At 36.8% G+C, this 128,578-nt stretch overlaps 1 protein-coding gene across 2 annotated transcripts; it reads left to right on the top strand.

Annotated features, from left to right (window-relative positions):
- Positions 1-7,732: 7,732 nt before the first annotated feature.
- Positions 7,733-77,424, top strand: LOC149795249 (uncharacterized). Of its 2 annotated transcripts, none has more exons than XM_089964972.1 (2): positions 7,733-7,868; positions 75,650-77,424. In XM_089964972.1, exons 1-2 carry the CDS (start codon positions 7,857-7,859, stop codon positions 76,721-76,723), a joined length of 1,086 nt encoding a protein of 361 aa, XP_089821098.1. In that variant the 5' UTR covers positions 7,733-7,856; the 3' UTR covers positions 76,724-77,424. The 2 variants fall into 2 exon arrangements, with proteins under 2 accessions (XP_089821098.1, XP_089821099.1); XM_089964973.1 differs by lacking the exon at positions 7,733-7,868 and adding an exon at positions 63,269-63,590.
- Positions 77,425-128,578: the final 51,154 nt, after the last annotated feature.

Below are 128,578 nucleotides of genomic sequence, written 5' to 3'. Positions count from 1 at the left end.
CCTAATTTAGGTTTCTCAATGTTACTTGATGTTTCTTGGACCTTAATCGAAGTTATCTCGACTGGAATTAAATTTTCATTATCAATATTTTGATTCTGATTTTTATCATCCACATGATTATTATTGTTCCATATCTTGTATATTGTTGTGTTGCTTATCTTGTACTTTTTTGATAATTTTCTTACTGGTATTTTTCCCTTAGCTTGCCTTATTTTGATAATATTATTATTAGTCAGCTTTGTGGATTTTGTCATGTTATTGTAACACGATAACAAAAAATAACCAAAATAAATTTGAGATCTCCAATCGATAATTATCAAAAAATTAATTTTTTATAAAGTAAAATATATCGCCACTTTTTCCATCGATCGATTACTAGTCCCTTTGGGTAATTCCTTCAGGTAATTTCCAAGATCGATGGAAAAAGTGGCGATATATTTTACTTTATAAAAAATTAATTTTTTGATAATTATCGATTGGAGATCTCAAATTTATTTTGGTTATTTTTTGTTATCGTGTTACAATAACATGACAAAATTCACAAAGCTGACTAATAATAATATTATCAAAATAAGGCAAGCTAAGGGAAAAATACCAGTAAGAAAATTATCAAAAAAGTACAAGATAAGCAACACAACAATATACAAGATATGGAACAATAATAATCATGTGGATGATAAAAATCAGAATCAAAATATTGATAATGAAAATTTAATTCCAGTCGAGATAACTTCGATTAAGGTCCAAGAAACATCAAGTAACATTGAGAAACCTAAATTAGGAGATATTACTGTAAAATCTGACGCTGAAAGAATAATACCAAATGATATTGATAAAAAAGCCGCTGTCATCAATAACATTACACCAAATAATTTTGTTGGTAAATCTGCACCAAATAATTATGAAAAATCTTGTGCGGTTGTTGTTGTTGAAAAATCTGCACCAGATAATAATGTTGTAAAATCTATATCAAGTGAGTACAAAAAACCTGCAATGGTTGTTGTTGATAAAAATTATACCGCATCTGCCGTTGCAGATACCTATAATAAAAAATTTACACAAGATAATTATGAGAAACAAAATGTAGTTACATCCACGATAATTTCTGAAAAAATACCACCGAATAATTTTACAAAAGTACCAAACACATCTACATCTACCACAACTCGATCTGTACCAAATAATTCCCCTGAAAAATCTTCATCATGTAATTCCCCTGAAAAATCTATCGCAGTTACTCATGATAAAAAATCTAATGTAGTTACTGTTGCAGATGCTTGTGACAAAAAATCTGATGCAGTTGCTCCAATGAAATTTAATTTCACAAGTAACGCTGATAGAATTATCATTAATAAACTAGAACTCATTGAATTACTAAAACAGAACAGAAAATTAAAAAGTAAAATTCTTGGTGCTAAAAATTATATCGAAAATCTCAAGACTGAAATAAAAATTATCAACTACAAATAAGAAATGAATGAGATTAAAATAAAAAATTTCGTTGATGAGATTGATGATCTGAAAAAAACGATCCACCAAATGAATAATCGTGATAATCAGTATTTACAATACCGCAGTAAGGAAATAATCGATCAGATAATCGATATTGATAAAAAACAGAAACATCTGGATGACACTTGGAATAAATATCACACCAAGCAGCGTAATTTGGAAAAAATTGCAACTACGCCGGAATTGCAAAAAATTGTCGATGAGCTCACTTTTAGAACTACCATGGCTAAATTCAATTATGTTAAACCTAAATTAATTGTACTTGGCCTTCCTCGTGGATAATCATGCAGAATCAATCAGCCTGCAGAATAAATCATGCAGAATCAATCGGTCAGAATCATTCAGAATCAATCGGTCAGAATAAATCATGCAGAATCAATCGGTCAGAATCATTCAGAATCAATCGGTCAGAATAAATCATGCAGAATCAATCGGTCAGAATCATTCAGAATCAATCGGCCAGAATAAATCATGCAGAATCAATCGGTCAGAATCAATCGGTCAGAATAAATCATGCAGAATCAATCGGTCAGAATAAATCATGCAGAATCAATCGGTCAGAATAAATCATGCAGAATAAATCATGCAGAATCAATCGGTCAGAATAAATCATGCAGAATCAATCGGTCAGAATCAATCGGTCAGAATAAATCATGCAGAATCAATCGGTCAGAATCAATCGGTCAGAATAAATCATGCAGAATCAATCGGTCAGAATAAATCATGCAGAATCAATCGGTCAGAATAATATTTATCCGGAATAATTATTCCGATTTTATTTTATGATGTCCGATAGCTAGCGTGTTTATTCCATCGATGGTATATCGTTTATCGTCGTAGTTATTCAATGCTACTTTGTTGATTCGATTGGTTGCTATTTCATGATGATAGGATCGAAATGAAAATGAAACTGCCGATGATATTTTTTCGCTTGAGCTACGATGTAGTGCCGCGAAATAATCCGTAAATTTTAGCTTGTTTTTAACAAAATTATTACTAACACCTTTAGCCTTTTTTATTTCTTTGGAGGATTCGGAGATAAGCGAATACATCTTCGACCTTAATCCAACGAACTCGCGTATCGGATCAAATGAATATTCATCTTTAAATTTTCCGATTACTTTTTTGTTTGTATCATCATTAAATTTACCCCTAACGTCAGATAGGTCAAATAGGTCCCTGTTGTCGTAAATATCTTGAAACAGGTCGTCGTTGCAATCTGAACCGGGAATTTCGTAAACTAGCGAGTCGGTATCGGTAAATAATAATTTTACATTGGACCATTTCTTCTTAGCAAATCCGTAATGAAAATCGTACATGATACGCTTTGACAAATCCAGCACAGCAGCACCCACGTAAATTGGCTTGTTAAGATGTAGCGTTGGCTGAAGCATTTTGATTAACATTAGGTTCTTGTTTATAAAAGTTTTATCCAGGAATAAGTTGGATCTTAGTAGCTTGTTTCGTGTATCTTGATCATTAACGATCCTAATATCAATCCGTTTGCGGATATTCTCAATCGTTTTACCGAAGACAGAGTTGTTCATTATTTTGAAGAAATCTTTCTCGAAATCATTCTTCGATGCTGCCCGTCTGGTAGTATTACCAGCGATATATTTCCTCATCCATGTTGAATGTTCGAATTGTAATATCTTGTGGATTTTAGTTAGAATCAATCCAGCATCGATGGCTTGCTTTAGTATGGCATAATGACAGACGTAACGCGTTTTCGGTCTCAAATTCGGTACAAGCTTGTGAATTTTCACAGGTCTTGATGTCCTTAGTGATAATTGTTCCTTTGATAACATGTCATCTGCGATAATTAACGATTCAGGAAGATACGGATAATCATTATGATCATCATGGAGACTTTCCGGATAATCGAAGTCGGCCTCAACATAATAGCTCGTTAATGGATTCATTTCGGTAAATTTACCATCTTTATAGGTTTGTGAGAGAAATTCCTCCTCGCTGATCCATCTAAATCCTCCATGTGGCATTGGTTCTGACATTGCGGCGCCATAAAGATTATTAGCATCAAGGTAGGTAATATAATTCACAGGAATATCAGGATTGTGATCGTGAAGATATTTATTATTCGCTGCGGCGTATTTCTTTGTAATTACACTAATTCCACCTCGAATTCCTCGCTCGATAAACAAATACATATCCGGATCGGTTAGTAGCTCTAGTTTAATTTTTGTCGATTTTAGTAATGCGTCCCAGGAAAGACCTGGAGCGGAGTAATAATGTGTCGGATCCAGTCCGTAAATTTTTATTGATGTTTCGCGAAACGTTTCGAATATATCAGCAAGAAGTAGCACGTCGACTGTCAAATATAGGTCATGATAATCTCCAAAATTCTTGCAACCAAATTCCTGCCAGATTTCCTTAGCGTAATTGTATTCAGCGTCGGTGATATTTTTTTCTGTCATTGATGAGTAAAATTTATCCTTATCAGGTAAAGTTAATTCACTAAATCTAGCTGGATCGTCAAAATACTCGTATGGAAATATTCCCTTTATCGATAGATATTTTACCTGTGACTCGTTGTAGTATTTTTTCATAATAGGAAAGTCCGAACAATTTTTCGCTAGATTGTCCAGCGATGTGGCCATAAATTGGATCGAGTCAATAAATCGAAGGTTTCCCACTGTGATCGACATCAGGCGCTCGCTGTTGTTCGGAATGCAGCTAATACCAATATCATGTTCACGCATGTAATCTACAATATCAGGATGACCCAATGCTCGCACGATAAAATGACCGTCGTAACCGCGCAAATTGTGAAACACAACCGGAATATGAGGCTGAACAACTCTGCATCGTGGATGAGCCGCACCTAGGTACCTATCTTTGAGAAAATCGTAATATGGTAATCTATCTTCACGTAAGTCTCCGCGACAAATACAACAGCGTTGGCTTATCTTAAAGGAATTTAACTCCTTGAATTCATCTCCAAGTTTAGCTAGCTTGTCGATCCGCTCTGCTTCCCTAAATAGGTATTTTAGCATATGAACCTCGGGTGGTAAATCTGATCCGCGATATATCGGGGACAATCTCGATAATTTATCATCGATGCACGTTGTCATTAACCTGTAGGAAGCTGGCACGTGCTTGTTGACTTTTATAGTTTTCACGTCACATTGACATTTTTCTTGGCTACAGACGCATTTCCCATCCCTAACTGGTACAATGAAGCTTTCAAAGTCACCGTAAATCACAAATGGTAGTTTTCTGGTCCTCTCGTACTTTTTGAAATATAACAAATTTTTCCCCTCGGCTGGTGCTGTTATTTTTTTAGTCTCGAAACAGTACCTATTGTGTTCAACAAGCTTATCGTGAGATTGAAATCCATTCAGACAACTATAACAAAAGTAAGTCCGGGTTTTGTGTGATGTGATCGTCGACTTGATGAATCTGGAAAAATTTTTAATCCACGCGTAATGATTATTGTAATACAGTAAATTTACGGCTCGGTTGTCAATATCATGTTTTGCTAGCGGGGAAATTCGCATTGGAAATGGTTTGATCGAGTCATCAAGCGAGAAAACGTTAATTCCGCAGGGAAACAAATTCGAGTTAAGTCGCTCTATTTTATCAATATCTTTCACAGCTACGGGATATTTTATGTTCGACATGTTTATTCGATTTTGGTATTCCTGGTATTTGCTAACTCGATCCGCATTATCATCTGCTGGGTATAACGCTGATAACAACGCCCAGAGGCAGCATTTACTGTCGGTATTTTTCACGTTGATGCAGGATTTAGTTTTTTTAATCTTATCCGGTAACGGTACGTAGTATCCTCCTTTCTTTAGCTCGAATGCGCTAACGGAGAGCATTATATTCAATATTCTATCTATAACCCATCCTGACCCATAAGAGGTAAATTTATCGACGTGTGATGAGATATCTTGGTAAAATTCGTTAGCGGCTTGATGTAAATCCGTTGATTGATCAATGATTCTCGTTTTCGAATTTAGTAGCACATTTTGAGTAATACTATCATCGGTGGCCTTATACATGATAAGCTCGTATTTCACGGTAAGTTTTATATTAGGTTGGATAACTAATATTTTGGGGATAATTTGTCCGATGATCTTGCTAAGGTCATTGAACCTAAAATGGTTATACCTATCGTTTCTCGGAATGAATTTTATAAATTCATCTTGACCGTCGAAGGCTTCATCAATAACAAAGCCACCTTCGCGCTCCTTAATTTGCTTAATAACAGCTCGTCTCCTACGTAAAACTTCCACACGTCTGTGTAAATCTAGCAATTGTGCATTTGACCTGGGGTATGGTGGATATGTCCTAGTTAAGTTGTGATAGTCGAATCGCAATCTACTAATATATTCCCATCGAGTAATTCTCATCTTCTTGATCGCCTCTCGGATTTCAGGTATGTCAACGCGCGATACCATTTTCTATAATATTAATTTTATATTTGATTCAATTTTTAATTATTAATTCAGACAAAATAATAAAAAATAATTTAATTTTAAAATTAAAATCATCCTGTTTTATATAATATGTTATATTCATCATCATGCCAATGGTTATTAAAAGACAAAACACAAAAATGCGGTAAAAGATGCTTCGGTGATTTCTGTGGTGTTCACGCGCTCTTACTCAGAAGGAGCCCCAATGCTGGAACTCGACCGTGCCTTGGATGTAGCGTTGGCGTACGAGGTAAAATTCAGCTATGCAGAAATTGCGGCGCTTGCAAATATCGTTGCATGATATCGTACTATAAAAATCGCAAAGATAATAATTATAGATTTTATGATGGACCGCCATCTATCGAGGAATTTCTCGCTAAACAAATGGCTCAAAATGATCAATCTACATTTGTTTGAAATTTTCTTTCTTATATGTCTCCTTTATCATTTTATACTGCTCCATGTTGATTTTTGAAAGATAATACAAGATAACATTAATATCCCTGCGTTTTATCGTGGAATAAAAATCTTTTACGCTGATAAAAGCCTCAAATTGATAAAATAACGGTCCTAGAGCGGGGTGAGCTAGAAACCCGCCATTCTATACTACTTCGGGACGAAACACATATACCGTGCAAATTAGCATAAATAACTAGAAGCGATTACATTTTATTTCTTTCCTTAAACCAGAAATTGTTCTGAAAGTTAGGTTTTGTCATGAATATCTTTCACATCACCTTACTCGGCCTCCATGTTGACATGCTGACTCGTATAGAATACATAACTCGATGTTCATAAATATAATTATATTTGAAATATTCGAAATTGTGTTATCGTAAATACAACTATTTTGCACTCCCCCAAAAAGCTACTGGAATTATTTCGTCATGAATAAATGCAAACATGCTTTTAATAACAACAAATTCATTAAACGATTATTCGGGAATTTGCGTACATTCCGCACTGACGAACACTAAAGAAGTACCTGTACAGTAAAAGAGTTCCGTGGTACATATCACAGGTATGCTGGTATTACCTACCATCGCTGTAACATACTACCTTATAAACTTTAAGCTTATAGCAATATTTTCCATCGTATGCAGTCACTGATGTGGAAAATATGTAACATTAAAAATAAATTAACGCAAAACTTTAATATTTTTGTATGTTGCAACATGTTTTCAGCTGAAGCACCAATAAGTGTCTAAAATATACACAGATGCTTGCTAACTTACATGACTGCATCAAATTGCACGATTTAATTCATAGGTGACATCACACCCAAAACCCGTCCATCAGTCCCAGCACAGGTTAGTGGTAAGGCTTCCCGCTTTTCTTATGCTTAAGCAAGCGAGACAGGGAAGAAAAGAAGTCCCATCACGTTAAGGTGTAAACTTTAGATCTATAGTGATATGCCAAAGCTTCTTTTGAATGCAGCCATTGTTGTGGAAAATATGTGACTTCGAAAGACGTTAATGCAAAACTTTAACCTTGTTCATTATGATGCATGAAACTCCAAGCATATAACTGCATGAACTATCTATCTATCTATCTATCTATCTATCTATATATATATATATATATATATATATATATATATATATATATATATATATATATATATATATATATATATATATATACATACATACATACCCAAGTTTCACTTAAATCAGGCATGTGCAATCTACGGCCCGTTACCTGGTTGTATACGCTTATTTTCATCTGGGGCGTGGCTTTAAAAAATCACTTATCCGGCCCGCACCTTGGAAGATGTTACATATGACTGACTTAAATGCAGTCACTGATGCAGAAGATATTTGACTTTCACAAACTGTAACAGAAACTTCTTCATGCCTATGCCGGCGCCCGCCTGAAATGTGAAAACTACATCTTTACATGCTTCTGCAGGTGAGACAAAAATAGCTACTTTGTCAAATAAGTTACCGTAAATTTTCATATTCAATATTTTTTTCTTTGTGTTGTTGAACTTGTGTAATTTTATAGTGTAAAGTCTTTAGCTAAACACTTTTATATGTATTTACAAACATCAAATATGTAATATATTCCTTCCTCTAACCGCACCAATGTAACCATATCTCTAGACTAATATTGCTTCTCTCGCTGTTATCATCATAGAAAGTAATCTGTAAATCTGAAATCTTTCTAAAGCATTTCTAAATCTTTTTATGTTTAATATCCACAATCAGCATTTGCACACACTTCTGTGTTTTCTACTCACTTTCATTCTGTCGAAACAAATATCTCCTGATACAGAAAGCATTGCTTCATGTCAAACTCGACAAACATTTAAAAAATAACCACTCCGAAAACTGTTGAATTCCAAGCAATGTAGCTTTATGACATTATTTATGTTACATTTAAACTGTTAAAGAAATTTCAAATTAACAAACTAGTTAATGTCCAGAAAATTAAGATATTTTCAGGTGGTCTCACAATGGTCTGGCTCTAGAATTTAACTTGAGAGAGAGAGAGAGAGAGAGAGAGAGAGAGAGAGAAATTGCGAGTGATCTATGATAGTATTGTAAATAAATTTAGTGTGCTTTTGATCTCGTGTAATATCTTGCTTCACATACGACTACGGATAATGTGACTGGGTGGGACATCATGCTACATGTCTGCGGCATGATGCCCCAGTGCTAGACATCACTATAAACATCACTATAAATTGCCACACTGCAGACATCGTAGCGATATGACTGAAAAATTGTTAAAGCTACGTTAAAAATCCAACTCACACACACTCCTTTGACTTAGAGAGGCCCAATATTCAAGTATAGACATCAAGAATTATGAATTGAGGCTGTCATTGAATTAGAGAGGTCTCTAATTCATAGGTAGGGCTATCTAATATATATATATATATATATATATATATATATATATATATATATATATATATATATATATATATATATATATATATATATATATATATATATATATATATATATAGTGCCGCATATTCGGAATATTTTGAAAAGCGTTTCTTGTATTCGAACCGTGTGGACATAAGAGGACAAATTTTTAATTCTTCCATGGAACAGGATTCCTAAAAGCTGAATTGAGGTACTATAACATACTTTAAGATCTACCTCTGTTCTCATATTAATGACAGAATGTTTAATAGAGTCGCAAAACACTGTATCCGTCATAAATATCTCAGGCTGCGAATTCGCGCAATTCATACTTTTCGGAGCCCGTAACTTCACTTTGGTGGAACGAAGAAACGTCAATGATGGCTTGATGAATAGAAAAATATCTTCAGGTCATTGCTTTTTGTCTTCGACATTAAGCCCGCGTCAGTCACCTGTGGTCAACAGTTAGACAAGCACTGAATTTCAAATGCATAACTTGAGCAGCAGAGAGGGTGAACAGACCACTTAAGGGAGTGGTCACCCTTGTGTTTGACCAAAAAAAAATAGTGACCACTCATAGAGGTCAATTACCACGTCTACGATTATTGTTTGTCCCAAACAGAATTGTAGACGCCCCTCTCTGCTGCTATCAATATTGGGAATCATCATCTGAATCATGGGAATCTTCATCTGTTTCATCTTCATCTGAATCTTCGGAATTTGTTCTATGTTTCAAGTAATATTCAAGTTCTGATGGTGGTTTTTCTATTTTTGGATTTATGTTTTTTCTTTTTCTGTAATAGTTCATCAAACTTCTGTATCGATCTCCACCGCAATTTTTACAAATCTGATATAATCCTCTAACGCCGTTGTTACAACCAACACAACCTCGTGGACCAGCATGAGGGTTTTTCTTTATAAGATAATTATGTTTTTTGCAATATTCTCCACGGCATTTTTTATTACAATTGTTAGTGGTTCCTTGACGTAACCACGCACAGTTGTTCATTATATTAATGATATCTGTTTAATTAAATTTAATTTTATCATCACCCCTGTTACCCAAATATTTTATCAATACCCACACGATATCTTGTTCTTGGATCATGTAAATTTATTGTTATAAATCCATGCGGGGTAGCTTGCGCTCGTGAGAAGAAATTTTTGAATTTAATTATATCCATGTCACCACCACACCAAGTTTGATGAATATTTCGCAACGTGTGTGTGTCTACGCCATTAAACACAACTAAAATGTTGCAGTTGTCTCTGATCACCTTCGGAATTTGTGTATATCGTTGAGTAACATAGATCACGTCTGTATTTTTGTGTCTATCTCGGGAAAATATTCTGGCTGGATTTGATTGTTTATCTAGCATCACATCGTCGTATACAACTAAATTATTAATAAATCCGTCTATGGAATCTACGGATGGTGCTTCATCAATATCGGTTATAAACTCTATAACATCATTATCTTCATCCAGTAATCGCGCGTTTTCATTGAAATCTTTAAGTACATCATAACATCGCTGATCATCAACGGATGGTGCTACTAAATATAATTTATCCCATTTCAACCATCTCATTATCAGATCAAGTAATAATTGCGTCTTACCCGATCCAGATGGTCCTATGATAATCATTCTGATGAAGTTCGGTAGCGCAGGATGATGCTTAACTGGCTCTCGTTGCCGAGTTGCTGAGAAATCAATTATATCCATATATATTATAACATGAATTTATATTGTTTACGCTGTAGAGTTAAAACTCCAACTGTTGATTTAGCTACAGTTACAACAAAAAATAAAAAAATAGCGTACGGTGGAAAATGTTCTATATGCGGTAGAAAGAAATTTTCATTTTTACCTAATAAGCGCGGTGGTGATATTGCTAATTTGATGTCAAAGTTTCCAGGGGCTCCATGGGCTAAATATAGTGGAGAAAAACATCTACCAGGATATAATTATTGCGGTCCTGGTACCAGACTTGATATCAGGCTCGATAATCAAGATCAACCAAAACCAGGCGAGGAACCAATAAATGCTATTGATCGAGCTTGTCATGCTCATGATGTAGCTTATAAAAGTAAAAATCTACAAGATAGGCATATTGCAGATGTAAAATTAATTCATTCATTAAATTCTATAAAAAATAAAAATATTAGAGAATCATTAGCTAATTGGTTAGTAAGATCCTCGATGAAAGGTAAATTAGCGATTGGGGCTGGTAATTAATAATGGAGTCAATTTATTATTCACCGAGAGGATACTGGAGAGGCAAAGCAGGAATTGGTAAACTCGCTGATGCAGCGGCGGTTAAACATTCTACTGCTAAAACGTGGTTGTCCAGGCAGGCAATATGGCAAATTTATCTACCACGTCCTAAACAAATTCAGTACGCGTATTTCGATGTCAGTGTTCCTAATGAAGTTCATCAAGCTGATATTCTGTTTTTACCGCATGATACTGTGCGTGGAAAAACGTACAAATACGCGCTAACCGTAGTTGATGTTGCAAGTAGATATAAAGAAGCAGAGCCGCTATCAGCGAAAACATCATCTGAAGTAGCCGATGCGTTTGAACGAATTTATCAACGAGGTGGTGGACCACGAGGTGGTCTACGATGGCCACAGCTACTACAGGTTGATCCTGGCAAGGAATTTCTTGGTCCAGTATCATCGCTGATGGAACAACATAATACCAAAATACGACGAGGTCATACTGCAATTCACCGTGATCAAGCAGTTGTTGAGCGATTTAATCGAACACTTGCTGAACGGTTATTTGGATATCAATACGCGAGGGAATTTATTCAGGATAAAAGATCTCGCGAATGGGTGGCAAGATTACCAATCGTGATAGCTGCATTAAATAATGAGATCACACGAACAACCAACATGAAACCCACTAGCGCGGTCACAAAAAAAAAATATACCAACACAACGGAAAGATGCTGGAAAACAAAAAATATTAGGTGATGTCACAGTCAGATATTTATATGAGCCTAGTGAACTTGAAGGTGGTAAAGTGAGAGCAACTGATCCTATTTGGAGTGTTACCACACACAAAATATCTACCGTGACAAGATCCACTGGAAGAAATGTAGGCGTTTCCAGACCTGCAATCTACAGATTAGATTCGGCCGCTCCTCAACGTGGATTTACACGTGAACAACTACAAATAATTCCCGAGGATACACAACTACCGCCGCGATCACTTCAGTGATTTCGATCACTTAACTAGCACCCAAGGCGCCTGCACCCCGACGTCGATTACACTCAAGACAGGTTAACATGGTATTTTCTCGTGTATGACCGCGACTATTATCTTTTCTATCTACGGTAAATTGTCTTGAATCATTACTCGAATACCGCCATAACATTATACAATTACAACTGGTGCAATGATTATTCTGCTGCTGTTTTAACTTAATAATAAATTCAACATCAAGATCAAAGTCACGTTTATTTTTTTTATCAGATTGTTTGTATCCGATTAATTTTTTTCTTATTATATCATCATCGATGATGTTAAATTTATCAACGATTTCAGGAATTATAATTCTACGTAATTGAGATATATTTCTGACCCTCGATACCGCTAAATAAACTAAATTTGACCACTCGATGCGATCGTCTACAATCCAGACTCGTGTATCAGAAATAGTTAATCCCTGAGACGAGTGGATCGTCATAGCGTATCCCAACACCCATGGAGATTTGTCAGCGCGTAATGCATCTTCGACCACACTGATATCAACGGCGACAATATCATTTAATACGAGATTCTGTTTCCTTGACTCTGTCAAGGGTCCTGGAATATCAACATTAATATTCTGTTTTCGTGTATCTGATGGTCTATAACACAACGGTACGGGTAATTCTGAGTGTTTTTCTTTATGTAGTTGAAATAACTGTTGTTGTAAAGCGTCTCTGATTATTTTTCTACTTGCTACGATCAAATCGGTGGGTCTCCATGAGTTCAAAAAAAAATCACTCATTGATGTCTCTGAGATCACTCCACGTATTATTTCACACTGAAGTTTGTTTGATTGTAATCTGATTAATTTTTTAAACTCCCTCAAATTTGCATCAAGAGCTCTATGATCATCATCTATTTCTTCGTAATAATCAACGAAATTTTTTAACCAATCATGTGGAGATGGTCCAACAAAAGGCGGCGGTTGACCATGATCGCCACACATTATTATGGCGGTATTTTTCGTCAACAACCAATCAAGAAACATTTTTAATGTATCCAATGACACCGTGCATATCTCATCCCAAATAATTATTTTAGGTATATATTTTTCTCCCATCCGTTCAGGAGTCCATGTATCTCCGCGCCACCGAAAGAAACTATGATACGTGCACGATTGTACTTGCCGCTGTTTCATCTCACGTGCAAGTCTATGTGTGGGTGTCAGCACGATTATATCTGAATTTCTAAAAACATTAATCGTTCGAGTTGTTTTGCCGCATCCACCAGGTCCATTGAGATATACTGTCTTATATCTGGTTATTGGATCACTCAACGATGGTGCCTTCGACATTTCTGATATTTTATTACCCTCACGATAAAAATCTCTCACTGGAACATCTGCTGATTCTGTGTAATTGTGTAATAGTTCCTTTTTTATTCTCCACGAACCCCATCGTTCATCATTACTTGTAAATTTCATAACAGGTTCTAAATATTTACTTGAAATATAAAATGAGTCTGTTGCGACTCTGACTGCGGTCTCAGGAAATCTATTAATCATCGATAATAAATTTATGGAAACATAAGCCAACATGGAAGATCTTAGATGAGTATATTGCGGGGATACGTCATTTATGTAACTAACGATCGTACCTAATTTTGTTCCGTCGGATAAATAAACACTCTCTCGATTTACAAACGTATTTTTCGCCGTTGTATCAGCGATTATAAAATCGTACTCGGCATCATCTAAAATTAATCGTGCGTGATGTCTTTTATAATCATATGCACCACCTTGAGTAAATTTTCCTATAATTTTTCTACCGAGATCTTTTGCGGTTTTGAGTTTATTAGGAATATCATCTTTGGAAATATCAGGATATTTTTCCTTAAACTCGCTGATAACTTCAGAATCTGACATGGGCAACCAAACTTTGGTCTGTGCATGATATGATATAATTGCCTCACTGACCACCAACGATGTCAGTATCATACAATCTAGCATATATCGCAACAAAACTATAGGTGCCCAACGTTTTTCACAAAAATGTCTACCAAACCAAACATAACAAATCTTGTGAAGATTTTCGTTAAACTCGAACGACTCAATACAGGCGAATCCAGTCAAATCAAAATCAGGTAATGGTCCATTAATTGCCACTCGCGTCATCTCGTTTGTTGGGTGACCAAATCTTTCAAAGTACGTAGAACAATCTCCGTATCCTAGAAAACTTCCGGGATAACATGCAACCATATCAACTGATATAACATCATTGTAATTATATTTGGTATTCCATAATCCGCCATGTCCATATTCGACGCAACTTGCGCGTACGTCCTCGAGTAAATCAAATCGTGTTGGTTTCCATGAATTTCGTTCTCTGGCGAAATGAGCCGCAACAGATGGAACGGTAAAACAATTAGTTAGTAATTTGTCAGTATTTTCCGCGTGCTTGCACTGTAAAAACGTCGCAAGATTTTTCATCTCGTCATGGAGGGATTCTGTGCGATATATTTCACCGTTCGGTTTGACAAACTGATCAAATTCACCCTCCTCATTACTTTTAAATAACCATACCGATACAGGATCGGTTTTACTTATTTCGTTGATAAAATCAAACATACTATCTGTGTGATAAAATCTAACAGTTCGATCACGTGGAAATATTGTTACCGCGTTAGTCCATGCGTGCGCGTTATGATCGATAATATTTATTGGAGCTCCCATCGATTTATATTTCGACTGGTACAGTACTTCTCCCGTTATTGTCGCTACGGTTATTGGAAATTTTAATATTTTTCCTAACTCAGCAACATCTTTTATTGTAGCACCGGTATCCTTAACTGAATCAGCCCACGAGTTTATTTTTTCACGCCTTAAATCAGTTAATCCATTTCCACGCATCGCGTTTGTAAAGTGTTCTATTACTCGCTCGGCCACACAATTTAACCTTGAAAATTTCATCGGCGCTAGTTTATCAACGTTAGGTTTTTTATTTATCTCATAGATTCCATAAATAACTGCTGTTACAGGATATGCTCGCTCATAATACGGTTTATCAATACCAGTCAATAGACCCGGTCTGAAATTTTTACTTAATATGATAGTTTTATTATTGCCAAGGACAGGATCATATTTGTCACGGATAATCCAACTATCTGTTTCTGTTAATATAATAAATTTTACTCTGAAGAAATATTTTTGATTGCCCTCGTATTCAGCGATGTAGTTAATGATAGTTGCCGCTCGCTTGTCGTTCATTGTGGCGTCCGTGACAGTGTTGCGTATAATCTTGAACGTTGACCATGTATGAGATGCACCATCCGTGTAAAATTCTTTCTTAGCGTCGTGAATTTTCGAGATCAAACTTTTATTTTTCGGATCAACCAGATCTCGTACTGGCAAGTCAGAAGATAATCTGTCAAGGTTGAATTTATATTTAACAGGCCTAGTTTGGGATAATCTCTCAAACTTGTTCATATAATTAAAACAAATATTTAAATAAAGAAAATTATATATATATATACAATGTCCCAATGTAGATGGTTGATGATCGGCTCAGTAAATCGATGCAACAAATCCTGTAGAAAGGAATTTTGTTGGATGCACTCACAAAACATACGACGAGGAAGTCTAGGACCAATACCATGTCTACGGTGTGGTATTGGAGTGCGAGGAAAGACAAAATTATGTGGGAAGTGCGGCGCAAAACGGTTCAGAGAGCTTAAAAGATATTATGACAAAAAAAATAATAGCGGTGAAAACGCTATAAAATCCGTGGAGGATTATATATCAAGATTTCAGACAAACAATGATTTAAACATATAATATTATTATAATGGAGCAAAATATATTTGTCCCACATCCTGTCATAACAAACTATGAATCAAATATTAATGGTGTCATCAGAAATTGTATGCTTAAAAGACCGGTTGGTTTTGTCATTAATACTGGTTATCTAATGTTTACTGCTGGAAGGAAAAATTATCTCTGTCATCGTTTCACATACGAGTGTCACAAGGGTTTGATCAAAGACGGTCTTGTTATTGATCATATTGATGGAAATCCTCAAAACAATAATTTATCCAATTTACAAGCTATCTCTTACAGCGAGAATAATACACGTGGAAATACAGGAAGATATAAGACAATCGGAAAGAGGGCGGTAATTTCTACAAACATAGAAACCGGTAAAGAAATTATGTTTCAGTCTATGAACGCGGCTGCGACATATTTTGATATTAACTCGCGTGTGGTAAAATACGTCGCAGATAATATGACCAGATCTACTTTATCGAAAAAATATAAGCAGAAAATTATCTTTAAGTATCAATAACTATCATCACCACATTATTAACTATCATCACCACATTGAATTAATTTTTTTAATTTATGTCACAGTAGGTCCTCCACACACTACTGAATTTTTGATTACATAAGGGGAGATTACTTTGTAATATATAGTTTTCTTCGTAGATGGTTGGTTTTTTATGATCGTAATTAGTCAGTTTAACTAATTACATCGTAACTAATTACATCGTAACTAATTACTCGTAGAAGTATTATTTATGTTTTTTAAATATTTCCCCATCATACAACATTACGAGAGATCATGATAATGTTATTGATCCGTAGGAAGCTGTGTGCGGAACAGAAACCGTTGTCATGGTAATCGACCTGCAGTTGTGTGTTCATGCCACTGTTATTATTGATTCTCAGTCTGCTTAGGAAACCCGCTACAAATACAGAAACTGTTGTTTATTGATTCTCAGTCTGCTTAGGAAACCCGCTACAAATACAGAAACTGTTATTATTCAGAAACCGCTACAAATACAGAAACTGTTATTATTCAGAAACCGCTACAAATACAGAAACTGTTATTATTCAGAAACTGTTATAAATACAGAAACTGTTATTATTCAGAAACCGCTACAAATACAGAAACTGTTATAAATACAGAAACTGTTATTATTCAGAAACCGCTACAAATACAGAAACTGTTATAAATACAGAAACTGTTATTATTCAGAAACCGCTGTTTAGTGTAAATATTGGTTCCTTAGCTATATAGCTAGCTATATATTAACTTCCAAAACATATGTTCGTAACAATGTTTGATAGCTCAATCAGTATGGTATTGGACTGTGACGCTCGCGGTCCAGGATCAAACCCCCATGGCTGACAATTTGTCGGTGGTGTACGCATAATTGCGATTTTTATAATAGTGGGGGGAACCGCAAAACCCCCCCGCTCAGCAAAATTCCCAACCACAATATTGACTTGTGGTTGATACATATTTTCGTATCACCCACTGGATTAATTATTGTGGGTGGGATTTTGCTGAGCGTACATGTTTGTACTGTCCTTAGTTAGTGCCGTTTCATTCATAATCTGAGCTCGCTAATACACTCGATAGGGGCTCTTCATTCATTGTATATAACCATTTCATTGTATATATGTTATATGTATATCCTCTAAACTTGGTAGATTGCGGTGGCAAGCTACGAGTTTAATGAGGACTGTGCTGTCCTTGTGCTGTCCTTAGTTAGTTATATGTATATCCTATAAACTTGGTAGATTGCGGTGGCAAGCTACGAGTTTAATGAGGACTGTGCTGTCCTTAGTTAGTTATATGTTATGTGTATATCCTATAAACTTGGTAGATTGCGGTGGCAAGCTACGAGTTTAATGAGGACTGTGCTGTCCTTGTGCCGTCCTTAGTTAGTTATATGTTATATGTATATCCTCTAAACTTGGTAGATTGCGGTGGCAAGCTACGAGTTTAATGAGGACTGTGCTGTCCTCCCTCTTGGGCCTCTAGACCGTTGTTTGGCGGGTTAGGGGCTCTCGTAGAGGGAATATTTGCCTAATGAACTTGGTAGATTGCGGTGGCAAGCTACGAGTTCTTGGTTGTGCTGTCCCTGAAACATCCCGACGAACTCGCTAATACACTCGATAGGTGTTCTAGGGATATTTTTTTTTATTTTAAAGATTCATATATTATAAAATGAACCATGAAAATATCAATGATGTAATTGTCGCTATTAAAAAATTGAAAAAAGATGGAATTAATATATCTGATGAACTTAATCCTGAAAAAATAGTTTCTGACTTTGAGATTTTACAAGAACGTAAAACCATGGGGACACACACACTATCATCTGAATACAGGCTCATGAAACGGATTCAATCGGCAATGTTTCAGTCGCTAGCTACCGTAGAAGATGATCATGTGAAGGAGTTCGTTCCTCTTTCTACCGCCGTAGAAAGAATTAAATCGTTATTATCCCACGAGTATGAGGCAAAGAAAACGATTAGTACTCGCATAAGACTATTAAGAAAAATAATGTCAGAAGGTAACTTCGTTACTGGTGAAACGATCCAGAGTAACCTCGTTACTGGTGAAACGATCCAGAGTAACCTCGTTACTGGTGAAACGGTCCAGAGTAACCTCGTTACTGGTGATAATGAAAATGAAAGTTTTGGTAACTGGGGTCCATGTCAACGCTGACCACGTGTATTGGTAGTCAAAATCAAGAAAGTTCTAACCTTGTCAAATTGTTCCTAATAAATTTTATTTATTATAAATTTTATTTATTATAAATTTTATTTATTATAAATTAATTTTATTTATTAATAATATTATTTTTACTGAGGATTTTTTTTTTTTTACTAAAATCAAGAAAAATGCACGAATTACTTGATTCTGACGGGGTAGTTGGTAGTCAAAATCAAAGAAAAATGCACGAATTACTTGATTTCTGACGGGGTAGTTGGTAGTCAAAATCAGGAAAATTGAGCAATTTCGTTGTATTTTAGCAAAAAAAAAAAAATAAAAATCTCAGTAAAAATAATATTATTAATAAATAAAATTAATTTATAATAAATTAAATTTATTAGGAACAATTTGACAAGGTTAGAACTTTCTTGATTTTGACGGGGTAGTTGGTAGTCAAAATCAAGTAATTCGTGCATTTTTATGTTTCTGACGGGGTAGTTGGTAGCCAAAATCAAGTAATTTGTACAATTTCAGTAAAAATCAGGAAAATTAATAAATATTATTTTTTTTGTGATAGAAATTTTAATTTTACTTTCATCGACCAGCTTTTTTAGTTGCCTGGGCCGATTAATTTGTACCAAACACAAATTTGTGCCAGTAATAATAAAATATTTTTTTAAGTTGATCGAATTTGAGTCTGATCTCTGTTACAAATGTTCTTCTAACTGTTAAGAAATCCTCGCGTGTAAAAACCCTCCATTACATAAAGATCTACGACAAAAGTCCTTAGACAGAAATCCTTAAGACAAAAGTCTTACGACTTTACATACAGATTTATTACAAGCTCTTCTTCACGTATGTCAATTAAGCGATTAAGGTGGTCTGTGAGTTTAAAATTTATTCGTGTTAACATATTATTGTGACACCGCAAATACACGGGATTAGTTGGTTCTTGCACGATTAAATTTCCAGGGGGAACTTGTAGTGTGAACGTGTACAGGATGTATCCTTGTTGAGCTTGATTTGATCTTCCGAGATCTATTTGATAGCTGCCATCGATTACGTCACAAACCAGATTGACCGCGACAGTCGGTGTTATATTAACGATTCCCGGAGATACGTGTCTTCCGCCGCCGTGTGGATCATTATCATATCTAAGAACAGTTGGAGGTGGAATTAATTTTTTCCACGCATCGAGTATTTTAGGGAAGTTTTCGTCGATAAGATCGTTTAATAATTTTACTAGTTCTCTAGCATCAATCCCCGGTATTACAAATGTTGGTAATTGTTGTTCAGTTATTTTGTAATGATTGAGAAACCATGGTTTAGCTTTATAATTATCAATAATTTCATCACCGTATTTAACCATGTTCACAATGATAGTTTTATTAGCGTATATAATATCTGATATGACCTGATTTAGATGTTTTATCGTCTCAATGATTTTTTGTTTTACGTCATCGCTGTAGCTATCAGTAAAGAAATTTCGTAGTTTGTTGATTGATTGTTTAAATTCAAAAATAACAGGATCAGAATATGATTTAATAAATTCTTCATCTACGAGTGGTTTTGCTAGAGCACCTGAACGAGCATTACGTACATTATTTATTATTCTAGGAATGGTTTCACCATCAGGAGCACTTGTAATAATGGAAGTACTGCCGCTCTCATCCCATCTCCACGGATATTTACCTCTATATTCAGGAACTGTCATAAATTTTTTTTCATCTGTGATAAAATCAGCCCGAGTTGGTTCAGATGGTATCGGTGTTATCGGTGGTGATATTTCAGGCCATCCTAGCACGGATCTGATTGAAGATTTATAAATATCAACGGCATAATCAGGCGAGTTTATTTCAACCGTCGAGGACAACGTCGGCTCATGAACATTAATTGATATTTTTGATTCTTTTCCTGTTATTGATTTTATTCTACGCGCAAATTCCTCACTGATCTCTTCAATCTCGTAACTGCCAGTTGGTATTCCAACAACAACCCAGTCAGGTGTTCCATCGGGTTTGTTCTTGTTAGTAAATACAAGCGAATTATTTGCTGGTGTACCATTAAATGATTTTGATCTGATATTTGGCCAGCTGTAATATACTCGTAATTGTGCTAGTGCTATTTCTTTTACTGGAATTGCAGTAGGAAAATTAACACTAAATTCAGGATTAATTGAACTTACCGAGATCATCGTTATCTTTGACGGAGTTGTGTTGGTCACGATCTGCTGGAGTAATTCTGTCATTATTGATACTTGTATCTTTAATACCGATACCTTCGTCGTATATTTTGGTTATCATTGAAAATTCGAAATCAGATATAATTCCATCACTGAGACTCGCTGATAACAACGAGGATAATTTCGAGTATGCTACCGTCGCTGTATGTAATTTTATTTTGTAATCGGATAATTTTTCGTTCGTACAAGTACATATTTTTTTTGTGATGATATTAAGCACACCTGCAATAGTTGTTGCTGCTGAAATACAAATAGTTACAGCTACTGGTGCCGTCATTGTCAACGCTGATAATATGACACCGGTTCCAGCAACAACAGCGGATACTGAATAAACTATCACATCAACGATAACCAATCGTCGTCGATATTTTTTTACTTTTACTGTATATTGATCAACTTGATCTTTTAACGATGCCTGCCATTCACGCGCTTGATTGTATCTGTATTGTGCACCGTCCATATATATTTTTATGCAGTAACCAATTGAGGTGTTTCAGCTACAAATTCCAAACACCACCAGAAGGATGTTGCGGTTAATTTCTTATCATCTGCTTCCAGAATGAATATTTCTTCGGTTCCGCTATTTAATACAACAGATACAACCCCGGAAAACCTGTCTGTGGAATGACGCCATGGAAACGTTGTAAATATTTCAAATTTTGCAGCACTGAACACGGACAGCCTGTACACGCCAGTGACTGTTGCGGTATATTTGATAGTATTATTTTGCAGCGACCATGTTGCAAATCCCGATGATACCGTGCATACGATGTTTGTGATATGCCCGGGAGTTATTCCAGCTGAAATTTTAATCAAATTGGTTTTATTGATAATCTCAGGAATCCCCGCTACGACGTCTTGCTGTGTTCGTTTGATTATGTCTAGGTTATTTTTGATATCAACGAGTTTCATGTCAATGGCGCGTGGAGTACCGAAGAATTTATCTATGGTATCATCGGTTTTTTGAAAATTTCTTCGAAATCTTCCAAAAGCTCCTGCGTGAACGTCATACTCAGCCCGTAACGTGGATAATTTACCGTCTACGGTGCCATAGTTGACATCGACGTATTTTTTTGTTGCTGCGTCTTCGTCAGATGTTGAATCTTTTAAAACTACTATTTTGTTCCCGTTCATGCTAAGTTCACCCATCATTGTGTCACCGGTGTTTCTCACGCGATTAGCAACACTTTTTGCAATTTCATCTCTGATGGTTTTAAGTGACATACTTGAATCTCTGATTTTGCCGCTATCAGTAAACACGGGAATATTATCTGTAACTGCACCAAGTACTCGCCGGACTATATCATTCCATTTGATATTGCTGGTTTTTAGTTTACCATATCGATCTTGAAAAATAACAACTTCATCTGGGTCAACTCCAGCCAGGTTCATGATATCAGCGAGGTCATCCTTAGTCGCATACTTCGACAGATCAACGTCGCCGGGCTTTTTCTTAACGCGTGAAGAAGATCTTCCGTAAATGTCAACCATTATATAAGATCCTTCGGATCTAAGATCTGTTTAAAACGCCTTACGCGCAACAAATCGGTTGCTTGTATAATCGTGCACGACTTTATGTGGTGGTTTGGATGATTTTGATATAGCGTCGAGTACATTAATTACTTCACGGCCGCATATTGGCGGATCTGTCATTGTTTGTGTGGGTAGCGTTGAATACCAAACTTTGTAACCAGAGGTTGTTGCGTGGAGTGGTGCGACATACTTGATAAATTCAACAGGTGGAGCTAACCCGTACGAATCAAAATAAACAATTCCACGCGGGTCAACCGCGTATGATACCCAATGAGTACCAGGTCCGGAACGTTTGTCAAGATTAATAATACCTGTTTCAAGTTTGTTTGGTTGTTTCGGTAATTGATCTCGCATAAAAACACCTCTAAAGGCGGATATTTTTAATTTTTTAGCGGCATTAAGTAAATCAAAATTTGATGCTGGAACGTCTAACGAAGTGATCCTGGAAGCCTTAGGCCTCTCCCCCAGCGAGATCCCGGTAATCTTAAGCCGCGTCCCTTTTTTTTGTATCCTCGCCCTGTTGCCTTCTTTAGTGCCATTCCAGCAGCTGTTCCAACAGCACCTAACGCGGCCGCTTTTGCTACGGCTGGAGCAGCTGCAGCTATTAATGCCGGAATGGCCGCAAGTAGTGGAAATATACCACCTGTTTTAACCATGTCTTTGATGGCGCTCGGGGAGAGATGAAATTGAACTCCAGTTTTTGATTCTAGGGCTTAATTGAAATGTTTAATCTGATTATTTGTCAACGATAATTTGTTTGGACCACCACTAATATGATCTCGTTTTAGTGATATTTTAGTTCCGCATTTGTTGGCGGTTTTTGATTGAAGCTTTTTTACCTGACCAGGAGTCAGAGTAACATTAACATGACTATACGACATTTTTATATAAATAATATTTTTCTAAATAACACGATTAAAGATTTTCCACCGGTGCATCAACGACCCTCATTCGACCACTGCCACCTTCAAGTAACATGGCCTTGTCGCTAAGTATGACCGCGATCGCTCTGTAGAAGCCGGGAACAATTGGTGGACCGGGTATATCAGGAGGAGGGTTAGTAACATGAGCTCGAAAGTGTATATCAACAATAGATTGTTTGGATAAATCAAGATGTTCTAGTGAAAAATAATAAATCGGATATAGACCTGTAAAATCTAGTTGTGATATTTGCAAACCGGTATCTATATTTTGATCACGTCCCATGAATGACATTAAACGATGATATGCGCGCGCTACATGATTTTGAACAAAATTTAGTTGTATATCCTCGGATGGTTCTTGATGTCCATTTATCCGTAAGGAAACTTCATTAACTCCAAGGTTGTCAAATATCATATGTGAACGTTCTTGATTATTCGTCCGAGCATTATCTTGTAGTGCAATAAAAATATGTCGTGGTGCAGAAACACCCTGTTGTGATGCTATATGCCATGTAAATAAACCATTAATATTGCTTTGAGCAGCATCTGTGGTTACTGTTAGCCATGATAGCAATGATTTACCGCCTTGATCCATAAAAGATAGTAATTTTTGTTCCTCAGTAATAGATGGAGTCATTACTGGCATCCATAGTGAAAGTTTTGATATATTTACTTTACCCTCAGCAACACCAGCACCTCGCCAGATTGCATCATTATCATCACCTTTTCTTACGAGCACAATTGTGTGTTTAGCTCCAAAGATGACTTTTCTAACATTTCTGCAAAATCCAAAGATGTGAGATAATGGAATTGCACACGAAAAATTTCTATCATTTCCCGACAGAGCTGATCGGCGTGTTGCAAATCCCAGGTTGTAAGTCGCATTAACACTTTTTATAATATCAAAATCAGCACCTGGTCTGTCTGCGTGCTCAAAATCAGCCGTTTGTGGATCAACTGCAGTATTTCGTGTTGCCAGTAACTTAGTATACTGAACATGATCAGCGTTGTCAGTAATATCCTTGGCAAACATCATTGTTGGACCAGCCGATCTTGTAAAGTCGTCAGAATATCTCGCCAGACCAATTATTGTTGTAGCAACGTCGACATCATTCTGAACTGATTCAATATTTTTTCCATCAATCATGTATGTGGCGCCACTAAATAATGCCATGATCCCGTTGTTGACAAAACCAACACGCAAATTAGCAGCATATGCCGTATTAGCTACAACATTCGTTACAAGTCTACCTTCTACTTCAATAAACGCCTCAGCGGGCAAGAAATATCTACTTGTATCATGAACCTGTAATTCGATTCTCCCCCGCTGATTTGGTAGTCTTGCGTCATAAGAATAAAATTGATAATCACGTACCGACTCGTACTTAAGGACAGGTGCCTCCATATCAAATGCTGGGTCTGATTCGCGCCTGAACATTTTTATTATAGTTACCATTTTTCCAAATGATGATCATCGTCGACGAAGACCACTTCCTGCTATTAAATTTGCTGTTATATTTTTTTCTGCTTCTTCAGATATCGCCGCTAGTTTTTGATTTGCAGCCTGATTTATTATTTTACTTACGTCTGCGGGCATCACCTCAGTACTTGCCAGTTTCACCGGTGGTTGTTGTTTTCGTCGCAATAATCGTGCTAGTCTTTCCTTGATCGCCGAGAACGCCTTACCAGCAACATTGACAATTGCACCAGGAACTTTATCACGAACAATATCAATAGCCTTCATCGATAATTGTTTTGCAACAGGTGCTACTTTTGGAGCTATCCTCGTGAATAATCCCCGAATGACATCACCAAGTCCATTTCCGTAAATAACACTATAGATTGGTAATCGTGAGTTTACCGCTCTAACCTGTGTGGGTTTACGATGATTATCATGCACAATCATCTTATTTTATTTACCATTTATCTAAAACTAGTCATCAACGAGCTCATCAATAAGTTCTCGGTAAACGCCGATATCCATGATACCACCTTGAAATAGTCGCCGACAAATATCAGCTGCTTCATTGGTTATTTCTGGTGAATTATTTCCAGCTCGTTTTCCTCCTATGAGAACTTCTAACCGTGACACGTCATTGATGATATTATCAGGACATAAACCACGTCCTGTTTTAGGTTCATCTTGGGGTGTTTTAAATACTGGTGGTTGCATTACCGGAGTAAGTACTTCAGTGGTGGCCGGGGGTGATCCAGATGGTGAATCTGTCGGTGTAAATGTCATTTTCGGTGCAGAAATTTTACGTAAAGGTGAAGGAATTTTCTTCGAGGAGGATGTTTTTTTAAGTGACTCTTTAGTTATTTTAAGTTCCGACCTCAACCTTTGCTGTGGCGAAGAAGATTGTTGTTGTTCTATTTGTTGCAGAGGTGGAGGAAGCTGATACTGGGAGAATTCTTCTTGTTCTAGTTGTTTCAGTCTCTCTCTATAAAGTCTTTTTACTTCTCTATCAAGACTTTCGTATTCTAGACCTCTAGCTTGTTTTTTGTTGTAATATACGCGATATATCCATTTAATGAAATTATCATCATTTGTTTTTTCATGACCGGGTTTTAAAATACTAGATTTATTAGATATATTATCTAATATCATCTCAGGTAATTTCTCTCTTTCAATATTTCTAATTTCCTCAACAACTCCTTCGTTAAATTTTGCAATTAATTCTACGTTTTCTCCTGCTGGTTTGGATTTAGATGCAAGTTTTTTTCTCACATCGGCGACTTCAGTACGAAGTTCTCCAATACCTTCAAGTATTTCCTCACCAACAGGTGGAGGTTGAGCTGCAGCTATGTCAGTTGGAAGGTCTCGTAAAATCTTCTTTGCCTGTTTAGTTCTTCTTGCTATTTTTTCTGATACCGGAAGAAGATCTTCTTTGATGACAGTTGTAACTTGTTCAGTAGCTGCAGTGACGGGTTTAAATAGTTTTTTAGTTCCTTCTTCAAACTCAAATTTTGCTTCTTGCTGCGCTTGTAGATTTTTTCTGAATGAGTCTTTGACAGGAAGAAATTTTTTAATTGCTTCTAATCGTTCTCGAGCTGTTCTTGCAGTATGAGATTCTGGATGTACCATTTTTATTATAACATAATAATTTAATTAATATCAGCAGAAGAGGAGCAGCAGAGAGGGGTGATGATAAAATTAAATTGAATTAAACAGATATCATTAATATAATGAACAACTGTGCGTGGTTACGTCAAGGAACCACTAACAATTGTAATAAAAAATGCCGTGGAGAATATTGCAAGAAACATAATTATCTTATAAAGAAAAATCATCATGCTGGTCCACGAGGTTGTGTTGGATGTAACAACGGCGTTAGAGGATTATATCAGATTTGTAAAAATTGCGGTGGAGATCGATACAGAAGTTTGATGATATATTATAAACACAGAAAGAACATAAATCCAAAAATAGAAAAACCACCATCAGAACTTGAATATTACTTGAAACATAGAACAAATTCCGAAGATTCAGATGAAGATTCCCATGATTCAGATGATGATTCCCAAGACTGATAGCAGCAGAGAGGGCTCGTCTACAATTCTGTTTGGGACAAACAATAATCGTAGACGTGGTAATTGACCTCTATGAGTGGTCACTATTTTTTTTTTGGTAAAACACAAGGGTGACCACTCCCTTAAGTGGTCTCTTCACCCTCTCTGCTGCTACAATTCTCAACGTGGACCTGTAATGGGTAGGGTAGTAAATTCTCGATTACCAACGTACCAAGCGAACTATGGAAATGGACTCGGCGATATCATTACGGGTTTATTCAGGAGGATGGTTGCAAAACAACTAGGGAAGAGAGCTATTAAGTTTATTGGAAATAAAGCATTAGGTTATGCTGGTAATCTTGCTGGTAAGGCAATTTCATTTGTCAAAGAAAGATTAGCTAAATTAGTACAAAAACCGTAACCAGTTAATCCACAGCCAATTACACTTCCTCGTACTGAAGTTATGCCTGCAAATGTTAGTATAATAATACATCAAGCTGCTAGTGAAAACCAAGAATAACTGGCTGTTAATGAAGTTGAAAATGAAAAATTAGCAAAGTTGACTAATGGAGAATTATCAAAAATGACTAATGGAAGATTAGCAAAGTTGATTAATAAAATCGTTCGTGTGCACAATTGACTCCTAAAAAAGATGTTCCTACAAGTGAAGTAGAAAAATATATAATATCAAGTCTTATAGCTGGAAGTGGAATTTCAAGAAAACGTGGTCTTCGTGTTAGACGTTAATAATTATAATGTACAATGTTTAAGCGCATATCCGATCCAGCATTGGATATGGACGCACCAATTTTTAGAGATGAATCTATACGCGATTATCTATATTATTCTTATGAAGCACGTGTACCAAATCAGCGTGGACGAATAGAAATACAAGTTCAAGATACAAGCACATAGTCTTTAGGATTTATGGAAGTAGAAGGGAAATTTTTGAAAGCAGATGACACAGAGTACGGACTTATAGATCGACCTGGTTTGTTAATAATGGTATTATGGGGTTGTTTGACAGCGCCAAGTACATGATCGATGGAAGAAATATTGAACAATTAAAAAAAAGGTTGAGGTTGCTACAACGATATTAAATTTAGCAAGATATTCATATGATTATACAAGATCAGCTGGACTTTCAATGATGTTGGCCAAAGAAACCTCTGATCAACCTGAAAGTATTAACGTTACAATGAACTCAGCTATTGACCCAGTTGCATCAGTGAACGAAAATTATAACCTAGGATTTGCCGCACGTAGATCAATGTTAACTGACGAAGAAGCTTGTTCATGTGCAATTCCATTTTCTCATATCTTTGAATTTTGTAGAAATGTCAGAAAAGTTAGCTTAATAGCAACACATACAATTCTACTTGTAAGAAAAACTACTGATGATGATGATGATGCAATCTGGCGACCAAACGCTATTGCTGCTGAAAAATTAATATTAAAAAAACTTTCACTCTGGATGCCTGTAATGAATCCAACAATTGCTGAAGAAGATCATTATTATCATAGCTGGCAATGACAACAGATAGCATTCAAAGTAATATTGCTGGGTTATTTACATGGCATATAGCATTACAACAAGGAGTTTCTGCACCAATACATATTTTATTGCTTTACAAGATAATACGCGATTAAACAATCAAGAACGTAGTCATATGATATTTGACAACCTCAGAGTTAGTGAAGTTTCTTTAAGGATAAACTGACATCACGAACCAATTGAAGATATATTGTTAGATTTTAACCAAAATCACGTAGCACGTGCATATCATCTTTTAATGACGTTTATGGGACGTGATCAGAATATAGATACTGGTTTACAAACATCACAGTTAGATTTTAGAAATCTGGATCCGATTTATTATTTTTAATTGGAGCAGATAGAATTTTTCAAACAATCTGTCGTTGATATTCATTTTAAAGCTGTTGTAAATCCCCCAGCTGTTATTGTTAATTATAGAGCAATTGCAGTTATACTCAGCGATAAAGCAATGATACTTGAAGGCACTAGCGGACGAATGCGAGTTATTGATGCACCAACAGAAAACACGTAAATCGCTTTTCATTTAATTAACATCTTACTGAGAAAAAATGTCATATCATCATGTTAGTGTTAATTTGAATCCTGGTCAGATAAAAAAATATTCAATCATCAGCAAATAAAAATTGTGGATTAAAAATTTCACTAAAAAAGAACAACTCAAAGGCGGTCAAAATAAATTATCATTATCAGAACGCCAACTCGAACATTGCAATAGAGCCAAACATTCAAATTCTGGTGTTAGACTTACTCTTTCAGCTGGCTCAGTTAAAGCCTCAATTAAACCGGTGAAATCTTTCCACTTCTTGCAGTTATACCAGGTTTAATAGCCGCTGAAGTCCCAGCTATTGCAAAAGCAGTTGCTCTTGGTGCTGCTGGAGCCGCTGCTGGAAAACTTGCTAACTTAGCAATAGATAAAGCAACAGGAAAATGATTTAAAAAGAGGGAGAGGCCTAAGACTTCCAGGAACTCCTTATCGATACGCAAAATGTCTAAGACTTCCAGGATCACTTCGTTAATTCGTCCGATGTCAAATTTTGATTTACTTGATGCTGCTGAAAAATTAAATAAAATAAATATCAGAGGTGTTTTTATGCGTGATCAATTACCAAAACAACCAAACACTATTGAAACCGGTATCATTAATCTTGATAGTAGTTCTGGTCCTGGTACTCATTGGGTGGCATACGCAACTGATCCAAGTGGAATTATTTATTTTGATTCGTATGGGTGGGCTCCACCAAAAGAATTTTTAAATTACGTAAACACAATAAAATTCCAGTCTGATATTCATTATTACCAACATAAACGATAACCGATCCTCCAATATTTGGTCTTCAAGTAATTTCTGTACTCAGCGTTGTGTCATCATCAATATTACCACCTCATAAATTCGTGCACGATTTTACAAGTAGACGCGTAGTTTTAAACAGATTTTAAGGTATAATAGCCGATACTTACAGAAGATCTTCCTCTAAACAAAAATAACAACAACAAAAACCGACGGAATAACTCATGAAAATAAAAGTAAACAGATTAGTGATGAAATATCTGAATTATTAAATCTTGCAAATGTAGATCCAAACCAAGTGGTTGTGTTTCAAGATAAGCAAGGAATATTAAAAACCAGCAATTTTTCATTGAAAGATATTATCTTTAAAATGAATCGATTAACTGAAAATAGCATAGCTGTGTTTGATAATAATGGAAAAATTAAGACTGGTGTTATTATGTCAACGATATTAGATAATATTCGTGATCAAGTACAAAATTACGGTGATACAATGACTGGTTCTCTCAATATGTCTAATAATAAAATTGCTGATCTTGGAGAACCAGAGTCAGACAATGACGCAGTAACGAGAAATTCATCCTTCCTATGAAGAACTCGTTAGTTCAGTTAATAATGAAATGACTTCATTTAGAACTGATTATTCTAGTCATGTACAATTATTTATGAGTTTTCGTAGAAACATAAATAAATCCATTAATGAATTTTTTTGAAGTCCACCAGCCATCGATATTAAACTCTCTGACACAAGAGAAATACTGACAGTGTAGTGCATACAGTAGCGTCTGGACAAGCATTATGGTCACCACTTAATAAATCTATCAAACATCGCGCTGAGGTTACCGGTATATACATGCTCTCAGTACTTGGCGTTACAACATTTACAATATCTACCACAATTTCACGGCGTTCTCCAACCCTGACTCCGTCAGGTGGATCTCCTGGATTTATGTTATTGATGTTGGTGCAAAACGACTAGGAACATTTACTGTGTAACCCGAAGAAAAAACTCGGCTTGCTTTACTATTGATGTCTTGAATTAGTTGCCAAATTACCACTTAATTAAAATATAGTGATCATTCCGATCAACGTTCAAAGTTTTAGGCATAATCAGGCACGTGAATGCCAAAAAATATAGTTGATGAATATACAGTAAAAGTAGAAAATATCGCAAACGTGTAGCTGTTGTTGACATAATTGTGTATTCGGCGTATGCTATTATTTCTTGAACCCTCTTCGATTACCCCCGAAAACATTCGTAGACAAACCAATTACTGAAATAATGTTTATTCCCCTTAGTATTCATCATGAGATTACCAGTATTAGTGACATTACCAACTGTTTATTTTAGTTGACAGTTACTGATTACACCATCACGAGATGCTTCATAATTCTTGATGATAAGATGTTTTACAAATTCTTTATGCTCGTTTATATAATATGATTATTTGTCTAAATGATTATTTTGAAAATCTGGCGAGATAATTATTGTTTGTTTATCATAATATCTCTTCATTTCTCTGTATTTTTACCATAATATTGCACACACAACTGCCTTTTTCTTCTAACCCCAACACCACATTTTAAACATCCTTTTAGTCCTAAACTCACTCTCCGTACACTTTGTAAGTGAAGTCCACAGAATTCGTTTACACAAGTTTTGTTATAGGGAGTTGTAGAACCTATCATAAACCATTTGCATTTATTCTTTGTTTGAATTATATATGATTAAATGTATTCGTAATGCTAAGAAAAAATTTCGTGACGATGATGCATCTCGTGTGATCCATCTCGAGTGTGATCAGTATTTCAAATCATCCTTAACACCGATGTTATCGATGCTACAATGAACGACCAACGAGCGGCGACGATTACTAATTATCTCGACAATCAAAGATATTTTTCAGAGTAAAGTTTATTAAGGAAGTAGAAGATACTTGGATTATCTGTGACAAACGTCACCCTGTCCTTCATAATGAAAAAATCGCCGTATTAAGTAAAAATTTCAAACCAGGAATGTTGACTGGTATTGATAAACCGTATTATGAAAGAGCATATCCAGTAACCGTAGTTATTTATGCAATATATCCGCTGAATAATAAACCCAGCGTTCATAATCTAAAACCGATGAAATTATCAAGGCTAAATTGCGTACCCGAATGAGTAACGGAACATTTTACAATTTCGACTCGTAGAAATTGTTTAACGGATAAAAGACGTAAAAATAATAAATGATTGGGCAGAAAGAGGTAAAGATGTCGGAACGTCTATCAAAAACGTAGCTGAGCTAGTAAAGAAATTACATTTTTCAATGATGGTAAAAACGATAGCCGGATAGATTTTGTATGAATCAAGGTATAAATCGAAAGGAGCTTCGATTAAAATTATTGATGATGCGTGCACTAATGCAATAACAATATTTCCACGAAATCGAATTGCTAAATTTTACCAAAGAGATATATTTGATTTTATTCACGAAATAAGTAAGAACAATCATGTTTCAGTATGGCTATTTCAGAGTTCTCGTGATGGAAGTTATGATCAGTTTGTACGACCTAATGGAGATATTTATCACACAGAATCTCTCCATGAAGAAATGAAAGATATTACGTCAAAATACACCCATGACGATGTAATACATGAAAAGTTGCTCAGTAATTGTTTTCTAAGAACAGCAGCAGCAATAGTCATCCCTGAATTCAATATACAAACGGGATCCAGATTACCTGACTATTGCTCCATTTACACCACTGAATTCTGGGCTATACTTGAATCACTACAATGGATCAAAGACAACCAAATACCTAAAGCAGTCATTATAAGCGATTCCCTAAGCGTTATCAAATCGATCCAAAATCGCAATACACACTCTAGGGAACAATTCCTCGACAGAGCATGCCAATTAATCGACGATATCACCACAGCACATCAATTAGTCGAGCTCATGTGGATACCGTCGCACACTGGAATCTCTGGCAACGAAACAGCAGACAAAGTTGCAAAAACCAAACTAGGAGATCAAAACTCTATCAAGCTTAACTATAGCTCTACAGAAGCAATAAGCTTCGCACAAACATATATAGACCAAACATGGCAAGATTTTTGGAACTCCTCCACAAAAGGTAAAAAGCACCATGAAACCCCAAAAAACGTAGACAGGAACATACAGCTACCTAAGGGTACCTATTTAGAACAGAAAACCATAAACAGGATAATAACTGGAAAAACTAAACTAGCAAGCAGTTTTGGAAGGTTTATAGGACCCAAACCAGCAACCATTAACTGCTTTAACTGCCACACCACCGAAGATCTACACCACGTATTCAATATATGCCCAAAATATCAACCCGCTCGGAAAATATTTATCAAAAACCAAAAAGAGATTGGATCACCACACACATACCCAGAGTTACTTATGGACTTTAATAAAAATAAACAATCAGCATATAAAAATATAAATCAATTCATAGAGTCAGCAGGACTTAGGAACAAAATATAATTACTATCCCCACAAAACCAAAAGACCCAGTAACTAGCTAAATAAATTTAGAAGCCACCACATAAAAACCATAACATATCATTCAATTTTATAAAAGTAGTAATAAATAATTCACTTGCGAAGCACCTATAAAAAACTAACGAACCTTGTAATCGGCTAGGACTCCGGTCTCTTGCTAAATAAGTATAAATAACATTCAATCTCTAAAAACATCAATTAATAAATAACTTAAAGAGGTAATATCTAAAAACTTATAAATAACATAACGTAGGAAACACACCCTAAACACCTCGACTAGTAATACCATAATAACCTTGAAAATCTCTCTTCATACATGATATCTACTAAGAACCTCTATAAACAGCATAGAACATCCCCTCTCCTTTTAGAACATTTTGAAGAAAAAAAAGAAGAAAAAGAAATCTCGAAAAAAAAGAAAGAAAAAAAAAAGCAACAACAGGCAAATGCAACAAGAAACCAGCGATGTAAAGCAAGCAGGACCGTTCCCGAGCTCTCCTTCCCACTAATGACAGCCAACCATTCAACTGTAGGGACCTTTATGGACCCACAGATTGAGGCCAAACTATCAGGGTTCCTTGAATCCATTAAAGCCTGGGGGGAGGTGGCACCATCCCCTTCCCCAGGAACAACTAGCAGGCTGCGGTACAGTCAGAAAAAAGTGGCACATGCACAATTGTGCGAACGATACTATAATTAAACTCAACAACAACAAGAGTAATTGTTTTAGGATTCCGTCAGTCGCGGCTCGTTTTGCTAGAGAGAAAAATTCATGGAAAGCTACAAAGCTTGATTTTTTTTCAATGATATAATATCTAGTTTTGTGGAATACGGATACGATGGATTATGTAATACCAGATACAACCATAATAATGTTATCTCGGTTGATATGGTTGCATGTCATCCCGGAAGTTTTCTTGGAAGGGGAGAGTGTTCTAAGTATTGTGAGCGATTTGGACATCCAACACACGAGATGACCACATTATCGATAAAAGACCATTACCAGCTTTTGACCTGACTGGATTCGCTTGTATCGATTTATTCAAGTTTGCCGAAAATCTTCATCCGATTTGTTACGTCTGTTTTGGCAAACATTTTTCAGAAACAATGTGGGCACCAACATTATTATTACGATATATGCTTGATGTAAAAATACTGATATCTTTGATTGTAAGTGAAGCAATTATATAATATAGTTCGTAGAAGCAAGTTTGGTTATCACAACAAAAGAAATATTCTGATGATGAAGATCCTGATATGACGTATTTTGAGAATAAAATCGCAAGATATTTTGGCAGAAAAATAATCGGTAAATTCCCCAAGGAATATCATATGATCATAAACGACATTGTACAGGATTAAGTATAGATGATGCTAAACTCGATTTTATAATTGTTAATACAACGAATAGAAACACATATTTTAGTCAAAGTATTTTTTATTTATCAGACGGAACTAAGTTAGGTACAATTATAAGTTATATTGATGGTGATACACCGAAGTTTACTCATTTAAGATCTTCAATGCTGGCGTACGTTTCGATAAATCTATTATCGATGGTAAATAGAGTTTCTGAGGTTGCTGTCAGAGTTGTTACGGATTCATTTCATATCAATAAAAAAATACAGGATTGCTAGAACAAATACATATTGTCACTTATGCATCATGGGGTGAATGTAGAATAAAACAGAAGATATTCTTAATTATTCTGAATCCGCTGACGTTGAAATTAAGGATATTTATTAACCAAAAAATCAAATATTAAAATTGTGATCTGCGCCATCTGTATATGATCCTGTGACGAGAAATAAGACCGTTTATCTCATTGGGCCTTCAGGTGCTGGTAAAACAACTCGTGTGATTGAATTATTTCGGAATTTTGATATAGTTGTATTAACACCTAAACACAGACTCGCAAGAGAAATGAAAGAAAGAAATATTAAATGATGTACTTATCATAAATTTGTTCGAAGGAAGGGAGATAAATGGACTCATCAACGAATGGGATAGAAATATCTTCCAAGGATTATTGTAAGGGATGAAATATGCACCGTTTCATTAGAAACGTTAAAAATATTCCTGTATTGGTTATTGACAAAAAATACTGTTGTAGTAATGTGCGGCTATCATGGTCAACCACCGCCTTTTGTTGGATTGTCTTCACATAAATGGCTGGAAAAAACTTGCGGATTATTATGAAAAAATAACTGATGATCATTAAGTACTTGATTCAAAATTAGGAGAGTTTAAGAAATTAATCAAACTACAACCGAATAAAATTCAATGTGAAATAATGCGTGAGATAATTTCAGAAACTCCTATAAACAATTTTTGGAATTTGTGGAGACCAAATGATTTGATAGTTGCAAGTAGAAGGATTCGTGATACACTTCAACAACAATTATTTTTGTTACATAAAGAAAAACTTTCAAATCTACCCGTACCATTGTTATCAACCAACAGATACGCGACGACAATATATTGAAGTTGATATACCAGGATCGTCGGAGAAACAAAATCATGTGTTAAATGATATTGTTGTAGTTCCTGTCAGTGTTGTTGAGAGCACGTTAACTATGGACAAAACGTAAAAATAGTCTGCTTCACGATTTAAGCAATACAAATAGAATACAGTTAGCTAACGTGTGTGTGTGTGTGGGGGGGACATTAGGCGTGTATTATCATTTGGAGTGTATTATCAAAACTCCCGAGTTTTATTTCCGTGGTGTTTCCTAGATAAGTAGAATAAAGACAAACTAATGAAACATGCTATCCATTAAATTTTATAAACGGTATTTTCAGGACGTGGGCATACAATGAAAGTTTATGTGGGTTGGTGCTAATTATAAATATGTTAAGTAATGTAACATAAGAATAAACCATAATTATTTCGTGCATTGACTGCAACTCCGGCATAAAAATATCACGAGTAAGGTTAACAATTTTAATGTTGAAATTATGCTATCAAATGTGATGCTTTCAGATAATATTTTGAAAACAAAATTATTTTGATACTGTACTATCGACAGTCAATGTATTTCTAAATTGCCGCGGTAACAGGACATTCTCTTTCGAGAGCGTCCCGTTAGATGTCATATCGGACTAACCAGCACTTTGGTGGTCCTGTTGATTGGAAATCAAAATTGTTCATCGTGACAAATGCATCACACGAATATTACTGATGCAGTAGGGTACACAAATTAAAAAAATTAAGTATTGATACACTTTTTCGAGTATGTTTTCTAGGTAGTACACGGTAATAGAGCATACCAGCCCAAGATGGATGCATATTCGGCTTATTTGATTTTAGCTACCTCAAAACTGAATAACTCTCGATATAAAGGTATGCCAGGAAAAAAGTAATCTGAAACATATATTCATTTTCTACTGGGGCCCCGAGTGGCCGAGTTGTCTAACGCGCTTACCGTTACGGATCACTGCCATCTGACCTCTGTCTGCATGGGTTCGAGACTCGGGTTTGGCCAATGTGGGTATGTGAGAAAGCTTGCCAGTAGCTCCTGGGTCGGTGGTTCTTTCCGGGATTTTCCCCGGTTCTTCCTCCACCATTAACACTATCCGCCATGTATAGCCTATCTTGTGCTGAAAATGGCGTTAAACCCCACAACAACAACAACAACAACATTTTACTACTAATTTTTAAATACGGGAAAATATCCTTTCATTTTTTGCAGCTATTTTTGCTTTCTTTAGTAAAATAAATATAATAACTATGTAGAGACATAAGAAAGTAGAAGCGATGGAAAAACTCAACACTACTTACAACAGGTGCATATACAAAACAAAAGTAACGTACAAAACATCTCAACATTTTGGATAAATACGTTTAATTCAGTTAGTACGTTTAAAATCATCCACGCAATTAATCAAATTCCAACACCAAATAAATACATTTGATGCGTTAAAAAGCAACAGAGTGTAAATTCCAAATTGTTTGAGGAATTTCCTTCTATTACTTAACACTAAAGTCATAAATTTCTACTGTCCATATTAAAAGACACTCGATAGTATATACTGTCACAGTTTTCTAAATTTATTTAATTGAAAGATTGGAACAGCAGCAGAGGGGCTGTACAGACCGAAACTTTTTGCACAATAAACCCCTCCAGGAAACTATTCCTCGATAGAGGGCTTATTTCGACGAAATAAACCCTTCTATTCAGAATACAGGACAAAAAAAAATGTCCCCCGAAAACTCGAAGAGTTTCCAGGGACAAACTCGTTGAGTTTGCACTGACAACTTGGGTTACTTCAATAAATCTGAAACAGTTTCCGTGGCGGGGTCGTTATTGAAAAATCCATGGGTCGGGTCCATCCCCTCTGCTGCTCTGGGAAATGAGTTTCCAAGGAAAAACATTTTTATGTTGCAAATAGTGTATCAAGTCCAATACGGTATCTTGTTCTGGGATCGTGTAAATTTATTGTCACAAATCCGTGAGGTTTTCTTTGAGCATGACTGAAGAAATTTTTAAATTTATTTAAATCCATATCGCCACCACACCAGGTTTGATGAATATTTCTCAGTGTATGTGTATCAACTCCATTGAATATCGCAAGAAGATTACAATTATCCCTGATTACTTTAGGAATTTGTGTATAACGCTGAGTAACATAAATCACATCAGTGTTTTTGTGACGTCCCCGGGAAAATATTCTTGCGGGATTTTTTTGCTTGTCCAACATAACATCATCATACACTACTAGGTTGTTAATTGATTCATCAAGATCCTCGACGCTGGGGGCTTCTTCGATATCAGTGATAAATTCAACAACATCCTCACCGTCTTTACTCAGCGCGCTTGCACTCTCATTAAAATCTTTTATAACGTTATAGCATCGTTGATCATCTACAGATGGAGCTATCAAATACAGTTTATCCCATTTCATCCACTTCATTATCAAGTTCAGCAACAGCTGTGTTTTACCTGAACCGGATGGCCCAATTATAATCGCGCGGATAGAGTTTGGTAGCACTGAATTATGCTTAACTGGCTCTTTCTTTTTTGTCGCAGAAAAATCTGTAATTTCCATTTGTATATAAAGAATAATAATTATGGATCTATATTGTGTGAAGTGTAAGGCACGAACCCCTACGAATGATCTAACAACCATTACAACAAAAAATAACAGACAAGCACTTTCTGGTAAGTGTACGCGATGTGGCACAAAAAAATTTAGATTTCAAAAAAAAAGCGAGAATTTAGCGGAGGTGACATTGCAGCCAAACTTGGAAAGCTCCCCGGAACTCCCTGGGCAAAGTATCCCGGAGAAAAACATCTCCCAGGATACAATTACTGCGGTCCAGGGACCTGACTAGATATCAGACTTGATGAACAATCTAAACCAAAACCGGGAGAGTATCCGATAAACGCTATCGACGCAGCGTGTCACATACATGATGTTGCTTATCGAAGTAAAGATCTACAAGACAGGCATATCGCGGATGTGAAATTAATTCATGCACTAAGCGCCATAAAAAATAAATCATTTAAGGAGTCACTCGCTAATTGGTTAGTAAGATCAGCGATGAAATCTAAATTAGTATTAGGCGCTGGATAATTAAATAAAAATGCAAGCGATTTATTATTCCCCAATCGGATACTGGAGAGGTAACTCAGCAATTAATAAACTCGCCAACGCGGCATCAGTAACACGCGAGGTTGCCAAAAATTGGCTATCAAAACAAGCAATATGGCAAATCTACTTACCACCACCTCGACAAATCAACTTTGCACATTTTGATGTTAGTGTGCCCAATGAAGTTCATCAGGCTGACATACTATTCCTGCCTCATGATACTGTCCGTAGAAAAATATACAAATACGCGCTAACAGTAGTTGATGTTGCCAGTAGATACAAAGAAGCAGAACCGTTAGCGACTAAAACAGCGTCCGAAGTCGCCTCTGCGTTTAAACGAATTTATCAACGAGGACCTCTAAACTGGCCACGATTATTACAAGTTGATCCTGGCAAGGAATTTCAGGGCGCGGTGTCATCACTGACAAAGCAGCATAACGTTACCATACGACGAGGACATACTGAAATTCATCGGGATCAGGCAATTGTTGAGCGATTTAATAGAACACTCGCTGAGAGATTATTCGGATACCAGTACGCGAGGGAATTCATTTACGATACGAGATCTCGTGAATGGGTTGCAAGACTGCCAAACGTGATAGCCGCACTGAATAATGAAATTACCAGAACAACAAACATGAGACCTGTAAATGCAATCACAAAAAAATATATACCCCGCGTCAGTGAACGCGGACAACAGCAACAAAATGTTTCAACGCAGCCAGGGACGCTAGCGTCCCCACTGCTGGGTAATGTCACCGTTAGGTATTTATACGAACCAGGCGAACTAGAAGGAGGAAAAAAAAGAGCAACCGATCCCACATGGAGTGTTACTACACATAAGATATCCAGCATAACCAGATCAACTGGGAGAAACGCAATCTACAGATTAGATTCGACTGCTCCTCAACGCGGATTTAAACGCGAGCAACTTCAGGTGATTCCCGAGGATACACAATTACCACCCCGATCACTAAAGTGATCCGCACTGAAGTGATTCAATCATTTAAATAACTGCAGCAACACCTCTGCGTCGGTTACACTCAAGACAGGTCAACATCACATTTTCACGTGTATGACCGCGACTGCTATCTATTCTATCTACGGTGAATTGCCTTGGGTCGTTTTTCGAATACTGCCACAGCAATAAACAATTACAACTCGCACAGTGATTATTCTGCTGTTGTTGTAATTGTATTACAAATTCAACATCCAAACTTTGTTTGGGATCAAACTCTCTACCATTTTTTTTGTCGCTCTGTTTGTAACCGGCTAATTTCTTTCTTATTGTGTCATCAGCGATTGAGCTGTCGTTGACAACATCATCTAATACAATTCTTCGTAACTGACCTATCCTTCTTACTCTTGACACGGCTAAATAAACTAAATTTGACCACTCGATGCGATCATCAACAATCCAAACTTTTGTATCTGAAATAGTTAGTCCCTGCGAACTGTGGATGGTCATAGCGTATCCTAGCGTCCACGGGGATTTGCTCATTTTCAGTGCCTGTTCAACAGCATCAACATCAACTGTGACAATATCATTTAATACTAAATTCTGTTTCTCCGGACCCGACGCAGTCAGGCGCCCTGGAATATCAACATCAATATTCTGCAATCGCGTATCAGCTGGTCTATAACACAACGGCACTGGCAACATGGGAAATTTCTTCTGATGTAACTGAAATAACCGCTGCTGAAGTGTGTCCCTGACTATCTTTCTACTTGCCACAATTAAATCACCTGGTTTCCACGTTTCCCAAAAGTCGCTCAGCGAAGTCTCTGGAATTATTTCACGCATTATCTCACACTGGACTTTATTGGTTTGTAGCCTGATCAGTGCCTTAAACTCTTTCAGCGTTTCATCGAGTGCTCTAACATCGTTAGTTATTTCCTCATAATAATCTACAAAAGTTTTCAGCCACTCGTGTGGAGATTCACCTGTAAATGGGGGTGGTTGACCATGATCGCCGCACATCACCACTGCGGTATTTTTCTTTAGCAGCCAATCCAGAAACTGTTTTAATGTATCCAACGGCACAGTGTCTATCTCATCCCAGATGATTTTCTCGGGAATATATTTCGTTCCCATTCGTTCAGGTGTCCACGTGCCGCCGCTGTATTTGAAAAAACTGTGATACGTGCACGCGTTAACATCCCGTTGTCTCATCTCCCTGGCAAGTCTGTGTGTGGGTGTTAGCACAATCATGTCAGAGTTTCTAAATAATTCAATCGCTCGAGTTGTTTTACCAGAACCACCAGGACCGTTCAGATAAACTGTTTTGTGCCTTGTAACAGGATCGTGCACCGGCGGCAACAACGAAGTTGCCCCCGACGAAACCATCGAAGATATTTCTGCGCTGCGATACTCATCCTCGATTTCAACATCAGCCGATTTACAATATCCGTGTAACATTTCATTCTTTATTCTCCACGAGCCCCACGATGGATCATCCGATATAACATTATCCAACAGCGCTGAGTGTTTTTTATCAATATAAAATGAATCCGTTGCAACTCTCACTGCGGCAACAGGGAATCTATTGATCATCGACAACAAATTTATGGATACATAAGCCAGCATCGAAGATCTCAAATGTATGTACTGAGATGATTCTCCGTCAATATAACTAAAAACAGTCCCTAGTTTTTCCCCGTTTGACAGAAACACATCTTTGCGGTTACAGAACATGTTGTTCGTGGCTGCATCAGCGACAATAAGATCCAATTCAGTCTTGTCCATGATTAATCGACTGTGATGTTGTTTATGATCATACGCTCCACCTTGAGTGAATTTCCCTATTATTCTTCGTCCTAGATCTTTTGCTGTGCTTTCATCATTTCTGAGTTTGCTTTTAAGTACTTCAGGAGCTTTCTTGATGATAGCGTCGATAGAAGTTTCTGGATATTCTCGTGACCAATCTTCGATGACTTCTTCTAACGTAACCGGCGTTGGAGTTGGCAACCAAACTTCGGTTTGACGACAATAACATATAATCGCTTCGTTGACCGTCAGCGACAACAGTATTCGACTGTCAAGCATGTATCGCAATAACACTATCGGTGCCCATCGCTTCTCAACGAAATGTCTGCCAAACCAAACATAACACACAGGATGTAAATCCTTAGCGAATTTAAACGACGACACACAAGCAAATCCGGTCAAGTCAAAATCGGGTAAAACACCGTTGACAGCTACTCTTGTCATGGTATTGCCAGCGTGGCCAAACCGTTTAAAATATTCGCTGCATTCTCCACGCCCAAGGAAACTTCCTGGATAACACGCCGTCATGTCCACGGATATCATACCGCGGTGATCATACTGAGTATTCCACAAACCGCCGTGTCCGTATTCGACACAGCTCTGCTGGATATCAGCAAGAAAACTTTTCGGAGTTGGTCTCCATGAATTTCGTTCCCGGGCTACATGCGCGACAACACCCGGGACAGTAAAACAGTGTGTCAGTAACGTATCAGTGTTGCCAGCATGATATTTTTCTGCGAGTTTTTTCATTTCCTGCTGTAACGCCATTGTTCTGTATATTTCCCCGTTGGGTCTCACAAACTGATCATATTCTCCATCTTCGCTACTTCTGAATAACCACACAGACACTGGATCGGTTTTACTTATCTGATAAATAAAATCAAACATGCTCCCAGAATTGCTTTGCAATTCCGGATAATACTTCACAACACGGTCTTGCGGAAATATCCTAACCGAGTCAGTCCAGGCGTGACTGTTATGATCGATAATAGTTATTGGTGTTCCACGGGAATTGTATTTACACTCATACAATACCTCACCGGTTAACGATGAAACCGTTATAGGAAATTTTAGTAATCGCTCTAGCTCAGCAACATCATTTATTGACGCTCCTTTATCCGCTACTCGTGTCGCCCACGCTGTTATTTTAGTTTGTCTTAGCGGTGTTAGGCCGTTTCCTCGCATTGCATTTTTAAAATGTTCCATTACTCGCTCAGCTACACAATTCAACACCGACACCTTCATCGGTTTGAGTTTATCAACGCGTGGTTTCTTCATCGGATAAATTCCATAAACAACTGCGGTCACAGGATACGCTCTGGCATAATATGGTATATCAATCCCAACAAGTACTCCCGGTTTTGAGTCTTTACTTAACAGAACGGTTTTTCCACGAACGCCTCTGGCATCAAGAACAGGGTCTAGTTTGTCTCTGATAATCCACGTTCCCTCGCCGACTCCAACAATAAATTTTATCTGTACGAAATATCTTCTATCGTCGAGATACCCAATTATGTTACGCGCGATTGTATCGTTCATGGTAGCATCAATGATACGGTCACGAGAAATGCTTTGCATTTCCCGAGAAACGCTCGCGTTTCCGAGGATAATTTTATACGAAGACCACGTGTGTGCGGCACCATCACGACGAAACTCTTCTTTGGCATTCTTGATAACACCAATTACCTCTGCTAACTCTCTTCGTCGTGGATCAGCGGTTAACCGGTCAAGATCGAATCTAGAACCTGATATGGGTTTTATTCTGGATAGTCTTTCAAAACCCATTATTATAATTAAGACAAATATTTAAATAGACAAATATATTATATGATGAACCAATGCAAGTGGATCAAACTAAATTCATCAGCGCCGTGTAGCAAACCCTGCAGAGGCGAATACTGTGTACAACATGCTCAACAGGTCCGCGGTGGGAGTCTAGGACCGATACCGTGTATCAGATGCGGCATTGGAGTACGAGGAAAAACGCAATTATGTTCAGCGTGTGGTGGAAAACGCTATCGAGAACTAAAACGGTATTATGATAAAAAAAATCCAGACTGTGATAACGCTCTCAAATGCGAGCGTGATTACATAAATAAGTTTTCAGACAAATTATGAATTAGACAATGATTTGCTTATAGTATAATGAATCAAGAATTCGTCCGACATCCAACTATTCCAAATTATGAGGCAAACCGAGATGGCATAGTGAGAAACTACAGGCTGAGGAAACAAGTTGGTACAGTTGATAATGCTGGTTATTTAAGATTTACTGTTAGGAAAGGGAGGTATTTATGTCATCGTTTCGTCTATGAGGTTTTTAACGGAGAGATCCCTAAAGGCCTTGTCATTGATCATATTAACGGGAGCAGACTTGATAACAGTATTGAAAACCTTCAAGCGATCACTCAGAGCAAGAATACCATACGAGGAAGAGTTAAATGTAAAACAGCTATAAGAAGAGCAGTGAAATCTGTGAATGTTGAGACTCGTGAAGAAATAATATTTCAATCAATGAGCGCAGCCGGTAGGTATTTCGGTATTTGTCCACCTTCTGTACAGCATGTCGCAGATGGGATCTACAAAACAGCATTTTCAAAGAAGCTCAAACAGAAGATTTCATTCTGTTATATAACTCTTATCGTTGACACAAACGACGATAACTCCTCCGAGAGTGTGTAACGCTTTGCAGAGTTGTCGTTGCTGGTCAGAGGATTTGCTCCCCCTAAGAAAGCCACCTTGATAAAATATTTTATCGAGTTCATAACATGTAATCATTTATTTACCGTAGAATATATATTTTTTTACAAACAATATCCTCGTTTTACTGAATATATCCGACTGTTTTGCTCTTCTGTGCTTGTTATATGACCGCGCTTAAGAAAACATACAATTAAAATATTTTAAACAAGTCCCGCCCACTGCTAGAGCGAATTTCCAACTCGCAAGTAACAGTTGGGTTATATACGAAATCGCTCCCTAAGACCTTTGGGTCGATCGAAAGTCAGCACGCGCAAGCAAAACCATAAATTTAATCCGCCAATGGCGGGTGTCTTTTGTGCACCATCCAATGGTCGATTCAATGGATGGTTTTGCTCTGCTGCTGACCGTAGAAAATGACCCACCTGTGTATGTTTGTGTCGTCATAGGATAAGGTCTTAGGATAAGTTAGGATAAGATTACATGTTCATTGTGCCTTTACTTGCTGTCATACTCGAATCAGAGGTTAAAGGTTGTCTGTTCTGTACCGTCTCTTAGGATAAGATTACATGTTCATTGTACCTTTGCTTGCTGTGATACTCGAATCAGAGGTAAAGGTTGTCTGTTCTGTACCGTCTCTTAGGATAAGATTACATGTTCATTGTACCTTTGCTTGCTGTGATACTCGAATCAGAGGTAAAGGTTGTTTGTGTTGTCAAATAAATGTTTGCCGGGCCTGCTAGAGAACTCGATCCTAGAAGCCAGGGCTGTCTCGTCTTGTAAATAAATGTGCCTCTGAGTCACTTGGCAGTCAGAGGGGTCCGTCCTTAGGATAAGTTACGTGTTATATGTTTGTCCTTGTCAATTCACTAAACACGTCCTCTTGAGCCTATAGAACGTTATTTGACGATCTAGAGGCTCTTGCAGGGGATAAAGTGTTTCGTGTTACATGTTGTATTGTCATGTCGGAAGCAGTCCTCGTGGGGTTCTAGAACGTTATTTGACGATCTAGGCCCTTGCAGGGGATAAATGTTTCCGACTGTCTCGTTTTGTTTTGGAAAGCTAGCGTTTCTCATGCAAAGTGTTTCTATTAAAAATATAAAAATATATAATAATATGAATCACGAAAATATAAATACCATACTTGTTGAAATTAAAGAATTACAACAGCGAGGTTTTAATATTTTACTAGACACTGAAACAATTATGTCAGATTTTGAATCCTTGAATGAGCTATCACGCTTGGGGAAGAACAATCTCCCTGCTCGTGATAGGTTCATTAAGGGTTTGCAAGATCGTGTTTACAGATCACTTGCCGGGATAACTGAAAATCAGGTATCTGAATTTATTCCACTGTGCCGTGCAGTTGAGAAGATTCGTCTTGGATTGTCACAAGAGTATGAGACTCGAAAATTAATTAGCACCAGGGTGAGACGGTTAAAAGGTTATATAAAGAATCTAGACACGGAAATGCCTTGCATTTCTGACAAAAATACTAGTGTTTCTGACTACGAGGCCGACAAGGAAGTATAAACCGCATAGCGTGTGACTCACAGCACAAAGTGAAAGTAGAACCTGAGAACGCTAGCGCCCCCCCCCCCCCCCGCTTGGAGTGTAAAGCACATTTCCACGGGTAAAAAAAAAAGTGTATTATTTTTTTTGCCCTTGGAAACTCAAAGAGTTTCTCAAGTGAAGGGCGCTTTCAGATTTTCAGGATTTGCTTAAGCGTTTCAACATCAATACAGGAATGAGAATAGTTCATAATCTGTTCTCGTTGACACCAAACTATGATCATATGATTTTGCTGTAGCTCTGTTAATTGTGACGGAGTTAACAAGAAGTCTTCGTCACCATACACGTCAATAACTATTTTAACGGGGAAATACTGTTCTGGGAATGTCTGTATTTGAAATGCGGTTTTTATTGCCTCGTAAAGAATTTGCTTATCATGAATATGAACTCGTGCATGAATGTACTCGGGTTGATACATTATACACAACCGTTTTTTTTTAAATGCGTGCTAGCACTTTCAACGATAACTTATGCTGGTTTTGATAGGGTATTTGCACGATAAAATGACGAAAATGGATCAGTGCAGAAAAAAAAACTATTATAAATATTATGGATCCCTTGACTTAGGACTTCACCAGTAAGTTTATACTAACAGTCTCGTCACGCAGGTCCAACAAATCCCCCCTCTGGTCGGTGAGTTTGAAATTTATCGTTGACAACCACGGGTTATGACACCGTAGATAGACCGGATTGATTGGTTCTTGCACAATCAGAAAACCAGGGGGGTCTCTTGGTGTGAACGTATACAGGATAAACCCCTGTTGTGCCGTCGTAGTATCTGATGCGCTGTAACTGCCATCGATGACGTCACATACAAGATTGACCGCAATAACATCTGTGATATTTACGATCCCGGGTGAGATGTGTCTGCCATCGGATGCTGTACTGTTGTCGTGCTTGAGAATAACAGGTTGTGGTTTTATTCGTTCGTACGCGGCAAGAATATCTTCGAAAGATTGATCGATGAGATCAGAGACTGATTTTCTCAGCTCGGGCACGTTATATCCAGGAAATTTAAAATCTGAAATATCATTCACTTGAATACCATATTTAATTGCAAAATCTGCTCTGGCTATCTGTCTATAATTATCATCGATATAGTCTTTAAGATCCAGTAAAGCCTGAATTATTCTTAGATTTATAGTTTCCATGGCCGATGCGAGTTTGTTTAGTTTTTCTATGGTTGTGATAATATTGTCACGCGGACTTGTTAAATCAGAAATATAATCTTGGAAATATACTCGCAGGAGTTGTAGCTGTTGTTTATGTACTAGATTGATCGGAATAAATAATTCAGATTCTATATCATCTAGACGGTAAACACGGAGCTCCTGCCCCCCCCTTAACACGTGGAGCTTCTATACTCCAAGTATCGGGCATTAAAGTACTTTTTCTTGCTAGTAATTGATCTGCAAGGAGTAAATAATAATTGTACTCGAGGTCGTGTAGTGCTTCTTTATAGGTCATAAAATCCGATTTTTCAGGTTTTGGTGGACGAGGTTTAACCTCGGGGGCCTTTGGCCATCCTAATAATGTTCGGATTGAGCTGTTATAAATATCCACGGCGTATCCTGGCGTTGAGATTTCAATGACCGCAGACAGCGTTGGTTCATGAGCTGTTATAGATATTTTGGCTTCCTTGCCGGTGATTCGTTTTATTTGGCGTTGTATCTCATTATTGATTTCTTCGATCTGATAACTCCCAGTGGGAAGTGTAATTGTATTCCAGTCAAGTTCACCCTGTTCGCCGGAGTCGGCTTTGCTTTTCCCGAACACGAATGAATTATTTGGCTGCAGACCACCAAATGATGCCGACCTAACATTGGGCCAGCTGTGATACACACTGAGCTTTGCTAACGCGATTTCACTCACTGGAATTGGAGTTCGAAAATTAATACCGAATTCTGGTGTCGTCGAGGACACTGAGATCATTGTGGTCCTTACCGGTGTTGTGTTTGTGACTATTTGTTGAAGCAGTTCTATTGACATTATTTATTTGTTTAGTTTTCAAATAGTCATTGTACGCATCTGACATTAGTTTGAATTCAGAATCTGATATCGTAGCGTCGCTACTTTGCACGTCTAACGATGATGATATCAGCGATGATAATTTCTGATATGCGGTCGTGGCTGTATTTAATTTTGTCGTGTAATCGTGTAATTTTGTGTTAGCACATGATGATATTTTTTTTGCTATGATGCCGAAAACTCCAGCTGTTGTTGTGGCCGCGGAAACACAGATCGTGGCGGCGACTGCTGCAGTTACCGGAGTGACCGCTGATAGTATTGCTCCGGCAGATGCAACAACGGCAGATACTGAATAAACCATAATATCCAGCACTGTTATGCGGCGCTTGTATTTTTTTACTTTTTGACTAGTTACTTCGATGACAGTTTTTAACTCAGATTGCCACTCACGGACTTGATTGTATCGATATTGTTGAGCATCTGGCGTCGTTGACATTATTCAATTACGCGGTAACCAATTGAGGCGTTGCAGCGACGAATTCCAAACAAAACCAGTAAGATGTTGCTGTTAAACTATCGTCCTCGGCTTCAAGCATAAATGTTTCCTCGGTTCCGCTGTTTAGTATTACAGTGCAAACCCCGGAATACTTATCGGTGGAATGTCTCCAAGGATATGTTGTGAAGATTTCAAATTTAGCGGCTGAAAACACAGACAACCTGTAAACACCGGTGGCTGTTGCTGTATATTTGATAGTGTTATTTTGTCGTGACCATGTTGCGAATCCCGATGATACCGTGAATACGATGTTGGTGATATGCCCCGGAGTAACTCCAGTGGGAACTTTAATCAAACTGGTTTTGTTAACGATATCAGGAATACCCGATACGATATCCTGCTGTGTTTGTTTGATCGTGTTAATGTCGGTCTTTACATCAGCGAGTTTTACATCGACGACTGGAGGAGTCCCAAAGAACTTATCCACGACCTCATCAGTTTTTACGAAGTTTCTTCGAAATCTTGTAAACGCGCCCACGTGAACATCATGCTCTGCACGCAGCGTATTTAGTTTACCGTTGACGATGTCCACGTATTGTTTGTTTGACGCATCCTGGTCGGATTCGGGATTCGCTAACGCGGTTATTTTGTTGCCGCTCATGCTGAGTTCGCCTGTCATCGTGTCACCGGCTTTTTTCACACATTTATCAACACCTTTATCAATACTGTCTTTGATGCTTGCGATTGATATATTCGAGTCCTTGATCCGGCCGCCATCACTAAATGCAACGAAGTTATCCTTGGTAGCTCCAAGAACTCTGCGAATTATATCATTCCACTTAATGTTGCTCGTTCTTAGTTTTCCTTGCCTGTCTTGGAAAATAGCAACTTCATCTGGGTCAACTCCAGCTATATTCAAAAGATTATCGACTTCATCTTTGGTCGCATATTTTGAGAGATCAGCATCTGTGCTTGGTTTACCTCCTCGTGTGAAAGGTCTTCCGTAAATATCCACCATTATTCTTATTGCTGTTTTTCAAATGCTAGCATTTCTCGATGCGGTATATTCATACACTACTTTATGAGGAGGAGTTGCTGGATTTCTTGAGATTGCATCAAGAACATTTAAAACCTCCCTCCCACAAATGGGCGGATCAATTAATGTTTGTGTTGGTAACGTCGACTGCCACACTGGAACATTAGAAAATCTGCTGACATACTTGAGAAACTCAACTGGCGGTGCTAAACCGTACGAATCAAAATAGATAATTCCACGTGGATCGATCGCGTAAGCAACCCAGTGAGTTCCCGGACCATCTTTGTTGTCGAGATTGATAATGCCAGTTTCTGGATTATTCGGTCGTTGCGGTAATTGATCTCGCATAAATACGCCTCTGAAATGTTTTACACGCAATTTTTTAACAGCATCGAGTAAATCAAAATTGCTCAACGGCGTTAGAATTTTTTTGGATACCATGATGGTGGAGTTCCTGGTAGTCTTAGACCGCGTCCCTTTTTTTTCTTGTATCCTTTTCCCGTTGCCTTTTTTAGTGCCATTCCAGCTGCAGTTCCAACTGCACCGAGTGCTGCGGCTTTTGCTACGGCTGGTGCTGCCGCGGCAATCAACGCCGGTATTGCTGCGAGAAGAGGAAATATTCCACCGGTTTTAGTCATGTCCTTGATAGCTGCAGCAGAGAAATCAAGTCGGACACCGGTTTTTGCTGTTAGTGCCTTATTAAAATGTTTAAGCTGAGTATTAGTCAACGACAATTTGTTTGGACCACCAGTAATCTGATCTCGTTTTAGTGTTATTGATGTCCCGCACGTGCTTGCGTTCTTTGATTGCAATTTCTTCGTTTGACCGGAAGTCAAGGTGACATTAACATGACTGTATGACATTATATCCTAAGTTTGATTTTAATTGCGTTACATATTCTCGATTGGAGCGTCGATGACCCTCATTCGTCCGCCAACACCTTCAAGCAGCATTGCTTTATCGGAGAGTATGACAGCAATCGCTCTGTAACCACCAGCAGGAACACCTACACGAGCTCGGAAATGTAGGTCGACAACAGATTGTTTAACCAGATCAAGATGTTCCAGCGAAAAGTAATAAATCGGATATAAACTCATAAAGTCTCGCTGTGATATTTGCAGGCCAGTGTCTACATTAAGGTCGCGCCCCATAAATGACATCAGACGATGATACGCGCGTGCGACACGATGATGTTCGAAATCTATTAATATATCCTCAGATGGCTCCTGATGCCCATTTATTCTCAACGAAACTTCAGAAACTCCAAGTGTATCAAATACCATTGGATTTCTTTCCTGGCTATCTGTTCTAGCACGGTATTGAAATGCAATGAAAATATGTCGTGGTGCTGATACTCCTTGTTGCGATGATATATGCCATGTAAACAACCCACCATTATCACCCTGAATAACGTCTGTGGTTGTTGTTTTCCAGGATAGCAGTGATTTACCGCCCGTGTCCATGAAAGACAACAGTCGTTGTTCTTCGGTGATTGACGGAGACAACACTGGCATCCACAACCACAGTTTAGTTAGTATTACCTGACCAGGGGCAACAGCAGCATCTCGCCAGATAGCGTCATTATCATCAGGTTTTCGCACAAGTACAACTGTGTGTTTGGCACCGAATATGACCTTGTGGACATCTCTGCAGAATCCAAAGATGTGAGACAATGGAATCACACCTGAGAACTCTTCATCTCCACTTAACATCGATCTACGTGTTGCAAAACCCAAATTAAAATTTTCGTTCATCGATGCAACTGCGTCACCGGCATTATTCATTGTTACATTCCTGTTCTCGGGGCTGTCGGTTATATCCTTTGCAAACATCATTGATGGTCCGGCTGATCTGGTGTAATCATCCGAGTATCTCGCCAACCCGAGAATTGTTGTGGCAACGTCGACGTTATCATGAATTGTTTCAATTTCTTTTCCATCTATCATGTAAATAGCGGATTTAAATAACGCCATGATGCCGTTGTTAACAAATCCAACTCGGTCGCCGATTCCGTAGTTAGTGTTATCATTCTTTAAAAGCCTACCTTCAACTTCGATGAAGGCCTCAGCGGGCAAGAAGTATCTACTTGTATCCTGGACCTGTAGTTCAATTCTTCCGCGTTGGTTAGGATCACGTGCTTCATAAGAATAATATTGAAAATCACGTACAGAATCATCTTTAAGTACTGGTTTGGACATATCAAACGCGTCATTGGATTTTCGTGCAAACATTATTATTATTTGTGATGATCTAATTAAAATGTTATCGTCACCGGAAACCACTACCAGCTATCAAATTAGCAGTTACACTATCTTGCAACGCTTTGGAGGTAATTCCTGCTGTTGCGATCTCAGCTAATTTCTGATTTACGGCCTTATTTACTACGCTACTAACATTTGCCGGCATAGCTTCAGTGGATGGTAGTTTTACTGGCACCAACCTCTCGACTGGGTTTTTTTTTCGTATCAGCTGTGCTAGTCGATCCTTGATTGATTGAAATGCTTTCCCGGCAAGACTACCAACAGTGCCAATGGCTTTATCCTTGACAACATCAGCGGCTTTCATCGCGAATTGTTTTGCTAACGGTCCAGCTTTCGGAGCGATTCTTGTGACTAAATCCCTAACAACATCACCGACTCCATCTCCGTAAACAACCTCGTATACTGGTAATCGTGAGTTTACTACTCTGACACTTCTTGGTCTGCGAAAAGAATCGTGTAGTATCATTTTATTTAATTATTGTTTATCTAACTGAATTTGCTAGCAAATTTAATTATTAGTCGCTGTGGTAACCGTCTGCGAGTTCATCAATGAGCCCCCGGTAGATGCTGATATCCATGATGCCACGCTGAAATAGTCTCTGACAGATATCTGCGGCTTCATTTATAATTTCCGGAGAATTGTTTCCGGCACGTCTTCCTCCGATGAGAACTTCCAACCGTGATACATCATCGATGATATTATTAGGGCAGGCAATAAAACCGGATCCTAAACCCTCCCCTGTTGATGGTACAATTCTTGGGGATAAAATGTCTTGAGGCAAACTTTCAGAAGATGTTGTTAAGCTAATTATCGGCGACCTAGTTTGTTTGAATTTTTGGCCCCGCGGACTTCCTTCAGATGCAGCCTCGTATTCACTTAACGGAGTTAGGTCAGGATCTATTGCTCTTCGCCGTGAAGGATATTGTTGTCGTTCTGTGTGTTGCAACGGTGATTTTTCTTCTTGAGGTTGCGATGGTGGAATTTCAAGTTTACGTATAGCATCTACAAGTCTATCGTATTTTGTATCGTCCCTGCTGATTTGTTTTTTATTTTCACGTATACGATACGAATATTTGATAAAATTATCATCTGTCATAGAACCGTGTTCTGGGTTTAAAGACACATCTCTTCTAATCAATCCTAACAGTATTGTCTCAGGTAATTTCTCTTCTGGTACATTTTTAAGAAGTTCAATATAATCCGGCGTAAATCTTTTGGCGGGGTCAGTAATTCTCCCTGTTACTCGCTTACCAGCAGGTACTGACACAACAACTTCATCGGGTGGAGGCGGGGGTTTAAGTCCAGCTGAAATATCCTGTAAAATTTTCCTTTGCTCTATTAAAGCCTCTTTGGTAACAGCTGCGGATTTTTCAGTAGCTTTGGTCACGGGTTTAAATAATTCCTCCGTAGTCTCTGCAAAGCCTTCCCGTGCTTGCTGTCTTAGTTGTAATTTTTGTCTGACACTATCACGGACAGGAAGAAATTTCTGAATTGCTTCGAGACGTTCTCGAGCTAATCTAGTCGTATGTGCTTCTCCAATATTTGCCATTATTTATTTGTCAATGATTTAATTCCGCTAACATAAAAATGTTTTTCCTTGGAAACTCATTTCCCAGAGCAGCAGAGGGGATGGACCCGACCCATGGATTTTTCAATAACGACCCCGCCACGGAAACTGTTTCAGATTTATTGAAGTAACCCAAGTTGTCAGTGCAAACTCAACGAGTTTGTCCCTGGAAACTCTTCGAGTTTTCGGGGGACATTTTTTTTTGTCCTGTATTCTGAATAGAAGGGTTTATTTCGTCGAAATAAGCCCTCTATCGAGGAATAGTTTCCTGGAGGGGTTTATTGTGCAAAAAGTTTCGGTCTGTACAGCCCCTCTGCTGCTGGAACTGAGACATAATCAGCGCTATTCAAATTTTCTACGGTTTTTGACATTGGTCGCTATCCCGGATTTGCACAGCCGTTTGGAGTCTCCTTTAAAACAGCAGTATGATGCTAGTGCTTCACTATTTCGGTTACAGATATACGACTTTTTGAACCAATGACTTCACAAATTATTACCTTCGAGTCACATGCGAATGTAATATTTACGCGTGCGGTAGGACTTACCATGTTAGTGTCCGGCGAAACCGCTACAATAGTGGCAAAACCCTGCAACTGCAGTTGGAAGAATCCCATCTTTATATATGATGCCAAATGTCGGCACAATTGTAGGAACACCGATCTTGCGGCTAGCGTAAATGATTTTACACTCCAGAAATGCAAACGATTTTGAGAAGCCAAATCTGCTCGGGTAAGCTAGGAGTCTTCGATGAAAAAATTCGACATACAAAGTTACTCGATTTCAGTTCAGTGTAAATCAGCTACATGTTTTTGGTATCACACTAAAATGATAATGGTGCGCCAAGAAGCTGTCAATGACGCCGATGAAATCCGAGGTTGAAATTCTGATTGTTACCAATTACCGATTGCATTTGAACATTTCCAGTTGTGTTTCTGACGTTTCCAATGGAATACTTGGTGAGATCTGCACTGAATGATTCATGCTTGTGAAACATGATATAGAGGCCAGCGGATTTTGCATAATCATCACCGTGTTTGACGAATGCAATAATAGTCTTGGCCATGTTGACGTTGCTCAAAAATGCTTCAGTTTCCATTGATGAGATATCGTGCGCTGCTGAACAGTGCTGAAATACCGTTTTTGACAACTCCAGCATTCTCAAAATAACACGCATTGTCGGTTTTGTTTTCCATCGGTTTCTAAGAAGGTCTCATGCAGAAGAAAAGACTGAAACGTTTCGTTCACTTGCGAATCTATTCACCTCTCTTGATTAGGATCCATAGCCGGGTACTAATAATACTTAAAATCGTTTTCGATTCGATGTATCTTCAGAGGCGTATCCTTGCCAAACGCGGTATCAAGTACTTGTTGAAATTTTGTCATTGTTTATACATTATTGATTTCATCTAATACATTTTAGTGGCTTCATCGCTAGAGTGCATGCTTAGTCCACAACCGTAACCCGCTTTCCATTGTCATATAACATTAATTTATCAGGTGGCTCTGGATACGTATTTAAAAAATAATCAACATTTTTTGAGTCTCTTTAACAAATCAGTATGATGCAGTTAAGCAAAATAGCTATGTACAAACACCATTTTTCAGCCAATATGATCCCCGTATTAGCTCCGCTCATAAATTCTTTCCAAATACTATACGCATCAATTAGAAGTGTCAGGTGCATGACGCGAGCTTGATGTTGAGAAAAAAACACAATAATCTAATGGAAAACATCATACAGAGTGACACAAATACCTTAGATTACCCACATGACCCGTTCTGACATAGAACTCTCTCTGTCATACTATATAAGAGGGGGAGTACGTAACTTCCCAGTACTTCATTCCACCCATGATCCTCGATTTCCTTCTGCTATTTCCGTTTCCGAAAGGCACACGACCATACTCTATGGCTTGTTTTACTCCTGAGATATTTTTCTATTCATCAAGCCATCATTGACTTTTCTGCGTTGTACCAAACTGAAGCTACAGGCTCCGAAACGTGACATTTTCGCGTTTTTAGCCTCTTGGGACAAGTGCGATCTCATGTGACAACCGGTGAAAAGAGCTAGATTTACCACGTTTGCGACTCTACGATACATCTATTCTTTAATTACAAAACAGTGGTAGATGCAAATGTAAGTGTTTACTTACCATCAACTCGATTCAACTTTACGAATCCTGTTCCATGGAAGAATTAGATATTGTCTTCTTCACTGCACACATCGTAAACAAGCTACTATCATTTTCGAAAAATGTCCACTATGCAGTACACACGTCTATGGCGAAATATGATTACTACTGTCGAACATTTTAAATCCCATTATACACAGTATTTCTATCAGCTAATGCTGCAAAATCACCTTGAAGGAAATGGTTTCACATCTCCGTCACGGTACAGGATGTCCGGGAGAGGCAAGGGAGGAGAGGTACCCGGCAGCAGGCGCAATTTCACAAGTCCCTAAAACAACATCCCGTACTTAACCAAATCTAGTCCAGTTGTTATAATGGACAATAAAAATACCAATTATGCGTAAGCCACCTGTGCAATTATTCAAATCAACTAAGTCATAAAATGTTGAAAATGATTAATTTATGAAGTTGGAATTTAGTATACAAAGTGTACATACAATATGCTAATTTAAAACCAATCAGTAGAGTAAGAATGACTTATAAATTGTTTGTATCACGCAAAATAAAATTAGCGAATAAAAATGTTGATGGTGGTAACCAAACGGATCAAATTAGGATATTAAGATAGAGATATTATCAAAAATGGTTCCCAAGCAAAAATGAGAACCATATACATTCAACCAAGCAATATGATTGTTGCTCGATCTTTTCATATCGAGGCCAGGAACGTCGTCCAGGCAGGCTCGGAAATGGTCTACACTGCTACTCGGGTTGGCGGGTTGCTCATCCGTAGGCAACAACATAGGTGCGCTTCCTCCAGATGAAGTCTGTCCTTTCATTTTCAGTCATGAGTACTTTTCGGTCTCAGCGTTGATACTGGACTGTTGGGTTAAATCTTCCGACTCATTGTTTAGGTAGGTGGGTCTCCGCGGGCTGCTACACATGCATATGGCCGTGTTCCCTTTTCTTCTGTTTTCTTGGATAGTCACGGCCCAGGTGCGGCATGCTTTTTCCGCTCCCTTCTCCTTCGGTGTCGATTTAGTGACCAGCCATCCGGAGTAATTTTCCCTGCGACGTTCTTGTCTTCCAGTCAAGTTATTCTGCAATACTCGTTGCTGTCCACCAATAGCAACTGTACTTGTAGGTCTGGTGGCTCATCTTCTCCCTTCTCTAAGGTTCACCGCTCGTGGACCGCTCGGTTGTAATGTTCTACGATGATCACTGGACAACGTTCTCTGATTGACTGGCATGAATGGAATGAATGATAATATATATGGCGCGAATGGTTGGTCGGTTGGTCGGTCGTTTTAATTTAAATCGTATTCGCCCATACGGGCATGTACGACTGGTTAATGCCCCATTTGGGGCTGATTGATTTTTTCGAGGGGGAATGAATTTTGCCACTTCTCCCAACGAATTAATGCACTCATAGAGTGCTGTTTGATTAGCCGACCGGTCGTGGGACAATATGTCTCTTTCGACCTGTATGAAAGGCTATCTCGAGTCTGATTGGTCCTACACGCACTCAAGGTAAATAAATATATGTGTGTCCGTATTACTGCAGGATAAGACTTCTCGCAGGATTGGGCACTGATCTTATGACGTCACCCGGGTTCCGTGCGTAGACGCTCATCGGGGCACCTGATTTTTAGATGAGTGGGAATAAGCCCACAGACTCGTCTTTTAATGCCCGAGCAGGCAGGGACGGTGGAACTCGGAAGGCATGAGCAAACTTCGCCGGAACGTACCTGAAACGCCAAAATTAATATTGCCAAATTCAACCCAGTTATTTATATATTGGGAACTGCCTATTAACAATTCTGTGTTAGCCACAATTGTAACTAGAGTCTCGGATTTAAGTTTTAAATTTTCCTATTTTAATTAATTCCAAAAGCACATAGTGTGCGTAAATGCATTCAAATCAAAATAAATTTAGGTCTGAGTCACCAAAATAGTTTTGAATGTCAAGTTAGGTATTGTGGTTTTAATTTTGAACGGTGGCGAAAGGATCGTATTAGGTTTACAATAGTATTATCGGGACGAAACACATATACCTTGCAAATTAGCATAAATAACTAGAAGCGATTACATTTTATTTCTTTCCTTAAACCAGAAATTGTTCTGAAAGTTAGGTTTTGTCATGAATATCTTTCACATCACCTTACTCGGCCGCCATGTTGACATGCTGACTCGTATAGAATACATAACTCGATGTTCATAAATATAATTATATTTGAAATATTCGAAATTGTGTTATCGTAAATACAGCTATTTTGCACTCCCCCAAAAAGCTACTGAAATTATTTCGTCATGAATAAATGCAAACATGCTTTTAATACCAACAAATTCATAAAAAGATTATTCGGGAATTTGCGTACATTCCGTACTGACGAACACTAAAGAAGTACGGGTACAGTAAAAGAGTATCGTGGTACATATCACAGGTATGCTGGTATTACCTACCATCGCTGTAACCTTCTACCATATAAACTTTAAGCTTATAGCAATATTTTCCATCGTATGCAGTCACTGATGTGGAAAATATGTAACATTAAAAATAAATTAACGCAAAACTTTAATATTTTTGTATGTTGCAACATGTTTTCGGCTGAAGCACCAGTAAGTGTCTTAAATATTCACTGATGCCTGCTGACATACATGACTGCATCAAATTGCACGATTTAATTAATAGGTGACATCACACCCAAAACCCGTCCATCAGTCCCAGCACAGGTTGGTGGTAAGGCTTCCCGCTTTTCTTATGCTTAAGCAAGCGAGACAGGGAACAAAAGAAGTCCCATCACGTTAAGGTGTAAACTTTAGATCTATAGTGATATGCCAAAGCTTCTTTTGAATGCAGCCATTGTTGTGGAAAATATGTGACTTCGAAAGATGTTAATGCAAAACTTTAACCTTGTTCATTATGATGCATGAAACTCCAAGCATATAGCTGCATGAACTTTATATATACATGTATATATATATATATATATATATATATATATATATATATATATATATATATATATATATATATATATATATATATATATATATATATATATATATATATATATATATATGTGTGTGTGTGTGTGTGTGTGTGTGTGTGTGTGTCTATATACACACATATATATATCTACTCCCGATACCGAAAGCATTGCTTCATGGCAAACTCGAGAAACATTTCAAAAATAACCACTCCGAAAACTGTTGAATTCCAAGCAATGTACCTTTATGACATTATTTATGTTACATTTAAACTGTTAAAGAAATTCCAAATTAATAAACTAGTTAATGTCCAGAAAATTAAGATATTTTAAGGTGGTCTCACAATGGTCCGGCTCTAAAATTTAACTTGAGAGAGAGAGAGAGAATTGCGAGTGAGTTATGATAGTATTGTAAATAAATTTAGTGTGCTTTTGACCTCGTGTAATGTCCTGCTTCACACACGACTAAATCTACTTGTGTGGCTGATTTCATTCAGTTTCAGGCGCAAGAACACTAGTATTTGCATTATGGGACACCCATGTTTTGTGTGCAGCCATTTTTGTTTTGAGCGGTAGCAAAAATTACTATGAATTCATGCACAATCAAGTGCGACAAAATTTAATAACGAGGGCAATTATTATTTCATTTTAAGGAAGCTGGGTTTGGTTGCCTAGAAACACTATTTAGACAACTTTATAAATGAATAAGACAGATCCACAATTTAATTGAAGCGGCGAATAATTCGTTTGAAAACTATTTCAAATCATTTATAGAGTTGTCGAACATATATCATATTAGAAAGGTCTATACCTACATTACAGAGGTTTAAAATTGAAGTAATGACATCACTTGTTTATTTGTAGAGGCATCCTTTGTCTTAGAACCGCTCCGGTGACCTAGTGGTTAGACCGCCCGCCTCGGATGCGGAAGGTCGTCGGTTCGATCCCCGGCTGAGTCATACCAAAGACTTACAAAAATGGTACTAACAACTGCCTCGCTTGGCGCTCAGCATTAAGAGGTTAGTGTTAGGACTGGTCGGCCTGGTGTCAGAATAATGTGACTGGGTGGGACTTCATGCTACATGTCTGCGGCATTGATGCCCCAGTGCTTGACATCACTATAAACATAACTATAAACTGCCACACTGCAGGCATCGTAGCAATATGACTGAACAATTGTTAAAGCTACGTTAGAAATCCAAATCACACACACACTCCTTTGACTTAGAGAGGCCCAATATTCAAGTATAGACATGAACAATTATGAAATGAGGCTGTCATATGTAGGGCATATTATAAAGCACACACACACACACACACACACACACACAGATATATATATATATATATATATATATATATATATATATATATATATATATATATATAGCCACATATTCGGAATATTTTGAAAAGCGTTTTTTGTATTCGAACTGTGTGGACACAAGAGGACAAATGTATTCAAGTATAGACATGAACAATTATGAATTGAGGCTGTCATATGTAGGGCTATCTAATATATATATATATATATATATATATATATATATATATATATATATATATATATATATATATATATATATATATATATAGTGTCACATATTCGGAATATTTTGAAAAGCGTTTTTTGTATTCGAACCGTGTGGACATAAGAGGACAAATTTTTAATTCTTCCATGGAACAGGATTCCTAAAAGCTGAATTGAGCTACTATAACATAGTTTAAGATCTACCTCTGTTCTCAGATTAATGACAGAATGTTTTATAGAGTCGCAAAACACTGTATCCCTCATAAATATCTCAGGCTGCGAATTCGCGCAATTCATACTTTTCGGAGCCCGTAACTTTACTTTGGTGCAACGAAGAAACGTCAATGATGGCTTGATGAATAGAAAAATATCTTCAGGTTATTGCTTTTTGTCTTCGACATTAAGCCCGCTTCAGTCACATGTGGTCACAGTTATACAAGCATTGGATTTCAAACGCATAACTTGAGCTGCAAATTAACAGCAATGTCTGCTAAAGTACATGTCTCGAAATCGATTTTATTAAGGGGCGACGAGAAGCATGCCATTTTTATAATGCCAGTTAACTTCAATAATGCTTAATTCCCATACTGACTATTTAAGCCGTCTTATCACATTAAAATATTACAAATAGCTCTTTAATGTCAGAACAAAATATAACAATGAGGGGTTCATGTATTGTTGGTTCAGTTTAAAAGTTATAATTTATAGAAGTAATTGACTTAAAGACCTTAGTAAACTTCTGACATGTGAGCTTTCAATAGAAACAATCGGTCAGTTTTTATCTTTAATATAGAATTATTCTCATATTTCTGCAGTCTGTCATCATCAGATGAAAATTAACCACAAAAATGTCATATGAAACTTGAACACTGTTTGTGCTGGCAGTAAGACGATCCCATCCCCAAACCACTTCCTGTCATACATACCACGATTGATGTCTTACACTTTAGTAGTAGTTACATCCCTGTTAGACATCTAGGATTTTCTAACTATGAGAAAATCAGTATTATATCGCAATTACTATCAATGACATACGAGAAAGATTTTGATCAGGTCAAGCAAACATGGATATTCTCCATGAGGTGATTAAACAAGTTAGAACATTATTTGTTTTATCATTTCAAAATGTCACGTTGTGGGGAAAATTTTCTGATGTCCAGGCTTCATGTTTAAATATATTTTCTTATAAGTTACTTCGTAGTGAGAGCACCTGGATATGTTAATTCGTATTACGGAAGGTGCGACTATAGGCCCGATTCTGGACAAAGAAACTGCCTGTCTGTTGTGCAACTGTTACGCAACGGCCTGTTCGTGGCTAGGTTCAAAAGGAATTATATGTCCGAACCTAGACACTTTTGTTTGCTTTGCACTCAGTCAGTGCTGTCACGACCGGGAATTCAGAGGGAAATGTAAGTCAGAAATTGACACAGGGCAGTTTTTAAAGAGACCGGGCCGTAATCAATCGGAACAAAGAGATTCAAATTTAGAGTGGAGTTTCGCGCTCAAGACGTTATTTCAGCTACATTTCTCGTAAGTAGAAGATGGCAACAAAGTTGAGAGCCGTTAGATGTGCTCCGATTGCATAAGTTGTGCACTAATAGGGCGGCAAGGAATTCTTGTGAAATTCTAGTTTGGATTGGGAACAAAAGGCTTCTGAGGTAACATATCTTCGGCCGTTTTTGGATTACTCTCCTAACTAGGTTTGTAATATTGATGCATTATTATGTACCTTTTTATTTATCAGAAATGGAATCTTCATTGCTTAGCGAATTATTAACATGCAAGATTAACTTATGCAGATTGTTGGAATGTGTACTTTACTAAGTTGCATTGTAACGAATGACTGAGTTTATTAGTGAATTGTGTTAGAACTTGTACTTGCTTTGTTAGTATATATATATATATATATATATATATATATATATATATATATATATATATATATATATATATATATATATATAATGAAGAGTTAGTCATTGTTGTACTTGTGCACATACAATCAGCTATTTTTATATATTAGGTGTCGTTACATTCGTAGGGTAGGAAATGCGTATGTTTCTTGTTGACGATAAGTGTTTACTATATCGAGAAGTTAACAATATGATATGTATGCATGTATCAAAGTCGTTGATAATACTGTTATTGTTAAAGCCCAATTCTTGTAGAACCAAGTGCGTAGGGAATATTTAGATGTGGGCGTGTGATAATTTATTCGCCATCATTCTGATGAAAGGTTTGTGAGAGAGTGGTTAATTCTCCTGAGATTAGAGCAAGGAGACCAGATTGTACGTCCCTTCTGCTACCATAGGAAGCTGACCGGGTATGAGCTAGAGGCGACACCCGAGAAATGGAGAGACGGAAGACACGTTGAGACCGTGTGGGAGGTCTATTATGACGTAAGCAGTTGGGTGGTTGCGTAGTACCGGAAGGAAGCGTGGAAGAGAAACCGGAAGTGCAAGGAAAGCACGGAGTTGAGAGTCCAGAAGTACCAGAGGATAAAAACGACAGGCGGACAGATGAGTAACAGAATCAACTCCGAAGAGAAACAAACTGTCTAAAGACTGTAACTTCATATGAGGATAGTAATTGGCAACGGAATATGCCACTGTTTGTATGTGTCGAAAGAATTACGGCTGAGAAATTGTCGATGCTGAAGTCGAATGCATTAATATTTATTAAATTGCTATACCTTTTACCTCGAGTCTTTTATACACCTAGACCGTCAGCATTGCTGACTGGGGGCTCTGAGCTATTTCAATTTAAATTGTCCGTCATTCTCCGGTGATAGAAATAATACCGCAGGAGGCACGTGACAGAAAAAGTACTTGGATGTGATAAATGAAGAGCGGTTTGAAACTGCAGTATAGCACATACGTCGAAATTAGACATGGTTCGTTATGAGAGATTACAAAGGAACGAGCGGCTATGAAATAGGTGTAATATAAGACCTGTCAGAAATAATTAGTTTGCTTGTTTGTCCTTTCGATGAACCGACAAGAAAATATTTTGCAGTAATACTATTGTACATTGTTGAATACAGAAACATTTAAAGCCATAATGTCTGCAAAATCGAAAAGGTTCTTAAACGGATTATACTTTGAGCAACAAGTAAGGTCAGAAAATAACAAATTTTTTAACAATTAAATTGCATTTAAGACTAATATAATTATTTATAAGTTGGTCTTTGGTAATTTATTCTTACCTAAATGAAACATATATTCTATTTGTTATATATGCACCACAGCATTACGTGTTTGTATCCTCACCTGTGTAGATATAAAATGCATATTGATACTGTTTTAAAGACTGTGTTCTGTTTATAGCAAACATAAACCTATAGTCTATGAACTGAATCACTGACTCCGTCTCTACCCAAGGTCATTTCATTTTGCTGCTTGTACCAGAGGATCTGTACCATATACGTAGAGGAAGAGGTCGTCGCTTGGCTGTTTTGTATCTGTTATTTCGTTCCTGTTATTACTAAGGGTTATTATTTGTTGAGCTAGCAGTTAATACAGTTAACACTTTATCCGGGATATGCCTACATTTTGTCTCCGTTACTAACACAGATAATTCTTAAAACCAAGTATAAATCGCATGTGTGCGGTAACTGGATCTGTGAGGTTATGGGTATATACCCTCAAAAGGGAGCAGAACGCAATGGGAGTGGAGTATTGTTGTATCAAAAAAGTTGAAGTTGAAAAGGAACGACAAAGGTTCAGATAACCAGTCTAAGGTCTAACATAATATTTTTTACATTTTTATCCTGCCTACTTGCCAGCAAAGGACATAGTATCTGTACCTGCATACAAAATATGTGACCTGTTAGTTTGGCCCATGAATCAGTTAGAAAGGTAGAAGGTAAGTTTATTTCTGAGTTCTATACAAGCTCACACTGGTATTGATGTAATAAGGCAATGAACTAAGACGTCATTTTCACACAAACTATAGAGACTATACCGTGATTGAGTTTGGGGAGTGTATTAATGTTGTTGTGTGCGAAAAGGAGTTGTCATACCACAAGTGTACAGGTGTGTTGTTGTTGTTGTTGTTGAACTCCATTTTTCAGCACACGATAGGCTATACATGGCGGCCAGTATTAATGGTGGAGGAAGAATCCGGGAAAACCTCGGAAAGAACCACCGACCCACGAAAAGCTACTAGCAAGCTTTCTCACATACCCACATTGGCTGAATCCTAGACTCGAATCCACGCAGACAGAGGTGAAATGGCAGTGATCCGTAACGGAGAGCGCTTTAGACCACTCGGCCACTCGGGGCCCCCTGTACAAGTGTGACATATCTCGTTTTTTCTAAGGCTGAGGCTTTTCGCAGGTCTACCATGTACTTTAAAGGGATCAACTGCGTAAAATTTTCAACAAAATAAAAAATAACTTTACTTGCTTTTCTTTTTCTGATTCAAAATTTCGATTTTTTAAATATAAAAATTAAGCTTATGTTCTATCGAATAAGGACGAAAATCGCATTTCTTCGTCTAAAATAAAGCTTGACTACGCTACTATATGATCACGTGACTATCCAAATGGCAAAATCTACAGCGTAAACAGCGTAGAGTGGCTGTTGAAGCTTTGCCTTTAATTTAGGTGATAATGAAAGACTATGTACTGATGTCGCTAATGGAATGAAATAGTTTTAACACTCAGAAATCCACTCTCTTTTAAGTAAAGTAGTTTTAAAGCAGTTTAAAAATCAATTATTTTTTTGTGTAATGGGATCGTGTGGGTCATCTCAAAGTGTTGCCACTTAAAAGTTTCCGTTGTAGCATCTCACCCAACCAGAAAAAAATAAAATAAAAGGATGAGCTCTTCATCTGTTTATTTAAATGGTAAACAAACATACTCATCCCAAATTCACAAACAGTGCAAATTTAATGTTAATAAGTGAATCTTTAGAGGAATTTGATCATAAATACTACAGATGGATCCATCCACAGACAAAGGTGGAAAAAGCAAAGCCCATATACTGACCATTTAATGGCATGATTTTATAAAAGGAAATATTTTGAGCAGGTCGCATCTTTTGATTCCAAAAATAAAGAAAATTATAGAGTTAAACGAAATATATTTTATAAGAAATAAGTATGGTTCACCAGGCTTAGATTGAAATAACAGGAACCTTTTTTTTGTTGTTGTGGTAATTGGCAGATTTAACTTTATTTAGATATTCTTCTTGTTTGCATTAAACTCCAGTTTTTCCCATTTAGTGGGGGCATATAATATATAATATTTTAACACACAAACTAAAAATGTCCGGGCTTCAGATAGCATTTTAAAACGTTTGCTCTAATTTATGGAAAAATAATATATTATATCCAATTATATTAGTTGTAAAGAATTAACTATCTTGAGGTAACAGAGAGAAATATTTCCGGTAGGAAAAAAGGTCCATGGTGACCCCTCCTCCCAGCCAAAATAATTGGTTTATCCCATCTATTATGACTATGTGGTCTTGCTTTGTAAAGTTCAATAAATATTTTATTTTCCTAGAACTTACGGTATTGAAATATTAAATCCCAGTTAATCATATAATTACTAACATAGGTCCTAATATTATAGTTCTGAATAAACTTTATAGGTAATCCAAAATAAATCGCTTCAAGTAATATGCATTGTCTAAGACTTTCGTTATCTTTACCAACTTTCTTGGCTGAATACTCCCTATCAAACAATTTCTCCTTTTTTCTTGCAAATTCGACATGGATTTGTCCAATTTATCTTTTATAGTTCTTAACCCTTTGTCGATAAGCCCCAGGTATGAATTCACAACCCTTCAAGATACGTTCCTTAACCAGATCATAATCAGCACTTTGCTATATTGACAGGGAAGTGTAGATGTCACGAGCTTTGCCAAAAAAGTGAGCTTTGTAATAACAGAGTCCGATGCTCTGTTGGCCATTTGAAATTTTCAGCAATGTTTCCAAAAAATGAAGATAATATTTATCCACTTCTTTTTTTTCCTTAAAAGGGAGTACTAACCTAATATTCTTAGTAAGATCAGAACCTGCTATTGTGTGTAAAGTGGAGGAGTGCTTTCAGGACACGCGGTACTAATGGTATGGAAAAATGGGAACCAGCCTGGAGATGGGTGAACCTAAAATAGAGTATATATGGGTTAGGCTGACCAGGATTGGTTAATAATGTAAGTTATGTTGGAGGAAAAAGAACCTTTTGAGAGCTTATCCTAGTTGTAAGTGGACCAAAAAAATAGAGATATTGTTTTATTGATGGAATTTCAGTCCTTTAACAGTCTTGAGTTTAGAACACATTACTAAAATTAGCACCTGACTCTTTGGTGCGGAATTGAAAGCACATGTTTCAAACACATGCAGGTCCAGAAAATGCCGCGGCTCATATCCTTTCCTCTACACAGAAGCTGACAGCCAGGTTTCATCTATACTGATAAATGTAGGTTTAATCATGAGCACTCAAAACTTTTAAGTTCTTGAATTTTTAATATCATGGGGTTTGCATAGGTTTACTATGGGAACTGAATTAGTACCGTGAGTCCTTCAACTTGCCAGCTCTAATTCTTTTAATCTAAAGTGAAATTCCCTTTCATCTTTTTCGCTATTTATAGACCTTCGATTGTGGATAGAATCCAGAGAGCAAGAAGGCCATCTCCTCTGAGTGCTAATGAGAGAAAGGGGTGTGTTTTCAGAGACTAGTGTTGAGTCTATAATGGTCCCTTTCAGTGTCTCAATTCCTCACTTAGATTACTAATTTCTTTGGCACTGCGAAGAGAAAGAGTTGGCACCAGTTACCATTAAAGGCAACCGTTCCATATGACACATCTAGGCATCATGGCAGAAGAGATATCGGTCATAATCAAGACTTATTATACCTATTAGCCACTTGTGATATAAATAGACCATTATTATTCACACTCTTTCAAATTGGAATTTGGCCTAGATCTTATCACAGTGCAATTCAGAAACATATGAGCCCTTAATCCGGACCTTACATAAGCTGTTATCATAATAATTTGTTTCCTGATAGCTTTTGGCCTGTGCATACAGGCTGGGCGACTTGTCTTTTCAGTCCACCCGAAATACAGTTTACATTGGATTCATTGATGTTCCTTGTGTCTCAGCCAGGCATATTAGCCAAGAAACAGTCGCCATCAGGGTCAGTCAAAGAATCTTCGTACTCGTTCTATTGCCTGTTGATAAATCGAGAGCACCTGTCATGCAAAATCCGGTCATTGCCCTCAAACTCTACTTAAAGCGCACATTCGCAAAACATGGCATGTGCAACGGATTATTTCTTCCCGTGAAGGTGAGAAAGCAAGACATTACCTCTCAGACCAGATCTTTGTAGCTTAAGTGCATTATATGCTCGACGTACTCTGACGTTTCAAAAGATCAGAGCATCCTAATGAGAATTTTAGTTTGTTTTTTTTTAAATGAAAGCGATCTCTGCAAGCCTCACATTCAACCTCAACGTTTCGATCTGAGACATAACCGAAGCTGTTCGCGAGCATGCAACATCAATCGTGTCGAGTTCTTCTCGGGAAATTAGCTTCGCAGTGACAAAACTTGACACTAGTGGGACCCATAGCCCAAACGACCTACAGATACAGTGAAACCATTACAACCTCTAAGCTTCTCTGGATTCACCAGTAAATATTGACGATGAGAAGATTTCAGTAGTAATCTTAACCTGACTGAGCGGTCACGTTTCATCTTACCATATACTTTTCGCTTAAAGATGGAGAACTGGTTTTCACTCATATAAGGAAACCAATCTTTTTTCCCTGGAAGGATTTCTGATGTATAGGCATTCCCTCCTCCTAATACCTATTCTCCTCATGCTAATGTGATTGGTGGACGTATCTGAATAAGAAAGCAAATTTTTAAGTTGTAGTAAATTATGTTGTAAATTCGAATACGTTTCGTGATTACATTAACGTTAGGAACATAACCTATACTGCCTGTCAAATCCAGTCCTCCCAAAGGACGAAAATTCGTCTTTCTTTTAATATTGTATAGACAAAATGGACAAAGGGCAATAACCTTTGTGCATTGTCTCCCTCCCCTTGCCGCCGGCGGGTGGCGCTAGTTTAATGCTTTCGCCGTGTACTGACAGCATATATGACATGGACTCCATAATCAAGTGGAAATTTGTGACAAATTTCGTCCATTCAATTCAGGATTTTGTTATTTTGGGACGTATTAAAGATGATTATGCAGGCTGTATACATAGTTTTTAAATGTTGATCATAATTATTTTGATTGTTTTCACGCAGAGTTTGAACTTCTGCGTTCTCTGACCACATGTCTATATCGTAATAGAACGTGTTATAGTTCGTGTTCGCGCATATCTTTTATTAACCCTGATATAGCGAGTGTTTTTGGCGTTGTTAACGCATTGAAATTTTAATTTCTTCTTTCTTTTCTTACTTGTCTTTTCAGGATAAACACCGCTAAATGCAAGAATTTCAAACCCGGCGAGAATTCGTATGACTCGTGCCTCACTTGTACAAAGACTTTATCATCAGCTACTTTCACCATGCACGCCATTTGGTCAAGAATACATGGTCGAAAACTACAAGAAATGGGGGGGTGGGGGGTGGGGGGGAAGACGTGACGTTGAAAATCAAAGGACCGAGAGTACTAAGGTTTTGAATTATCACCCTAATACAAGATCTTTATACATCCTTGTGGAGGAGGCCATTAGGGCCTCTCTCACAACGAAAATAGGACGTAAGTAACCAACTGCTATGGTTACATCTGTGGAAATGGAGGAAGATGCGACTACTCCTTCGTTTACACCATCTCTGGAGTTGCAGGTGTGTTGTTCGGTGCAGCATACGACTAGAGAATTGATTAGCTCTGGACAATATTTTCCATCCTTCCATCTTCTGCTTAATTCGAGAATTTCGAAACTTGGGCTGGAGGATCTACCCAATTGTATACAGCCCAGTGGATGTAAGTCCATCCGCATGTCCAAGAAGGACCTTACGTCCATTAAGTCCTGGTGCATGGGGATGATAAATGTTTTGAATGAGCCATGCTGTCTAGCCGCACCTCAGTTTGATGCCGTATGTCCTGCCGACTGTACCGTCCAACCGTCCGGTTCTAGATGTATACCGTTTAATGGCCGCATGTCATCTGCAGCATAACTTCCTATGCCTCGTCAAGTAGAGCCATGGAACATTAATATTATGGGGGCATTGTATTAATAGACCCATCCGTCCGCCTAACATTACCAATACTCAGCAAGTATAGTCGTCTAAACTGCCATCATGACGCCGATACCCGTACTGGCTTACCCCTCATCTATGCTTCGCGCACATTGATATTGATCCCGACAAGGACGACCCGCACAATAAGTGAGGGAATTAACCTGATGATGGCTCATACTTAGATCCAACTATAGAGCGGACTGAGTACAGCTTTAAGGTGGAAAAAGAGGAAATATATTGGGTGTTGTTGAATTCTTAATGTCCCCCCCCCCCCCGTTATACACCATCAAACAGGGTCAAGACTTCGGTCGAATTTTACGATGAGGAAGTCAAACATACTCTTCCATCTCCCATCTTCTCCTGCAGTCTGGAAAATAAAGGAAACCGCTGTTAGAGTATCTGCCAGGATCACTAACCCAGAAAAATTTTAAAGCCTATTTTCTAAAAGTCAGCTACCAGCGTTTTTTGTTTCTTGTATCTGCATACCGTTCAATGCCCGTATGGCTTCTGTAGTATATATTCATGTGCCTCTCCAAGTTGAGTCATGAAACGGTAATATTGCGGGGATCTTATTGATAGATCATTCCACCCGCCCTACGTTTCATACATCCAGCTAGTGCAGCCGTCTACACTGCCGTCCGTATGCCCGACGCCCGTACTAGCTTATTTGATTTCGATAAGCCGACCGTATCTATTCGACAGCTACATCCTTCTATTCCGTGCTAACCTTGTTGGACGGTACCGTAACAGTCTTAGAGATGACAGCCACACTTCGTTATGTCGCTTGAATGAATTATTCGTGTATCGATCTTGATCCCGACCAGGGATAAAAATGCTACTTAATCAGATCTCACAGCTCTATGATAGTGACGTGCCTTCTCAAATAGGGCGGTACCAAATCATTTCAACTCTGCATTCTGGTTTGGGAATTCGTCTTTGGAGCGCACATCGCATGATCGACAACCATATCAGGCATATTCACAGCAGTCTCAATGTATTTGCAAATTTTCTGTCAAGAGAATGACAGATTCTCCATACATAATGGTCTTTCCATCCAGCGGTTTTTCTTCAGACTTGTCTGCTATGGGTAATTCTTATGATCAATCTTTATACAACCAGATGGAATCACAAACTGCCCACATTTGTTTCACCAGTAACGGATTCGGAGGCTTGTTGCGTCGACATTATTTTCATCAGTTGAAAGTGTCTGTGGGCCATTGCCTATTCCCAACGTTCTTAGTTCCGAAGATTATACAGAAATTGAGGTGCCAGAAGAAGTGCCTGTCTCTGCTGAGATTAAATCCTGTATAAATCATCTTCTAGATCAAACGATCGATCTATCCAGGATGATCTCGGCCAGGCTGAATCTAAAAATGTCTGATTTTTTTTCTCCGTGAATAATTACCCGACCACACTTCCGAAAACCCTCCCAACTACCCCTTCATGCAAAAAATATTCGTAGATATATTGCTCAGCTTAAAGTCTACCCACACATTTGTCTACATGAAACTGACAGAAAAGGCGAAGTTTCCTCCATTTAACAGAGCTTGTTTCGGGAGTTAGCATGCTTATATCAATAATGTTAATGTGATCGGGTAAGTATTCACAGAACAACATAATTTACTAAACGAATTCCTTTCTTTATTTTCCATGCATATGTATAAGCAAAAGTACTTGATAAAAAAAAAAAAACTTAACAATCTCATTCGCATCAACGAAAGTGCCCTTTGTATTGATGGATTAGTGACTCTGTTTGTAAGAGAAAGTTTTACTGGTTCATCCAGACAATATGAAGGTCATGTTTGTCTAATACTGCGAGGAAATGTTATTGCGTGTCGCAGTGATTGGTTAGCCATATTCATGAAAAACGAGGAACTCTTTCCGCCACCTGGCATTAGATGATAAGAAAACGTATGGAATTTTTATGTATCAACATTAATGTCATTACCCAAGATATTTGCTTAATCCGTATTTTGATGGTATTTAGCAAGTCAACAATTCGACCAAACACTTAGAAATAACATGTTATATGAGCTGTGATGTTAAAATCTATATCAACTGTCTCAGTTTTAAAATTTGATAGAAAATATCGCTATTATCTAAAAAATATTATTTCAATGTTTACTTGTGAAAGTCCTTGAATTTGTAAAATAAATTTTTGAGTCATCTGAATAATTTATGTATTATTTAGCTTAAATATGCATATGCTTATATGTTTTTTGTCCTCAATAATGATACTACCACTACTACTACTACTACTACTACTACTAATAATAATAATAATAATAAATTGGTTATTTATAAACGTAATCAAGGTATCACCGTTATAAGTACTTCTTGATTATTAATTTAAAAATAATTAAAAATATAATTTCTATAATTTATTAGTCACTTTTAATCTGGCTGCATTACTGTGGAATGATTGGCATATAATATAATATAAACAATGTCCATACTCTAATAACATGTCATTTTTCAGATAAATTTGTAAATGTTATTCCTTTTGTCTGCATTCATTGTGTGTGTGTGTGTGTGTGTGTGTGTGTGTGTGTAAAACCTGTTATAACGCGATGCTCGGGATCCAAAGATAAAAGTTTTTTCGAAATACTTCCTCATAGAAAATGTGCATTGAAATTTCAATGTCATCGGTTTTAACTAACCTCTTGATCACATATCATTTGTTTTGTTCGCCGGTTTTCATCAGACATCAAATATACTTCAGTTTTGAATTGCATACATGCCAGTATGGTGGAAACAGTGCACGGCGATGAGGTACGTATACCCATTGACAACTTAAGTTAACAATGTAAAAATTGAAAAATAACTAGAGAAACTGGCAGTCTGACAATTCAATGATTGACGTAGCACATGTAGCAGAAAGTAAATTCTCCAAAGGTAACATTCATAAGCCAGGTGTCACTCAAAGAAAATAAAAATACACGATATATTATCTTTGAAAATTTGTGATAGACGGGAACTATTTGTTTGTCGCTATTAAATTTATTTGATCTTACTAAGGAGTTTACAATGATTTGTATCAATGACAGTCATTTGATGCAGGTGGCGCGTCAAACAAAATTCGGCTCATTGTTGGATCTGAAGAACTTTTCAGTCAGCAGACAGTGAGATCCAATTCCCACGTTTGAACGGTTTGATAGTTCTCGGAGAATGTCAAACTAGCTACATGTTACTTCCTCCAAACATTAAACACTGCCGACTTTATTTTAAAAAAAATCTTGTAACATGTTTGAACTCGATAGCTTTTCTTTATTTTCGTTAACAAATATAAAATGCAATATGTTTTAAACAATTTCTGAAGTTAAGGCAACATTAAACGCAATGTTGTGATTAAAAATCTGCTAGGGATACGAATAATTTTCTTCTTCTGAGAGCATGTATTTAGGATGTTAAAATGAAAGGTCACCTTAAACAAAAAATATGCGACCCATGCTGCCATCGCGTTATAACCGGAACGCGTTATAAATGATTTTACCTGTGTGTGTGTGTGTGTGTGTGTGTCAAAACTGCAACATATCATATTGTTTGGGCGGCTCCGTCTCCTAAATATAGCATGGAATTAACATTTTATTCGTCGTTGACGACTATATTTGTCTAAATTACAAAATATTGCGCTTATGAAGCATTATTGTTCCAGGTTGTTTGCTGATTTACGTATATGTAGTGGTTTTTGATCAATGAAAACATGTTTTTTTTTTTGTTGATCAGGACCAGAAAGGCTAAAAGTGGCACGTGTCATCATAGCATATTTTAATCTGTTATTGCAGGTTTGCGTTTACAGAGTGTTCGAGCGATAAAACCAAGTTCTCTTTTAAGTCGGATGAGAAAGATCAAAAGAACCACCTAGTATATAATATTCCATATCTAGGTCATCGTCACTAGCAACTTTAATCTTCATAAAATTTAGCCAACTACTGTAGAAGTCAGATGGAGGAATATTGAATAATTTCAGCAGAGCGACCGATTTAATGACATGTATTGTTGTATACAGTCTGGATATAAGTTGTTTTTATTAGCCTAATTCGAGTTCAAATTATTTTCACCACTCAAATCTATTTTGAAAAAGGACTTACAAACAACCTTGTTCCGACTCAAATTTATCTTGAGGTAATACTAGGAGAAAGAAGAATCTAAGATTGACAAATAACCAGTGAAAATAATTTCTATAACGCCAAAAATCCCCGAGATGAACTTAGCGGGAAACTTGGAAAATGAAAAAGACATAAAAACGGCAATGACCAAAGTTGGAAGAAAGAATAAGAAAAGTATAAAGCAAAACATGATACAACCTTGTTTTAGTTGTATAGTGTTTCCTAGGACAAGGATTATTGATAACGCCAGTGACAAAAAATTTAACACAGCATTTCATTAAGCTTGCAAAAGATACTATGCTCTGAACTCCATCGTGACTAAACGTTTGGGATGTTAGGAAAAGTATATAAAATTTATTCAAACGACAACATATTCATAAACATAAATTCACCCCGAGTGATTGATAAGACGGACTAGAAAGTAGTTGGTAGTTTTATCTGGGTCCATTAACAGTGGGTGTATTAGTCGCTATGTTGGACATACAGCTAATTCAGTTTCAAAGACCCTAATATTAGTATTGTCTCAGATTACGCCTCCTTTATGGTCAGATCTGCAAAACACGCTTGTCTTGTGCATGACGTATTCAAGAGGACGTTTTTAACAAAATGAATATAATATGATGGAAGGCTCGTTGGTTGTTGTTGTTTTTTTTTTGTTTTTTTTTTTGTTTTGAGAAAATTCCTCTGTAAGTTCTTACAATCAGAGTCTGACCCAGTGAAATCTGTCCCTTTACATCTGCTAGTACCTGTGCGACGACAGCGATAACTGGAAAATAATTAAGGTTCAAACCCACCATTATATAGAATTTACACGTACACAGGCTTCTTCCGAAAATGACGTTAATATTTTTCTGGCAATAATTTTCAGCCCGTCATCCACCTTCATCTTTATGTTTTTTAAATACGGTATTTGATATACCACCACACACGTTTTGGTTCTGAAACTCGTAAAATATATAGCTGTATGTGACATATGAGAATTCTGGTTCATTTTTATTCCGTTTGTTGCGCGTGGGAGACAGCCTACACCACCAATATCTGTACTTAGATACATTGGCGTGAAATAAATCTCAGTTCTTTCGTGATAGTTCCTTGTATTCATCCTAAATAATTATTTCGCGATTTTTTTTAGCAAAGCGTTTTAGGTCTCACTGGACAGTATTTTTGGTGTATTTTCATTGGACTAAGAAAGATTGCAGGAAAAGGAGAATATTTTCTACATTAAAGATACAAATAGAAGCTTACAAATGATTTTCTTCGAAAGTATGCTTGTCAAATTTTACTTAAGTTGTTCAGTTACAACTGATAGCTTTTACCAACACTAACCCAACCCTTCTTTTAAGCCTTCATGTGCTTTCTGGAATATGTTCCTGAGACAAGGCGACTAAATTAGTATCAGTCTCGTGCATGGTTAGAGTTCACTGGTATTATAACAAATTCACATGCTTTTGATCACACCCTTAAAATCTTAGTTTTGTTATATCTATCTCTGTGGCAGATATGCTTACATTTGCAAGTCAAGTCGACTTGTCGTTTGCAGCCCACGTTACAAATTTGATCTTAAATGCTAAGTCAAACTGCGGGAGACATTCACCAAACAAACAAACAAACCAATTTTCATGCGTGTTTGTAAATACATTTGCAGATTTACTGTCGGTGTAAATTTATAAACACGAGGTTCATGTTTTTCATGGCACATGCCCACCACCTGGGCAATACGAAACTGTTCAAAGAGACCTTAAAGGTAGTTGTATTTGTTTTGTTTATTGTATTAGTATTGACGCATCTAGTATCAAAGTCTTCATTTTCATGTATTGAACAGGAAATACTTATATATATCTTTGATCCATTCAAGACAAATCCGATCCGCTAATTGTAATCTAAATTTGACTGGTCTAGCGATTTCTTAATTTTCAATTAATTTCCTCAAATTTGAATGGTCTTTTGAGTTTTGAACAGTACTGGTTTTGTAGTGTGTCATTAATACAATTTTGCTGGTATTTTATAGTTTTGACATAAACTATAAATCTATTTGAGGACACGTTTGCGCACTAGAAATGCTCTCATGTATGAAATATTTGATTTTTGTTCGATCACTGTAGCTTTGTTTAGTGAAATGTACCAAAGTTCGGTGTTTATTACGGTTTAAGCATTATGGTTTCTTTTGTACCTTTTAGATTTAAGAGTTTATTTCAAAAGCCATGTACAAAAGGAAATCTCTTGTGATTTAAATGCAGCGTCTTATGATTATGACGGACTTCAATTGATCTCTAAGGACCGTTTTCACAGAGTCGAGATTGCAAAGCATTATCGACAATATGACATCGGAATTCATGTGCAGAATGAACACTTTATCAGGTTAAATATCAAACAATATAGTGTACGAATAATCACTGTACATGGTATACTAAGTTAACATGTTTTATGGAGGAAATCAAAACAGGATTTGAACCAGAATATTACATGCGTTGACGTATAATTTGAAAGCCCATATCATTGATATTCATTCATAGTGTATTGAGAAAGATATGACTTAGAAAAAGAATGTACCGGTAGAATCCTCATGTACATGATCAGAATGTTGTACATGTTTCTGTTCTTATTTCAGGGTGCGTTTTCCATTATGATTTTCTGCAGAAGGTGCAAGAATGTCCAACATAGCGTGCATGTTAGGGGAATCGCAATTTTCGTTTTATTAATTGCAATCTTTGTTAAAATTGTCCGACTGATTAGATGCAATCTAAACGAGTACGTTCCAATCTGCACTGGTTTTAAAGACGTCGACATAGAGACAAGGTTGAGAATTAGCTCACTAGATGTACTTCCCATAGATGTAACATCAGAAGAGAATCTACCGAACCACGGCCATTTTCGCATTCAAAGAATCATTCACCAAACCTGGAAAAATAGGACCATTCCTGGATCATTCCAGCCATGGATGCGATCGTTTTGGAAAAATCATCCAGATTGGGAATACCGTTTTTGGACAGACGAAGCTTCAAAAAAACTTATTCAAGAAACGCATCCATATTTGTTGCCATTCTTCGGAAACTATACCAAGCCTATATTTCGTGCAGATGCCATTCGTTACGTTCTGTTGTATGAATTTGGAGGAGTCTATGCTGATATAGACATGGAAAGCCTTCGTCCTCTGGATCCATTTATTAGAAAGTATTCTTGTTTCCTTGGCCAAGAGCCGCATGAACATCCGATGATTCAATCAAATTTCGATGGCTTGGCTTGCAATGCATTCATGGCTTGCAAGAAAGGACATCCTTTTATGAAGCTTCTCATCGAAAGCCTACCATCCTTTTACCACTTCCCTAACATGCTGGCCGCCACAGGACCACATTTTTTGACCGTAAACTACAGAAATTATATTGCTGCAAATCCAAACATAGATTCTATGAGTGGAAATGGTGTGTACCTCACACCACCTGAATATTTCTTCCCAACTTTGGACTCTGTGAAGTTCAAAATATTTAATACTATCTGTCAGAATGTGAATACTCTTTCAAAATTACAGCAATGGGCTTGCAATTCTTTGAAGCGAAGAGGATATGATAGAACACCATATGCATTCTCGTTTACACAACACATGTATTATCACACGTATGTTAGAATCGATGAGACGAAACCAGTTGATATTCTAGAACTAATTCCTGTCGCTATACTGAGATGAAATTTTGTACAAACGTAACAGATGACAAATCTACGTAAAGTTAGAGCTAGAGTTACTTTATCTTATGTAATTGCACATTGAAGTATATAGTAATTTATTTCATAATTTCAAATGACTTAGGCCAGCTAATATTGCTTTTTATAAGGAATTATTAACAGTATACATAAAATTCCAATTGTTTGTTGCAATCTTGGCAGATTACATGATTTAAAGAAATAAGGTGTAACGTCATCATATCACATACAGGTACGTACTAAACCACTAGGAGGAAATTTGGGTCACAAACCCGGACATGTAAGGCAGACCCTGTGTAGAGCAACCGCGTAACAGTAAGCAGATATTTCAATAGGTTCATGGTATTTTCAAAGTTTGGTCCAAGTTTAAACGAGTCGCTTTATTTCGTAAAATTGTTGTTGTATCCAGGGATACGACCCATGTTTATTGCTATGTCTTTCTGTAACAGAAATATGCCCGTCACCACCAACTGCATACTCCAGCTTCAGTCTTGAATCTGGTTTCTGCTGTGTTAAAATTCCATTATAACATTTTCGTTTAAGTCGCGTCCTTGTTAACCTAATTTATACTTCTCCAATAATGTTTTAGCAGTATTGGATACCGTAGAACTTGACTGCACAATAGATGATCAGTTGTTCATACCTGTGATTGAAAAATACATGATTCTAATACATTGCTTTAAATTCGCTTTGTCTTCTGTCACATTATTGCTTTCCTGTAGAAATAACAACTACGGTAGTTTTCTTCATCTCATGCTTTTCTGTTCTTGCAATATTTGTTTTTAAGCAGAGAATACCTAAATAAATCAGTTTTTTTCTTTTCAAAATATGTAAAGCAGGTGAAAACTCGGACCAACAAGTCATGATGTCGGGTAAATTGTTTTATTTTTGCCACTGATATATCTCTAATCAGGATGGGGACGGGGGAATATTCAAATTGTTGCAGTCTATATTAAACTGTTTCTGTATGGTTATAATATGAGTGTCTATGTGTTTAAAACATTACCGTAAAGTGGCAAGGTTTAATGAAAAGGTTTAATGAAAAACATTCAATTGAATCAGTCACATTAAGCAAAAATGTAAACATAACATTTCTACATCAGGCCACTTCACCTTAACCAAATCGTAAAGAAATTGGTACATTAATCACTTTGATATCTCAAGTACATCCATACCGACATAACCTGGCATAATTAATTTTAAGTTTGTCCTTCTGCGTTGAATGGCTACTAGGATTTTTATTAAATATTTTCATACCAACAAAATCATCAGATGCTACAAGTTTATTATTACTTTCCAAGTTATTGATGATCTCAATATTGACTCGCTTTCTGATATTTTCCATAGTCATGCCAAAGACAATGTTGTTCATAAGCTTGAAAAGAAATTCGAATTCTGTCTTTGCAGCTTCTCGTCGTGCTGTTAGAGTCAATATAACCCTTCACCCACCTCGAATAATTAAATTTTAACACCCGATGAACTTTTCCTAATACGAGGCAATGCTCAACTGCTGCTTAAGATTCTTCTAGTGTAAAAGGTATCTCCGTTTGTTAAGCAGGTTAGGAACTAGTTTTTGAACAACAGAACTCTTTGAGATAGATTTACCCTGCGAATAATTTCTTTGTTCATCAGATAATAAACTGGAGTCGATCAGCATCGACTCTAGACATAATGGATATTCATTATGTGCGTCATGCAGCTCAACAGGATAGTCGAGATCAATTTCAACAAAACAACTCACATCAGGATGTTCACATTCCGTTGTTACGATTTTATCCATTTCATCAAAAAAAAAAACTGTTTTTCACTGTTCCGTCTAGAACCATCATATAGCATTGACTCTGACATTCTGTATGCATACAGGTTATTGCCATCAAGACAGGCTATACAACTTGATGGAGATTCTTATCGTAGTCGTGTAAATATGTATTATTAGCCTTAGCATATTGTTTGTTATGAACCTTATTCCGCCTCGGATTCCACGTTTTATAAAGCTGAACATGTCAGAGTATGTTAACAACTCCAGTTTTATTTTGCTGTATGTTAGTAATGCATCCCAAACTTAGTCCGGGTGCCGAATAATACCAAGCTGGGTCGAGTCCGTATTATCAATGTATCTGAGAGAAAAGTACATTTGTGATAAGATACAAGTGATGATATTAACGGACAGTTTTGCAACCGAACGAGTCCCGTATCACATAAGCATAATCATCATCAATAACACATTCAATATTTAATCGAGAATAAAATTTATCTTTGTCAGGTAAACTTGTTTCATCAAACGTATCCCAACATATTCGTAAGGAAAAATTCATTTTTGTGTCAATAAACTACCAGAAGTTACACCAAATGTACAGTCAAATTTGCAAACTTACCGCAGCCTTTTACACGCTCATATAGCGATGCTCTCATAAACTTCAGATATCAATAATACTTATCTTGCCAAATGTGAATGACATGTACTTTTCAGTGTTTTTGGAATGCTTTTTGTTTTATCGTTTTATCATTGTTATTAATTTTCAGACGGTTTATTATATCGTATTGCCGAATGCTTAAACTATAATGTGAGAATCCTATTCTCGAAAATTACGAAAGACAACAAGAACAAACTCTGGTGCGGTATATTTTAAATTACATTTTTTTTGTGCTGGACCGCAATACTTTCCAGTCATATGAATTTTACACGATCTTGACGCAAAAGAGCAGGTGTAAATTCCCGTTCACAAATATAACATATTTCTGCTGCATTAAATTCAGCTTCTTGTTTTATTGTTAGTGGCTTCATTTTGTGTCTTAGAGAGGAACCTCAGGATAAAATCAATTTCGTTGATAAGGTTCTTCAGAAATCAGGCAGCAGTTTTTGCGCCTCGATACAGCTTTATTGATTTAGATTGACGTTTATCAGCAGCAGAAACAGAAAGGAATATCTTCTTGAATTATTTTGGTAGAAGATTTATCAGGGTTATTTTCTGCTCCTAGCACTGGAAGTAAACTATACTCGAAATCGGCGTATGTTATAAATGGAACTTTCATCGTATGTCTGTAATTTGTAAAGTGTAATATGTTTTCTTCTTCGCCAGGCATATATATATATATATATATATATATATATATATATATATATATATATATATATATATATATATATATATATATTAACTGTACATTGGAGCAGTATTCGAAATGTCTATCGAGAACAAGCTGCGACTTACAGCCATGCAAGCATTTGAAACAGAAATATTTATTTTCCTTATGTTTGTTATATTAATCTCCGACTGGACCGTTACAGTTCTTGATCAACGCGTAATGAATTTTTATAAAACTATAAATTTACTGTTCATTGTGATGCTTGATCGCTGATATATCTTTAATATATATTTTGTTCATCATCGACACCAAATACATTAACATCTCCTGATAAAAAAGAGTTTATAAAATCTCCAACCCGATCCTGATGCTGTGTACTCATCGATTTTTGTCCATATTTCCTAAAATATTTAATCTGACATCAAATATGTCCCAGTTAAAATTCGAGGAGATCTACATGTGATATAAGGATCAGCAAATAAATTCCTCGCGTTGTTGCTGAGCAGCAAGCTGCTCTAATCGGCGAGCCTATCCTCACCTTGCTGCTGAGTTTCCAAGGAGATATTTAGCTTAGAAAACTGCACTATTATTTTCAGGCTCTTGTGCGAGTCATTCTGGGATTTAATTGTTGGCAGAAACAGGTGATATAAATTATTGGCAGAGGAATTTATTAACACAAGGTTATAACCAAATCCCCAGCTGTTATCGAACCCAGCAAATGCGGTTGCAAATATTTGAGATTGACAACTTTTTCTCGAGAACAAGCTTATCTTGCAATATCACACAATTTCAACATCGCTATATCTATTGTTTTGCATTAATCTAATAGTACGATACGAAATTGTCAATTAGAGAAACAAAAGTGCAATGGAGGACGTATGCTGGGAGTGGTGATTAATCTTAAGTTATAAACTCGATCGTAGTTGAAGAGGACGTTGAGTAACAAATTCATCAGAATATTAGTTTTGTCTGATCCAGTTCGTCATACTGTGAGATAATGGCAATCTTGGAGGTCGTGGTTGTGTTGATATTTGATAAATCTCTCAGTGTAAAAGTTAATTACGCCCATTGTATACCAGATATTCACAATATTTTATCAGGTGATCAAGGATACATTTTATCGGGCGGTCAAAGTTAAATTTGTTCTCGCAGTAAGAATAATAAGGAGCTAATACACAAAGTTTAGTACGTTAATCGGAAGCTAAACAGAAGAAACAGCAGCAACTACAACCATTACGGCTGGTACAGATTTAACAAATTACATAAACAATTCTGGTGATAGAATGACAGGTAATTTAAGTATGTCAAGTCAGCGAGTGCTGAACCTTAAAACAGCATACGCACCTATCAACTCAGATACCTTACAAGCAGTACGTATAGTCCAACTTACTGCCATCAGTAATAGTAAGTTTTTATTGAGAGGTGGAAAGATGACCGGAGATATCAATATGAGTAAGAAACCAAATAATAAATCTTAAAACAGAATACCCTCCTTCTAACATAAATAGCGGTTGATTATAACAAGTTGTTGTAGTGGTTGTAGGGTTTAACGCCATTTTAAAGCACGATATAGGCTATACATGGCGGCCAGTATTAATGGTGGAGGAAGAACCAAGGAAAACTTCGGAATGAACCACCTAACCACGAGAAGCTAATGGCAAGATTTCACACATACTCACATTGGCCGAACCCGAGACTCGAACCTAAGCAGACAGAGGTGAGTTGGCGTTGATTCGTAACGGTGAGCACTTTAGACCTCTCGGCCACTCTCGGCCCCTAATAACAAGTTGCGACTAGCTGGTGAGACAATGGCTGATAATGTAGATATGGGTGGGAAATTAATGTTTAATACTCAGCTTGATAAAACAACGTTGACCAGAAACGATTTTGTTACAAATGTAAAGTTTTTGTCAAGGATAGTTTTGTAATAAAACCCCGTAATACTGTGACAGATACGTTACATATGGGTGCAAATAAAATCACAACTACTTATCAAGAAACTGCCGCATCGGATCTTGCAAATATACTGTACGTGGACGCTGATACAGCAGGTACAATTACTGCTGTGGATGCTGCCTATCTTAAAAAAACAGGAGGCACAATTACAGGTACGATCGATATGGTTGCTAATAAGATAACGTCTACGTATGTACCAGTAGCTTGATCCGATCTTGTGAATAAACAGTACGTCGACTCAGTTGCTGCAGCTAGTGGCGGCATAAAACTAGCTCAAAGTAATGTAGGTCACATTCCACCTCTCGCTGACGATGTTAATAATTGTTGGGGTTATGTTGCAACAACTACAAGTTATTATTCGAACAAAAAAGCCAAATTATGCGTTTATGTTTAACAACCCTATATATGACGGGTTAGAGTGGACCACAGACGGAGAAGCATCAAACTCTTGGATAAAAATACAATGCCCAACAGCTGTAGCAATATAGAAGTTTCAACTGCGAGGTAAATCGAATATTTTTCTATGAGGTATTTATAACTGGAAATTAGAAGGAACCACTGATGATTCGAAATGGATTACGCTGTATACGACATGGAATTTTTATATTACTAACCATATGCAATTTATACTTGATCCTGAAGTAACCACAAACAAGTACTCGTATCTCCGGATTTATGTTGTCGAATCTAAAGGTTTTTTCCCAGGCTTGACGATGTTTCAGATATATACTTGACGCTTTAATGTGATTCTAATACATAATGTATTTTGATCCTCCGTCGATAAGAGCCGCAATCGAGTTTTACAGCGCTATATTAAACCCTGAAATGGAGATCGAAATAAATGATGTTGATCAGATAGACCCAAAAAGTGTTGAAAAAACAAGAGTGATAAATATAATTGCTCTAATGACACAAATTAACTTTACGTTCACCTGGTTTAAATGAGAACAGCGCCAACGTTCCTAAAGCTGAGGGAATGAGAGGCCCTCAGCTAAGATACGCGATCAGAGACTTTGATATTATCAGCAAATACTGTCATGTAATTGACTGTGAGGAAGGACGATTTAAGATTGAAAAATAGTTGATAAATACGTTGATTGAACTAAATAAAGAAAATGTTTTGACAATTGACAGGTCTAACCTAGTAAAAAGGAAATTTCATGACGGTAAGAAACCAGAGCAAGAGCGACTGAAAAAGATTCACGACGAGCTCAACAAACTAGCTCAAACAAGGAAACACAATTGTTTAGCATAATCGTAAGCACAAATACACATTTGCTAAACGTCGAGTATTTCATGTGTTAGGTATGGAATACTATGACAAAAAGACGCTGTTAGAAATAGTAAGTAATAGTACTGATACTAACCTGCTAACAACAGGATATCTAGTAATAATAGACTCTCTCACCGGCGATAAAAAGTATAACGTATATCCCATTAATGATGCACTAAAATGAGTATCAAAAATTCAGCATAGGATTGAGTTGTATGGTGGTGTCGAACGAGATATATTTTATCAGTAGCTTGACAATATTACAACTGTAAAACATAGTATTGAAGAAGATTATGAATACAGAATAGTTCTAAAAACATTGCGTTAACAAACTATAAAAAGTAAGCTGGAAAGTTACTGAGAGAATCAAATTACAGAAATATCAAAGAGCTGATTGCTGGATACCTAAATCTACCCGCCAGTGAAATAAATATAAAGCAAGAAGATATTTGCGGTCTTTTGAGTTTTGCAAAAACAGATACAATTTTCAGGCAATATCTAGCATTTAAAAAAATTTAAACTGGGAAAGTTATGTTGTGTTGTTAATTATCGTGTAAGAGTCAATGATATTACTGAAATACAACAAATTATGTTGTGTTGTTAGCTATATCGACGAAACAGATGATATTTATCGTGTAAGAGTCAATGATATTACTGAAATACAGCAAATTATGTTGTGTTGTTAGTTATATCGAAGAAACAGATGCTATTTATCGTGTAAGGGTCAATTATATTACTGAAATACAACAACTTTGATCCCCATTTTCATCATCAGATCGTAAAGTCTTAACAGATATAAGACACAATGAGGATTCCTTGTTGACCCTGTCAATATTAACTTTAATACTCTCGTTGATAAGGCTGTCGCTTAAAATACATTCACTACGGCAATTGAAATGATCACTAAAACAGTTTCATACTGAGAAAAAAATGAAATAATCGACTTTAGTCATATCTCATCAGGTCTCTCAAACAATGATAGGGATGAGCTTATCAGATACTATAAATATTACTATAAAAACTTGACTGCGTAAGACAAGCTAGAAAATTAGACAGTAAAATAATAAGTATGCTAAATTACAATCGAATGATACTAACAACATCAGGAATTGTATTAGCTGGCGGAACTGCAAATCCGTTATTGCTGATAGCACGAGGAGTGGGTGTAGCTCTATCGGCAATAAATACAAAGATCGAGCCAAAATACAAGAATAAAAATGCTCCTTGTAAAATAGTAGGAGCGACTTATAATAAAATTCTTTATCAACTTCGAGCTTATCTCAGAGGTGAGAAGTTTATTATGTTAGATCTGATACAGGAGCTACGTGTCAAAGATGATTTGCTTGTTGGTATGATAACAAACAGAGTTGTAAAATATGAAAAACGATGTCAGTAAATTTTGAATTAATTTCAAAAGTAAGGATAGCAATATTTTATGTGAATTTCAAAAATAAGGATAGTGAAATTTTGCGTGAAATATGAAAAAATAATGAAAGATATTAAAGTAGAAGATATCACGTTAAAGATGAAAAAAAATTCTTTTCCGAATTGAGCATATGAAGATGATGCTTGACAATGAACAGTACAGTACAATGCATATTACAAAAGCGGCAATAAGATAAAGTTGCCTCTAGTTCGCACAGAAAATTCAGAGTATTTTAGTGAGCTTGCTTGTGTTACAGTTTCAGTTTCTGTTGCTTTTGATAAGCTTTACAATCCGATATCATAAAACAAATACACGAAGATCACAGTTAATGATGAGCTAAAAATATGTTATCTCTATAAATCAGTAGCCTCAAGTGGAAATTTTCTCAAGATGCTAGAACCTTACTTTCTCATCAATGGTAAGATATATTTATATATATGTTCTGTCGTGATGATGAGAGTTATATAATAGCACAATATAAGACTTTTAAAATATCTAGACAAGTGGCTGTGTAAAACTTTGTGTGAATGTTAGGTATATTAAAGTTGTGTGTGAAATAAAAAATAAAAATCGCAGTAGCCCTGATAAATAGAGCGTTATTTTACCTATTTTGTCTGACGACGATGATGATTCAATGACAGGTTCTCAAGTTAGGTGATAAATAATAGAATCGACGCTGTTGCCTCAACAAAGTTTTTTCGTATTTTGTTTAGACTGACATGGGGTTGGGGGAGGGGGCTTAAAAATCTTAATGTCGTCCAAGTTCAAAATAGGGTTTTGGCTGAGACACACCTCTTATCAAAACTACTGATATCTGTGGGTCGGTGGTTCTTACTGTGGTTTTCATGTTCTCCCATTTACACTGGCCGCCATGTATAGTCCGTCTATCGTGTGCTGAAAAATGGAGTTAAATCCACAAGAACAACAACATCTCATTTCGCTTCTTGAATACTCCAGCTTAGAGGTGCTATCTACAGTTAAAAGTCTTATTAAAATCATGAATGCATAACATTCAATCCAACTGACCGCGTATTGTCAATTCAGTTTTAACGGTATTTTGTGATGTCTAGAATTCCACATGTCGCTATTTCCATCGATGCTGCTCTAGTAAATCCATTCGAGAAATATGTAAGCGTAATAACACAAAGCCGAAGCTTCTAACCAAAACCCAGCGTTTTTCTAATTGGGTTAGCTCATTTTGTTACTTCATCTTTGTTGTTTGTGCCTTTCTAAATTTGTATACGTTTGTTTACCCACCGGGACACACATTTGTGGTCGCATCCTCTCAGCTGCTGTATTGTGTGAGTAATTATATGATTATTATATCAATAATGGAATCTCGCACAGCTAGATTAGCTCGACTACAGTCAAATAAAAAATATACCCCTGTTCATGATGTTGTCAAACAGCAACTACAATCACGTCAGGAGTCTGAGGTGGAATTTGCAGAAGGTTCAGAGCACTTATGCAAACCAATTATCGCACCAACCACGAAAAGTGTTACGGCACCTGAGGCGGCTCAATAAGCACTTGCGACATTGCCTGTTGCTATTGCTGGTCGTCTTCAAGCAGTTCAACCACCACCCCAGCAACCCTCTCAACCACAATCTGAAGTTCAATCACAACCTCTCCCTAGAGTTGGAACTAACCTTACATATAAATGTACACCTGAATGTATTGCCGCTATCAAAGACCCAAGCAAAATTATTGATATTGCTGAGATTGGATATCATGATAGGGATAAATATGTAAAACCCGAATATGTTAAAACTTAAAAAATTTCTGATTGGATTAGGGTTGCATATCGCATCGCTACTAATACTCAACAAATCACATCCGAGGAAGATGTTAATATTTAACATTTTTAATCAGACATTAGATGATCGTATTAGACGATCAATTCTGTAAAGGAGACAAAAAGAAGAAGCGAAGTTGTAACTTGAAAAAGCAAAATCAGAAAGGAAACGAAAAGAAAAATAAATGAAGTCGAAACTGAAAAAGTTTGAACGAGCAGGGAAACAAAAAGAAGAAGAAGATTTGGATTTTGATCCAATTAGACGATAGAAGAAATTATATTCTTGACAAAGTAAGAAAGAAGCAGATGAAACAACCGGAAGTGGTCTTGTTACTCAAGGAAGCGTTCTTCTTAAATCATGCCCCAGCAATGTACTTGCAGATGTTGAACGATCAGAAATTTTGATTGGAGGAAAACGAGCATCTAATAATTCTCAACGTGGACCTGTAATGGTCAGTGTGATAAATTCGCGATTACTAACATACAAAGTTACCTACAGAGATGGACTCGGAGATGGACTTGACGTTGTTCGTGATAAAGGTATTGATGCTTTTGGTGATGATGCTAGCAAAGCATTCTCGGCAATCAAGGATAGACTAGCACGATTAATACGACGAAAACCTCAGCAAGTAAAATTACCCAGCACTGACGTTATGCAGACAAATATCAGTAAATAATAAATCAATCTGCAAATCAAAAACTAGAAAAGAGTTGACTGGTGTACCTCTGTCAGAAAAAGAAAAAATTATAACTGCTAGCCTGATAACAGGAAGTGGTCATCGTGTCAGACAATAACAATTATAATAAAATGTTCAAACGTGTATCTGATCCAGCATTTGACAAGGAAGCACCAGTTTTCAAAGATGAGTCTGTGCGCGATTATCAGTATTAATCTTATGACGCACATGTACCTAACGCACGTGAACGAATTGAATTACAATTTCAAGATACAAGTAGATATTTGTTTCCTGCTGAAGCGTTTATCAAAGTTGAAGGTAGACTTTTGAAAGCAGATAATACAGAATATGGATTTTTAGATCGAACTGCTTTTCTTAATAATGATGTTATGGCATTAGTTAACAGTGCCATTTACATGATTACCGGAAAAAATAGTGAATCATGCCTGGAAAACGTCAACGTTGCCACGACGATACTGGGTCTTGCAAGATACAGCGATGATTACTCGAGGTTAGCTGGTACGTCAATGATGGTTGCAAAGGATAACATTTATCAATCAAGAGTAGCAACGTGAGACTAAATGCAGCTGGAGACGCAGTTGCTTCGATGAATGACTATATCAACTCAGGTTTTGCAACACGCAGACATATATTAAATGAAGAAGAAAATTTGTCATGTGTGAGTTCACTAACACATATATTTGGCTTCTGTAGAAATGTTAGAAAAGTTAGATTTGGCGCTAAACACACTGTGGTACTTGTAAGAAAATCCACCGACAATGGCGACCCAACGCGGTTGATGCAGGTAAAGTAATACTAACAAAATTGTCACTGTCGATACCAGTAATGACTCCATCGATCGACGAAGGACAACGATTGTTATCTGTCATGAGTCAATGCGGTAAATTAACATTGTCATGGTTGGCAAAGACTACATATAGGGTTTAAAGTAATGCTACTGGGTTATTCACATGACAGATAGCATCACAACAGGGAGTTTCAGCACCACGACATATATTCATTGCATTTCAGGTAAATGGCAGAGTAGATTCGCAGTAAAGAAATATAATTGTGTTTGACACGCTTGGATTTAGTGAAGTTGCTTTGAAGGTAAACGGACATCAAGAACTTTCTGAAGTAGTCTTGCATAATTTTTTTATCAAAATCATGTTGCACGTGCTTATCATCTGTTGATGACATTTATGGAGTGTGACCAAACTGTTGATTCTGGTTTGCAGATATCTCAGCGGGATTTCACAACATTATATCCAATCTATTACGTTTCGTTGTAGCTCGTGTAGCGCGACCTCCCGCTGGTGGTTACAGAGCAATCGCTGTTATACTCGGCAATTAAACAATGTTATTAGAAGCTGTTGGTTTACGAATGAGATGCCCCATTCGAAAAGATGTAATGAAATCGCTCATGTTATTATAAATGTCATATCATCATGTTAGTGTCAGTCTGACTCCTGCTCAAATTAAAAAGCTTCAATCAATCTTTCTATGAGCGAACTTCAAGTTTCAGTAAAAACTGGTGGTATATTTCTACTTCTTGAAGCTATACCAGCGTTAATACCTTGAATCTTGAAGCGGCTCCAGCTGTTACACAAGCAGCTGCATTTGGTGCTGTTGCAACTGATGCTGCGATGGCACTCACGAAAGCAACAGGTCACGGAATAAAGCCTTCTAAAAAGGGAAAGGGTCTAAGATTACCAGGAACCCCTCATTTGTACGGAAAAGGTCTGATACTTCCAAGAACACTTCGCAGATTCTTCCTATGTCAGATATTGATTGAATTGATGCTGAAAATAAATTAAACATAAAAAACGTCAGAGGTGTTTTTTATGCGTGATCAATTACCAAAACTACCAAACAATATTGAAACAGGCATAATTAATCTCGATTAAAAGTACGGTTCAGGTACTCATTCGGTGGCATACGCAATTGATCCACGTGGAATTGTTTATTTTGATTTTTACGGATTGGCTTTAGCAAAAGAATTTTTAAATTAGGAAAACGCAAAACAGACAATAACAGATACGCCAATATGAGGGCGTGAAGTAATTCCTGTACTCAACGCTGTGTCATCATCAACAATACCACTTCATAAAGTCGTGCACAAGTATACAAACAAACAAACGGACTGTCTTTTTAACAGGTCTTAAAGTATAATGGTAAATATTTACGGAAGATCTTCTCTGAGTAAGACTCAGGGCAAACCTCAAGGCGACTTATCTAAATAGGCAACCCTTGACGAGGTCAAGGATGAACTCGATAATCGTTTGCGTTCATGCAAATGTGAACCAAAATGGAGCCGTTGTTTTTCAAAATAAACAAGGACGATTAAAAAACGAGTAATATTCCGTTGATAGATATTATTTTGCGGGTTCCAGATGCAAGATAACATAACTTAGTGGTCTTTACTGAATAACGGTAACATTAAAAAATCAGAGGTATCAGTTATATCAGTCATTGGAGAAACTGCTGGACGTATCAGAAGAATTTGAGATATTATTTACGGCGATCTCAATATGAGTACAAATGCAATTATTAATGCGAGAGAGCCAAAAACAGATAAAGATGGGTAGCAAAAAGATATGTAAGCTGCAATAACAACATTATCAAAACCGGGATCAATGATCGTTTATTAACCGCAGGTGATACAATGACTGATTCTCTCAATATGACTAATAATAAAATTACTGGTCTTGGAGAACCAGACTCATGCGATAACACTACAAGGAAGAAATATGTCGATGATAGCAACGTTCCTATGATGAACTCGTTAATGACAATGAATGATGGAATGACCACATTTAGATCTGAATATACTAATCACGTGAACGCGTTTGTAAATTTTCGTAGAAACACAAATAGAACCATGCATGAATTGTTGGGAAATCCAGCGGTTATTCATATTAAACTCTCTGACATAGAAAAGTTTCCGACAGTGTAGTATATACAGTAGCGTTTGGACAAGCATTATGGTCACCAGTAAAAAAATCCACGAAACATCGCGCTGAGGTTACTGATATATATATGCTCTCAGTACTTGACATTACACCATTTACGACATCTACAACAGTTTCACCGGGCCTTGGCTGATCTTGGTTATCAAGTCGGATATCAAGTCTGGTACTAGGACCACAGTAATTATATCCTGGAAGGTGTTTTTCTCCTGGGTACTTAGCCCATTGTGTTCCTGGTAACTCTGTTATCTGCGCGGCAATATCACCTCTTTTTTTGACTAAATTGTATTAAGCTAAAAGGGTCACGGCGTTATCCACTCCTGACTCCGTCAGGTGGATCTCATAGATATATGTCAGTGATGTTGGAGCAAAACGACGAGAAAACATTTGTAATAATAATAATAATAATAACAATGTCAACGCGGATCGTTACTACATCATATTGTCGTTAATACAATTCCGTTAAAAACTACGATGATACCAGCAAGCACAACCTATCCTGAATTTAGCGTCAACTTTCCAACTGCAATTCGCGCGAATAAAATAGCGCTAGCAAAATTAAGAATATATCACACCTGGCCAAATATTAGATCAAAATCATTCGATGTATTACCAGCACATAATTCTCTGGTATTTTCATATAAATATAAACCAAATCGAACTCCCGATTGGAAAATTATTAGAATTACCACTGGCAATTATCAGATTGAACAAATCAATGATGAATTCCAGTATCAGAATTAAATCTATTACAGAAAGCGGATCTAAAATTGCTATCACTATTCACGAACCCACAATATCATCTGCGATAGAAGTAAATTATCTAGATTATGCTGTAGACATGTATCAATCATCAATCTGAAGCGTGTTATGATGGCCAGAAATTCCTCCAGATTATCAAAGACCAACAGAACCAAAACGAGACGATTTCTCTATTAACGAAAATAAATTATAACAACTCATGAATATTAAAAATAAATATTAATGGAATCGTGATCCAATAAACTCTGATAAATTTGTTGTAAATGAAGAAGAATTTATATCAATCGCCAATGAAATTAACGATGAACACATAACTATATCCACAACATTAGTTAATTTATTCACAATTTATATTTTCGAGTATCCTAATTGCGATCTAAAAATGAAAATCATTGAAACAATACAACATTGAAATCAAATTGTATCAGATATCGAATATGCTAACCGAACTATTATTGAGCGTATAAAAGTTAGTGATGTGCTAATGGATGACGGGGTAGAAAAAAAGAATATCAATCAAGAGACTATTTACTAATCAATATAAAAAAAACTGAGGCAAATTTACTAAATTTATATTACAAGGATTTAATACCGAAGAACTAAAAATACGGGTCAATGATAAGATCAATGGATATTTTCCACAAATTGTCGAGTCATGGAGAAAATAAACCCGCCAGCAGCTTCTCAAACTTAACAATAATCCGTACAGTGGCGGCCATCATATTTCACCAGGAATTGTTAATATAACATCAACAATTGCAGTCAATATTGTATGTGATGAAATTGATGGCAGCTATTGAATAGATCTTGAAAACATCTGGCCAGGCTCAGCAGGGATATATTTTATACACCTTAACATCTCAAGTGCCTCTTGGATATTTGATCGTACAATAATCCATTAGTCCGGTTTATTTGCGAAGCCATAATCGGCAATTATCAAGGATACATTTCAAACTTACTGACCAATCCGAACATTTACTTGCTTTACATAGTGAAACTCTGAATATAAATCTTAACGTTAGTGATTGATTTTCAATCATGGTTCATAATTAGGGGAAATAAAGTATATATAACAATATTTTTTTTTACTGATGTTTGCTCTGATTTCAGGTAAATTATTCTAAAAATAACGAAAATCAGTCGAGTTTTATAATTGATGGGGTAAACTGATCTTCAAAATAACGAACATTAGTTAGATTTTATAATTGATGGGATAAAATAATGCTAAAAATGACAAAAGTCTCTTCGAAAAAAAAAAATAAAAAATTACATAATAACAATTTAATCATTGACTTTGTCATAAAACAAATAAATGTATTTAAACAGCAATTACTTTTTTAACGATCGTCAGTCAATTTCATCATATTGATTCAAACAATAGATACACACAAATGGCTTATGATAGTTTCCACAACTCCTTAAAATTTATTAAGGAAGTAGAAGATACTTGGATTGTCAGTGTCAGACGTAAACCTGTTCGACTACATCACGGCGTTGGAGATACTGTAAAATTAAATAAAAATTGCAAACGAAGAATGTTGACTGGTGTTGATAAAGAGTATTATAAAAGAGCGTATCCTGTGACCGCAGTTAATTATGCAATATATCCGTTGAATGATCAACCCAGCGTTCATTATCTCAAACCAATGAAATTTTCGAAAATATATTGTGTAGTCGAACGAGTATTGGAACATTTTATAAACGCGATACGTGGAAATAAACTAACAGATTTACGATGTAAAAAATACACAAATGGGCTGAATCAGTCAAGGATAAAGGAACTACAATAAATGATGCTGCTAAATTAGGAAAGACATTAAAATTCCCAATAAGAGTAACAACAATAAATGGAGGGTTTTGTACGAACCGAACTATAAATCGATAGAAGCTCCGAGAAATATTATTGATCATAATGAGCATGCGTGGACATCTGCGGTGGCAATATTTCCACGAAATCAAACTGGTAAATTTTACCAAAGAGATTTATTTAATTTGATTAGCGAAATAAGTAGACGTTATCTTCTATCAGCATGGTTATTTCATAATTCTGAAGAAAATCACAACGAAATAATAAAACCTGATGGAAGTATCTGCATCGAACAAAAATAATTTTGATCATTTTGTATGAACTAATGGTGAGATTTATCGAACATAATCTCTCCACGAAGAAATGAGAAATCTTGTGCTGAAATATACCAATAATCATGAAAATTGGTGAGTAATTGCTTTACGATTCCATCAATCACGACTCATTTTGCTAGAGAGAACAATTCGTGGAAGCCTACGAGGTTTGATTTTCTCGATGATATAATAATGAGTTGTGTCGAATACGGATTATGGAATATCAGATACAGTTATAAACATGTTATCTCGGTTGATATGTTTCCATATTATCCCGGAACGTTTCTTCGAATGGGAGAATGTTCGAAATATTTTGAGCGATTTGGACATCTAACACACGAGATGACCAGAATATCGATAAACAGACAATTACCAGATTTTGACAAGCTTGTTTACCACAGCAAAATAAATATTCTGATGATGAAAATGACAACCTATTTTGAGAATAAAATCGAAAAGATCTTAGCAGAAATAAATGGTAAATTTACCCAAGGAGGATCATATGATCATAAACTACATTGTACAAGATTAGTTATAGATCATGCTGAACTAGATTTTACAATCGCTGATACAAGAAGAGAAAGTAATGTATAAGTCTAGAAACAGTTTCCTTGCCAAATGGAACTAAATCAGGTACAGTTTTGAGTTATATTGATTTTGAGTCACATCAGTATACTTATTTAAGATCTTCAATGCTCACGTATGTTTCGATAAATTTATTAGCGATGATGAACAGATTTCCTGATACCGCGGTCAGAGTCGTTACGGATTCATTTTATATCAATAAAAACATGCAGGATTGTTAGAATATTTACATAAAGGCGCTTATACATCATGGGGCTAATGAAGAATTGAAAGAAAGATATAGTTATTCTGAATCTGCCAACGTTGAAATCAAAACTTATCATTACAAAAATAATACAATATCAAAATTATCATCAGCACCGTCGGTATATGATCCTGTAGGAATACATAAGACGTGTGATCGAATTATTTCGTAATTGTTCTTCAAACTCTGTTGATATTTTTGCTTTGACACCAACACATAGACTCGCCAGAGAAATGAACGAGCTAGGAGTTAAATCTCATACTTATCGCAGCTTCTGTCGATGGAAGGGATATACATGGACTTCAGAACGAATGGGTGAAAGATATATTCCAACGATTATTATTTGGGATGAAATATGTACAGTGCCGCTAGAAACAGTAAATATATTTCTTGACTGGTTGTTGGCAAAACATACTGGTGTAAAAATGTACGGCGACCATGGTCAATCAGTACCTTATGTTGGACTGTCTCCACACGAATGTAACAAGATAAGCGTATGGGATTTTGGATTTACAACAGAACACTTTTGATGGTGATTCAAGTACAATATTTAATAACGAACGACTTGAATGAGCAATTAATTGTGATTAATATATGCATGTGTATGATCCAAATATTGGATAAATAAACATGAAACGGACGGAGTTAACAATGAAAATACAAATAAATGACCTTACATAGTACAAGGATAAGAGGTGCATTATGAATGGTTCACAGAGATTTCACAACGAAATGATTGATTGTTTTACTCAAATAGTAAAACAAATGTAGTATTGTACTCATATAGTGAAATGTACACACTCAAACAGTGAAATTCTGTAAACAAAGGGGAGAGATGTTCAAATTATATTTACAGTTCCAAAAACACACTGGGCTTTACAAACCCAAAAATTAGCTCGTGGCTCAAATTACATGGATGGAGTTATTCACTCCGTCAACAGCACACTCGGCTACCAGTCACACTGGCCAATCAAGCAGTCAGTATTCCGGGTTGGTCAATCAAACAATCAGCGCTCACCAATCTGGGTCAGCACTGCCCGATCACCTGCTACTCGAACAGCAACACTGTTTATTCAGCTCTACGGCTGATATGGTTCAGCTTTACAGCTGCTATGGTTAGCATTGCAGCTGGTACCACGTCGACTCCGGTCACTCCGATATCTCGGATCGCTCCGGTCACTCGGGTCAGCCGAAAATACATCTAACACCGTGTACTATGCATTATACGGGCATATACGATAAAACGTAATGCCATTGTATACGGTAAGTTATACAGATTACATTATCGGCACAATAATTACAAAACAACAAACAGGTTCAGAAGTAAATCTAACCGTGCCTGACAAGACAACTACGGTACGCCACGTTTCTTAAAAAGCAGCTTTATATTGCTAATATAAATCCCTTGCTAAGTCACAAACCAGAATAGAAAATATTTGCATTACACTATACGCAAGCCGAAGCTACATAGCAAGCATACTAAAATAAACGTGGTAGTACAATAGTTATAACTTATACACAAGAATTAATAATTCACATACCTCTACAGCTGAAGATGTGCAAGTCCTTAAATTGTATTGGTGTGGACCCTCTCAGATTAACATCATACAGGAGACCCCTTAGTGTCTAAACTGAACGGGTTTGTATGTGTTATTGTTTTTGTCCCCAAAATCGCTTTTATTGTATGATTTTTTTTAAAATTAAATTTGGATTAGATTTTGTTCTAGGGTTTATAAACCGCCCTAACTAGAGTAACTGCTCTTTGACCCTGGCTGGTCTTAAAGTTATTTACATACGTGTTCCGTGCCAGGGATCAGTATTATCCAGTGATTCCTATGTATTTTGTGCTATATTGTTTTGTATGATACCCCTTGTGTTTTTATTTGGACTGCCTGGTAAAGAACAAATTTCTTTTTGAGTTATTTAATTATATTAGATTTAAGTTTGTGGAAGCAGTGTGTGTAGGAAAAGTAATTAGTAGATGTAAATGTTTTACGTAAAGAGAAATAACAAAATACTTGACTGAGTTCAATGTATGGTCCACTGGAATTGCTTAGTGAATGAAATCAGCTTAGAGTTAGTTGGTTAATGCACGGGCAGCACTTGCGCCCTGTAGGAGCTAGTAAAATTGTTCATGCAAACCAACGTGTTGCTGGTTTGTTGTCAATGGTACTAGTTAAGTATATGTAAGTCTTAGTTCAATAGATTCAAGGTATAGTAATTGATAATAAATCCGGTAAAATCAAAGTAACATTTTTACGAGTAATTTCGAGATAGTATACTTCGGGCAATTTTTAAAGCAATTCTTTAGTATAAATAAGTAGGCAAGTAAATAATGTTTCTAGTATTTGTTTATGTTTGCATGTTTGTGATTAGTATAGAAGTAACACAAAATTCTGGCAAGTTGCCTGTTTGTGATGTCCATTCGTTTCGTATTCCGTAGTCATTTATAGTCCATAAACTATCCATTTCGTTATCAAACGAATTTGTAGTCCCTTTTGTAGTCATTCGGTGTTAGTAGTCTGTTTTTTTAATAGTTTATCCATAAATTCGATTGTATGTGTAGTCTTAAATCTGAAGTCCGTATTCGTTCCGTCTTCATTCCTTTTTATAATTTTGGTGATTCATTTTTCAAGTCCGTAGTCGTTCCGTTTCGTAACGTTCTGGTTCTTCAGTTATTATATTAATTCGAATGTCCATGCCGTTAACAAGTCGTATTAAATTTGTAATATTTCTTGTTCCATAAGGATCCCCACGAAGATAATCGCAGTAGGTCGAGAATAGTCGCATATCCCTACTTCACAGAATGTAGTTTCTGTATTTGTCGATTCCTGGCCCAATACTTCATCATTAATGTAGACCGCTCACTGACAAGACTTCCGTAATGTGAGGATTTAATCTTACGGTGAGGCATCTTATACACAGACGAAGTCGTCATACATTGTCTGTGCGCTGAAAGCATTCGTTTTTTTTCCCATTGAAAGCACTTCGCGCGTGTGGCATTGGATGAACCTAACTCAGTATTTCGAAATATTGCACAATATACATAAATCACCCTCGGGTATCGTTGTTCACTAAAAACGAAACCCAAGTACATGTATTTAATAAATAGGATGATTTATACAATACCGTGACAACGAATGGTTAAAGAATTTTGTTGATTATTATGAGGAAATAAATGATGATCATAGAGCACCTGATCCAGAATTAAGAGAATTTAGGAAATTAATCAGACTACAACCAAATACAATTCAGCATGAAATAATGCGTGAGATAACACTGGTCAACAGTGAAATCATTACTGACTTGAAAAGGCCCTAATCTGTAGTATTTTGGTGTGCCGAACACGAATATAACCGTGAAAAATTTGTATTGGCTCTCGTTTTGAAGATATTCATATACCTCATTTTCTATGTTTCACTGTGTAAATTTCTCCAGTAGGACTGCAGCAACATCCGGAATAATGATGTAACATTGCATAATACCATCATGCTCACATCATCCACAGTTGATTGCATCATTTTCTGATGCAATGCAATACTAATGCCATGCGGCTGCTGAAGTAAGTTGACGTCAGCAGTGTACTATACATGTGTAGGCCTATTATACTAATGCCAGGCGGCTGCTGAAGCTGACGTAAGCAGTGTACTATATAAAGCCCAATCAGATAGGTTCAGCATTTAAAATATTTTAGACGTTGTGCGAGACAGTTCAAGCTATTGTTACATAAAACTTATTATTTTATCCATTTACGTACAATAAAGAACAGTAATGCCTCGAAAGTGTGTTAATACCGCGGACAATTTTTGCTATATTTGTGGGGAAGTGACATTTGCCAACCAGAAGAAAAGTATCAATTCTCAAGTGAAGAAGGCATATCATCTTTACTTCGGATGCAAGGTTGGTGACCAAGACAAGCCTTGGGCTCCGCATATATGCTGTGCTACATGTACAACACAGCTTTCACAGTGGTTGAATTGCAAAAGGTCATCAATGCCGTTTGCAGTCCCAATGGTGTGGAGAGAGCCAAGCAACCACCTAAATGACTGTTACTTCTGCTTGGTTCCTCCTCTTTCCGGCGGAATAACGAAGCGAAAGAAGTCGAGAATAGTCTACCCAAACATTCCGTCTGCATTGAGACCAGTTCCACATGGTGAGGGACTTCCTATTCCAGAACCTCCAGCAGAATATTCTCTTGATTCATCTGACGAAGACAAAGGTGAGTCGACCTGTTCTTCTCCTGGTCCATCAGCATGCAGTGATCCAGATTTTCACTGTGGTGCATCATCAACCCCACACAGAATAACACAGGAAGAACTAAATGACCTGATTCGTGATTTGGACTTATCAAAGAACAAGGCAGAATTGCTAGGATCAAGACTCCAACAATGGAATCTTCTAGAAGAAGATGTCACAATTACTGCATATCGAAAGCGCCACCAGCAATTGGAGCCTTTCTTCAGAAAGGAAAGTAATCTGATATTCTGTTCCGATATTGAGGGCCTCATGAATGCTTTAAAAATCACTCATGACCCACAAGAATGGAGATTATTTGTGGACTCTTCAAAACTGAGTCTCAAGGCTGTGCTTTTGCACAATGGAAACATTCTTCCATCTATTCCAGTAGCGTATGCTGTCCACATGAAAGAGACATACGATAACTTAAGGCAGCTACTGAATTCCATTGAGTATAACAAGTACAGCTGGCACCTCTGTGGTGATTTGAAGGTAGTTGCCCTTTTAATGGGACTGCAGCAAGGATATACAAAATACATGTGTTTCTTATGCGAGTGGGATAGCCGAGCAAGGGAAATGCACTACATGAGGAAGGAATGGACTCACAGGCAGAATGTAGCCATTGGAGAGAAGAATATCCAACACCCAGCTCTGGTTGAGGCTCAGAAAATCTTGCTACCACCCCTTCACATCAAACTAGGTTTGATGAAAAACTTCGTGAAAGCCATTGACCGGACTTTGCCAGCATTCCGATACCTGCATGAAAAATTCCCTCGACTCAGCGAAGCAAAGATTAAAGAGGGAGTTTTTGTGGGTCCTCAGATTCGAGAGCTTTTCAAAGATGACCGGTTCAACAACTTGCTGGAAGGTGACGCGAAACAAGCATGGAATGCTTTTCGCCTAGTTTCTACAAACTTCCTCGGAAATGTTAGGGCAGAAAACTATAAGGAACTAGTAGAAGACATGTTGATGAAGTATAAGAAACTTGGCTGCAATATGTCTCTAAAGATTCACTTCCTTCATTCCCATTTGGATTTCTTTCCTAGCAACTGTGGTATTGTTAGTGATGAACACGGCGAACGTTTTCATCAAGATATCGCAACAATGGAACAAAGATACCAGGGAAAATGGTCCACTACAATGCTGGCTGACTACTGCTGGACACTCCTCAGAGATGCTCCCGAACAGCTGTACAAGAGACAGGCGAAGAAATCTAAGATGTAGTCAATGACTTGATTTTTTATAGGTAGGCTATTACAGTTGACCTTTTACTATTGGAATGCATTTCGTTATGTAAACATTAATTTCTTGCAGATTACAAAAAAACTAGAGCCAATTTTGCAATTTGACTGTCATATTCGTGTTCAGCACATAAAAATTGATAAGAATTGACTAATTTTATTTCAGTAACATGACTTTTGTAAAAATTTGTTGTCCAGTGTAATTTCAGAAACTCCTATTAACAGGTTTTGGAAGTTATGGAGACCAGATGATTTCACAGTTGCAAGTAGAAAGATAATTCGTGATACACTTCAGCAACATCTATTTATGTTAAATAAACAAAACATCAAATCTGCCTGTACAATTGTGTTAATGACCAGCAGATGCGACGAGAAATATACTGAAGTTGATATACCAGGATCGTCAGAGAAACAAAATCTGGTATTAAATGATATTCTTTAGTTCCTGTTAGTGTTGCTGAGAGCGCGTTAACGCCTGACGGAGTCAGGAACAAAACTCAGTGGACTCTATGATATGCTATAACGATTCACTCGTCGCAAGGATTAACTATTTATGATACTAATATTTCGATTATTGATGATCGTATCGAATGGTCAAATTTAGTTTATCTCGCAGTGTCTCGAGTCAGAATATCTCAGCTACGGAAGGTTATTATAGACTTTACAGAAACTGCTGGTAATAGCGATAATGTTATTGACAATGATGTAGTATGAAAACAATTAGTTGGTTATAAACAGTGTGACAAAAAATTGACGTAACCTTTATTCGATTTTGAATTTATCATGATGCTGAAACAACAGCAAAATAATCATTCTCTAAGCTGTGACAATATTCAAATAATAATCCAAGACAATTTACCGTAGATAGAATGAATAGTAGTCTTGGTCACACACGCGAAAATGTGATGCTGACCAGTCCTGACTGGAATCGACGTCGAGGCGCTAGTTCACAAGAGAGAACGCGGTGGTAATTGTGTGTCTTCAGGAATTACTTGTAATTCTGTCATACAAATCCACATTGAAGGGCAGTTGAATCTAGTCTGTAGATTGCAAGTCTACCCGTGGATCATACCACGCTGGAAATTTTACGTGTCGTAATACTCCAAATAGGATCAGTCGCTCCTTTCTTTTACCACCTTCAAGTTCATTGGTTTCATATAAATACCTCATAGTCACATTATCTAGTACTGATTGTTTTAAAAAGTCATATATATTGGTATATTTTTGTTTGTAATAACATTGATGGGTTTCATACAAATGTTCACGAGTAATTTCATTATTTAACGAAGCTATCACACTTGGTAATCTTGCATCCCATTCGCGAGATCTCATATCTTTCTGAATTATTTCCTTCGCATATAACCCCTCAGCAAGTGTTCGATTAAATCGTTCAACAACTGCCTGATCACGATGAATTGCGGTATGTCCTCGTCTAGTTTTGACATTTATGTTCTTTCATCAGAGATGATATTGCAAAAGAAATCCCATGTCAGTATCAACCTGTAGTAAATGTGGCCATCGCAAGGGTCCTCGTTGATAAATTCGTTGAAAAGCAGCTACAATTTCAGCTGCTGTTTTAGTTGATAGTGGTTCTGCTTCTTGATACCTACTTTAACGTCAACGACAGTTAATACTTATTTGTATGTACGTGATTGACGTCTACCAATTTTAATAGTATCATGTGGTAAAAATAAAATAACTTAATTTGTTTAGATGTTGGTGGTTAAATCTGCCATATAGCCTGTCATGCTAACCAATTTGCAGCAACAGAACGTGCAACATTTGCTGCATCTGCAAGTGTACTAATCGCTGCTCTACCCCTCCAATATCCTATTGGGCTATAATAAATCGATTCCATTATAATAATACTAATCGGTTGATTATTACCGGCTCACAATACTAGTTTACCTTTCATCGCAGATCTTACCAACCAAATAGATAATGATTCTCTAAAAAATGTATTTTTTATGGAATTTAGCGAGTGAATCAACTTCACATCTGCAATATGTCGTTGTTGTAAATCCTTTTTTTTAAAGCTACATCATGAAGGTGACATGCTTGATCAATTGCATTTATTGGATACTCTCCAGGTTTTCGTTGATCTCGCTCGTCACGTATAATATCAAGTCGAGTTCCAGGACCACAATAATTATATCTGGGTAGATGTTTTTCTCCTGGATGCTTAGCCTATGGAACTCCTGGTAATTTTCCTAACGAAGTGGATATATCACCCCCAAACACTTTATGTCCTGACTGTGTCAGAAAGATAAATTTATATTTTTTGTACCACATTTCACACACTTGCCTGTAAGTGCATGATTTTTATTTTTTGTTATTATTGTTATTAATCCACTTCTGGGGTGGATACGTTGCATCGAACACAATATAATTTCATATTATTTATTATATTTGTATAACATGGATATCATTGATTTCTCAGCGACACGAAAGCAAGAGTTAATCAAACATCATCCAGTGTTACCAAATTCCATCAAATGATAATAATAGGTCCACCTGGGTCTGGTAAGACACAATTACTTCTTAATTTAGTAACGAGATGCTTCAAGTGGGAAAAGTTATATTTAGTGGCTCCGTCTGTAGATGATCAGAGATGCTGCGAGGTCCTTACAGATTTTAATGAAAACGCAAAGTTGTTGGACAAGGACGGTAATTATGTTATTGATTTTATCACCGATATTGATGAAGCCCCATGTGTAGATGACCTCAATGGATTTATTAATAATCTCGTAGTATACGATGATGTAATGCTGGACAAACATTGAAATCCAGCTCGGATATTTTCTCGAGGTAGACACAATAACACTGATGTTATATATGTTAGTTAGCGATATACACAAATACCTAAAGCGATCAGAGATAATCGTAATATTTTAGTTCTGTTTAATGGAGTCGATACACATACTCTGCGAACCGTTCATCAGACTTGGTGTTGAGGAGATATGGACATGATTAAGTTCAAACACTTCTATTCAAAAACACAAGCTACCCCACACATGTTTATGACAATAAATTTACATGATCCTTGATCGCGATATCGTACAGGTCTTGGTAAAACCTTTGTTGAGAGACTGATATAACAATGATATAATTACTCACACATTACAGCAGCAAAGAGGGTGCGACCACAAACGAGTGTCCGACGGGTAAACAAAAACACGCATTAAACTTTAGAAAAACACGAACGACAAAGATGAAGTAACAAAACGAGCTAGCCCTGTTAGAGAAACTCTGTTTTGGTTAGAGGGACTGTTTTTTGTTATTGACCTTACATGTTTCATTTTTTTCGTATGAAGTTTTGTTTTTGTAAATGGACTTTAAAGGAAGTGGTCTGTTTCCCCTCTTCGCTGCTTGTAGGCTTTGATTATACTTACATTTGAATTTTTCTTCTTTTTATTTCCTGTAATAATTATCTTCATTACTCTTGTTTTTTTTTTGGTCATATAGTAACGTTGCTATGTTTTTAAAGTGGATGATATAACAAAGCACGTAAAGATCAAGCCGTATTACACCATACAAATCAACAGATTGGAACGAGAAATAAGCTGGTAGTAAGAGGAAGGTCAGTATATAATAAAGAATAAGTAATTGCCTTTAAGAAGTGGCAGTAACTTTTTCTAGGTAATGACATGACAGCAGCATATAAATCAACATGCAAAGAAGCAACGAGAGCAGTATGCATGTAGGATTTATGTTAATATGTTAAGGAACGTAAAACTGCATATGATCTACAAATATATCCTTACGTGCGTCTTGAAATTTGCTAATAATATCATTGTTAGCAAATATATTTACGAGTTTGGCCTTTTTCCCATTCGAACAGGCAAATTATTAAATCAATAATGGATGAGTTAAGCGAGATGACAGATACAGTTTCCGTTGGAAAGGTCGAGAGCCTTGTTCTGATCCGAAATGAGTAAAACCAAAACTGCGCATAAATAGCGAAGCAGACTTGCGCAGTATTAGTTCGTTCATCGAGTCAGAACAACAATGTTTTTCCTTTACAGGTTAGAATCGTCCGTGTTCGCAAGCTTCTTTAAAGAATGAGAACTTTTTAATATTTGAAATTTTAACGTTAAAGTTCATATTTTCCCAACATTTTTGTGAGTTCTTTCTATTTTATATTATAATATAATGTAATGTATAATTGTATTTCTAGATGTATTACTGGAAGAGATGAATTTGCTACCAACTTCATGGTTAGATTTAATTTGGAAATAAAAGATTCTTTAAATAATAATGGATAATGTTTTGTAACCTATTCAAAATTAGTATTCTATTTTAAATTTAGTAAAATACGTTTCTTCAAAATGATTGTTGCACTATTGAATTTTATACTCACTGGCTATTATGAAGTTAATCCAGATTTAATTATCTGTGTTATATTCTAAAAGGCATAAATTATCAAAATGTATGAAGTTAGTAAGCTCGAAGGAAAAGTGTAATCTTATATGAATTTCGTGTATTTTAAATATAAAGGCTTTATAGATGTATCTCTAGAATGTAGTATTATATATATTCTCAAAGACTTATCCGTATCTACACCGTTATGGATGACACCCTTGTTAAGAGAGCATGAACTCCTTCTTTTCTCTCTCTAACCATGGGCAAAGTCATTTCTTATGTTATGAGTAATCCATCCTCATAGCAAGAAATGAGAAGAAGGTTTAAGTACAGCTCCTATCATAACAGTTGTTGGAGAATATCATGAATAAAGATGTCATTCCGCATAATTATGAGCTACGGAACAGACTCGCACCGAAACTCTTGCGACCATCAAACTTCACGCCGCCCATCTTTGCTACATCATCTCCAGAATGACTGGACAACTCTTCTGTGATTTTCATACTTTTCGCCCACAAGAAGGGTCTTTTCTGAAGCATTAGCACTATGAACATACAACGGGAACGAACACAATTGCAACTGAGAGGATTTACAGCATTTATACATCACTGGTGAACATTCTTCTTGTAGTAACACCTGAAATTCACAACATGTCTTATGCATACTATACCTAATCCAGCCCCGAATTCGAGGTACCTACAACCCTGGCTGAAATACATCTATCCATGCCATAAACACATATTTCCATGGGTCCAACAGGGACATCTCTATCAGGTCCCTAGTCAACGACAACCGCATTGACAGTTTCCTTTCCAGTGATAGTGACTTGAAATTTTAGTTTTAACTCTTTTTATGTTACATACAATACGTGTATTGTTTACTATTCGTTTAATATATAATTCCTTTCATAGGAAGAACATTTCTGGACTGTGTTAATTCTCACACAGCTATGTTTTGCTATTCCTTATGTTGTTTCTTGAAATACAAAATTACAAGGTTAATGCGGTAATTTCAAAATATTTCCAAAAACTGATCTAATTTATGCTGTAGTTAACTTCTGTTTTTGTAACAATAACTTTTTCTATACCTACTTCAATAGCATTCATCGTGCTTGCTAATGTTTTTACTACAGAGCGTGTGATTGAACCTACTGACTTTGACTCATTAACCCTTGGTGGATTTTGTCATTTTTGCCTGAAATGCGAGTAGGAAACACATTTTGGGGGCTTTTTCTGAAGACATCCTAATACAGCGACTTCCAAGAGATTTCCAATTAACCTAACGCTTAGTTGTGCTAGCAGCATCATTTTTAATTGGCTATTTTGCTCGTGCATGAGCAGAAGAGTAAAAGTTGGAGTTCTTTGTTGTTGTTTTTTTTTGTGGTTCTAAATGAACCAATCATTTTCGTATCGACGCCACTCTTTATTCCAAATGCCCATCTTATCCTACCTTTGGCAAAGTTTCACCTATCTGTATGCAGTTGAGACCGGTCTGCCTTAGATCTGAGGCCAAAAGGTCTAAAATCCGGACACAAAATCGGATTCCGACCATAGGCGAATTTTGGGTGGGAAAAAATCGAGTCCAAAAAATTCAGTTTTTCCCTCTGTATTTTATTGTACCATTAGAATTTTGAGATAATTTGGTATCATTATTTGGTATCATTGTAGAGCTACATCTATCTACCTTTCTATAATACCACCCACTTTAGCGTATCATTTATGACCTTTACGCTACAGAGCTCAGCAGTAGGCTACTACATTCTGTCGCGTAAACGCGGCGCCAGGTGTTAATGAGTTAATGAGTTAACTTGCATTCCATAGACTAAGCTTTCACATCATACCTGTTCGTACTGAATTATGAAACCAGTGTATACATGTTTAGCTGCCTACACACATAACAAAGTCTCAACGTATCTAATGCCTTTAAACCAGTCAGAATAGGTGTTTCCTTCCCTGGTTTGACTACATCAAATGATGTTGTCATGTTGTTCATTATCCATGTATATATGTATGCTGAACTGCTAAATTAGTCAAAGTGTCGGAGCAATTGCTCGACACCGAGTTTTCTGTGTGTTGCATGGCTCTCATAAGACATGAGCAGCTATTGGCCTACATACGGCCAAATTCACCGAACCAGTTGTACGATTACAATGATATTGTCATTTATTACTTTTTGGTTCAAGTTTGAAAACTATCTCTCAATTTGCTTGATTTGTTTACTGTGTAAAACCGGCTTGGTGTACAATTTTAAAAGTTCTACTGTGTGCGGCCACCACCATCACCAATTAAAATAGAAGAAACGAACAGGAAAACAAGAGCAAAGAAATAATACCAAGAAGAGGAAACGATTAGCAAACCGCCAAGCCGTGAACAAAGGAATTGCACAGAACAAAGGAACTCTCAAACAAAGGAACGATAGGAACACGTAACAGAAAACAAAGGAACAGAGGAGAGACTTCTAGCGGAGGAGCAGAATGGGCTAGGACAGAAACAAAAGATAAGTCATCATTCAATGCTATACTCAATTTAAGTAGAAGAATGCAAACTAGGTCCAAACAAATGGCTCTATTCAATCCAAACACGCAAACACACAAACCACCAAACAACCTTCTCAATAAATCAATAAAAATACTGGATGTATCACAACTCCAAACAGCACCAATAAAGCATGTAAAACAAACAAGATTAACGCAAGTCGTACCAACCACAGCAACTCGAATTCAACCAACATCACACTGGGACCCCAAATTCTGGTCAAATACACAGACCAAACAAACCACAAACCAGCAGACATAATTAACACACCCCCACCCCACCAACAGAAACTACTAGAAATACAAAACTACACTCCAGGGAACAATATAAATACAATGCCAATACTATCGCCAATCCTCTTCAAGGAAGCGGAAAAACCAAACACAAATGAAGATATAGACACCACTATTCCAAACCTAACAAATGAATTTGACAGTTACCTACATACCTTAAACTCCCCACAATTAGACCACATAACCATAACCAGCACCCCAAAATTCACCAAAAAAGAAATAACCAATTCTAGAAACATGCAAACAAACCAACAACAGGAAATCAAGCAAAGAACAATGAATCAAAACATTAGGAAAGAAACTATACACTCAAGCCAAACTCCTGGACCATCTGGGATAATAACAGCAAGGGAACCACAAACCTATGGGAACAAATCCAATGAATTAGACATTACAAAACTACCCAGCAGCATCACTAATATGGCAACCCAAAGACCCCAAACAACCCAAAACACCCAAAACACATACCTAGGTAATGGCAAGGGCCCGCTAAAACCCCAAAACAACCAAAAAAAACCCACAAGTAAGGTTAACTCAAAACAGGAAATAAAACAACAACATAACCCCCAATACAAAATTTACAATTATCATTCCATCGAACACACCATATACATAAGCAGCAGGTGCAACATAATTACTAGTCTAAGTACCAATAGTATTATGACAGCACTGGCCAAAATTCACACTGGACAATTCAAACTCATAAGACCAAGGCGAAACTACCTGATTGTCCAATGCAGCACAATTCAACAGGTGGAAAAATTCATCCAAATTGAAACTATAGGCCCAATAAAGATCAAAGTAGACAGACACCATAGCACTCAGAGGAAAACACGAGTCACTTCGAACTCCAAACACAGTGAAACCACAACTAATCTGGCTGAACTCACTAAAACCACTATCTTTAAAAAAGTAATAGCACTAAACGGATACAACAACGACATAAGCAATGAACTCCTACTTCATAAACTCACAGCAAATGGAACACAGACCACCAAAGTATATCGTCTTAAAAATCACAAGGGACAAGGAACAACAAAGCAGTTATAGAGGCTACCGAGCCAATACCCTCAATAATAAAACTAGGACAGTCAGGAGTGTGCCATAAGCTGGAAAACTACATAAATAGGCCAAGATTTTGCACCAAATGCCTGCACTGGGGACACTATGCCCTCAGATGTAGATTCAAACCAAGATGTAAGTACTGCGGAGGTCAACACAAAGGAGAATGCCACACAATTAAACAAAAATGTGCTAACTGTAAAGAAAACCATTGTCCTAGATCGGCAGAATGCAGATTTGCAATAAAAGAGAAACAAATAGTGGACTTAATGAACGAAAAACACCTCACCTACCATTCTGCCAAAAACATTATTTGTAAAAACAACCCCAACACACCAAAATCTACCTCTGAAACAATCAATGAGCACTAAAACTCTCCACGCAGAATCAGAAGGGAAAACATTGCACCGCAAAACATATCCTCGAATCAGGAAACAAAAGAACCAAAAACTACAACCCACATTGTAACAAACCATGACCACCCTGATAAGACTCCAGATACAAACGAAACTGTCACCCCAAACATCCCCAAACCTAACACACACCCCAACACAGAAATAATACAGGAAGTAATGAAGCTAACAACGGGAACCCTAATGCAAGACTTCAGTAGCATAATGAGAACCCTCAAAGCCATTTTCACCATACGAGCTGATTGGACCACAAGACTAACAGATAAAGACAACGTCAAAAATGAATAGTACAAAAAATAATAAAATCACCATCTGGCAATGGAACTGCAGAGGAATCTTTAAAAACCTATCAGAACTGAAGAACAAACTGAATAATACGGCCGTAAAGCCAGACGTAATCTGCCTACAGGAAACCCTCATAACACAAGAACACAAACGCCTGCCCAAACTACAAGGCTATACCCAGGGAATCTTTAAAAACAGACCCATGGGGCAGAAAGGGGGTGGACTAGCAATTTTTTTAATAGATACACTAATCTACTATGAAGTAATAGAAGTACCCCCTAACCTAAACATCAATAATAGCATCGAAATAATGTCAGTAATCATAAATAAAGGAACCACAAACATTCAAATAATAAATGCATACGACGCAGGGGGTACCTTCTCCCCTACCAACCTAATCTCACTAAAGGCAATCACTAATAACAACAACAACAATCTAATGATCTGTGGCGACTTCAACGCACACAGTGAATTATGGGGAGGTAAAAAGAAAGATCAAAGAGGGAAAATGGTTCAAAAATGGATAACTGAGAACAATCTGGTCATCTTAAATGACGGGTCGAACACTAGATTAAACCCTAAGGATGGCACTCTCTCAGCCATAGACCTAACCATCACTACGCCAATATTGGCTCAAATCACAAATTGGTGGGTGGATCAGGAAGATACATTAGGAAGTGACCATTTTCCCATCACAATCAATATTCAAACAAAAACTCAACACATTCCAAACGAAACCCCACCTAAATGGAGGTACCAATAGGCAGACTGGGACCAATTCCAATTATTACTAGCTAGAGTAAATCCAGATAACTTAGAAAGCCCAAGTATTGACATGTATTATGATAACATAACAGACACAATTATAGAAGCAGCTAACCGATGCATACCAAAGACAACTAATATCCAAAATAAAAACCCTGTAACATGGTGGACTAAACAGTGCACTATAGCACATAAAGACAAAAAAGGGCCTTAAATAAATATAAACGCACCAAAAATTCTATCTACTTCCAGCAATATAAAGTTAAAGAAAAAGCACTAAAACAAACTATAAAAACTGCTAAAATTAATCTATGGCAAACCTTTTGCTCTAAACTGAGTCTAAAATCAAACTCAAAGCAAATATGGGACAAGATAAAAGCCATCAAAGGGAAAGCAACTACCTCAGCCCCAAAAATTAAAAATGCCATAACAAATAAAGATAAGGCAGACCTCCTAGCGAAGCATTTTTCGAACATGAGTAGCAACAATAATCACACCAGAAACTTTCAAGAACACAAAAAACTAATGGAGGGAACCCAACTTCAAATGTTTCAAGACCAAGGAACAAAATAATCTCACCTAAATAGCGACATCACAGTACATGAATGGGAAATAGCCCTACGATCCAAAAACGAAATATCCCCTGGTAAGGATCAGTTAGGTTACATTATCTACAAAAAACTACCTATCAATATAACAATAGCCATAATCAACTCTTTAATAGGATATGGGATAAAGGCCAACTACCCACCAAATGGTAACAGGCCATAGTAATACCAATCCACAAGCTAGGTAAAGATCCCAACAACATAAATTCGTACCGACCCATCTCCCTTACAAACAATATTTGCAAAATAATGGAGACAATAATCGCAAATAGGTTAAAACACCGCCTAGAAACCAATAACCTACTCTCCATAAATTAATGTGGCTTTCGGAACAAACGGTCCACCACTGACCAACTTCTCAGATTGGAAACAGACATCAACTCGCTTTTAACGCACATAGGAAAACCGATCGCAACCTCATAGCGGTTGTTTTAGACCTAGAAAAAGCTTTCGACCTAGTATGGACCAATGGACTAATGGCCAAATTAAACCAATTTGGAATAACTGGACGCTTGTTCAACTGGATTGGCGATTTCCTCACAGGCCGGAAAATTACCACAAGAATAGGCAACACCCATTCGGAAGAATTTTCACTTGAAAATGGAACACCGCAAGGCAGTGTAATAAGTCCCTTACTATTTAATCTAATGGTAAACAACCTTGACCTCAATGCAGCCTCCACAAAAATAAACTTGTCACAATTTGCAGATGATAGTGGCATATGGAGGAATGGAAATTCTGCCAATAACACAGTAGTTAAAGAAATCCAGCAGAGCCTAGACAACATAGGGAGATGGGCGGACAAATGGGGTTTCAAAATATCTCATGAAAAAACTGTGGCAATCATATTCACCCCCAAACGAAATAACAACCTAGTCTATACCAACTTCTATATACAAAATCAATTAATCAAATACGTAACAGTAGTAAAATTCCTAGGAATGTTCTTTGACAACCACCTCACATGGAAACAGCACATTGAACAACTCACCCAGAATCGTAACAAAGATCTCAGTTTACTCAGGAACATCACAGGGACTGACTGGGGATCCAACCAGGAAACCCTCCTCACGATATATAAAAGCCTAATTAGATCAAAACTGGATTACGGTTGCCAAGCATATAACTCGGATAAGCAACCTGTACTACAAAAACTTGACACTATCCAGAGAAAAGCCTTACTATTATGCACAGGAACACTCCCCTCAACATCATTAGAAGAACTACAAACACTAACAGGAGAACTACCCCTAAAATTACGTAGGCAAGACTTGCTCCTCCGATACTCCATTCGATTAAATACCCACCCAGACAACCATCCCACCAAAATAGCTATAAATAAGTGTAAAGTTGTCTTCAAACCCAAAATCATACCCATCACACCAAGTGGCAAAGTAATCCTTGAACTAAGAGAAAAAATACTTCGACTAAAAAAACAGGTGACAAACAATACAGACCAGAACAAATCACCATGGTTACAAAAACTACCAAGGATTAACATTGAAGCTACCAAATTAGGCAATAAAGAAGGACAAGAAAATTTACTAAAACCTGTACTGGTAAACGAAATCATCCAAAAATACCCGGACTATGTTAAAATATATACCGATGGATCAAAAACAAACAACCCACCAAGAACAGCAGCAGCAATAGTCATCCCTGAATTCAATATACAAACGGGATCCAGATTACCTGACTATTGCTCCATTTACACCACTGAATTCTGGGCTATACTTGAATTACTACAATGGATCAAAGACAACCAAATACCTAAAGCAGTCATTATAAGCGATTCCCTAAGCGTTATCAAATCGATCCAAAATCGCAATACACACTCTAGGGAACAATTCTTCGACAGAGCATGCCAATTAATCGACGATATCACCACAGCACATCAATTAGTCGAGCTCATGTGGACACCGTCGCACATTGGAATCTCTGGCAACGAAACAGCAGACAAAGTTGCAAAAACCAAACTAGGAGATCAAAACTCTATCAAGCTTAACTATAGCTCTACAGAAGCAATAAGCTTCGCACAAACATATATAGACCAAATATGGCAAGATTTTTGAAACTCCTCCACAAAAGGTAAAAAGCACCATGAAACCCCAAAAAGAACGTAGATAGGAACATACAGCTACCTAAGGGTACCTATTTAGAACAGAAAACCATAAACAGGATAATAACTGGAAAAACTAAACTAGCAAGCAGTTTTGGAAGGTTTATAGGACCCAAACCAGCAACCATTAACTGCTTTAACTGCCACACCACCGAAGATCTACACCACGTATTCAATATATGCCCAACATATCAACCCGCTCGGAAAATATTTATCAAAAACCAAAAGGAGATTGGATCACCACACACATACCCAGAGTTACTTATGGACTTTAATAAAAATAAACAATCAGCATATAAAAATATAAAGCAATTCATAGACTCAGCAGGACTTAGGAACAAAATATAATTACTATCCCCACAAAACCAAAAGACCCAGTAACTAGCTAAACAAATTTAGAAGCCACCACATAAAATCCCATAACATATCATTCAACTTTATAAAAGTATTAATAAATAATTCACTTACGAAGCACCTATAAAATCTAAGGAAACCGCAAAATCGGATGTCCTAGATGTCCTTAACGAACCGAGTAATCAGCTAGGATTCCGGTCCTAGATGTCCTTAACGAACCGTGTAATTGGCTAGGACTCCGGTCTCTTGCTAAATAAAGTATAAATAACATTCAAGCTCTAAAAACATTAATTAATAAATAACTTAAAGAGGTAATATCTAAAAACTTAAAACTAACATAACGTAGGAAACACACCCTAAACACATCGACTAGTAATACCATAATAACCTTGAAAATCTCTCTTCATACATGATTTCTACTAAGAACCTCTATAAACAGCATAGAACATCCCCCCTCCTTTTAGAACATTTTGAAGAAAAAAAAAATTACAAAAAAAATCGCAAGAAACACCAGGCAAATGCAACAAGAAACCAGCGATGTAAAGCAAGCAGGACCGTTCCCGAGCTCTGCTTCCCACTAATGGCAGCCAACCATTCAACTGTAGGGACCTTTATGGACCCACAGATTGAGGCCAAACTATCAGGGTTCCTTGAATCCATAAAATCCTGGGGGAGGTGGCACCATTCCCTTCCCCAGGAACAACTAGCAGACTGCGGTGCAGTCAGAAAAAAGTGGCACATGCACAATTGTGCGCACGCCACTATAATTAAATTCAATAACAACAACTTTTTGGTTGGTTTAACTTGCATTCCATAGACTAAGCTTTTACATCAAACCTGTTCGTACTGAATTTTTAAATCAGTGTATACATGTTTAGTTGCCTACACGCATAACAAAGTATTACCGTATTTTCCTATATTAGGGAAAATTGTAATTTCCGTCTAGCCGTCTCGAACATCTTGAAGCAGATGTTTGTTTTTTTTTGTCAGCCCAATGGGGTTCGATAATGTTATTGATGTTTCTCTTTCACGTTTTTATATGAATAGTATGAATGTGTACCTTATGGTATTCTGTCTTGGCAATAACGCCATAGAAACGGCTCTGATGCCTTCAGACCAGCCAGAAGAGGTGCTTCCTTCCCTAGTTTGGCAGCATCAGTTGATGTTGTCGTGTTGTTCATTATATATGTATGCTGAAATGTTAAATTAGTCAAAGTGTCGGAGTAATTGCTCGATACCGAGTTTTCTGTGTTTTGCATAGCTCTCACAAGACATGAGCAGCTACTGGCCTACATACAGCCAACTTCTGAGTCAAATTTGTTTGAGACGATAACGACGATACATTTTCTTTCACACGTCAAAAAAGGTAACGTCGGTAATACACGTTCATTTCAAAGTTGCACTGGATCTCACCGGACCAATTTTACGATTATAATGACATTTTCACTTATTACTTTTCGGCTGGTTTAAATGCGATTTCTATTTCATACACGCGCAGGTCAAGGTTTGATTGCAAGTGAACAGACGTCATGATTATCATGGTATGAATAACGCAACACTATAATTTTCACTTTCCTAACTCTTGATTAATACCAGATTCTGCCACCATTCTCTTCGCAACCACTTATTCTTCAGTGTTGGTATTTCTTTGTTGATATTATGTATGCAATAGGAAGATAAACTCAGCATCGGCTCACAAACTATCTAGAAGAATGAGAATTCATTTCACCACACTTGGCTGAAGCAAAATAATAAATAGTCACCCATAAATATGTTCTGCTGATGCTATATAAATAAAAATAAAGAATAAAAAAGAATAAACTAACATATATATGTGTGTGTGAAAGTGCTCAATTGCCGCAATCACAGTTACTGTGTATTTCTCCTACTATTCTTAGACGGGCAATAATGATCCAAGTTTTGAACAATAATGTATGGTCCGTGCCCAGCCATGCGCTTAAAACGGAAATAAAATGTAACAAGATATACGATATAAAGGAAAGCTCATGAGTGTTTTTATTATGTGGTTTGTACGAATCACATTATTTTCCATACGTTCTTGAATATCGTGATTATCTCGAACGCTTTAAAGCGGAATCGAAACAAATACATGTACCAGTATAATGCTTCCACGTAGCCATCGCCGAGCTAAAAAGAAATTTGCTTTCTTTTCTATCTCTAAAATTTTTGTTCCATTGTAGATTGATGTCAGGGGAATTGTTGCTAATCTTGATGAAATCGCCTTAATATTCACATTGGCCTCAAATCTTTTAACAATTGCTTCTAGTTTGGAATACCGCCAATGTTAATTCAGAACTTATTCATTAGGACTTCTGCTAGAAATTCTAGGATTATATTGGATTTAATTCCCATACCGTAAGTTTTTTTTGGTCACATTTTTTAGGCATATTGCCCCTTAATATTCTATGACTTGATTTTTTCTTCAATATCGCGATTATCTCGAAAACGTTTAAGCGGAATCAAATACATATACACGTATAATGCTTCTACCTCACCATCAGCGAGCAAACAGAAGAAAAAAACCTCCAATGAAAAAAGATCATGCAAACTTAGTTTCAGATGAACGGCCGACTAGACAATTTGTGTACGTTGTATTTTTAGGCTACCACGTGGAAAAGGAAGCAAAGTGTCACAGAATTGTATAAATCACTTTATTTATTAAAGACATATATTCGAGTTTCGTTTTTTGTGTACAACGATGCCCGTGGATGATTTATGTATATTGTACAATATTTCGAAACAGTGAGTTCGGTTCATCCTATACCACACGTGCAAAGTGCTTTCGATGGGAAAAACAGAATACTTCCAGAGCAAAGATGATGCATGATTGCATCGTCTGTGTATAAATGCCTATTCGTAAGACTATATCTACATATTACGGAACGTCTTGTCAGTGAGCGGTCCACACTCTGTGCTTAGATTATTCTTTGTGTATGAGAATGGTATCACATTTTATATTTCCATTATTTACATTATGTAATTGCAATTTATCTACTAGCAAGTACTTTTTACATATTTTCCCATTTCATAGTCATTTCGTTCTTGCTAATTTTGACATTTTTGCAATAGTATGGCAAATTCAAGTAAGTGGAACGATGAGCGGCGGGGTGGGTGGGAGGGTGGGGTAAGGTTAACTCTTATCTCCCCACATCCATAGCTGAAACAAATCAAGGGAGAATCCTGTACGCGTATATGACTAAGGACTGTCAAGTTCTAGACTTGACATCATTTGCAGAAAATGAAAGACCTAGACCAGCTGAGGTATTACAGCAACTAATAGCGAGAGGGACAAATACATGTGACATACTAGGTCTACAAAATGGGGGGAAAGGATCATACTTCCTTTTCGCGAAGTGAGATGTTCCCCTATAGCCCAATGATATGGAAATCGAACTAAGAGGGAAAACATAAAGGTATATGCACCACCTCCATTTACAAAATCTCTAGGGGAGAACATGACAAATTCATTTCTCTGCGCTACTCTTGGAGGTACGGGCCAATGAAATACAGATCAAAATCGAAAGAAAATATGGAGTGAAAGTGCTCAAAAGCATCAAGGCTACTTAATGGGAATTCCCTTCCGTGTATACGGGAGTGCGAATTCTCAGCGTCACTGAGGAGGACGCAAAAAGATCCCACCCTTTTGTTATGTACTGTGGTTCATGATTAAGACATGGTACCGGGGGTGCCAATATTTTCGGCAATGCAAGCGCATTGGGACAACGGGGCATCTTCCCCAAGACTGCCAACACTACAACCAACAAAGAACGTATGAGACGTCAGTTCAAAAAATGAAAGAAGCCACCATACAAGCTTTAAACGTCGACAAAGACCCATCCCCAGCCCCAGTAGGGGGACAAGAATGGCACAAAAAGACCATATATATACAAGTATATAAAGCAGAAGAACACGTAGGAAAAGAGACAGAGATAGAAAACATTGAGAATAATTCCACCGACTAATCAGTTAATTGGGAATCTGCAGAACAAACTAGTTCTACGGAAAAAAAGAAAAGCTCGGAAAATGTTAAAATGATTACAACAAAAAAAAGGAAAAGGAAATAAAACTGGAGAGAAAGACGACACCGTACTTTGTACTGGTAGAGCCGTAATTCCGAGACGTACCTACACAAAAAGCAGACGAAATTCTGATTTGTGAGAGCGCTTCTGCAAGCTCCATAGTTAAAAAACAAGGGAAATAAATGGTGGAAGAAATATTAATGTTGGAGAATACCCGAGAATCTCCTATCCAAACCAAAGAGAGAAGAAGTGAGAGCCAACCCAACACTAAAACATACAACATTAATGCCGCGACACCAAAAACACAAAAGAGGAAAAGAACAGTTTCCACTCCGAGAGCACGAACTGATGTAGAAGTCAGTGACTTAGATCAGAAAGCACAGGTCTCCGGATACAAAAATAGGCAGAAATAATTGAAGCAAGATCTCAAGAAACAAAAGAAATAGTAGAAAAAAGACGCACTGTATCCCTAACCAGGGATGACAAGAAACGCATCATAAGTATATAGGAATACAGAACAAAGAAACTAAATATAAATTAAAATGGATTACTATTCTATAAGCTTGATTACAATTTTAATATATTTTTAACCTTAAAAAACCCCACTATAAACAGTAAATCAACATTGACATATCCAAGATGGAGGGATTAAACCTAAATGTCTTGACTATGAACATCAATAGTTTATATAACAAAATTAATAAAATTACGGAACAATAAAAAGTATGATATGATATTACTACAAGAGACACATGGTATGCCAGCACAAATAGTGAAAAAACTAGAAGAGGATTTCGACGTTATAGTTTCCATCAGTAACCACCCAACAGAGTAAATATGGGGTGGCAACAGTTGTGCGACGCACCGCTAAGGCATTGAACCTAGAACTTTGATTTTAAAAAATTACATAAATTAATAAATACTCTTTTAAAAACAAATAATTTAATAATGTTTTAGATACTATAATGGAAATAAACGGGAATATACATTCAATTATGCTCACAATAAGGGGAGTCGTGTAAACACTTTTTATATATCAGAAAGACATGTCGATGTAGTAAAAAAAAAATGCTTGATTTTAACAGAAAAAATATCAGACCATAAACCAGTGATACTAGAATTAACGGTCATTAATACAATCAAATGGGGACAAGGGCTGTGGAAGATTAACAATGCTCACATGCTCGACGACGAGTATGTGGACATTGTTCACCTACGCTTGAAAGAACTCGCTTCAAAATGTTATGGGGATATAATGGATAATTGGGAAATTATTAAAAAAATGGGAATAAAAGAAATTTCAAAATATTACAGTAAGCCTAAGAAGATACAGAAATAGTGGGTAATTGAGAAGTAACGTGAAATATAGTGGAAAAATGATCCTAAAACAGAACAAGAGGAAAACCTTATCAAACAATGGAACAAATTAGAACAAAATACCACTCAAGTTATCAAAATAAGGGCGGGAAAAATTTGGGGAAGTGTACAAAAAAGGTAGAGGACTTTACAAATAGGATAGAACTAGAAAGAGGTAGGGAACAGAAAATAGTGTATAAAAATAAATAATACTATCTACAAAGACAAAAAAGATATTTTAAAAGGCATTACAGAGTATTATGCAGAAATTTATAAGACCCAAAATATAGATATAGATATTATAAACAACTACGTAGGGAAAACTAATTACCAAAAAAATACCAAAACAAGATAAAGAACACTGTGACAAGTTTATTACTGAAAATGAAAGTCGTAAAAGCAATTAATAGTTTGGATAAAGGTGAATCGCCATGGTCATATGGGATTACATATGAGTTTTATATTAAATTTCAAAACGAATTAATTGACGTACTAGAATTGCTATATAATAATATACTTTTTAAGGGGAAAATGCCAAAGACATTGAAGGAAGGGATAATCACATTATTATATAAAGGGAAGGGATAAAGGAACGAAATTAAAAACTGGAGACCAATTGCACTACTAAATACTGACTACAAAATACTAAGCAAAATTATCACCAACATGATAAAAAAGAACCTGCCTAGATACAATAATTAATGCAAACCAAAGCTGGGGAGATGGGTAGAACTATTTTAAATAACACTATCGATTGCATCAATAATTGACTTTTTAACTAGATGGGGGAAGGATTTATGTTTCTATTCCATCAAGGGAAAGATTTTGATCGAATAGAGCATGACTTCATCATTAGAGCACTGAAATCACGTGGTTTCTGCATAAATATCTTAATTGGATAAAAGCCATGTTATAAATATAACATCTAAAATAACAATAAATGGTGCAGTAACAGTAATTTATGATACAGAGATCAGTAAGATAGGGTTGCCCTCTATCAATGATATCTATATTATAGCAATATAATCTTTAAATATTAACATTAATAAAAAAACATTAACATTCTTTGAATTAAAATACCTAATTTTAAAGGGGAATTTAAAACTATGCTAGATGTAGACGACTGCACAAACTTTACCAAAGACGAATTTTCTTCTAAGCATTTACAATATGAATTCCCACAATTTGGAAAATCTTCTGGGTCAGCAATTAATCATGATAAGACAGAAATATTACTGATAGGTAACTGGAGAGGTAATCACCCTGGTTTACCTCCTAACATGTTTAAAAAGCATGTAAGAGCATTAGGAATATTATATGGGAGGAACTCAACTCACCTCAACTACCGTGAACTAATCAATATAGAAGAGTAGGTTGAAATTTGGTCACACACAACACTCATTCTAATGGAGCGTATTCAGGTTGCTAAAACCTACATGTATAGTCAACTCAGCTATATTATGAATACAGTGCATCTAACTGAAACAATGATGGCCATAGAGATAAAGATTATAGACTTTATATGGAATAATATATATTTAAATAAATTTATATATAATGGCTATTTGTGCCGATTTAACGATTCTATTTTTTTTAAATATACACTTACAAAACTGGGGGCATATATGAAATAAATGGGCAGGTATAGGATCGACCTCCATACAAAGTGGGATGTTCCTACAAATGGGTGACTGGAGAGGTAGCCTTAAGCAGGCATCTAACAAGAACTATACCACCCTGCAGACTGTAACAACCATACAGATTTTTTAAAAATCATTATTTTAAGATATATCCAAACTTCTATAGACGGGTATAGAATCACGAATAAAATTAGAGATAAATACGGGGAAGTGGAATCTAAACAATTACTATATACAAATGACATCATAGATAAGGAAATATACTCTGAACTAACACACTTTATTAACCAAATTAAACCTTTAGAAATTATACGTAGACCTTACATTTTTTTTTTTAAAAATATTATATATATTTTCTATTCTTGTTTGTGACCTAGCAAGAGATTTATATTAGAAATATAAAGTTGCATTTCTTAGAAACGTTTAGTACCGTAGGATTCTTTTGATGCACGGGTAGGTTCACTTCTGATCCTGTGTATTGTGCCGATAATGTAATCTGTATAGCTTACCATGTATAACGTCATTAAGTTTTATTGTATATGCCCGTGTCATGCATAATACACATTGTTAAATGTATTTTCAGCTGGTCGGAGTCGCAGCTGTAGAGCTGATTGGAGTTGACGAGGTACGAGCTGTAGAGCTAAGTACAGAAGTTGACAATAGCAGCTGTAAAGCTGAACCATAGCAGCCGTAGAGCTGAGTGAAGTGTTGCTGGTAAAGTAACAGGTGATCGGACGTTGTTGGTCGATTGGTGGGCGCTGATTGCTTGATTGACCAAGGAATTGAATGGTGATCGGTGACTACCTGACTGATTGATTGACCACTGTGACTGATAGCCCAAGTGTAGTAGTGACGGAGTGTTTGTGTTACTGCATGCATGTAATTTTTTAGCCGTCGGCTAATTTTGGGTTTGTTATACCCTGTGTTTTGGGACTGTAACGATTTTGTATGATACATGTCCCTTGTTTTCATCATTTTTACTATTTGAGTAAAATGCCTAATTTTCCCACTATGTGAGCGATACATTTTAATATACGAGTAAAAAAAACAAACATTTTTTATACTATTTGAGTAAAACACGTCATTCTTTTCGTCGTGTGAAATTACTATGAATCATTCACGTTTGTCCTTGTACTCTGTAATGTCATTTATTTGTATTTTATTTAGTTGCATTATTAGGTTCGTGCGGATTAATTTAATTTGTCTAATATTTGGATCTTATACACGCACGTATTAATCATAATTCTTTTCTCATTCAAATCCTTTAATATTAAACATTTCATTTGTATCACCATCAAAAGCGTTGTTATTAATCAGAAATCCAACCCGGTTATATTATTACACTCAGCCTCTCCCTCTTCAACTGTGCGTGAAACAACCGGAACGCTTAATAAAGCAAGATTACACTTTATACCTTGAACAGTTTAAATTGCAGGTTCTTGCAGAGACTTCGCATTCTGGGCCCCCACCATGGGGTGTGGAGATTTAATACATGAATCGTAACTAATTACTGGCTTTCATCCCCCACCGCACCCAGACAGAAAACTCAGGAGTCACAAAACTCAATAAGATAACAGTTTATGTATGTGAACGAATTTGAATGAATTTGCTAGAGTTTCAGGGTTAAGTAACTCAAGTTTTATATTTTATTTATGTTGTCGCTGATTCTGTTTTATTTGGCATAAGCAGGTGATACATTTCACGATTTCTTCCAATGTAGTAAATCATCTCTTCCCCACATTGATTCCAGCTGGACTGTTACACGCCGCTTCTCAACCAAGCACTGTTTCCAATCTGCAAAGTGCCATTTTGGGTTCATGTCGGGTTACATTTTTGGTGCAAAGGACATTTTTATGCACAAATTTAATGTTGCATACACCTGCCTAATATAAAAATTCATAGAAAAAATAAAATACATGAGTGAGGTCAAAGTCCTTATTTTTGGAAAGTTATAATAAAGCGAAACACAAGAATATCATTCATTTGATTTGAAAGTCAGTGAAAATTCATAGAATAAAAGGTTGATACACCCCACCCCCAAATTTATACATGCATTTTTCATGTCCGAAGGCCATTTTTTATAACATGTGATGCCGCTAACAATGCAAACACCAGCGCTTTCCCTAGGTGATAATTTTGAAAAAACATTATGTACTTAATAGCTTGATGCTATTCAAAATATTCTATTTGCCACGACCCTGGCCGAGTGGTCCAAAGCGCTCTCCGTTACGGATCACTGCCATCTCACCTCAGTCTGCGTGGGTTCGAGTCTAGGATTCGGCTAACGTGGGTATGTGAGAAAGCTTGACAGTAACTTCTCGTGAGTCGGTGGTTCTTCCCGGGGTTTTCCCTGGTTCTTCCTCCACCATTAATACTGGCCTCCATGTAGAGCCTATCGTGTGCTGAAATATGGCGTTAAACCCCACAACAACAACTTGCCACGACCCAACTTGTCTACTGCTATTAATGTCTAGCTCTGCTTCCTAACCCATTTGTATTTCACTGGCTACATGCTGTACAGTTTACGTGAGGTGTACATGCCTCACGTCAATTTAAAGAACAACACAAGCCGGAAAGACCAAATTCATAAATATATCCATGTCTTTAATTATTACACAATAAAAGCACAAAATCTTGCACCATAGCCTTGAGTTGAGAAACCTGCAAGGGTCTGATTTACGAAATTGTCCCCTGCCAACTTTGTACACTGTGTTGATCACGAACTTGTTGCATGATGACCGAGAACGAGTTCAGCGGTAAGGTCGCATACCTACGCTTGAAACAGGAAACGGCACAGCGCTGTATTGCAACCTTAGCGTTTGGGTAAACCAGTAACATTTGTTGGGATCTAAATCGGGGTTTTCTGTTACCAAACTGTATCAAGTTTCTTAAAATTGTGCGACAGTACTGAAAAAGTCACAGACGGTAGAAAAGCAGGTCTCAGTGACCAGTTTTAGCTAGATACAAGAATGTATTCGTTTTACTGATAAATAAAACACCATATGCTAGAACTGCCTAAATTGTCACCAATTACTTGCGTATATAGCAAACAATTGCGAATATAAATTTCATGCATACATAAACATTATTTTTATGATTTTATGTTTTAAGTTAAAAAGGAACATACATTCGAGAGTAACTCTGATAATAAAATGATGGAAAACATAGTTACGATCAGACCGCCATTTCTTTTGTTTTATTTTCATTATTATTTATTTTGTGACGCAGTGGCGTCGCTAGTGGGGTGCGGACCGCACCGGGTGACACCATCTCAGAGGGGTGACACAAAAATGAAAAATTGCAAATTTTACAGAGCACACACTGCTCGGTCTAGTCGATTTCATAAGCGGATAACCGATCATAGTTAAATACATGACTAGCAGGCACAGCAGTGGCGTCGCTAGGGGGATGCGGGGGTGGGGGGTGGGGGTGCGGACTGCACCGGGTGACACCATCAGAGGGGGTGACACCAAAATGACATTACTAAGGATTCTGTATGGTCTGTTACGGAAGGAGGACCATGGGGGTGACACCATGAGGTATCGCACTGGGTGACACCAACCCGAGTGACGCCACTGTTGTGACGTTTTACTATTTACTGTGACCATCAGAAGTCATATTACTTAAGGTATTTTTCCTTGTTCACTGGTCTTTGCAATTTTCGATATCCTGATAAGTGAAGTTCTTTTCTGCTCAACCTCTGTAGCCAGCAATATAATATTTAAAGGTCTAATACAAATTAGCTTAACGGTCGGCTGGGTGTCATATACTCATATATCACGTATAGTACGTAATGAGTTTAAGGTTGTATTTTATTAGCTTTAAAAACTATTTATAAAAATAAAAAATAGGCAATTTGATATTGTATTGTACGCGCAGTAGATCACCACATTGAGATAGTATTGAGCTGTTGCATTGTAATTATCTTGTTCCACGAAGACCAATCCAGATACAACGAGCATTACATTGTTTCATATACATTGGATCTTGTGTAAAATGCAGATTGCAGAAATCGCGATACTAGTTAATGGGAGCTGCCATATTGTTCTTCTCCCAGTAAACCCAGGCCCTTGACCGACAGTCATAGTGCATGCATACATAAAATCGAATGTTATCAAACTTTCCATATTGAAAGTACAGATGTGGTCGGTAATAATAATAGCAAAGAGAATTACACGACATTCATGAAATACATATAATAAAATGAATTTAGCTTGCTTACATTTTGCTTATTTTCATCTCACCTTGCACTGCATATACTTTTCTAAGTAATAATCCGCCAAAGTTTCTATCTTCGGTTCACATCATTGTTTCGTTCTTGATACTCTTCTAAAGGCAATGAAAATTATTTTCATTAGCTACTTATCCTAAAACAAATCCCCATTTGCATGAATTAATACAGATGCAATTTGAATTTAAGTGCAATCATGAGAAGTATTCAAGTTGCGGTCAGCGTTTCCAATAGTCTTTCAAAAGTAGGGGTCAGTGTTTCTAATAGTCTTTCAAAAGTAGGGGTCAGTGTCTCCAAAAGTCTTTCAGAAGTAGCGGTCAACATTTCCAATAGTCTTTCAAAAGTAACGGTCAGTGTTTCCATTAGTTTTTGAAAAGTTACTTCCCGCAAAACAAAAGCATAAATAAAATCAAGAAAAATTCAAATTTTAACAAGATTACAAATTGAACAGGTGAGATATGTTCTTTTTTTTTGGGGGGGGGCACCAGACAGATGCCCCTCCTTTCCAAAAAGTATTTAAAGAGTGTTGTTATATGATTGTTTGTCCCCCAAAGGTATGTATGTTTGTATGTTTTATAATAAAATTTAGAGATAAGATATATGAGCAGCTGCATTCTTTACAAGATGTAGTTTGTTCAGTTCGGGCGGATCTCATGAATGGCACTAATCGTGAATGTTAAACGAAGTATAGCGCAACATACTTGATTCTAGTGAATAGGAAGTATATTCATGCACATGCTAGTAGCGATTCCATTCTACGGTGTGTCGAACAGGCCAAATATTGGGAAAGAGTTGACACTTATTTGTACAGTTAGGTATATATTAGTGGTGATTTAGTGACGTTTTTTGGTCTTTGTGATAACTAGTATTTTGTACAGTGTAATCATTTGCAAAGACGTGGATGCTTTAGAAACCGGGATACAAGGAGGCTGTCACGTTTGCTAAGCCATGTATAATTGCCACGGTCATGTGTTTGATGTCTAAACATTGCCGCGGACTAGAGTTAATCTCTTACGCAAGATTACTGTGACCAGCCAGAAGACCGGAATCTTGAATCGGCACAGGTATTATATCACACGACTTCTCACCTATGTGTCACAGCTTAGTCCTAAGATCAGATGGAAGCCCGGGGGTGGAGAGGCGTGTTCTCATCCGTCCCCAGGTTGACAGACAACGAGAGGGATAATGTCCGCTAAGTTCGATTGGATCGGTTCACAGTGATATCCAGTCGGAATTGAGATTGAGGGTGTGATAACAATTTAGATCCGAATGATAACTTTCAGAACTTTGAGAAACAATTTAGTTACGCCTAGACAGATTGCTGAGCAATATAGGGTTACACCGAGGAAGCCATCCGTAATCTGGCGGTAAAAACTTAAAGAGGGAGATTCTAAGGAAAGACAAACCTTCGAAAAGGTCATTAAAATATTTCCTCGATTTTTGCAGAATATTACAGCATCGTAATTGTAAATATTTGGAGTATGTATACTTAATTACTAGGATGTAGTAATTACCTTTGTAGTGTTTCATTTACATGCGTATTTGAAAAATGGGCTTGATTGCTATGTAGAGAATTATGTAGAATGTTAGCTCATGGTCAAACTTACTTTTGCAATTCGCTATTAGGTTGCTTCGTAGCAAACTAGTGCATTTATTAATATGCCATGTTAGAATTTATACATGCTTGAATTGTGAATTTGGAAAACGGTTGAAGTGTGTAAGATTAGTTAATATGGCTGTATGGATATATCAGAACATGGATATTTGAATATTTGTGTACTTTGTATGAGTTTTAATGTAAAGAAATGCGTCTGATTGTTGTGATATTGTTTAGTATAATGGGATTAGGAATATGTACTGATATGACGCAATTTATTGATATATATATATGAGAAGGAATAGCGGAGAACTAGCCCCATAGAGAACTCGCCGTGGGAGAACTCGCCCCATGGAGAATTCGCCGTGGGAGAACTCATCCCAGGTGTCAGGAGAAGTCGCCCCATGGTGGTCGGAGAAGTCGCCCCACTTCGCCTGGAGAAGTCGCCCCAAGGATCATATATAGTAATTCTGAGATGTCGCCACATGGTTGTTAAGGCTTTATTAATTGTTGTTTTCTTCAACTTAATAACTTATTAAATCTATAAAATTTACAATTTTTCAACTTTTCCATTCGATCAACTCCGCTTCTGTACTTAACAAAAAATAAGTGTTATCTGTCCCTTTTGTTCTGCTCTTCAAATCATTAGATGCTTTTTATTTGGAAAAATAGAGTGGGTGTAAGCATGATGTGATGTCTGCAGTTTTATATATGTAAGGGTTCCAACCTAATAACTTAAGTCATCCTGAGATGACTTTATGGCATGGACCTCTATAACCTGAAATCGACTGAATTGGCGATGACCATCAATAAGCCAAAGGGTTATACTATCATCTCTCTAACTGAACAATTTAATCTGATTGTTCATTGAGATTTGCTAAGCATTGACGAATGATACTTGAACTCGATAAAAAGCATCATTGACGCCTACTCAGGAAATGCTGTCGCTACCGAGTTCATCATCATGGCTAATGTGCAGAACTCGGATGGCTTCTGAAAGCGCACTTACACCACGCCCATCATTTAGTTTATTTCTTCTTTTTTTTTGTCAGTGTTCGTAATTTTGTTATTTCTCAATAAAACAAACTATTTAAAGTTGAACGAGAAGTTTAAAAAATATTTCACTACTAAATTGCCTATGCAAAATAAACAAGATTACGTTATTTTATTATATATAACAACACCATGATCGCGCAGACCAACGGGATTTTGTTACCTTAAATGCATATTTAAACTTCTCGACATAATTGGGACATAATGAGAAGATCATCTTTATAAACAAATTTAAATGTCACATTTAAATCTTGGACTAAACTGAATAATATTTCACATGGTCCGAATCAGCTTGGAAGTTGGGCCGAATCAGCCAGAAATCTGGACCTAATCAGTCATTAATTTGTACTGAATCAGCGTGGTCCGAGTTTGAGAGTAATTACCACATTAATGAATAATGTTAGTTTATTAGATGTATCAATCACGAAAGTGAATAGTTATATTTGTTTAAAAAAATTTCTCGTGGTGATCCGGTGTTTGTTGTTATAAGAAAGCTAACGTTTTTATATGAACACACAGACTTTCAATTATAAGTGATTTATTTTTCTATTATCGACATCACTCAATCAAGATGAATGCAGAGTGGGAAGGAAGGGTTTATTATACAACGAGTGGAAAACAGTCTTGTAAGTAAGTGTGGAAGATAAATGCATATTCATCCGATTCAGTTACATACATAATCAAAGGTGCATAATAAATTGATGTTGGAAACATTGAATGAAAAAGCGTAAACATGTCTTTAATGTTATTTCATTTGGAATTATTTTTATTATAATTCAAAGATGGAGATACAAAAAAAGTGGCCAAAAATTGAGGATTGTTCCAGTACCCATATTAATATAATTGTACAATACAATTATCATAGTTCAACAACGAAATACAGTAAAGATTTCAAAACGAATACTTTTTGCTACCAATATTAAAACAGTTTTGCCTTATAACTGTCGGAGATGAACACTGATGAAAAAGAACAGCAATATTTCCCATGTTATTCAGTACAAAGCAAATGATCGTCTAAGAGAATGAAAAGACTTATCATCCTTTTTAATCACTATACTGTCGTCATTCATGAGATTATATAAAGACTTAATTTCGTCCTCAGAAATATTACTATGATATTGCTTTTTGTGATTACCAGTTAATATCTCTTTTGTGATCGCGTATATATAAAAATCTAAATATGAATCTCGTAAAAGATGATTTAATTCTGTTATTAAAAAAAGTTATCTGGGTGACAAGTTTTGGGGTGACTTCTCCAACCAATTGGGGCGACTTATCCAACCACTCTGGGGTGACTTCTCCAGGTACGTTGGGGCGAGTTCTCCCAGGGCGAGTTCTCCATGGAGCGAGTTCTCCGCATACCTATGAGAAGTAATTGATACCGTGCTTTTATTACGCCGTTGTTTTACCATACAAAAACGTACGAGTTTTTCGATGTGAATGAATGCGTGACCGAAGAAATTTAATAGCCGTTATCTGATGATAGGCCGTGCGTGGTGTGAGATGACAGGGCTAAGAAAAAATATTGTACCGTCCTTTTGTTTTCACGGGAAGCTTTTCAGGGGACAGAACTTTCAGTTCAGTTGAGTCCCGAGTCTCCAAGAGGTGGAGTCGGAGGTGAGACTAGCTGAGCACTCGGAGTCGATCAAAGTTTAGTCGGTGGAGAGAGTGTATGATCTGGATTTTTAACGTAGCTTTAACAATTTTTCAGTCATATTGCTACGATGTCTGCAGTGTGGCAGTTTATAGTGATGTCTAGCACTGGGGCATCATGCCGTCGACATGTAGCATAATGTCCCACCCAGTCACATTATCCTGACACCAGGCCGACCAGTCCTAACATTAACCTCTTAATGCTGAGCGCCAAGCGAGGCAGCTGTTAGTACATTTTTTATAAGTCTTTGGTATGACTCGGCCGGGGATCGAGCCCACGACCTCCCGCATCCGAGGCGGACGCTCTAACCACTAGGCCACCGGAACGGTCGGTGGAGAGAAGGTGTATAGAAGGAGGATGAAAAGGAGTCGAGGAAGAGAAAGTGGAGAAGGAGGAGAAAGATTATAGAGAAGTCGAGGAGGAGAAGGAATTTGGAAAAAGTCGGGAGGAAGAGGTGACGGAATTGGGAGGAATATGAGTGAAGAATACACAGATGAGTAGAATACAAGAACAAGGGGAAATCGATCTCACACTACTAATCAAGTGTTGCAATAGGCTATTTCAGGGTCGAGCGGAAGGAGAATATTTCGGAAATTTGAATCATTTGACTATTGAATCGTTAATAAATTGTTATTCGTTGAATTTCACTTTTTTTTGTATATTTAATCCTTTAACCGTCGGCATTGCTGACTTGGGGCTCGGAACTGTACATACGTATTTCACTGATTTAACTTCCAAACAATCAAACCAGGTTGGGACTTCCATAATAGTTTAGACAAAATCTTGGGAGCACACCACCCCTATCCAACCATAACGACCCTCACAGAAGCAGTTTAATGTCAGTGGTGATCTACACAAAGGGAAATTATTAAACCAAAGTCTTAGATTTCGTACATTCTGCCTTGAACCCATTATTAGGATATCAAGAAAGTGGTTCGAGATTTAAATTTAAGATTCATTATTTAATAACGTTTACAAAACTAGATTACTAATGAATAAATACTGACACACGCACTTATTTTTTGACACGTAATAAATGGAAATTTAAAGTTTATGGTCATAAATTCTAATACGTTCGCTTTTTTATATTTTGCAGAGTGCCT

The sequence above is a fragment of the Sinohyriopsis cumingii genome, chromosome 7 (genome assembly GCF_028554795.1).
Source record: "Sinohyriopsis cumingii isolate HCF-2022 chromosome 7, ASM2855479v2, whole genome shotgun sequence".
Classification (NCBI taxonomy): Eukaryota; Metazoa; Mollusca; class Bivalvia; order Unionida; family Unionidae; genus Sinohyriopsis; species Sinohyriopsis cumingii.
The sequence above is the reverse complement of the archived record's forward strand: the minus strand, read 5'-3'. Positions and strand labels throughout refer to the sequence as shown.